The following is a 144179-nucleotide window of genomic DNA, read 5'->3' as shown; positions in this document are numbered from 1 at the left end:
ACTCTTTGTTGCTTTTTACAGATCCAGACTAACATGGCTACCCCTCTGATACTTAATGTTCATATAGTTATCCACCATGACCATTAGGTCTTTTTCAGAGTTTCTGCTTTTCAGAATAAAGTGCTCTGTTCTCTAAGTCTGATCTACATTCTTTGGCCCAGATCATCAAAAGCTTTTTAGTTTTCTCCTAACTTCTATTGATTTCAATACCAAATACCTCTGAGGATCTCGGTTTTTGCTCCTAGATGTATTACCTTGCAGTTGACTGTTTAAAACATATGTTGTTTGAATCATCGCAACTTACTGAATGATCTAGATTGCTCTGTATAACTGATTTATCATTATTCAACATTAGGCTAATTTTTGGGTCATCTGCAAATTTTACTAGAGACGATTTCATATTTTCTTCTAGATCATTGGTAAAGATATTGAATAGCATTGTGCCAAATACAGACCCCTCACCAGAAACATCTGATTGCATAGTGCTAATTTTTTAATCAGAATGTCATGCATTAAGTCAAATACCTTACAGAAGGCTGTGTATACTATATCAACACAATTACATTTAACCAATTAAACTTGTAATTTCATAAAATATATATATATCAAGTTTGTTAGACAAGACCTACTGTCTATGAAGCCATGTTGATTGGAATTAATATTTTACTGATTGCATATTATATCAGCCTTTCCATGATTTTGCCCAGGACTGATGGCAGACTAACTGGCCTATAAGTACCCGAGTCATCCTTTTTAAATATTGGCACAACATTAGCTTTCTTCCAGTCCTCCGGAGTTTTCCCAGTACTCTAAAATTTGTTAAAAATGAACATTAATAGTTCTGAGACATCTCCCCAGCCAATTCTTTTAAAACTATGGGAGAGTTGAATTTTAAAGCAGTTACTTATCTCAGTAGTAGTTGATCATAGATAGTGGGCCTGATTTTCTTAATTGTTATGGCAAGCCTGGTTGGATCCACACAGGGTTATAATGACTAGGTTACATTTGGCGAGGGGGACCCTTCCATCTCACACAGGTACACAGTCCTTCCCAGAGAGTTAAAAATCTAGGAGCTTGTTCTCAAGCTCTTTGGCAGTGGAACAATCTGGTACATTGCATAATTTAAAGAAAGGTGGGTGTTGTTCACTGTCTGAAGGTCAAGAAACAGAATGTTTACACAGACTGATATAGATGTGACTAGTGAAACATGAACACACACGGTCATCGTACAACTTCACCCTATTTTCATGCCCCCCTCCCATATTAACACCTACACAGTGTGTCATTGCTCCAAAAGATTTACAGCAGTATGTAAAAAGGGTGAGCAACAGCCCCATATAGCAAAAAAGAGAAGTAATTCTTTCAAGGAAACAGTTATTTTAAGCTTTTAAAATAAATGGTGATTCATATTAATCTCATGGGTTCATATATTCATCTATACCTTGCACTGGAGGGGAGAACTGGGCCAGGAACTGGAGTAGGGAGGGGCACAGGGGAGTGCAACAGTAGAGGAAGAAATCAAAGTATTTATTTTATTGATTTAGTTACTCATTAATTATGCCTTTTCAAACTCTAGGTGCAGTATGAAATTTACGTAACGTGTACACAAATTCTAACCACAATCTGCATTGACACATGATATCCACTTTCCCTTTCCTAGCACATTAAAAAAAAAAAAATCAGAGAGAATTGTGCCTTCTTTTAACATGGTCAGCATCACCCATTGTTCTTATTCTCAATGGGACTGAAGCCACAAGCTGCCCTTAGCAAAGATGGCCAGTATCTCCCATTGTTCCTAAAGGGACTGAAGCCAGGCTGCTCTCAGAGAAGATGGTGGCATCCTTTGCTGTCAAGAGGCACAGAAAAGCACTGTTTGTTTGTGGATTAGGTGAGTGTCTCATTTTATCCTGGGCATATAGAAGGGTAGATAATTTTTCAGTTTTCCTTGTTCCTGCACCAAAAATCACTGTGGCTGCTCAGTGACTAAATTTCACACCCGGGAATATAAAATAGTTTGCAGAGATATGGGATACTTAAATTGTGAAGAATCTGGTAACGGTGAAGGACAGCGATCATTTTATTGTAAGTTCCCCAGGGCAGATTCTTTGCCTTCCCTAGTTATTGCAAAGCACTACATACAACATCATCAGTTTATAAGTGATAGTTATTGTACTGCAACCTGAAGTCCTTTTCCAGCCTTTGCTGAATGTGTGCACCTAGGTGTCATCTCTAGTCACTACTTGAGTCTTCAGCATCGCTTTTTTGTATTGCAGTTTGAATTTATACTGCACTGGACAACAAATGATTTTGCTTTTCTCACCTTTTCCCCTAGAAATCTTTGTTCTGGAATACCACACGTGTTCTTTACTAGGTGTGTCACATTGTTTTATTCATGTTAAAAATATTAAGGAATGATTCAGAAAAGCAAATGGTTTGTATTGATACTAACTTATGTGCTTGTATTTTTTTTATATGAAACACAAGATTCAATGCAGGCAATACGATTAGGTGATATAAAAACAATCCTGCAAACAAATACAATTATGAATGGTCCAATTGTGGTCAACAGGACTATTCATGTGTCAAGTTGCTCCCATTCATATGTTTTTTCAAGATGGGACCCAGAGGGTGCTTGGAAGTAGATTTCATATCCAAAATGATTGGAATGGGACATATTCCAGATATGAAGATTTTTTAGCTAAGTGTTTGTAATTATTCATAAACTGAGCAGTTATTAATGTCCATCAGGAAAGAACACCAGCATGAACAAATGCAAAGATTTTACAAAGAGGACAAAAACATTTCAATATTTCTTAGGGGGAAAAAAATCACTTATAATGTACAAGGTAGGCAGTAATAGAATGCTTCACTGAGCCAAGCGCAGACTGTCACATATGCAATGTTCAGCAGGATGTAACAGTGGATCACTGTTTTCCCTAGAAGCATCCAGCCCAGATGACAGAATAGGCCCTTGGGGAGTTGGACCATATTAAAACTAGAAATGTAGCTTAAACTAGAAAAAAAAAAAAAAAGGTACTACAGGGAAATCCCATTTTAGCAGTGGATAGACTAGGTTCATGGTTTCTGATTTCTGTGATTGTGTACTAATGGAAGCATATTTATCTGATAAAGCAAATCTGCACTTTCCTTTCAATGGGTATGTTAACACCACTCTTGATAGCTTTAATCTCATTTTCTGCAGTCACAGCTGTTATGCTCTAGGGTCCCATTTTTTACTATTTGGGTGATAATCTCACACCTAGTTCTATAAATTCTTGTTTTAGAAGTCTCATGTTTCTTCATTCATTTTCTTGTGCAATTTGTCTTCTCCCCTGTGGCTAGTTTAACCTTTTCCTTTTAGGGAACCTGCTATTGCAAAATACTTCTAGCTGTTGTAACTTGTACTACTTGTGTCAGCCTTGCAGTAAACCCACACTCTCACGTTTACCTCACGGGGTTGGGCTTTTGAAAACGGCATCATTTCATACTCCCTGATTAGGAAAGCACTTACAACCAGCGAAGTTTTGGAAAAGATCAGATACCTACATTGTTCATGGCTCAAATCACTCCGCCAAAGGACTCTTGAGATTAAATTTTAATCCACTTTAAACAAACTCAAGAGCAACTGAAAGTCAAGAAAATCTGCAGGTCAAGTGAGCTACAAAGGACTTCAGGCAAGCTCCAAAGAACAGACATGGGGATACTTTATTCAGAGGTATGTGGTCATTTCTTATGAGGTATGTGAAACTGTAGAAGATCTATATTCAAGAGATTTAGGTTTCCTTGACAGGCTCATATTAGGAATTGAAAACCCCATCTTGTCTAAAGTACAATACTTTACATGTGGCTAAGGGTACTTTTTGTACAAATACATACATTACATGGGTTGTTTCATTTTCAGAGAAGAAGGTGTTAGCTAAGTTAAAGTATGCTACAGCTCTGCATTCAGAGCAAAGCAGTTTGGGGTTCTGTTTGACATGTTAGGCAATGCGACTGAATGGCCACTTTGGCTTAGTTCTAACACAGTTGGTAAACTCTTGCCTTAAGGGACAAATCCAGTGGCCATTTCTCTTTACTGAATGTAAGAGAGTTCTCTCCTCACACCCACACTTTAGCGTCGGTAATGGGAGACAGCAAGGGGGAGGGTGCCTTGATTTTAGCAGGAGTGCTGAATAACATATATGGTCAAATGCTTTCCATAGTTACAGACAAGGAGCTGAATTTCTCCTTTGCTCCCTAAACTCTGATTACAATGGATTGGCTTCTCCCGCTGGATATAGCATAGAATGTACATGCCTCTCAAAAACTAAATTTACATGTGGAAAAGCAATAAAGTTTTCATTTAAAAAAGTAAAGCGCTATTTCAAATGAAAGGGAATGAGGCACTTGAATGTATATATAGTTCAGTTCCACATGTTCATAACCCAACTAACCGGTTCGACTTCATTCCACTTCAAAGGTGTAGAAGACAGACATTTACAACATCTTCCTTTTAAAGTCTTTACTACTCTGACAGAACTTTCTCATGCTTTTTACATCAAAAACGGAACGTTTAAGATGTTTAATTAGAGCAGAGTCAGTGTAATTATTTCTTTCATAAACAACTCTAAATTCATTAGTCATTTTTTCCAGTAGAATGTGTTTTTAGAGAGTAATTTTCTTTGCAAAGTAGGGCTCCTACATGACGAATATAAATGAACAGTGATGTAAATGAGTGACAAGTTATAGTTTCAGGACAGTTGGGATGCTGCCAGATTTTTCAGAAATGGTGTAAATAATTGGTTTTTTTCCAATTATTCTCTTCAACATTGATTCTCACCTAATTTGTAGAATAGGCATGTCAACTTGAGTTAGATTTAATGCAATGGAGTTTCTGGAACACAGTATCTATGCTTTGTGGAAAGTGACTCCATTTTATAAGAGCAAATGGAAATTATGAAATACTTTTACAAATCCCATGCAACTTTGAGAGACTAGTTATCTGTACTCTGCGTCACAGTTACAACACTAGCTGCACCACTGTCCCCACTCTGAGTACAGGCCTCATACCCTTTCAAGCCTCATGCCCTTTCCTCAGGTGTCAGGCCTCATGCCCTTTCCAGCCCAGGGGAAGTATTCTCGAGTTCTCTCACTCTTAGATGAGACTCTGGGATACAGCACCCCGTGCATCAACTGTGCTTACCCAGCAAGTCCAACTGAGCTCAGCACCTGTGACTTTTCCCTTCAGGAGTCCATGACTAGTGGTATATACAGTCATCAGATCAACCTTCTTAAATCAATGTACTTATTGATCACAGTAGGAACAAAGAATAAGGCGGGGGGGGGGAGGGGGATAATTTAAAACAAACATATCTACAGGCACATTGTTCTTACCCTTGATGGTAATCTGTACAGTACTAGCCTTCTTCAAACACCCCTGGAAGGTACATGCACACATATGGGTTGCCAGAACACCTGCCCTTTCGGAGACAGTCCATTTTTAAACGGATGAGAGATCTAAAGGACTATAGTTCCAGGCCTGTTTCTTTTAATGATATTGTCTCAGAACAACCCCCAAGTGTTTGCCAAGGGGTGGCTTATCTGCAGCCATTTTTTTGCTTCCTGCTTGTTTTTACCTGACAGCACCCTATTAGGCTAAAGCCGATACATTCATGCAGTAAACATCCCAATAACCAGATCAAGATCCAGAATTCATAAGTTAGAGATCAGCTCCAGGACCACCACATTCTGATTTAACCAAATGCTTTAAGACTGATGAGCAAAATCTGTCATACTGTCATCAGTATTTTTGGTTAGAGAAGTTCAATTTGTTGAGAGCTTGATGCAATACCCAGTAAGTCCATGGACGGACTCCCGCTGACTTCAATGGCCTTTGGATCAAGCTCTTGAGGATCCATGCTCCCCTTTTTAGATTATTCCAGTTACTGTGGCAGGATCTGTGCTGACCGTTGTCTGCCTCAGCACTACCCTTACAGGTTTCCGCAACAAATGGAAGGAAGTCATACAAGTCACTGCAGACATCATAGAATCAAGGGCAGGCAGCATTCTACAGAGTGGCCTGTTCCCCACAACACACAGACACCCCTCCCAGACATGCATCTGGATCAAATACCATGTCCTTGTGTAAGGACTTCTGCTATTTTAGAGAAAAGCATTTTCTCCTTTCTTGCCTCTCTTAGATGCAAGGGTCAGTCAACATCAGTTCTGTGGTGTCCCCCTTTAAGTTCTGGGACTTTTTAGAGTGGATGAAGACCTATAGAAGGCAGAAGTAGGTGTTGGGAGAGAGGACTATGGTCCCAGAGGACTAGTTAAGGCTTGGGGGAAATCCAGGCTACTGCTTCTTTAAGGGCCTGGGACCAGGAACCTTGTAGAGTGGAGGTGGGCAGGGTTCCCCTTGGTCCCAGCCAATTGGGACAAGCTCTGGGAAGATGACTATATATTCTGTCTCTTCCCTCAGAAGATGATCTACCTGCTGAACCATCCTAAGCCGAGGGTGAAAGCATTGATTGGGGGGAAAAGGACCAGCTGGAGGGGAAACTGGCTGAGGCTGTAAACTGACCTAAGTTACAGCTTCAGGTCCAAGGAAGAAAGTTCGGGGACACCTGTCTTAAGGAGAGGGGCAGAGGGACTGTCTGAAGTACAACTCAGTTCCTTCACAGGGTCGCAGCTTGTAAATGCCTCTGCCTCATTATCCAGGGTCTTCTTCAGATCCTGCTTTGAGCTGAGCTCCTTTTGTGCAACAGTGGAGTCTAGTGTGTTTTGTGGATGTTTTCAGTACCTACAGCTCCCACTTCTGGGTTTCTGCTTTGTTCCTGGCCACTCAGAGTCCAAGGGCTAGATTCACAAAGGAATTTAAGAAACTAACTGCCACTTTAGGCCTAAATCCCACAATCAGGTCCAATTGGGATTCACAAAACCCCTGCTCAGATGCCCCCTGAACTCTGCAGGCCTCTAAACTCAGTGAGTGAATCTTTGCAGTGAAAATTCCCTAAGTTAGCTTATATTTCTGCCTCTGAGCATGTGCACTGAAGCCCCACACCAGGCACCTGGATGCTTAAGCCCAGATCAATGCACAAGTGGGGGGAAGACAGGCATTCCTTTGCCTACAGGACCCAATATAGTATGCATGCTCAGATCTGGCCCACTGGATCAGGCAAGTTTACACAGTATGGCTGGGGGCAGTACCACCATCCTAACAACTGGGCTAAAAGTTATGAGGGACGTCCCCCCTTTCTTGCTTTGTGTTAAAATGGTGTAGATGCTAAACATCAAGACAGGGTTTGCAGCTGAGATTCCCAAGTGGAGGGAGGCCCGGGATTAACACATCCCTTGGCTTGGCATCTCCCATTGCCTAGCTTAGGCAAGGGCCACATCGTGTGCTGGCTTTTGTAAATCCCATTCTGAGATGCCTGTCTCTCTCCATTCATTGTATAGGGAGCTTAACCCAGGCGTTGTGAATCCCAGTGATATTTCCAGGGTCCTAAAAGTTAGTCATGGCAACACTGAGTGCCACCATGTTTAAGTTTTTCTTAATCTAACCCAAAGGCTCTCTGAAGTTCGGTGACCTGAGATTCCATTTTACTGATTACACTGATCTACAATTTTTGAGAAGTCGTCTGCTTCAGAGATAAAATGTGCTATTTATTATGTATTTTGATGTGCTGAATTCAAATATGACNAGTCCTTCTCCGTGGGGTACTGGGCGTATAGCTGATGGAATGTTTGGATAATGCAGAGTCCACTTTTTCTTCTTTGACACACCTTTCCCAACTGGAGGCACCATGCAGAAGTAACAATTGCTGGTATGATCTATTGGCTCTCTCCAAATCATTGACATTGCAAAAGGCATAGATTTCCTTTTCCTGTTCAACCACTGGCGAAGATTTATTGCACAAGTGTTGCAGCATATGTGTGGGGCCCACCTTTTGTCCTGATCTCCAATTTTGCAGCCAAAATAAAGGTGATAGACTTTCTTAACCATAGTGGTTATACTGTGCTTTTTTGATGCAAAAGTCACTTCACCACAAACATAGCAGAAGTTATCTGCACTGTTCACACAAGTACAAGGCATCTCTGCTCACTTTGGCTAAACAGAAATGTGTCCCTTTGAAAAATCAAACACTGACAAATAAGAGAGCATGACACTGTATGATTTCTAGAGCTGATATAGGGCAATTTGTTCAGCAGAGTGATGTAAGCTTCATTATGATTGCATCATCCATGACTTCTAGGATAACATGATGCAATTCATATCATGTATGACGCAATACCAACTTCAGATTGCATCATTCATTGTTTTGCCTAAAAAGCAAGTACTGTCCAAACCCAGTCATAGATTTATTCATAGATCCAGTCCAAGATGTATTTTAGTCATTTCTGGTTTAAATTGAGATCCCTTCCCTTTATAACTCACTTATCCTCCGCCATTCCCAAGTCAAGGGTCGTATATACTGACCTAATAGCATATCTTGAAAACTGGAGCCAATCAACAATTTTAAGCATCATTTTCGTTCTCAGTGACCCAGAATTAGTAAAGTTTGACTACATTTATTTCAGAAGCATTTTGGCTGTAGAACAGTGTTAGTAATAATGCAATCCATACTTTAAATAGAGAGAAAATTACATAACTTACAACATTCATAAAGCATTCTGGATCCACAGTAATCTTTTTTAGCATTTCTTCTCCATGTTTAATATTCCATCTTATGAGTTCTTCTGAATATCTAATTCCTTGGAACAAATATGCCAACATAATAAAGAGCTGCATCTTAGGCCTGTGTGAAACAATTCATTTATCGATTAATAGGAATTCTATGAACATACTGTATCTCTCTGCTTTAAAAAAATGGTACTATTTACTTTTATAGCAAGAAAAAAGCCAAGAGTCTGATCTAGAAGTAAATACCCTAGCCCTAACCCAACTTCCTGCCCTGCCCAGTGCAGAATTTGAACAAGTGAAAAAACCTAATTGCCCACTGCTTACCTGTGGCCCCGGCCTTTTCCTTGCACAGGGAGGTAGACAGGGATCCATGCCTCCTGGCCATCTATTGCTCAGCCTCTACTGCCCAGTCCCGCTTAGCTGGCCCAGGCCCTGAGGACAGGACAGCATAGGGTGCCTGTTGCCACAAGTGATCCAGCCCTCCCTGCAGCACACTGACTGACTGCACACATAGCATCAGGTTGGCTGGCCTACCTGCGTCTTTGTCTAGCCCTCCCACCTCCTACTTTGAAAAGGGATGATGGAGTGGGGCCCTGCCCCACCCCCTCTTCTGGCAACTTGCTCTAGCATCACACAGTGGGAGGAGGAGTTGTCCAATAAAGTCCCAAACTGAAATTCTCCTGTGATCCAGGAGGAGTGCATACTGCATGAATGAAGCATAAAGGTTTTGGAATGGTAAAAAACACTTTGCAAAATCGCACTTCTCAGCACTTTCCATCTGATGACCTCAAAGCACCTAACCAAAACCAATGAATTTATACAAACTCCTGTGAGGGAGGCAAGTATTATTATCCCCGTTTTTCGGAGAAACTGAGGCACGTGATAATTAAGTCCCCAGCCGCTGTCTTTTTAAATCAGTGGAAAGACTCCCCTTGAGATGAAGTCTTAAATGATGGGTGCAATGTCACATTGCAGGTCTGTGACAGGGGGGCCATTAATAGAACCCCAGATCTTCACATTTCTAGCTCTGCTTTCAACACCAAGTCATGCTTCTTCCCTTAAATTTTACTTTCCATTTCTCTTATCTGGAAAACAAATGAGTCTCTTTGAAGGGACTCTTAATTGATTGCTGAACAGGCTGTGCATGTAGGTAGTTGTATTTGTGGTACAGAAGAGTTCATAGAGGAATCATCCAACAACTCTGATTTCAACGTGATTCCTTGTTTCACACAGAAATTATGTGTGATGAGTTCTATATGACTTGCGTCCTTTTAGAGAGACAAGGTGGTCCCCCCTGGACTATTATACCTGCCACCCATGAAGGTGGGTGAGGCAATAATATCTTTTATTAGATCAACTTCTGTTGGTGAGAGAGGCAAGCTTTCCAAAAGCCCGCCCTCTTTTAAAAGTGATCTGCCCTCCCCCCAGTTCCGGCGCCTTAGCTGAGTTGCTCCAGCATCAGCACAGCAGGAGGAATCCCACAGCTAGGCTAGCCAGTGAAAACCAGAACCACTTTTCAAACTGATAGGGCCCTTCACCTCCCACACCCCCCTATTGTATAATGCAAAGTACAAAAAGCATCAATACCTTAAACTGAGCAACAGGGGTAGGGCAAGCGAGGGAGGGGGAATGTGGATGGAACTGGAGAGCAGTGAGGGGGAGGGCTGAGTGAATGGGGAGCAGGGGACTGCAATGAGTGAATGGCAGGAGGCCAAACACGAGCAGGAAGAGGAGAGGAGGAGGAACCCGGGGAGCAGGGGGGATGAGGAGGAAACCCCACACAGAACAAGCAGGAGGGAGGCTTAGCAGAGACAGGGGGATTCACTGGCTGGGGCCAACCGAGCAGGGAGAGGGCGGAGGAGGAGGAGGAGCAGCGGGGAAGGGGAGGGAAGGAGGAAGCCTACTTAGCCCACCCAAGGAGCAGGGAGGGGGGACTAGATGGGGTGAGGGGCCAAGCAAGGAGGGAGCCGAGTGGGCAGGAGGGGAAGGAACCCCAAAGCAAGCAGCAGCACAGCAAGCTGGGATCTCTGGAGAGGAGGGTTGGTGGCATTGGTGGTGTGCTGGAGAAAACTGCAGCAGCGGGGAAAACATGAGTGACTGAAATTTGAGCTCATATATGTTCCATGCAGGTTCAGGGGCAGCTGAGCAGGCTGTCTGCTACTCAGCCTGCTCAGCTGTCCCAGAACCTGCATGAATCATAATAAAGGAAAACATGGTAGCGTGGAAGGCAGGGAGGGGAAGAGGCAGGGCCACCAGAGACTCAGCATTCGGCGACACGTCTGGGGCATCTGTGTGGGAAGGCGATGCCTCCCATGCCTATTATATGCTCTGCCCATGTGTGAAAGTGAAGAAAGCACTATTTAAAAATGCCAGTAATTATGACTGGTTTCAGAATACCAGCCGTGTTACTCTGTATCTGCAAAAAGAAGAGGCATACTTGTGGCACCTTAGAGACTAACAAATTTATTTGAGCATAAGCTTTCGTGGGCTACAGCCCACTCCATTGGTTGCATCCGATGAAGTGGGCTGTAGCCCAGGAAAGCTTATGCTCAAACAAATTTGTTAGTCTCTAAGGTGCCACAAGTACTCCTGTTCTTTTTGAGTAATTATGACTGTGCCCTTCACAGGGGGCAAGTGACCTCTGATTGTCAAGGTGGTGAGCAGTGACTCCCACTGAAATACTTCTAAATACCCAAGCAGTAGTAATGACCATAAACACCTTTTTCTATCTTCATATAGGCATAGGACTGTGTCCCTCCTTCTCAGAAATGGACTTTCCCCATAGTAATCCATGCCTTTGTCAACTAGAGATTAGACTACTGCAGTGTGCTCTACCCTGGGGTGACTGTGAAGGCCACAGAGAAGCTTTTCTCCTTGTAAGTGGCACAAAGCAATAAGTGCATACAACACCAAGGCTCTGGTCCCCATGCTGCTCCACATACAATAACTGATTCATTTCACTGTTCTAGTCTTCATCATCAAAGAACCCATTGGACTAGGGCCTAGTTATCTGCAGGAATCCTGAATGCTTCCAATATTGGGATCAACAATGACACTTCGGCTGAAAACACCTGGTGAAGCTTGGGGACTTAGACCAGGATTTGCTTGTTAGAGGGCTTCTGGACGTGGTAATCTCTGACTGCAGACCAGAGTGAATAAAAGTATTGTATAATTCAGTTCACAACATAAGACTCAGTGCTTTGCAGAGTTTTCCTGACTAAATGTAGCTACCAAATGTCCTGATAGCCCTTCTCTCTTTCCTACATAAAGAAGGTCAGAAAATAACTTTATAGAAAATGTGATTTGTCAGTGGGACCAAGGACCCGGACATAACTAAACAGCCATTGTGTTTCTAGTACTTTTTGTATCTGATGCCAACATCAGATGACTGATGATTGGCACATCGGAGTGACTGGAAGAGTAAGACATAATAAAAAAAGAAAAGAGCAGCATTTTTTCAGCTGAATAAAGTTTGCAGGCGAAGACATACATAAAATATAATCCTATATGCAATACAATGATACATCGATCATTACAAACTCCTCTCATCAAGGCTTGTTGTGTGTTTCCAGGTTGTTCAGGTCCCCTTGACTGCTTCCCAAAACACTCATTAAAGGCTGGATTGTGGCTTTTATTACATTTTTTTTAAGCGTTACGAAATTTTTCATCAAAAAATTAAAAGAAAACTCAAGATAAGTTTTTGTGTGAATATTTGTGTTTTTGTCCAAAAAATTTATTTTCCATTGAAAGAAGTGTCAACCTGCTCTTGATTCATGTTTTCAAGCTTTTCTCCACAACCATGAAGGGTAGAACATTCCCTTTTGTACACCAAAGATGGGATTCTTATGCAATCTTTTGATTCAAGAAGCAAAACACCAAATATTGCAATACTCATGAGAGCTGGGAACACTTGACAAAGCCACTCCCAGTGGGAAGTCAGTCTAGTAAGATATGGAGTGGGCTTGGGGAGGAGATGTGCAACACAGTTTCCACATAAGCTAATCTTTAAAAGACACTCTCAGGTGTATCAGGATAACTTTCCGAATGTGCTGAGGCAGCAATATCTTCCTGAGACACCAAGCAGCTGGACTGGAATAAAAGAGCTGTAAAACAGCAAGGGCCCAACCCTTGGCACCAGCAAATATCCCAAGCTGCCATGTGAGTTCCTCCAAGATTGGAAAGGAATCTCATGTAGACCACTGTTCTATGAGCAAAGAATACACAAGTGCTATCTCAACCCTGCAGCCCCACTCCTTCTGCTTACTTCAGAGACAATGTTGGGCAATTTAAATAAATAAATAAAAATCCTTACTAATCCATGACTATATTATTTCTTTGGATTTATACACGCCTAGTGCAGGGTGTCTATATATACAGTTGGGGGCATCTTCGACTTCAAGATGTATAACAGGAAACAGCTCCACCATCATATTTATTATATAATCAATAAAGTGTGTCAGAAAAAATAATTCTGATTTGCAAATAAATAAATAAATAAATAAAAAATTGAGGTTTCAGAATTTGTTTTCATTCCACATTGGAATAATAATAATAATAAAAAAAGAGAGAGAGCGAGAGACCTGAAACTTTTTGCTAAAAAACAGAGGGAAAGAGACACACCTTAGACAGCCAATATCCCAGAGGTTTGGGTGATTGCCTGGTCAAAAAGGGACACCGGTGGCTCCAGTTAGCTCTGCTGACCAGGATGTTAAAAGTCTGCTTGGCGGCGCAGTGGGTCTAGCAGGCTCCCTGCCCAGCTCTGCACAGCTCTCGGGAAGCAGCCAGCATATCCCTCCAGCTCCTAGGTCTCTTCAATATTGCTCCTAGGTGGAAGGGCGGCCATGGGGGCTCCACACTGAGTGCTGGCTCTGCAGCTCCCATTGGCCGAGAACCATGGCCAATGGGAGTTGCAGGGGTGGCACCTGTGGGGGTGGGAAGCACGCAGACCCCCAGGCCGCCACTCTGCCTAGGAGCAGAGGAACATGTCTCCGCTTCCCAGGAACCGCCTGAGGTCAGCACCACCCAGAGCCTACAGCCTGAACTCCCTCACACACCCCAAACCCCTGCCCCAGTTTGGAATCTCCTTCTGCACCCAAACTCCCTCCTGGAACCTGCACTCTGCACCCCCTCCTACGCCCCAAGCCCATGCCACAGCCCTGAGCCCCCTTCCACACTCCAAACCCCTTGGCCCCAGCCCAGAGCCTCCTCCTGCACCCCAAACTCCTCATGCCCAGCTCCATCCCAAAGCCCAGACCCCCAGACGGAGCCCTCACCTCCTCCCACACCCCAACCACCTGCCTCAGCCCTGAGCCCCCTCCCGGACTCCAAATCCCTGCCCCATCCTGGTGAAAATGAGTGAGCATGGTTGGGAGAAAGTGAGCGATGGAGGGAGGGGGGATGAAGTGAGCAGGGGCAGGGCCCTGGAGAAGGGATGGGGTAGGGATGGGGCCTCAGGGAACGGGAAGGGCAATTAGGAAGTTGGCAATCCTATTAGGAAACAGTTTCAAGTCCCTGTTCTGAATCAGGCAGCAATGTCTCCTACAGCCGAAATGAGTGTCCAAACCACCAGGCTATTCGCTATTCTGGGGGTCTCTCTCTTGACGTGACAAAGTTTCAGACAAAAATATTTAATCAAAAAATTCCCAATCAGCTCTAATAATCACTCCACACTAGCATAACCAGCAAAGATAGAATAGCAGAATTCTGTAATGTCATACCGTTAACTCTTCAGTGCTCTTTTAGCTTATTTATACAGTGATTTCTGAGGGGCAAACCCTGTTTCCTTCTCTATGAGAGTGGAGTGTCCTCCGGTAGCAGAACTTGTGAGGTTCTGCTGATTTCCCAGCTTGTTTCTGCCTAGCTGGAGAGACTGAGGAGGCTGAATTACTCCTTCTCCACAGCAGAGATTTTCCTTAATGCTCATCCTATCACTGTTTGGCTTGCTAACTTGCTGAAATCCTCAATACACTTGTCTTGATTGCCTTTTAAATCAGATACACAGAATTGAAGGGACTAACCTGCCATCGTCATGCCAGTTGCAGGAACAAAGACTCAACAATATGAGTCTGGAAGCTCACGTGAATGAATGAATGAATCAATCAATCAATCAAGGTGGCCTCCTTACAACACCCTACTACTAATGCCCTCATTAAATGAAATAATTCTATCTGGGTCTGGCTCGGCCGTTCGCCTGGTTCATATTTTGCTAAAAGTTGATAGAAATTATAATTACATTTGCACAATAATAATGTAAACTAATATTACTTGGGCCCTTGGCATATAGCAGAGATTTCTTTAACCAAGCACACACAGGATCAGCAAGAATCACCTTAATAATCCAACAAGAACACCCAGAATTTTATTTGTAAGGCACACAGGGCATTGACTGAAATAAGTTATATTAAAAATCAAACAAAAGACCAACAGCTCTGCACAGCTCTCGGGAAGCAGCCAGCATATCCCTCCAGCTCCAAGGAGAGACCACACAGGGAGAGACCACTCCTAAAGTTTGGAAATAAAACCCACCATATGGCCAGCCTTGGGACAGCTCTCCTCCATCTTCTGGGTAAAACCTAGAAGGTGCTTTCTAGGAACTCGTAAGACAGGCCAGTCACGATAGGGTGTGCATACATGTACTCAGTGAGAACACCAACCAGCACACTAGTACCGGCTCAGCGAATAAAGCTGTGAAGAACCCCATAAAATCTGTTTACACACCAGCAAAACTGTAAGTGTTGGTCCTAATCCAGAGGCAAAAGGAATGGGCACATTCTGAAATAAACTAAATTGTGGCTGAGCATCCCATGTCCTACAAGGTGGATGGAAATAGGGTGGTTGGGAAACAAGATTCCATTTTGTGAAAAAATCTGAGGTTTTGAAATTTGTTTCCATTACAACAAGGAATGAAACCAAGACCTTTCTTGATACCTTAAATAACTGCTTCTTGGAGCAGCTAGTCCTGGAATCCACAAGAGGAGAAGCAATTCTTGATTTAGTCCTAAGTGGAGCACAGGATCTGGTCCAATAAGTGATTATAACTGGACTGCTTGGTAATAATGACCATAATATAATTAAATTTAACATCCCTATGGTGGGGAAAACACCACAGCAGCCCAACACTGTAGCATTTAATTTTAAAAAGGGGGAATACACAAAAATGAGGAAGTTAGTTAAACAGAAATTAAAAGGTACAGTACCAAAAGTGAAATCCCCATCCCTGTATGGAAACTTTTTAAAGACACCATAATAGATGTTCAATTTAATTGTATACCCCAAATTAAAAAACATTGTAAGAAAACCGAAAAAGTGCCACCGTGGCTAAACAACAAAGTAAAAGAAGCAGTGAGAGGCAAAAAGGCATCCTTTAAAAAGTGGAAGTTAAACCCTACTAAGGAATATAGAAAGGAGCATAAACTCTGGCAAATGAAGGGTAAAATATAATTAGGAAAACCAAAAAAGACTTTGAAAACAGCTAGACAAAGACTCAAAAAGTAATAGCAAAAAATTTTTTAAGTACGTCAGAAGTAGGAAACCTACTAAACAACCAGTGGGGCCACTGGACGATTGAAATGCTAAAGGAGCACTCAAAGATGATAAGGCCATTGTGGAGAAACTGGATGAATTCTTTGCATCGGTCTTCACGGCTGAGGATGTGAGGGAGATTCCCAAATCTGAGCCATTCTTTCTAGGTGACAAATCTGAGGAACTGTACCAGATTAAGGTGTCATTACAGGAGGTTTTGGAACAAATTGATAAACTAAACAGTAATAAGTCACCAGGACAAGAAGGTATTCACCCAAGAGTTCTGAAGAAACACAAATGTGAAATTGCAGAACTACTAACTGTAGTCTGTAACCTATCATTTAAATCAGCTTCTGTACCTAATGAAGGATAGCTAATTTGATGTCAATTTTAAAAAGGGCTCCAGAGGTGATCCTGGCAATTACAGGCCGGTAAGCCTGACTTCAGTACCGGGAAACTGGTTGAAACTATAGTAAGAACAAAATTGCCAGACACATAGATGGACATAATTTGTTGGGGAAGAGTCAACATGTTTTCTGTAAAGGGAAATCATGCCTCACCAATCTACTAGAATTCTTTGAGGGGATGAACAAGCATGTGCACAAGGGGGATCCAGTGGATCTAGTGTACTTAGATTTTCATAAAGCCTTTGACAAGGTTCCTCACCAAAGACTCTTTAGCAAAGTAAGCTGTCATGGGATAAGAGGAAAGGTCCTCTCATGGATTGGTAACGGGTTAAAAGATAGGAAACAAAGGGTATGAATAAATGCTCAGTTTTCAGTATTGGCTAATTTAGCTACAACTAATCAGGAAAGAGATCTTGGTGTCATCGTGGATAGTTCTCTGAAGATGTCCACGCAGTGTGCAGTGGCAGTCAAAAAAGCAAACAGGATGTTTGGAATCATTAAAAACGGGATAGAGAATAAGACAGAGAATATCTTATTGCCCTTATATAAATCCATGGTATGCCCACCTCTTGAATACTGTGTACAGGTGTGGTCTCCTCATTTCAAAAAAGATATACTGGCATTAGAAAAGGTTCAGAGAAGGACAACTAAAATGATTAGGGGTTTGGAACGGGTACCATATGAGGAGAGATTAAAGAGACTAGGACTTTTCAACTTGGAAAAGAAGAGACTAAGGGGCCATATGATAGAGTATATAAAATCATGAGTGGTGTGGAGAAAGTGAATAAGGAAAAGATATTATGGGAACAAGTAAATAAAAGAACGAGGGGCCACCAAATGAAATTAATGGGCAGCAGGTTTAAAACAAATAAAAGGAAGTTCTTCATACAGCACACAGTCAACCTGTGGAACTCCTTGCCTGAGGAGGTTGTGAAGGCTAGGACTATAATAGGATTTAAAAGAGAACTAGATAAATTCATGGCGGTTAAGTCCATTAATGGCTATTAGCCAGGATGGGTAAGGAATGGTGTCCCTAGTCTCTGTTTGTCAGAGTGTGGAGATGGATGGCAGGAGAGAGATCACTTGATCATTACCTGTTAGGTTCACTCCCTCTGGGACATCTGGCATTGGTCACTGTCAGTAGACTGAATACTGGGCTGGACTGACCTTTGGACTGACCCAGTATGGCCATTCTTAATGTGCAGTGGCAGTCAAAAAAGCAAACAGAATGTTGGGAATCATTAAGAAAGGGATAGATAATAAGACAGAAAATATCACATTGCCTCTATATAAATCCATGGTACACCCACATCTTGAATACTGCATGTAGATGTGATCACCCCATCTCAAAAAAGATATATTGGAATTGGAAAAGATTCAGAAAAGACCAACAAAAATGATTAGGTGTATGGAATGGCTTCCGTATGAGGAGAGATTGATAAGACAGACTTTTCAGCTTGAAAAAGNCTGCATGTAGATGTGATCACCCCATCTCAAAAAAGATATATTGGAATTGGAAAAGATTCAGAAAAGACCAACAAAAATGATTAGGTGTATGGAATGGCTTCCGTATGAGGAGAGATTGATAAGACAGACTTTTCAGCTTGAAAAAGAGACAAGAGGAGATCTGATTGAGGTCTATAAAATCATGACTGGTGTGGAGAAAGCAAGTAAGTAAGTAAGTGTTATTTACTCCTTCTCATAACACATGAACTAGGGGTCACCAAATTAAATTAATAGTCAGCAGTTTTAAAACAAACAAAAGGAAGTATTTTTTCACACAATGCACAGTCAGTCTGTGGAACTCCTTGCCAGAGGATGTTGTGAAGGCCAAGACTATAACAGGGTTCAAAAAAGAACTAGGTAAGTTCATGGAGGATAGGTCCATCAATGGCTATTAGCCAGGATGGGTAGGGATGGTGTCTTTAGCCTCTGTTTACCAGAAGCTGGGAACGGGTGACAGGGGATGGATCACTTGATGATCACCTATTCTGTTCATTCCCTCTGGGGCACCTGACATTGGCCACTGTCAGTAGACAGGATACTAGGCTAGATGGACCTTTGGTCTGACCCAGTATGGCCGTTCTTATGTATGTTCTTATGATCTGTTGATTTTTTGTTTGTTTGTTTTGCGTGGGAAAAAACAGAATACCTCGTGCTTAGGGCACTAACCTGGGATGTAGGAGATCTGGATTCAATTGTCTGGCCTGAATCAGGGAGATCAGGGAATTGAACCTCAGTCACTCACACTCCCATTACACTATTTTGGGGTTCGGAGTGTAGAGCTGCCTGCGCAGCAATTCCATTGTGGACCTGAGAAACCTCCTGCTCAAAAAAGGTACATTTCTGCAGAAAGTTTTGGTGTTGATGAATTGGCATTTTCTGACAAAGAAAAAGTTACTTCAAAAATTCCCAAGCAACTCTAAGTGAAGCACCAGAGCTACTCCTTCATTCTACAGGAGGTGATGGGTCAGTGAGTATCTAAGCAGAACCAGTTCTGGGCCCATGCCACCACTTACCTAGTTCTGAGAGATGCATGCACTATCCGGGTGACTGACTGACAGAATCATTAAGGTTCTTAGCTCCATTCACAAGCGGAACTGTCATTACTCAGCCATTAAAACCCATGCTGTAGGGATCTAAAAGACCCTTACTATCCAGGCTACACGAGTATTTCTTAATAAGAGCCCCCCCCCAAAGAAAATTGCAGAAGAAGCCTGAAGCAAGGCATTTTCTACAGATTACTGCCCAAATCTCCCATCCTATAATCTCCTTATATGGCAAGGTTCCCAAAAAACCCACTACAAATAAAAGACACAAAAGCCATTAGACTACCTGCATAGTCACAAAAACTGGACATGCTGACCCTCTTTACAGTACATCTTCCACTTGTTACCACAAAAGCACCTTTACCAATGTTAAATTGTGTGTCCAATTTTTGCCAGTTTAGCTGCACCCTGAGAGATCAGGGATTTGCACTTCTTAATCCTCAGGGTTTTTAAAAGAAAAAAAAAGTAAAGGAAGATGAAATTGTTGATCTCTCTGACCGCTTTCAAGCAGGAGAAGCAGCAATTCACACACACACATATCCCCTCTGCTGGCATCACCAAGCAGAGAGCTCTTATTACACACTCACAATAAGCATCAGAAACAAAGACACTATGCATTCCCTGCAGATTATTCTTATTCATAAATAGGTGACAAAGCAAAGAAACCACAAACTCACATATACAAGAAACTTAACTTTGCTTCAGTTCTCTCAGTCCTTCCTTCTGTCTCTAGCTCTCAGGCTGACTCCACATCAACTGATTCATTGTGGGAAGCATACAACAGTTATAGGTAATCAAAATGCACTCATTACTTAAGAGCAGCAATTACAATTGCTGTGTGTTGCCAGCACACGTAGCAGGGTTTGTTTAAGGCAGGGGCGGGCAAACTTTTTGGCCTGAGGGCTGCATCGAGTTTTGAAAATTGTATGGAGGGCTGGTTAAGGGAGGGAGTTGTGGCCCGCCCCCCTCACGACCCCGCCCCATCCACCACCCCCCTGTTCCCTATCCCCTGACTGCCCCCGGAACCCCTGACTGTCCCCCACTGCCCATCCAACCCCTCCTCTCATTCCTGACTGCCCCCCCGGGATCCCTGCTCCCATTCAACCCCCCTGTTCCCCGCCCTCTGACTGCCCTGACCCCTATCCACACCCCCGCCTCCTGACCACTGACCACCACCTTGAACTCCCCTGCCCTCTATCCACCCCCCCCACCGCTCCCTGCCCCCTTACCGCGCTGCCTGGAGCACTGGTGGCTGGCGGTGCTACAGCCGTGCTGCCCAGCTGGAGCCAGCCACACCATTGCCACCGCGCAGCACAGAGACGGGTCAGGCCGGGCTCTGCAGCTGCGCTGCCCCAGGAGCTCGCAGCCCCACTGCCCAGAGCATTGTGCCGGCGACGCAGTGAGCTGAGGCTGCAGGGGAGGGGGAACAAAGGGGAAAGGGTCAGGGCGAGCCTCCCAAGCCAGGAGCTCAGGGGCCAGGCAGGAAGGTCCTGCGGGCCGGGTGTGGCCCGTGGGCTGTAGTTTGCCCACCTGTGGTTTAAGGTCATATTAGATAGTAATGTAAAAGTAAAAACAAAATGATAATGAAATTTGTATTTCCTTCAGCTCATTGGGAGTGTGGAGAGGGGAATACAGTCTGTCCTCTCTTAGCTCCAATTCTTATCAGGCTGACTGCATCAATCTGTTGGGATTTCATGTTGTATATTTTCATATACACCTCTACCCTGAAATAACGCTGTCCCCGGGAGCCAAAAAATCTTACCGTGTTATAGGTGAAACCGTGTTATATAGAACTTGATTTGATCTGCCGGAGTGTGCAGCTCCACCCCCCTGGAGCACTGCTTTACCACGTTATATCCAAATTCGTGTTATATCGGGTCGCGTTATATCGGGGTAGAGGTGTACATAGTTATTGCGTGGCATCACTACATGGCAGAGCAGTTTGTGTGCCTTAAATTTGCATTGCTATACCTTAACATGTTTGGATTTCTCTAAAGTGTAGCCTGAATTCTGAATTTCCTAGACTTGAAAATCTTGTTTGGGGGATAATTACGACATTTCTGAAATGTTTTTACCTTTAAATTATTGCTCTCAGCCTTAACTCCAGTTTAGTATAATTTTTTTCTGGGAATTCTATCTGATTAATTATATGGTTAGGGCAGAGTAGAGAAGCTTGTATACGGTTTGTGCTGTATCTGTTCTGAGGTTAAAGAACATCAGACTCCAGGGCTCTCTGTCTCACATGCTCCTTTAGAACTAGAGCAATGAGAGGATACAGAGTAATACTTTGCTTGCTTGTATATGGTGAGTGTTAGTGGCAATGAAGAAGACTGCTATATTCTGTAATCAGGCTTACAACCAACTGAAATATATTCTGAAACAGAGGTCATTGACTTGGGAATGGATAGAGAATTTCCGTCATGATTATCACTCCGTAAACTAAGAAAGGTCAGGATTAGGGCTGAAGTATTACAGAATGGCAAAGGGTTTCATCAAGCTCTGAATACGCGTTATAGCGGGGTAGAGGTGTACTGACTTTTGTGATTATTTAAAAAAAACCTTTTCTGATTTTTTTTATGGATTTTACGAAACATTCACTAAGAAATGATGATGTAATTAAAACAATGAAAATGTGATATGGTCTCAGAAGCAAACTTTTTCAAATTATGATTTTGAAAGTAGCATACAGAGATAAGTGATAAAATATGTAATTATAGAATGTATAAAATTATTCCATAAAAAGATACAGGGTATGAAATTGTGGCTCTGTCTATTAAAATCAATTGCAAAATGCCTATTGACTTCAGTGGAGCCAGGATTCCATACATGGTATTAGGGTAATGATGTACAGCAACAATTTCTGAGGCGGCCAGGTAGCATTATAATGATTATTTTGATTCCTTTGGGTAGTAAGAATGTGCCATATTTTAATTAACCAAGTATTCATAGAAGGAGCATAGGGATTATGATCCTGAACAGCACTGGAATGTCTTGCAGCTATCAGAAAAAAACAGAGAAGATGAACTACCTCCTCTTAGGAATGACATTGTCAACAAGACTATGGATATTTTTAGTTGTATGGGAAAATCCATCCACATATTTGCTCACTTTTTACCAAATTTATATGGAACTACAATCTCACAATATTTTTAAAGGATCTATTAGAGGAACGGTGTCTCTCTTACAGGAATGGTGTCTCTCTGATTCAGTTCAGTTCATGTAATCTAGGTGGAGGCAAGTAGGTTCTCTGAGTAATGGCTTGCATTTGGTGTTCACGTGGTTAGTACATAAAGATGATTTAGAATTGTCTTGAGATGTTTCCTCAGGATTTAAAATTAAATTCATCAAGGATATTAATATCCAGCTCCTGAATATCTATATTGCCTTCATGCTGGGGGTTCTGAGCTTTCAAAAGAGTTGTGTAGATCTTAGAAGAGATATTGCTATCATTAGCTATATTAACTGGTATTATGTCAAAGCCTGCTAGGCACCTGATCATTAATCAATTGTTGACCTGTAAAAATATGAAAGTTTGGAAGCATGGAAATAAAGGTGTATCTCTGAAATTCTATTGTGTCCTTAAATTGGCCAAATAAATTATATTTGACATTCTATCAAGAAGTCTAGTAAAACCACCAAGATCCCAACCTTCATACAAGGATTCACAGTCTCCCAAGAATATCAAGGAGGTTATTGAATAAGGGGAACAAGACGACTCTCCCTTGAGGGTCCCAGAGCCCGGGCTCCAGCCTGAGCCTGAACATCTGTACTGCAACTTTATAGCCCCACAGGAGCCTGAGACGCCTGACATGGGTCAGCTGAGTGTGTTTTATTGCAATATAGACATACCCTTGGTCAAGGCCTAAAGAAAGAGTAATTAATTCTAAAACCAGATAATTTCCTGAAGAGTCTACACTGCTTCAGTGTATTGGGAAAGGATGTTCTGAGGTTCATGGAGAAAAGAAATGTATTAACTTATCACCCGATCTATCTTCAACTTCTCACAGTACAAAGCTGTGGTGAGAAAGAACATGCTGCCAAGGTCTGTCATATGGAGAAAAAGAATGCACTGAGAAGTCATCATTCATGTTTACAGAATAGACAATTTCCCTGTATCTTAACAAGCTAACCCACTATAACTGAGAATCTTCCAGTTCCCAGTAACCTCAAAAAATGAGCCTTGGAGGAAGAGGGGAAAGGAAGCAACTCAGCCAATTCTCCAAGGTCCTTTACTGACATTATAAGCTACCATGAATCATGTGCTGGATTCAATGGGAAAATTAACAATAAAAATGTGTTATTAATAGATTCTTTTTGACTTTCGACATCTGCTTTCAGTGAAATCCTAGTTAACAAGGTCAAACTTTTCAGTTTTGTTTTTCTGCACTTGTGCTACTCAATTTAAAAAAAATAACAACCAACCCTCCTCTCCCCCTCCCCCACCCAAAAAAAACTTCTCTCTCTCACACACACACACACACGATAGGAAACAAGCATCAGCAAAATGGTTTGGGTTGAGCATATCATCCTTCTAACAAATCCCTAAAAAACAATGATTCCCCCCACTTCCCCTCGATTCCTTAAGGTGATTAACCTGTAGACAAGCAGTTACAATGCTTATTGTGCAAGTCTTGCTTAAACCTAACTTCTTATGTAATCTAAAATGATTAATCAAAACTTATATTTAAATGGTTGCTGTTCCAACATGTTTTTTGGAGATGCCTTCACACATTCTTTACAACACACTAATGAAATATTGCTTCTGGGGGAAAACTCTGATGCAAATCATTATCAAAATGACACATTCATCACAGAAATAATATTCGCCTGCAAAACAAAGATGCATACTCTTGGATAGACGAAGAGTTCAGTTTCTTAAGCGAGGGGTGTTGGATCTGGACAAACATCTCAAGTGTCCCATATTGTCATTCACAGTCTCCCTGGGCAGCCAGGGTATTTACATATAACAGCCTCTGTGCTCTCTGTTCCATCTACTATCCACATCATAAAAGTCAGTAGCTGTACATGTACAGAACTCACATTTGTCAACTTAACAGCATGTTCACCAGCAGCAATAAAATTCAGCACTTTCTATTTCAATAAACACAGACTACTTTCAACAAAGCTAGAGGAGAATCTCCCTTGTCTGTAAGAATTATATCTCCCTAAACTAGCTGCTAGATGGCAAACAATCTAAAACGTTTGAATATTCCTGAGTAGAGTTGCTGGAGCATCATTCCTCCTGGAAATCCATCACCTGATTTTCAGAGATGCTGAGCATCTAATTTCAACTGGAGATGTGGGCACTCAGCATCTCTGAAAATCAGCAACAAAAATCTTATTCATCATAGGAAACAGCCTAAAAAAGAGAGAAATAGACTTCTGATCCCTTAATGATATTGTTGTCCCTTTTCAAAGCTGAGCAGCTAGTCAAGCTTTAGGCCCCAGGGATGTCCCAGTTAGAAGTAGAAATTGATGGAGTCTAGTATTTGCTTTGATGCAGTTCTTTTTTATTTACAATGTATGTACAAAGTCCTGTGTCTCTGAGCGCAGGGGGGATCAAATAGCAGGAAACAGCTTCTTTTGCTCACCACACCAAAAGCACTCTTAGCCGTTAGCCCAGACACCTCTTCCCAGGGTTCTTCCAGGACCAGCCACCATGTTTTCAGCTGCCTCGTCAAGCTGTGTTCCCCTTTCCATCTGTTCTTGACTGGTCTCTCTTACACTCAAACACACATACAGAAACAGAAACACACAAAAAATACTCATCCAAAATCTCCCAGGCAGGTTCACAAATCCCTTTTGTCTTCGGTGGGGCTTATGCTTATAGTTATGTTAACTGAAGGGTGAGTTCATAGCTATTAATCTCAATGAGGTTTTACCTCAGTCCAAAATATAATTGATTTTTCCTAATGTACACAGAGCACACCTATGTACCTCAGTAATGAGCAATTTAGAAATGCTGATTCTATTGGGAGTTAGGGGCCTAAATGCCTGTGTGGATCTAGGCCAAAGAGATTAGATTGAATATAATTATATATTCAATCAATGCAGCAAAAAGACACAAACACGCGCAAAACAAAGAGTGGCCTGGGAGTAGGCTCTGGGGAACAGACATATCCTGCAGAGGAGCTAGGTGGTAGAAAATCAGTACTTTTAAAAATACACTCAAGACCAGTGTAAGCAGTGAAGAGCTAGCATTGTTTCATCCCAATGATAGCTGGGTGTGAAAGCAGGAGCGCTTCTGCTATTTCTGAACAGCGGATAGATAGGGTACTGCTCAGCACTTCTACACACACACACACACACACACACACACACACACGGCACTGGACTCTCTTCTGCCTTCCATAGCAGGAGAGACGTTAAAGTGATTCTTCGAGAAATGTAGCTTTGTTTCCTGAGGTGATACTGTAGTTACTGAAAATCACCAGCAGGATAGAAAATATGACAACAACAAATGTAGTGAAAATACAGCCAATCATAGTAAATAATGGAGTCTGTAGAGGGTTAACTTTTTTATAAAAAGGAAAATAGGCCTCTTTCCATACACAGAGAAAACAAGCTTCATCAGAGAATCCATTATTAACCTAAAGCATGGCTACTTTGTGTGGTTTATGGATGCTTCTCCATTAGGTCAACGATTTCATTGTACATGCGCAGCGGTGCATCCAGCCCCCAGATGAAATCCAGATGTGCCCATTCAGGAATGTTTTTGTAATGAACAAGATTAATAATTTGCGGGCGTAAAACATTAGCATCCTTTAAGTCTGCAAGCAAGTCTTGTCCACCAGTCCATATTGCAGTTGGCACTGTCATATCTTTTATCTTGTATAAAGGAGGGGTGGCCTGGAAAACAGTGAATAGTGTAGAAATGAAAACCTGTGAAGTCACAGCAAATTTTACACACATCCATTCAGTAAACGATGAGAGAAGCTGCTCCTCAATCAAAACCAGGAAGAAAAATACCCCTTACTACCCCCACTCTTGGGCTCTCTTCCCAATTGTTTTATTTTTCCAAAGATGATGGCACTGTTACGCAAAAAAATCATAATCCTACCTGACCAAATTTCGCCATATTCTTGGTTTGACTGCGCCAGTTATAAGCTTGGAATTCCCCTGAATTAAGTATCTTATATGAAAAGCAAGAGAGAGAAAAAGTTACAATTGTAATATACAAATCAGTTGATCAGGGGATAAAAAGTAAGTCATGGAATCTTTCACCTCAAAGCCTTTGGTTGGATTCCACCTTACACTATGCTGACAGCAATTAAACTTAATCTCATTTCAAGGCTATGTGGAAGCCTACACTAAATTAGTTAGGGGTCTCAGAGACAAGTGGATAGGTGTCTCTGTCAGCGTCCAAGAAATTACCAATAGTCGGTAACCTTGTCAGCACAATGGGGTCCTGGTCCGCGAGTAGAGCTCCTAGGCACTTTGGTAATACAAATAATAAATAGTAATTAGGACTAACTGGGCTTGGGAGACCAAATTACAGCACCTTCATATTTGCCACCTGGTAGACAGACACTAGTATAGAATGAAATCATTTGCAGTGTTCCCCATTTCATTTTTTCCCCCTTGAGCCTCTATAAAAGATTAAAATATATGCTCTAGTTCAAAAGGAATTATTTGGGGAAATTCTATGGCCTATGTTATACAGGAGGTCAGACTAGATGACCACAATGGATCCTCTGGCTTTGGAAGGTCTGAATCTGTATTTATTTCTTTACAGGTCACACACATAAAAGGTAGGGCTGTCAAGCAATTAAAAAAATGAATCACTATTAATTGTGCTGTTAAACAATAATAGAATACCATTTATTTAAATATTTTTGGATGTTTTCTAAATTTTCAAATATATTATTTCAGTTACAATACAGAATACAAAGTGTACAGTGCTCACCTGATATTTACTTCTGATTACAAATATCTGCACTGTAAAAAACTAAAGAAATAGTATTTTTCAATTCACCTAATACAAGTACAGTAGTGCAATCTCGTTATCATGAAAGTTGAATTTACAAATGTAGATTTATGTACAAAATATAACTGAATTCAAAAATAAAACAATGTAAAACTTTAGAGCCTACAAGTCCATTCACTCCTACTTCTTGTTAACCAATTCTGTAGACAAACAAGTTTGTTTACATTTGCAGGAGATAATGCTGCCTGCTTCTTATTTACAATGTCACCTGAAAGTGAGAACAGGCATTCTTATGGCACTGTTGTAGCCAGCATTGCAAGATATTTACGTGCCAGATGCGCTAAAGATTCATATGTCCCTTCATGCTTCAACCACTGTTCCAGAGGACATGTGTCCGTGCTGACGACAGGTTCTGCTCAGTAACGATCCAAACCAGTGTGGACCAATTGCACTAGTTGTATGAGGTGAATTGAAAAATACTATTTCTTTTATCATTTTTACAGTACAAATATTTGTCATCAAAAATAATAATGTAAAGTGAGCACTGTACACTTCATATTCTGTGTTGTAATTGAAATAGATATATTTGAAAATGTAGAAAAACATCCAAAATATTTAATGAATTTCAATTGATATTCTATTAACAGTGCGATTGAAACTGCGATTAATCATGACTTTTTAGTCACAATTAATATTTTTGAGTTAATCACATGAGTTAACTGTGATTCATCGACAGCCCTAATAAAAAGTATAATCAGGACAAATTTCCCAAATGCTTACACATCCAAAATATGTATTTTGCCACCCCTTTGTAACTTTGCAGTCTGCTTTGGATTTAACTATCTTGAGTAATTTTGTATCTGCAAACTTTTCTACCTCACTGTTTACCTCTTTTTCCAAATCATTTATGAATATATTGAACAGCACTTATCCCAGTATAGATCCTTGGGGGACCCTGCTATTTACTTCTCTCCATTGTGAAAACTGACAATTTATTCTTACCATTTGTTTCTGTCTTTTAACCAGTTACTGATTCATGAAAGGACCTTCCTTCTTATCCCATGACTGCCTACTTTGCTTAAGACTTTTGGTGTGAGACTCTGTCAAAGGCTTTCTGAAAGTCCAAGTACACTATATCCACTGGATCACCCTTGTCCACTTGCTTGTTGACACACTGAAAGAATTCTAATAGATTGATGAGGCATGATTTCCCTTTACAAAAACCTTGTTGACTCTTCCCCTACAAATCATGTTCATCTATGTGTCTGATAATTCTGTTATATATTATAGTTTCAACCAATTTGCCTGGTACTGAATTTAGGTTCACTGGCCTGTAATTGCCAGGATTGCCTCTGGAGCCTTTTTAAAAAAATTGAACTATATTAGTTATCCTCCAGTCATCTGGTACAGAGGCTGATTTAAGCAATAGGTTACATACCACAGTTAGTAGTTGTGCAATTTCATATTTGAATTCCTTCCGAACTCTTGGGTGAATACCATCTGGTCCTGGTGATTATTAATTTATCAGTTTTTAATTTTATCACCTCACTCTGTGATAGTTCCTCAGATTTGTCACCTAAAAAAATGACTGGTGTGGGAAGCTCTCTGACATCCTCTGCAGTGAAGACTGATTGAAAGATTTTATTTAGCTTCTCTGCAATGGCCTTGTCTTCTTTGAGTACTCCTTTAGCAACTTAATCATTCAGTGGCCCCACTGATTGTTTGGCAGGGATTTCACTCTTGTGACTGTTCCCTTTAATTTCTGTTTAATTAGCCTCCTCATTTTTGTGTGGTTCCTCTTTTTGAAGTGCTGCTGTGGTGCGTTTCTTTGGTATTTTCCCTCCTGTTCAAGTGTTTGTGGTTGCAACAGCCGTATATGCATATTTGCAAGTGCACTGTACTTGGAGGTGTTTCCTTCTCTGTCCCCCATCCTGCAGTATTGGCAGAGTACTTATCTTAGTATAAGAATGTCTTATCTTATACTGACGACAAAAACAAAAATTCAGCAACCCTGTCATACAAGATTTCCTTTTCCTAGAATATGCTATCACACAAGAAAAGATAGTAAACCTACTGACTAGAAGAATTATTGTCTGTAGTTCTAATACTGCCTCTGAATTGATAGGTTGTATAGAAAAAAGGATGTAATAAGAGCTGTTATAAGGAGTAATTAATTAAAGTAAGGACCTGAGCCTTTTCGTTTGCTGTACTGTATATATATTAGTAAGACTACTTGCCGCATTACCCTTCCCTTTGATTTCCAAATGTGCTTGTCTTTCCTGGAGGTATTTCAATACCTGTTGTTAAATGTCAATAAAAAGTACTGGTTTTGTTGAGATTTCAGTTGTAAACCACAAATTAGGTGAGTTCCCAACCCATTACGTGTAACTTCACTTGAGAATATTAAATACACCCAATTGGTATGACGTACAGTGGCTAGCACCGACTTTGCAACCCAAAAGCTGAACAGTACCTGGCTCCAGTGGATTACATTTTGTACAGATGTTCCTGCTGGGGCTCGGGCTACGTATACGTTAACACGACTCTGAAAGAAAACATTCCGTGAGGGACCAGTTCCACCCCTTTTCTCACAGAGTAGTACCTTTTCACTAGCCTACTTCTGGTAATGGCAGTGGAACTACTCATGGAGTAAGGTACTCCATATGAGTAAAGGTGGCAGGATCAGCCCTTACCAAGTACTTCAAATGTGGCCACGCAAATGTGGAGCCCCAGTGCACTGTGAAAGCTCAATTATAAACAACAGTTCCATCGGCAGCAGCATAAGCTTTTTCACCATGGGCGTGAGAGAGAACTCCAGCATATTTTCCTAAACCCTTGTGAGTCTTGGGACATCTGTGGATTCTGGGGATTGAACTGCCTGCATTTCTGACAGGTGGAGCAAAGTTCTCCTCCAACACGGTCATATAGCCCTCTGAGAGCTTTCCTCTCTCTCAAACCATGCCTGTGGACTTTTCCAGGGAAGGACATGATTTGGCCCTGACTAAGGACCTCAAGATTCAAATCACAGAGTTTCAAGTTAAAAATGAATACAACTTGAATACAGGGGCTAGAAATCTCCCCACAGAACTATAGACAGCTGTGCTGTACATACCATATTTATGTTATTCACATTGTAGCCTCCCAGAATGAAGAAGACATTTCCACAAAGCTTAGCAAAAATGCTGCGGCCACAAAAGGAAACAATGAGCTTTCTCAGCCATTCACTTTGGTGAAATAATTCCCTTCTGCCAAGCAAGACCTGGAAAAACACAAAGGTATTGATCACTTACTGAATTGTTCTATGGATTTTTCTTTTTTCAACACCACCCCCTTTATACTCTATTTCCCCCTTTTTATTTCCTCCCCTTCCTTAATGATTACACCCCTATTTTTCCTCCTCCCACTAACCTGCTGGCTACATACTGCTTGAGGAGGGGGGGCATGTGGGAAAGAAGTCGTTTGTTTATCCATCAAACAGGCGTAGCACAGGCATTGCCCAATCAATGTGGTTGTGCTTCAGATTTTTTTGCTTGTTTAATGATAGACTCACTTTCAAGTTAACTCCAGTTCTGCTTTTGCTCCTGCACCTGCAAATACTTATGCACATGAGCAGTTTTGCACAAATAAGTAGCCCCATTGACATCAATGGGATTACTTACACTTGCGTAACACTTATGCATGTGATTTAGTGTCTGTAAGACTGGAGCCACAGCGATTCTTCTGGAGTTACTGTAAATATAGGTAAGTATGTTTTTTAAGTCATGAACTTAACTTTGTGGAATGCAATATTCTCCTTTTGTATTTCTGGACATAAGTAAGAGAAAAACGTAAGTAGGTCAATTAATTCTTCCAGTGTTGTGGGCAGAGCTGAACATCTTTAACCACAGACATGAACAGACCCATAAATTTCTAGTTAAATATATGGTTTTCAGTTCGTCCATTCTAAAAGTCAAATAAATATTTAGACAATCAAATATTTTAAGTAGAAGTATCACATACCCTGAGAAACTTTTCAGGAAGATACAGGAGTTTTACTGCAGGGCTTCTGGCATATTTAACTGTAGTTACAGGGGCTAAGGCAAAATACAGTTTGATTCTTTTAGCCAGCTGGGGCATTGTTGAAAATGTAATGAAAGCTGAGAAAATTCAAGAGAGAAATTAACTAGAGCAACTTTCATAAACTAAAATATCAGTATTTACCATACTCCATCCTTCAGTTTCAAACTTGCAGGCAATCCTATAGCTAGTCAAATAGTGATTTATTACTGAAGTAAGTGTTCATCCTAGATTTCATTTGAAACTCCCTGTCCTACAAGCTTGCAAATTATTATATTACATTCTCCTCCTACACTGATACTCCATCCCACGTATATATGCTATTTAGTTCTGAAGAGACATGCATTGCTCTCCCAAACAACTGCCTCATCATATTGCCTTTGTTTTTATCCTCCACTCCACCCAACCCCTCTGTCTGCGGCCATCTCCACATTTTGCTTGTCTTAACTTAAGCCCTGATCCCCCAGTTAGATCCAAAACCCCTTAACCCATGAACCCAATGCAACTATTGGGCCATATTAAACTCCAATGTAAGTCCAAATCATTGGAGTTACAGCAGGAATACATTTGGCCCATTCTGTTTTGTTATATTTCATATAAATAAAAATTGGCTTCATTAAAGTTTCCTACATTTTACAACTGTCAGTTTAGGAAGTGTTTTTACATCTGAATTTTAAGACACTCATAAAAGGTGATAGAGAGATCCAAACACAGTTTTCACTACTGTATAGCGGTGCAGACATGATTCCATAACTAGGGCCCTACCAAATTCATGGTCCATTTTGGTCAATTTCACGGTCATAGGATTTTAAAAATAATAAATTTCATGATATCAGCTGAAATTTCACAGTGTAGTAATTGTAGGGGTCCTGACCCAAAAAGGAGCAGAAGTAAGGGTGGCAATACCATGACCCCCCTAAAATAACTTTGTGACCCCCTTTGTGACCCCCTGCAACTCCCTTTTGGGTCAGGACCCCCAATGTGAGAAATGCTGGTCTCCCCTGTGAAATCTGTATAGTAGAGGGTAAAAGCGCACAAAAGACCAGATTTCATGGGGGGAGATGAGATTTCCTGAGATAGGGCCCTATCCATAACACATCAGTCTGCATTCCTTGTAACATTGCATACCTATAGTGGCACCCTGTGAATAGCCAACATAGTACAACCGCTCTTGTCCAGTTTTCCGCATAATAAAGTTTAGCACTGCTGGAAGGTCAAACTTAGCCATCTCATCAAAACTGCCAAGAGAAAGGATGAAAAACATGCATGCATAAATTAAATCCCAGATGAGTTAGCATTGGATAAGGGAAATCTAGGTTTGTCAGATAAGAAAAAACAAACTGTTCTGTGAATAATTCTACTATTTTGAGTCCTAGGTCTTTGTGGCACCTGGTGTCAAAGAGACTGTTCACTAATTTCCGAGGTGCTTTCTGCTCATACCTTAGGGATTGATTCAGACCCCATTGAAGTCAATGGACAGACTCCTTTTAATTAGCGTGGGTTTAGGATCAAACCATGAATGCCTAATCTTCCTATGTAGAAGGAACAATTAATTACACAGTAATGGAACCACTTTCATGGAGACACAGGATCACATAATGTACCGATACAGTCTAGTCTTCAAACATTCATTAAAATAAAAGTGCACTGGAAGCCCTAGTGATTGAAGTTATCTGTTTGCCTTCAGGGAAGGTACAGTGTGAACACAAGCACTGCAATCTTCCCTGAGTCACCCTGTTGTTGAAACTCAGCAGTGTCTAATAAGCCAATGAGGACTCCAATTAGTGCCAGTTATGGTAATATTTTTACAGTGTGGACAGACCACAGTCAGCTCATTATCCAGCACCAGCTTCTAAGCCATCAGATGTCAACAATTTTCACTCATTGTCAACCTGCATTGAGTTTAAACCAATGATCCAGATGCACTCTGACACCAGAGTGATGGGTGCTTTATAAAAATCTAGATAGATGAGCAGATAGATAAAAATGAAAGATTTCAATATCCCATTAACAATAACCCAAGTCCCTCCGAATGCTATTTCCAACAGTGCTCAATAATTCAGTCTACCTGAAAGACCAGAACTCATCTTGCTCAACAGAAAGATTGAGGTGTCTTCTAGACCAGGTGTTCCCTCTGCTGTTTCCCATCCAAACGTCATAGCCAGCATCTGCTAGTATGAAGCCCAGGCTATTGTTGGCCAGGTTTGTGACCCAGTTGCTAGCATCTCCTAGTAATCCATGTTGGAGAAACACAGCAGGCTTTACGACTGAAAGAAAAAAACCACTTTACTGAGCTGCTGGATTAATATGGTAATACAATGATACTCCTGTCCAGTACTCAAAACTGTGATTCCCAGTCCTGTGCTGGATTAAAGGCAGACTCCTATGGATTTTTTTTAATGTGTGTATCCCTTTTTCAATTTGTTATGCGATAGAATGAATGCCTGGCCTTTTAAAAAGTTGATTTCCTGTTTATCTTAGGAATACCAGAATGTAAAATCTAGTCTCGCTGGTTTTACTGAAGAAGTTCTGGCGGAACTGAGAGATGAGCTTCTAAATACCTTAATTTAAGTAGGAAAGGCATGGAATATTGAATAAAGGCTTTCTTTATTCAAAATGTTAATTCATCACTGAGATTAAACAGGTGTGAACAAAAGCAACCACAACACAAACCATGAGATCCAAGGAAGAAACTGGGCTTTCCTGAAAGTGAGTGTTTGGGGTAGATTGCAGACTTCAAGCTTTTTTTTTTTTTTTTTTTTTTAAACTTCTACTTATCAAATGCTACATCCCTCATGATCAGTGTACAAGCTTTGGTTCATTCAAGGCCAGATTTTCAAAACCAGACCATTAGAACATGGGTGCTGGAACTACGGGTGCAAGAGCACCCCCTGCTTGAAGTGGTTTCCATCATATACAGGGTTTAGAGTTTTGTTCAATGGCTTTCAACACCCCTTTATACAAATGGTTCCAATGCCACTGATTTAGCATCAAATTCTGCTCACCTTACTCACAAAAACATTTCCATCAACTTCAGTGTGACTACTCACATAAGGCAAGCAGGACTTGAGTCCAAACATATGCAGATTGGCAAAACAACCTGTTTTTCAAAATGTGTCCTGTTAAGTCTTTGTTGCTTTACAGAAATAAATCATACCTGTATTCCCCTGATTTTCTATTCCATAAGGGATTCTGTTAATGCTAAGGATATAGCCATCTTCTGTCACCACTTCATACTCCTCACTGGGGTATCCTCTATAGGTAATGAGCTCGCTCTGCAAGAGAAAACACAAATGCTTTTGCTTCAGATGGCTTATGGGTGTCCATTTTCTACACAGCATGTATATGGAAGGATCTCTGTGATGAGAAAACATTGTGGACTAGATCCAGCTGAGGATCGGTCCCTTAGTTATTAAGTATCCAGAATAAAAAGAAAATATATTTTAATGACACATCCCTCAAAACTACCCCTCTTTTCTTTCATACTGCACAATACATTCTGGAACGTTTTAGCAGGAATGTTGTAAGCAAGACATGAAAAGTAATTCGTTCACTCTACTAAGCACTGATAAGGTCTCAGTTGGAGTACTGTGTCCAGTTCTGGGTATCACACTTTGGGAAAGAGGTGGACAAATTAGAGAAAGTCCAGAAGAGAGCAACCAAAATTATTAAAAGTCTAGAAAACATGACCTACATGGAAAGATAGACAAAAATGTGTTTGTTTAGTCTAGAGGAGAAAAGACTGAGTCTTAAAGTACGTAAAAAGTTGTTATAAAAAGGAGGGTGATACATTGTTCTTCTTATCCACTGTGGACGGGACAAGAAGCAGTGGGATAAAATTGCAGCCTGGGAGATTTAGGTTAGACATTAGGAAAAACTTCCTAACTGTAAGAGTAGTTAAGCACTGGAACAAATTACTGTACCTAGGGAGGTTGTGGAAACTCCATCCATTATTGGAGGTTTTTAAGAACTGGTTAGACAAACACCTGTGAGGAATGACCTAGATAATACTAAGTCCTGCCTCCATGCAGGGGACTGGACTAGATGATTTATTGAGGTCCCTTACAGCCCTACACTTCTACGATTCTATGTTTTAAACCTCAGCTCTAGAATTCTGTCACCTAGTCAAACGAAGACAGAAATCTCGAAAAGACTTAAAATATGGAGATTAAAAGAGAAGGATTAATCATTGAGAAACCTATTAGTAGCTAGACATTTTAGTAAGAGTCTATTTTGAAGGATGCCAAGTTAGCTTGTGTAATTCACATATTGTACAAATGTATATTGAAGGAGATGAATGGTGTTACATGTATATGTATGAAGTTTATGAAGGAGAAGTGACAGTCTGTCTGAGTTAAGGTTGGACCCAGAGTTACATTTTAAAGCTACTCCAACTGCAACAATAACATTGATCACATTCTCAAAAGATTCCCTGAAAGTTAACCTTTTAGAAGATCAGAGAACTTTTCCAGGAAATTGAAAAGAAATTGAGTAAGTTATTTTTGTGATTAAAACCCCTTAAAGTCGGCTCCTTTTTGATATGTTTGCCAGTTACATAACCCTCCTTTGTCTCCAGTGAAATCAACTAACACTACAAAATTTGAAACATAGGTAGATATTGACATTCACTCATGCAAGGAGCACTTTTCAAGGGCAGGAACAGTAAAATGATTATGAGTTTAAGATGTAAAATGCTGACATTTTTAGAGTGCAAAATGTGGTGGGATGGAGAAGACTTAGGTCTATGGGCTCTGTGTGGTGGCTTGGTGAGATGATGAATCATTGGTTCCTATGCAGCAGCTAGGGCGTGCCAGAGAAGACAGAGCATGTGAAATATGTTGGAAATGTAAGCAGGGGGTAGAAGGGAATAGGGGAAAAGGAGTGATCTCAGGTAGTGTTAAAGTCAGTTTTTGAACTTTTCTGATACTGAATTTCCAGCTTTTTAGAATGGAAATATTATGAAACCACCTTAACTTTCAGTTAAAAACTGCCTCTGAACTAAGCAAGCCTCACAACAGCCCCATAATATAATGTTATCTCCATTTTATAGCGGGCTACGTGATGGCTCCGAAAGGTTAAGTGACTAAATATACCCCTGTATTCACATCCTACAAATTGTTGTAATAATCTTTGTACAAAGTATGCCTTGTAAGGTATCATTTGAAAACTCAATTTGCTGGTCATTGTTGTCCTGGTAAAATGTGATGGCAACATTGTATGTGAAGTTATAAGATTTGCCTATATGATGTTATTAACACATAGAATCATAGAACTGGAAGGGACCTTGAGAGGTCATCTAGTCCAGTCTCCTGCTCTAGTGGCAGGACTAATTATCTTGACCATTCATGACAGGTGTTTGCCTAACCTGCTCTTAAAAATCTCCAATGATGGAGATTCCACAACCTCCCTAGGCAATTTATCCAGTGCTTAACCATCCTCACAGTTAGGAACTTTTTCCTAATGTCCAAGCTAAATCCCCCTTGTTGCAATTTAAGCCTTGCTTCTTGTCCTATCCTCAGAGGTTAAGAAAAACAAATTTTCTTCCTCCTCCTTGTAACAATCTTTTACATACTTGAAAACTGTTATCATGTCCCCTCTCAGTCTTCTCTTTTCCAGACTAAACAATCCCAATTTTTTCAATCTTCCCTTATAGGTCATGTTTTCTAGACCTTTAATAATTTTTGTTACTCTTCTCTGAACTCTCTCCAATTTGTCCACATCATTCCTGAAATGTGGCGCCCAGAACTGTGCACAATACTCCAGTTGAGGCCTAATCAGAGCGGAGTAGAGTCGAAGAATTACTTCTTGTGTCTTGCTTATAACACTCCTGCTAATACATCCCAGAATGATATTCACTTTTTTTGCAACAGTGTTAAACTGTTTAATCATATTTAGCTTGTGGTCCACTATGGCCCCCAGATCCCTTTCTGCAGTACTCCTTCCTAGTCCCAGTCATTTCCCATTTTGTATATGTGCAACTCGTTCTTCCTTCCTAAATGGAGTACTTTGCATTTGTCCTTATTGAATTTCATCCTATTTACTTCAGACCATTTCTCCAGTTTGTCCAGATCATTTTGAATTTTAATCCTACCCTCTAAAGCACTTGGAACCCCTCCCACGTTGGTATCATCTACAAACTTTATAAGTGTATTCTCTATGCCATTATCTAAATCATTGATTAAGATATTGAACAGAACCGGACCCAGAACTGATTCCTGCGGGACCCCATTCATTATGCCCTTCCAGCATTTTCCAAAACCCACAGCTCTGCCCAAACTGAGGTTGGCAAACAGGTCTGTCCTAAACAAAGGAATGTGTGCTCTGCTTAATTTGCATGTAAGCAGTAAACAGAGGCATCAAGCAGGAAGTGAAAGAAAGGAAGCTGAATCAGGTGAGAAAAAGGCAGCAGGGTACATCCTTCCACATAGACTTTTTGTCTCTTGGTGCCCATCTGAAAATGTTGAATCTGAACCAGAGAAGGGGTCTGGACCTACAGGGTTTGGTCAGAAAGACTGCTGAAAATACATGGTGAGAAACTGCTTGAATCTGATATAGTTTGTTAAGTTAGGTATTAGTAAATGTTTTATCTTTATTTTTCCTGTAATCATGTCTGACTTATGCTTCATTACTTGTGCTCACTTAAAACCTCCCTCTTCGTAGTTAGTACACTTGTTTTATTGATTGATCTAATCCAGTGTGTCTAAATTGAAGTGTCTGGTAAACTCCATTTGGGATGCACATATTATTTATTTTAAAGAAATAACGGACCTAATATAACTTGTGTTGTCCAGAAGAGGGCTGGGCTGTATGGGACATACATTTCTGGGAGAAAATCTAAGACTGGGGGTGTGTTGGGGTCACCCGGCAGTATAACCGAGGCTGGTGAGAGCCAGCGTGTAATCCAAGTGTGGCTGGCAGAGTCAGTCACACACAAACACTCAGGGTGTGGCTTGCATGCTGGAAGGCGGTTTGTGAGCTGCCCAGGTGGGAGCTACTTCAGCAAGACATTGTATGGCACCCAAGGTTTCATGGCAAGGGTGACACAGCTGTTCATGAGCCGGGATTGGACCCTGGTATGTCACAGTGACTTGTCCAGGGTCACACAGGAAGTGAGCAGAGCCAGCTCATTGCTCTGAAACCACCACTGTCCCAGAGCTTTAAGGTTCCACATTTGCTGCTGGAAAGCAGGGTCGTTTTACAGATACTCAGCATTCTTTAGTGGCCTTTACACTGCAGGGCAGTAGGATCAAGATTTTTTTAAAGAAACTAGTGATTTAAAGGGGCTTGATTTTCAGGGAGTGGGCGCTCAGCACTTTTTGAATATCAGCCCCTTTACTATGTCTGATGCTGAGTGCCCCCCCAAAATGGAGACATCCAAAAATCACAAATTACTTCCAAAAATATCGGCAGAGGAAGTCTGTAGTTCCAGAACCTTCATTGCTTGCCTTTTTCAGCTGGAAAGCTGGTGCAACAATCCAGTATTCAAAGGGGAAATTTTACTATGCCACTTTAGTAAAGAAAAATACAACTTGTTGTAGTTTCTACCCCTCAGAAGCTGGACTCCGATACATGTAGATAGGAAGGAACATCTGGCAAAACAGAATGACAGTAAGTGTTTGAGAAGAGGTGAAATGTTCGCTAAGTGCATTTCACCTGCACCTGTTAACGCAGACAATTGTAAACAATTCTGTGCTTTCAGCAATGCATTCCATTCATTTTACATTAAGTCCAATAAATAACTTACAATGTTCATATGTGCTTCAGGATCCACATGATTTCTCTTCATTCTTATGAGTTTCTCTGAAGATACAGTTCCTTGGAACAAATATGCCACTGTAATGAATAGCCACATCTTGGTTCTGTGTAAAACAGTACATTCATCTGTTAACAACATTGCTCTCTCTGCACGTACAATACAATGCAGACATGGCACTATGAGAGGTGAATTGCTGAAAGATGAAGTTGTGCCTGGTACCGCAGTGAGCCACCTGGCACAACCCCTGATTGCTTATGCAGTGCAAGCAGCAAAAACTGGAAGCAAAAAAGCAAAGGGAGCTTGGCAGCAGCCTGGATTCTCTGTTAAGTTCATCCAATACTGGATGAAACCATCAGTAAACACCAGGAGGGGAGCAGTACTTGGAGAAAGGGCCCTCCAAGTATAAGTGTAAGTATTCTCACACTTCTTATCAAACTGTCTGTACTGAGCTATCTTGAATATCACTTCAAAAGTTTTTTTTCTCTTACTTAATTGGCCTCTCGGAGTTAGTAAGACAACTCCCACCTGTTCATGCTCTCTGTATGTGTGTATATATATCTCCTCAATATATGTTTCACTCTATATGCATCTGAAGAAGTGGGCTGTAGCCCACGAAAGCTTATGCTCTAATAAATTTGTTAGTCTCTAAGGTGCCACAAGTACTCCTGTTCTTTTTGCGGATACAGACTAACACGGCTGCTACTCTGAAACCTGTCATAGTTTTGCATGTTCGTTGTAGGTTACTTATGTCAAATTAGCAGCTGCCTCTGCTTGGTTATGCTAAGGGAAGGGGTGACGGGGTCCATTTCTTTGTAATGCACCCACCCAAGAGTCAGGCACATTACTAACTCAGGACTCCCTTGCCCTCCTGTCTTGCAGAAGCTGAGCAAGTGTGTGATACTTTTTTTTCCAAAAGCAGGAGTAAGGAGAATTGTATGGCATGCTGTCCCTTGGCCCCTCAGGTTACTGGGGCATTCTGCCTGCCTCTGCCTCACCGAGGTAGAATGCCTCAAAGCATCTCTGCTCAGAAGCTGCATCTTTATATGCTCACACACACACACACACACACACACACACACACTCATGGGGACTGGCTTCAGAGAGGAACAAGGCAACAATTTAGTTCGCAGACTCGAAAAGGTTTTGACAGATCTGTGGAAATAACAAGGATACAGTTGCAGTAATATTTTAAGTAGTAGTAAACTTCCATAACAAAGGCACTAGACATTTGGTGGCAGGGGACTAATTTCAGGATCAACATAAGCAATGTCATTGTCACCTGTATAAACAATACTGATTCTCGGCATATCTGAATTAACTGAGTCCCTGGACCCAGCTTCATATAATATTTTTGTGTTTTTATCTTTTGTGTTCCACCCGGCTGCCTGGGAATGGGTGTTAGGCGCTGTCTAATTAAACAGACAAAGAAGAGGCGAGCCAGAAACCAAAACTGTTCAGAGAAAGGGTTGGTTTCCACAAACCTCCCCATCTGAAAAAAATTAGAAGAAAAAGTTTTGGTTTTTGGTTCAACTTTTCTTTGGTTCTGAAATGTTAGTTCATTTATACTTAAATAAAGGTTAAAAAAATGTTAAAAGGTCAAAATGCCTAAAGTGACCCAAACCCATTTTTTTCTAGGTCATCGGTTCTCAAAAATGTTCAAAATTTTTTGTCCCAATTCAAGATGGAAACAATTTTCAATATCGCAAAAATTCTTGCAGAATGGGAAACCCATTTCCCATGTAGCTCTAATAATGATCGTCCATTCAGTCTCTGATTCCTTACACGTAACTCTTTTTCCTCTTTGATACCCAGCCTAAAAGATTAAGGGGACCAGGAATAGGTAGCTAGAAGATTAAATTAATGATGAGGTTTTAGTTCTCTCATTACCTGATCCTATTGCTTAATCTCTTAGGATGGATATCAAAGAATTACACATAAGGAGTCAGCAAAAGCTCTGATTGGGTAATCAGTATGCTATGCAATAGGGACAACTATCAACAGAAGCAAGAATTGCACAGCTGCTGTGTAGTAAGCACTTCTGAAAATCAGGTGACTTATGTAGCAACCAACTAAAGACTTCAGATCCTAAATGTAGGCACCCATTTTTTTAAATCTTGGCCAGAATTTGTAGTTTATACAAGCTACCTAAATGTCAAAGTTCCTCTACTTAACGGGGTATGGAGGTGGGCCTTGACAAATTCAGTTGAGTGCAGCTGCACCATGGGAATAAGAATGTACGTGGATGAGGACAGGACAAAGGTGAGAGGGTATTTATGAAATGTGTCTTTGGTTTGTGAATATCTCTGAATCGTTTTGTAGATTTCAGAGAACCAGTAATGTACATCTAAGCTCAGCAGATTTCATTGGCAAACACACTGCAGTTGCTGCTCCTCAGGCCAATAAGCATCTGTGGTAGTCTTTTCAGAAAAGTTGACATAAATAAAGGGTTTATTTTTCCTCTTAGAACAAAAGTTACACATATAGATACACAAAGATATACACACTGTATATACAAGGTCCCTTTTTAAACAATATTAGCTGTTTAGAAAAGTTCACTTATTTTATAATGAAAAGGATAAATGCATTTTAAAGTACTTTCAGATCAACTCATCCTCCCTACTCATTCTCTCACCTCTCTTCCACTACTGAAAAGATTTACAGACCAAAACAGAATGAGTTGTACAGTCACCCTTTATCAGAAGGCACCTTTCAGCAAGCAGCAATTCTTTTGTCCATGTAATTTTAAACAACAAGAACAAGCCTTGGAAAGGTTACTTCCCAACAGCACATGCTAAACCATTATTTAGTTTTGTCTCTTGCAACCTCAAGAAAACCATCACACAATTCTGGGTCAGAGTGAAGTGAAAGTATTACCAACCTTGTGCTCGAGTTCGCTTGTTCCACTCAAAGATTCCGATGCAGGAGTGATGGCAGCTCTGATGGCCCCAGTGTTTAACAGCAGCACTAGGTAAAGGAGATAAACAATGTGACAGAAATAGCCCAATTTTTTCCCAATAATAATGGCAATGAGCACTGATTTCTCTCCACTTCCTTCTTCCTTTTACCTGGCAAGTTAGCAGCACTTCAAGTTATTCGTAGTAAAGGGAGTGCACTGCTCTAGTGCTGCTTATAGGAGCTGACTGCTTTGACTCTCACAGAATGCCGTAGTTTTAAAGGGAATACCGAGCCCCTTGAAGTGGAACAGCCTCGTCAGGAATTTCAAATACAAACACATTCACAGAGGTGTCATGCCAATAAAACCCGGAAGAATTCCCCTTTTTACTGCTAGCCTGCCAGGCCAGTTATATTCTTATTCTATGGAGGGGATGGAAGGTAACCTCATTCTTTGATGCCGTGATAAATATGAATTTTACAGCACAAAAATGTTTTTATCCTCTTTTATGCACATGCTACCATTCCATATTGCTAAAGTGATGCAGAAGCAGCTAAGGGGATTTCCCTATTCTGATGACACATACATACTCTCAGTGTGAATTCCATGCATACAATAATGAATATACAACCCCCTTCGGTGTGCAATTATAACTATCAAGGTATTATGTAATATAACAGTCAGTGTGGAAGCAAGCCCTAAAAAGCATTACTTGCTTAAATGACTTGTGGTGAACTGTCCATCACATTCTCAAAAAGAACAGGAGTACTTGTGGCACCACATGCTCAGTGTCCTCAACTGCAGTGGGAGCTGTTGGGCCCAGCCTCTGGCAGACGTGGACCCAAGTATAGATTTATGACATAGTGGCATAACATTGGGCATACCGTTCAGTGACATACCATTCAGGTAACGTGCACTGTTCTTTATGTCCCAGATTAGAAATTGTAAAAAGCTAAAGCAAACTATCACAGCTGTTAGAAAATGGTGTTTGTATTCAAGCTTAACCTGAAATAAATACTAAACAGCTTCAAAATTCAAAAGGATTTTCCCCAGCATAGTTGGGGCTGAACTGGTTCCAAAGCTGTTTATTTGCTTCCCAGAGCAAATATAGATTGGAAGCTTTTTGGAAGAACCATCCCTTTGGTTTGGGTTTGTACAGCACCTAGCACAGTGGGACTCTGATCCATGATGGGGGCTCCGAGGAACACCCAGACTACAAATTATAAATAGTTATAAGAAATGTGGTCAAAGCTAATTTCTTTATAATGTGAGTATAGCAACAGCTACTGTTCTTTATACTATGTCCACTTCAATTTGGTATTTTTAAATCTTGAAATGAATCATTCCTCATTAGAGAGTTTGGTTTTATGGCATTTAAGTTTCTTATCAGACACTGTTCTCCTGGACAAGACTAAAAATAAGTCAACTGACTCAAAGCTTTGTATGTATGTTTGGCTGAATCTCTTTCAAGGTTTTGAATAATTCTATTTATTTTTATTATTAGTTCATGCAACTCCCCCCGGCAGGTCTGATTAGGACCAGATGTATTTTAAATACTATAAGAAAGATTGGTTCTGGTTAGGACCAGATGTATTTGAAATACCATAAGAAAGATTGTTCTTCTGGTATTTCCATCCCAGGCAGAAATTAGAAGGAAAGTTTTAGGAGAGAGTCTGATCCCATAAGATTTGCTGTCACAGAGCCCTGAACTCAGGTCCTGGCTGGAAAGTAAAAGAGGAAATAATTAACAAATATCTCGTGTTAAAATGTACTTATAAATGTTATGTCTATCCCTTGATTTTGGCTGGGATTTTAAGCCTTTTTTTGGTATTTGTTCATAAAGAATTTCAGCTTGCCTCTAAGAAAACCATATTTCCTCCTTTCAGCATGAGCTCCAAGTCCCCTTATCTTTGAAGAACAACATGAATTTCCAGAATGGACTGTTCAAATATGTGCTTATCTTTGAATGCCTCACATCATTCAAATTCATTAAGGTGTGGTGTTAACTGGTTCTGAAGAAAGCCTGATTCATTCTTCTGGGGAAAGATCTTATGGAAAAAATATGGAATTCACAACAAAATGACATGATTGGTAGAATCAAACAACTCCATAAATGTCAACGTATTGGCATACTGACTATTGCAGGGCATAGTCCCTTGAGCTCAATGGGACTACAAATGTAGTAAATGATTGGTTTAGTAGTAACTAATTTGTGGTGCCCTAACTACCCAAACCATAATCCTAGCCCTGGGGAGTCCTACCCTTCAGAGCCCTAAACCTACTTTTGGGGAGCCCTCCCCTACAGCACCTTAACTGCTGGCTGGGAAGTCCTACCTTGCACAACCCTAATCCTAACCCAAATTGCTCTCCCCGTCCCACTCCCAACGGTAGCTTGGGAACCCTACCCCCCACAATCCTAGCTCATGGAGCCCATACCACCCGAGCTGTAGCCCCATGGAGCCCTAGCCTCCATTACTCTAAACCTGTAAAGCCCAATCACTATCCTAATCCTAACCCCAGGGAGTCCTCTGAGCCCCAACCTGAAATCCTAACTCCAGGTGAACTTCTGTAGAAACTTTTTAGCTAAAAACAAAACACAGGCTCTGCAGGAGGCAGGATCAAAGATAAGATCAACCTCTAATGGAAACTGTAAACTAGGTCGTAGTCGGAGCTGCTATTCTGGCCAATGCCAATCAGGAATAGCTTCTTATTGTTAAAGGTTCTACACAACTACCCATGTGTAACTTTACAGCTAATAGCCTCAAATAAATACATTGATAGCTAATGCCAAAATCCACCCTTACGTTTTTAAAGACGTGATACTGTAATTATAACAAGATTTTTTTTTAAGTAAGCTGAACAAGTTAACCATGAAGAAGCACAGCAAGGCATCACCCTGCAGTTTGACAGCTATTTCTTCATCAGGTGAAGGATTGTACTCTAAACATGCAGAGATGCTTTGAGTCCCCACATGAAATCCAGATGGTTCCAATCAGGATTATGCTTGTGCTAAATGCGATTTCTTATTTTAGGATGCAACATGGCAACATCCTTTGGGACAGCAAGCCAGTTATGTCCACCACTCCAAATCACAATTGGCACCTTCATAATAGTGTCATTGTACACTGGAGGAGTGCTCTGCAAAAAGGGCGACCTGCACGAAAGAAACCGTGTCTAGAAAGCAAACCAGAAATAATTCTTTAAGTAAATCTTCAAATTGTAGAAGGAATATCTTGAGCAAATAAATGTTGGATGAATTAGTCCTCGAAAGAAGACATCTTACAAATATGGGGTTTTTTGTTACTTCTGTGAATAATCAGAATTGACATGTTTAAATTACTACTTTGACAAGCAAGATATCAAACAAGATAGACTAGTGGTTTGATCCATTTCTGATGCGGTAAAGAACTATTTTAATGAATGGCCTGAGAAATCACACAAACCTTATTTTAAAAAAAACGCCTTTCACTATCCTTATTAGCTACAGTAGAAACATGCTGCATAATACCTATCATTCTATACTTCTACATTTGTACGAGACAGAAGATGACTTGTAAGCCTGTTGAGACAGGTCTTCACATAAGTTTTAGTTTGGGTTCACACCTCATTCTTTGCCTCTCTTTTGGCCCGTTTCATGATGGAGCACTGGACTGGAATTCAGGACACTTGGTTTCTAGCCCCACTCTGCCATTGGCAGAAGCAGTCACTTGCCTTCCTGTGAATAAATGCTTCTAGTGCTGTCTGTCAGGCACTTCACTTCAGCTCTGAATTCATTAAGAGAACACTTTGCCAGTAAAGTAAGGGTATGTCTATAGGTACAGTGCTGCAGTGGCTGCTGCAGCGGGTCTAGCGAAGATGCTCTATGCCGACAGGAGAGCATGCCACCTCCATAAGTGGCAGAAGCTATGTCGTCAGGAGCTTCTTCTGCGGCCATAGCCGTGTGCACATGAATGCTTATGTCAGTGTAACTTATGGCACTCAGAGGATGGAATATTCACACCCCTGAGTGACATAAGTTTTGCCGACATAGTGTAGACATAGCCTGAGACCTGACATAAAGCAGCTATCTTCCTCAGAACTGCTGCTGTCATTAGAACTGATTTTTATTTATTTTTTATGTTTACAGAAGTTAAAGAGCACCAATGACAGACTTTAAGCTTTTGATAAGTTATTCGTGTTTAATGGCAAAGAATCAGGAGATTCTGAAATGGTCACTCTGGCCATGGATTTAATCACACGTCCAGGTAAAACCCTATCATACTGCATCTACAAAGCTTACCCAGCTAAGGGATCTTTGATTTTGAACTTTAATATTAACACTATTTTCTCTTTGCTTGCACTTTAGTGACAAGATTTCCTTCAAATTTGAAATCTGCTACTAATTATCCTGAGTTTGCTGAGTTTCATGAGCTATAAAGCAAAAACCCAGGTGAATACTGTTATGGCAACAGATTATAATGTCCCTCACTTGCTTGATAAAATTCTAGTGGTAATTAGATAAAAGGTTCTATAAGAGATGGCTGAAATTTCTCAAAGTATGTATCATTTCAAATTGAGAAACAGGAGAAAATTTATAAATGAATTAAAAATGTGACCTATAAAAGTCTTGCTAGTTTTTGTCAACTAAATTTTCCAGGACATATTTTTTAGTTTTAAGTATCAAATAGATTAAAGGCCTGATGACTACTTGCACTGGAGTCAAAGACAAAACTCCCATTTCTGTTATGTGTATAAGGGAGCCGGCCTGCCTTATACTGACTACTCTAAAACATCTGATTTTACTGGCTGAATCCCACTTTGCCAATAAAGAGCGTTATTTATAAATGGCGAAGTGCTTCCTTTTTCTTTGTATGCGGTGTTATAGCCATGCCGGTCCCAGGATGTTAAAGAGACAAGATGGGTGAGGTAATATCTTTTATTAGACCAACTTCTGTTGGTGAGAGAGACAATCTTTTGAGCCTCCTTTTTCCTTTGTGCTTTTTGAGCTAGAGCCTCAGCTGATGTAAACTATCACAGCTGTATTAAATTCAATGCCGCTCTGATGATTTACACCAGCTGAAAATCTTGTCATTTGTCTTTGAAATACTATAATAGTTTCCTTTAAGTGTAGATTACCTGATTGTAGTGAACTATATTCTTTGGCAAGCTTGGTGTTTCCCAGATTAACTGCCTACCATAAAAATAGAAATAAAGTTATAAAATCAGAGAAAAACCTAAATAGTAATAAATAGTTTGCCTTTAAGCAATAGCAAGGTATTTATTCCGGCAAGTAAAATCAGAAATCTAGAAATGTTTGCTATCTTAACTACAGAAATATCAAAAATTACAGTGAAAATGAAGTTACATAGCAAATTCAGTTCATGATTTAGTTGGAAACTTTCTTTTATACAGAGCAAAAGCTATTGCTAACAAGCTACGAGTTCTTCAAAGTGAGACCAAGTAAATTGTCTTTACAGCACATTCTTTCCTATCTTTGTCTAAGTATTCCATTCCAAATTTGTTTATTTTGCTACATAAAAAATGGTCCACCACCCGGGAGATTCTAATGCTCTGATTTAATACTACCACAAAGTCTCACAATATCATAGAAAAATAGACCAATATGCAAATTGCTGAACTCTAATAAACATTGCCTCATGGAACAGTCACCAGTGGACACTAAATCCTGCCATGAGACAGGTAGGGTTACTAAAGGTTACTACCTATCCTGTATGACAAGGCCCAGGAAACAAAGGTACGTCTCCTACTAACACTCAGGTATGCCACTGATCTTTTATTTCTATTTGGATTATCTTTTTCCATGGAAAAACCTCAGGGAAGGGCCTTAAAGGAAGAAACCTTTGATGACCCCTTTGCAGAGGTTTTTCACGCTGGGGAAAAAGGTGTAGAGCCCACCTGAAATATGGCAGATTCCCCAGGGAGCCACAGGAAGCTAGAGCTGGCCCTGCACATGGAGGCCCTGAGCTTCCACTCCAGCTCCTGGCAGCATAGCTCACTGTGAGAAGAGAAATACTCAGTTTTCTTCTTTGCAAAGAATACCAATAGTCAGAATTTAACACTGCCTTGCTGAAGGGAAGATAAATTCTCTAAAGTGGCAACACTGTAACTTGAATTTTAAGTTTATTCTGATCAGGTCAAAATTATGCCTTCTGAAGTTTACTACTAGTGTTCTAGATTGTTTCTGGAGTATCTTTTTTATAAAGGACTGTACAATGGGATAAATGAAATGAGTTTCTAGCCATTGACCCTAGCATCATTTTCAAAGGTAGAATACAATTATTTTGAGTAATTCAGGCACTTTTGATTTTAGAGACTCTGCCCAACTCCTGTGGATAATATTTTGTACAGAAGTTCTAGCTGGTGCATGTACTGTGGATGCATCTACTTGACCCAGAGAAAACATTTATATTTCATAGCACAGATCTACTCAGGAAGTACAAACGAGTTATCCTCATTACAGTTTGTAAAACTCAGTCTGGAACAATTTCAAATGTAGGTTGGCCAAAATCAGAGAACCATTTATCCACGATCTCTTGAATTTTGTGTGTTTAGTTAAAATGGAACCCAGTTCCGAATCACCTGTGGTTTTGCTCCTCTTCAGCTTGAAGAATGGAGCCAAGGCAACATATAGTTTAACTCTCTTAGCCACCTTTGGCATAGTTAAAAATATAATCAAAGCCAAGAACAAGAGATAAGTTATGAGGACAATCTTGATTAAAGAGCTAAAATGAACCAAAATTTAATATACTGTTATTTATAAACCACTTCAAAACTTACTATTAATCTTGAATTTTTTAAAAAAAATTTGGCTTAAAAAGTAATAATGCTCATCTTGAATTTCTATTTTTATTCAGTTAAAGCCTATCTGATCTATTGCATATAAACTAAAGGTAATGGCAAACTTGATTTTTTTTTCATTTTTTATTCAACATACCCCAATAGACCTATTGTGATAGTAATTACTAGGAAATCATCAAAATCAATATCTGCAGCAGGATTTCTTGCCCCTTACTTTGAATGATCTGGTACTCGACACTGTTAAAAACAGGAGACAGGACTAGATGGACAATTTTGTCACTGGGTCTGGCAATTTCTATGTTCTTAAAGTTTGTTCTTTGCTGAAAACTCTTCATTTCAGCTCAGCTTAAATTCTGGCAATCAGGACCCTTGTTGTCATTTGTGTAATGAGGCAAAGAATATTCATCAAATATACACGTTAGAGAATTAAGTCACTTGCATAACATGTCCAGATTTCTGGAATACACTTGCCAGATTTGGGTTGTCAGCAAAGATTTCTGCCTCTCAGAAAGAATCTGCAGGAACATTAAAGAGGCTTGGATATGCAAAGGTTTCCTTTCTGTCTCATTTTCACAGATTTTTTGTAGCCCTATTTATTAACATGCACACACTTTATTAGCTTCAAGTGACAGCTGAAATTGGGCTGGAGATGGCAATGTCTTCCTACTCATAGCAGCATGAAAGTACAATCTCAGCCTTAATTACAGCTGTTCTGATGGTGTGCTATTTTCAGGCCCATAACTTTCTAAAAAAGTAACTTCTACAAAAGTAGGATTTTAGTGATGGTTTATCACAGATTGAGATGTGTTAGAGAGTTTTATGCAAGATCACATCTCTTTCCTTGTTTTTTTCCTTCCGGCTGAGCACACATGCAAGCAGGGGTGCTGGAACAATCTGTATAGTGGAGGTGTTGAGAGCCATTGAATCAAACTGCAAACCCTGTATATGATGGAAACCACTTCAAGCCAGGGAATGTAGTAGCACCCCCAGCACCCCTACTTCCAGCACCTATGTGTGCAAGCCATCAAATTCAACTAAAGTCCAGATTGTGAACTCCCTACTCCCAGTAGTGAGCAATTACTCACCCTGGGACAGCTTGAATGAGTAACTTAACTAGTAAGAGTAAGACATTCACGACAGGAAACTAAACCTTTTTCTTTACTTTTGTTAAAATCCTACATGACAAGACTCTTGAGATGAGCTCCATTGTAACCATGTAGGATGGGAGCATCAGTGTTCCGGTGTATTTTGCTTCAGAGTGAACCATCTCTGCGTTAGCTATAACCACCAAAAAGAAGTAGTCCTTTGCCAAATGCACTGCTAGCTGGTCACAGGACCATAGTCAGAATCTGGTAAATCTCTGTGTGAGGTGAGCGAGACATTCAGCCTCAGTAAGAGAACTGCATGTACCAAGCAATAGTGGAGAAGCTGGTAGTGTTGGTTTTGAATTCAGTAAGAAAGTTTGTTACCATCATCTCAACAGAGCAGTGACCAATGCAGAAAAGGGATCAAGTATCTCAGGAGCTACTATTGGAAAAGCTTGGGATGGGAACTGCACCTCTGGGAGTTTCCTGACATCCTGCATAATTTATAAGGACTTTAACCTGGTTCTGGAAACTACCCTGAGCTCTGAGCCCAGATAGGTTCATGATAAGCTGGTGAGCCTGGATGGTGGCCTTCTGACCCCCCTGCCCCCCAAATCTAATATAGCCATCTGCAAACTTTTCCTGTAGTAGGAACTTAAGATGGATAGTCACATTTCAGGGAAGAGGGACATTCTGGGTCCTCCTTTATAGGTCACCAGCCTACTCCACTCAAAGCTGTGTTGTTCATTCACCATACGCTCAGAAACCTCATCAGCTCTCATGGCTGGCTTGCCCCTGGGCGCCTGGAATAGAATATCCCTTTGAAATTCAGGAACCTCCAGAATGATGTCCACCAGACATGATGTTGAATGCCTGAAAGGAATGTGAAACCATATGTAATATACTATGGCAGGTGTCGCAAGTCTTCCTTCCCCAAAAATTGAAATGGTCTCCCATTTTTAAAAATATCATTTCTAAATTTCACCTTACCATTGTGTGTGAAGGCTTCATACTCTAACTTTCAGCTGCATCCAAGGAGCATCTGAGAACTTAACTGTAGCACTCAGCATGTACTGAAGCAGAGTTTTACAAAGCATCATGTTTTGGCCTTGAGATTGCGAAGGCCCTTCAGCTGATGTAGTGAATCCTGTAATTCTGGCAGGATAAGACTGATCCTATCAAAATAGTCCAAATAATTGTTTCCATGCATAAGGTTATGTTCTAAAGCAGTGGTTCTCAAACATTTTTTTTCATGGGCCACTTGAAAATTTTTGAGTGTCTCAGCAGACCACTTAATGATCTTTCCAAATGTTTGTACCGTTAGCTAACTATTGTAAAGCTCTTTGGATAAAAGTGCTATATATAAAAACAATAATTATTTTTTTTGTTCTACAAATAAAGCACATGACTCATATTTTAATATCAGTAGTCTTACCTTTCTAATGCAATGGATGTGCCCTCTCTCCCCCACTGTGGCAGCCCCCGAGCTGGGGCTGGGAAGGAGGGGGGTCTCTTCCCCACCACAGCAGCCACAGAGCTGAGGCTGGGAAGGAGGGCCATCTCTCCCCGGCAACTGCAGCCCTGGAGATGGTGAAAGTCACCTCTTTCTCTGGCCACTGCAACCCTGCATGTCCCAAATTCCCCCCATCCCCTCTTCTCACCCCACTATCCCCTCCCACCTACCCCCAATTCCCCCCCAAGGCCACCACCTCACCTTACATGTGCGTCTTCTCCAGGTCCAGGCTCCTAATTAGTGGAGCCATGCCTGTGTGGCTCTACTAATTAGGTGAGTGGCCCTTCATTTTTTCATGGGCGGCTGCCCAGGTGCGCACCTTAGAAGGAACTATCTAATGGGTGTCCTGAATGAAACTCGCAGACCACAGTTTGAGAACCTCTGTTCTAAAGAATAAAGAACTGTGCAGCCACAAGTGGGAGTCATGTAACCTCTGTATTAAGTAGCGCTCCATCAAAATACTGACCGATGCATATTAGTCATCATTTAAAACATTTGTTCCAAAGCAAAAGGTGCATTGTTCATGTCCGAAAATTATAACTATGGTGATTAATGAAAAGGGGGAAACTAAAATGCTATGAGACAGTTTATCAGGCTGCTCTTGCTTTTATGCTGAGTGCAGCGTTGCCAACCCCAACCATTCAAAACTCATGAGTCAGGCCCCAAAAGACGAGACAGGCTTACAAATTACAATATTTATAAAGATAATAAATTTGGGGTCTTTTTATTTTGCCCTCTGGGTTTGAGCTTCTAGGATTCATGCTTTTCAACTTTTCCCCATAAATATAAGGGCTACTAACTTAGATTTTTTTTGTTTTGTTGTTAATGAAAGCTGAGATTCTCACATAATCACATGACTCCAGAAGCTTTTTTTTAGAGAAACTTCAACAACAGCAGACTTTCTATAAAAATCTCTGTTGTACTCTCTGTACTTAGGGAAGTTTACTGATATAATGGTCTGTTAATTGTTCTATGTCTTTTACTAGTTATTGAAGGAATATTTACAAATAGGGAGTATTATTGGGGACAATTAGAATTTGACATTAATCTTGAACTTCAGGATCCAGGATAAGTATTGCTTGTCCAGTTCTTTAATGTAGTGTGGGTTAAAGTGATAATCTAGTGGGAGCCAGTCATATTGACACCTACCACCAGAGAGATTTAGATTTACATGAACGCCATATATTTAAGCAGTAGTGTCTCACTTTGCAAACTCCTCTGGCCCTCCCAACCTGTTTACCTGGAATACATCGCCCATGATTTTCTGGACAGTTACTGAAGACAGAACTGTAGTGAAAAACACAACCTCAACAGGAGAAGGTGCTGTGCCACATTTTCCCTTCATGGCCCCATAATCTGTCGCATTTTCCCTCCTTTTCCAGTATCCTACCTTTCACAGTTTCCTTCTCTACCCCTCCTTAGTCTCTTCTCCCCATCATTCTCTTCCTTCAGACCTTCAGCCTTCAGTGCCCCCTATTTCCTCTTGAACCTCTTCATTGCCCTACTGCACCAGACATTCCTGCCTCCTCATAATTCCTTGTATAGACCCTTAACGAATTTCACTTCAAATAATGGGAATTGGTGGCCAGCTTTACTATGGACAGCCTTACTTCCACATGTAAATACTGTTAGGAAATGATGGAGAATTTGGAGTTGGGGCGGTGTGGCATCAACCCCATTGAAAATAAGCCATTTCGAATAAGGGAATATTCATAAAATACAGTGTCCCTGGATAGGCAGGTAATATGAATAAGCAGAGGCAAAATGCTCAAAGAACCACAGTTAGGGATTGTCTACACTACGAAATTAGGGCAAATTTATTAAAGTTGACATGTAGCCTCCGATTTTACAAAATCGATGCTGTATGTCCCCACTATGCACATTCCTTCAGCGGAACGCATCCCCACTACCCTGGATAGCATCAACTCACGGAGTGATGCACTGTGGGCAACTATCCCATAGTTCCTTTTGCCAATTGGAATTCTGGGTTAGGCTCCCAATGCCTGATGGGACAAAAACATTTTCATGAGGTGTTTTGGGTATATACCGTCAGCCTCCCATAATGCACTTGGTGCCCCTCCTTCCTCTCTCCCTCCCTGAAAGCAACGACAAACAATAATTTTCATGCTTAAGCCTGGGTTACTCATGCAGACGCCATAGCACAGCAAGAATGTGATGCCATGCTGGAAGCCATGGAATGGAGCAATTCGCACATGCTGGCAGCAGTAGCCGGGCTTGTTGACACAGTGGAATGCCACCTCTGGGCCTGGGAAACAAACATAGACTAGTGGGATCGCATCATTATGCAGGTTTGAGATGAGGAGCAGTAGCTGCATAACTTTCAAATGCGTAAAGTCACTTTCATGGAACTTTTTGAATTGCTTTCCCCAGCCCTGAAGCGCAGAAATACCAAATGAGGCCTGCTCTGACAATTGAGAAACGAGTGGCGATAGCTCTGTGGAAGCTTGTAACGCCAGATTGCTACCGGTCAGTTGGGAATCACTTTGAAGTGGGTAACTCTACCGTGGCTGCTGTGATCCAAGAAGCCGGGGCAATCAATTCACTTCTGCTAAGAAGGGTAGTGACTCTGGGAAACGTGCAGGACATAATGGATGGCTTTGCTGCGATGGGGTTCCGTAACTGTGGTGGGGCAATAGACAGAATGCACATCCCTATCTTGGTACCAGACCACCTGGAAGGGCTACTTCTCAATGGTGTTGCAAGCGCTAGTGGATCACAGGGGCCATTTCACTGACATCAACGTGGGATGGTCGGAAAAGGTACATGACATACATCTTTAGGAAATCCGATCCCTTCAGAAAGATGCAAGAAGGAACTTTCTTCCCAGACCGGAAAATTACCGCTGGTGACGTTGAAATGCCAATAGTTATCCTTGGGGACCCAGCCTACCCCTTGCTCCCATGGCTCATGAAGCCGTACACGGGCAGCCTGGACAGCAGTAAGGATCAGTTCAACCATAGGCTGAGCAAGTGCAGAATGATGACAGAGTATGCCTTTGGATGTCTAAAGGGCACTGTCATAGTTTACTGACTAGGTTAGACCTCAGCAAAAGCAATATTCCCATTGTTGTTGCTGCTTGCTGTGTTCTACATAATATATGTGAAAGTAATGTGGGGGGAGGAAGTTTCTGGCAGGGTGGAGGGGTGGGGCAGATCACCTGGCTGCCAATTATGAGCAGCCAGACACCAAGGCAATAAGAGGAGCACATCAAGGTGCACTGTGTCTCCGAGAGGCTTGGAAAACCAGTTTCATGAATGATCCAACACTGATGTGACAATTCTGTGCGTTGTTCCTTACCAACCTGCCTCCTTTTCTGCATGTACTGCCCTGTAAACTAAACCCCCACCAACCAGTGTGCACAGTGAATGAAGAGCCTCTTGTCCTCAATTCATGCATTTTTATTATGCTAACAAACACTGAACAGAGATAACAATGAATAGCAATGATAACCAGATCAGAGCCTGATAACACAGGGCGGGATGGGCAAGAACACATAGCTTATTACAATTGCACTGTCTAGCAATCAAAGCCGTGGGAATGGGAGCTTTCTGTTCTATGAATCATCCTCTGGAGTTGAGCTCAAGGGATAACAGAGTCCACCCCCCACATTCTAGGACATCTGGGAGAGGAGGATATGGAACTGGGTGAGGAGGGCAGCTGGTTCATCATTGGGTGCAGTGAGACTCTAAGGTCCAGCTTAGATTCCAAGCAGATTGCTAAAAGGTGGCTTTTCTGAAGACGATCGTTCTGATATTGGGGATATTGTGTGGATATGCAAGTGAAAGTATCTTACCTGGAATCAAATGCCACAAATAACACTACTCTACAGCCAAAATGCTTCTCAAATAAATGTAGTCAAACTTTACTAATTCTGGGTCACTGAGAACGAAAATGATGCTTAAAATTGTTGATTGGCTCTAGTTTTCAAGATATGCTATTGGGTCAGTAATACGACCCTTGGGAATGGCGGAGGATAAGTGAGTTATAAAGGGAAGGGATCTCAATTTAAACCAGAAATGACTAAAATACATCTTTGACTGGATCTATGACTAAATCTATGACTGGGTTTGGACAGTACTTGCTTTTTAGGCAAAACAATGAATGATGTAATCTGAAACTGGTATTGCATCATACATGATATGAATTGCATCATGTTATTCCTAGAAGTCATGGATGATGCAATCATAATGAAGCTTACATCACTCTGCTGAACAAATTGCCCTATATCAGCTCTAGAAATCATACAGTGTCGTGCTCTCTTATTTATCACTGTCTGATTTTGCAAAGGGACACATTTCTGTTTAGCCAAAGTGACCAGAGATGCCTTGTACTTGTGTGAACAGTGCAGATAACTTCTGCTATGTTTGTCGTGAAGTGACTTTTGCATCACAAAAGCGCAATATAACCACTATGGTTAAGAAAGCCTATCACCTTTATTTTGGCTGCAAAATTGGAGATCAGGACAAGAGGTGGGCCCCACACATATGCTGCAACACTTGTGCAACAAATCTTCGCCAGTGGTTGAGCAGGAAAAGGAAATCTATGCCTTTTGCAGTGCCAATGATTTGGAGAGAGTCAACAGATCATGCCAGCAATTGTTACTTCTGCATGGTGCCTCCAGTTGGGAAAGGTGTGTCAAAGAAGAAAAAGTGGAGTGTGCATTATCCAAACATTCCATCAGCTATACGCCCAGTACCCCACGGAGAAGGACTGCCGATTCCTGATGCACCAGAATCATTCTCACTTGAGTCAGACGAGGAAGAGGAAGAAGATGAAACTTCTGGGCCTGAACCATCAATGTCACAGGACCCACATTTTCTCCCATCCTCCTCCTCTGAACCACACCTCATAACACAAGGTGAACTGAATGACCTTGTCAGGGATTTGGAACTACCCAAGAGTAAGGCAAAGCTCTTGGGCTTCAGATTACAGCAGTGGAATCTCCTAGCAGGTGATGTTAGGGTTTCCATGTTCTGTGACCGTCAAAAGGATCTTGTCCCATTCTTCTTCATGGAAGGTGATCTTGTAGCCTGCAACAACATCGATGGTGTGATGGCAGCCCTCAACATCGTTCACAATCCAGATGAGTGGAGACTGTTCATTGATTCATCGAAGATGAGTCTTAAAGCTGTTTTACTGCATAATAGCAATGTTTTGCCATCAATTCCAGTTGGTCATGCAGTCCATATGAAGGAAACCTATGACAACATGAAACAACTTTTGAGGTGCATAAACTATGACCAACATCAGTGGCAGCTTTGTGGCGATTTGAAGGTTGTTGCTCTCTTGCTTGGTCTGCAGACTGGATACACAAAGTACTGCTGTTTTCTCTGCAAATGGGATAGTCGTGCAACAGATTCCCACTACATCAAGAAAGACTGGCCACTCCGACAGTCATTGGAGCCTGGGAGGAAAAGTGTTCAGCATCCACCACTTGTTGAATCAAGGAAGATTTTGTTACCACCCTTACACATCAAGCTGGGTCTGATGAAGAACTTTGTCAAGGCCATTGACAAAACACAAGCAGCTTTCAAGTACCTCCATGGAAAATTTCCAAGGTTAAGTGAAGCTAAGATAAAGGAAGGTGTCTTTGTTGGTCCTCAGATTCGTGAACTTCTTCGAGATGATGCATTTGACCATGCACTGTGTGGCAAGGAAAAGATGGCATGGAAAGCCTTCCAGTTAGTGGCAATAAATGTTCTCGGAAACAACAAGGCAGACAACTACAGGTTGTTGGTGGAAAACCTCCTCGAGGCATACAAAAGCCTTGGTTGCAACATGTCACTAAAGATACATTTTTTGCACTCTCATCTAGATTTTTTTCCACCGAACTGCAGAGCAGTGAGCGACGAGCATGGCGAGTGATTTCACCAGGACATTGCAACAATGGAGAAACGCTATCAGGGCAAATGGAGCCCATCAATGCTTGCAGACTATTGCTGGACAGTGACAAGAGATGCTCCATTTAATGAATACAAGAGACAAGCCAAGAAGCGCCGAGTAGACACTGAATAGGACTAAACTATGTACATAATAGTTTTTTGCCTTTTGTTTCAGAATTAATTTTATTTATATAGCCCTTTTGCTGATTTTTAAAGTGTTACATAAGCAGGACAGGTGAAATATTATCATGTAAAGCAACCATAAACACATGAAAAGACCTAGGTTTACAATTTATGATTAAAACTTTACTATCTACACAATATACATAGACATAAAATGTAAAAACTTAAATATCTTAGAAACAGTAGCCAATCAGTTGTTTTAATTGTCATATTTGAATTCAGCACATCAAAATACATAATAAATAGCACATTTTATCTCTGAAGCAGACGACTTCTCAAAAATTGTAGACCAGAGTAATGGAACTAGTTGGGGGAAGAGCAGTACCTCAGTTAATCCATTTAATGCCCTTACTGAAATTAAGAACCTCTCACAATCGAAAGAACTAGATTGCATTAGCTATATTCTCTGTAACAAGGTTGTCACCATATGGATGATGGAATCCATATTGACCAATATCAGAAGACTGATTTCAGTGTAAAGGAGAAATAGCTGGTTATGTGGAGCTGATAGTCTGAGAGCTTTGTGACCTGGCAAAATGTTGGGAGGTGTGGGAGCAATTTTTGGAAGTAAAAAAATAATTTACATGAGAAAAGGGCATAAGGTTATATTTCTAATTGTATACAAATGTTTTAGATTCCAAACATTGATTTTCCCCCCCTATTCATCTCTTCCTAGTGTGATTCTCTTTATCTTTTTTTACAAGCATTTCAATTCAAGGACATCCTTTGATGTGTGTATTTTTCCTGTCATGCTTTTGCTGTCTTATCATTATTATTGTATATATTCATGTGTATCTATACAAAATAAATGGTCAAAGTAAAACTAACATAGACTGTCTTAACTATATATGAAAGGCTGCATTTATTTTTAATATGTAACATGGGAAAGTTCTCTAGTATTTTAACTGGACCAGAGATATGTCCTCATTAGTTTAACATCTAATGATGTACTGTGCTGAAAGATTTAAGGCATGCACACGGATTCTGGCTCACAGCTGTAATGTGCATTATAGGATTTTAGTTTTGGTTTCAGAAGTGTTTCCTTTGAGAAATATAATTCAGTTTTCTGAGTAACAGAATCCTGGTTGCTGAATTTCAGCAGGAAGATGGGGTAAATATTAAATCCTTTCACAGTAACCCCCCCTTCCGTTTACAAGCTCAAATTAACTAATTAATTCTCAAATAATGCTGTGTGGTTTTATGGATACTTTCCCATCAGTGCAATAATTTCACTGTATAAACGCTTGGCTGCATCAAGACCCCAGGTGAAATCCCAGTGGTTCCAGTCAGAAATATGCTTGTGGTAAACTAGGTTAGTAATGCGAGGGAGTAACATGTCAATATCCTTTGTGTCTACCATCCAGTCCTCTCCACCGGACCATACTGCAGTGGGCACAGTCATATCTTCTATCTTATAGAAGGGAGGGACAGACTGAAAGACAAAAATGCAAGTCTCAGATGCTGTCTTAATTTTTAAACAAAAATAATTGATTAACCATTTGACTGCTGTACAAAATTGCCAGATTCATCTGAGATGATCAGTGTTTTGGGACTGTAGTTCTCAAACCGTGGTTGATAGTCTACACAGCACCTGCTGCTGCTCCATAAAGAGCTGCCTTCTACACGTGTCCCAATTCATGTTTGTAACATAGCGTCTGGGTGCCAGGATAAGCCTGCCTAGTTTCCTAGGGATCAGTGCTACATGGGAGTAGTAGGAGGAAAAGGAACTGTTCTCAGAGACTTGCTGCTGGAAAGGAGTTCCTGGTTTGAGAAGACCCAAGACCCATCCAGCTGGAGACAAACATCCAGCAGAGAAGGGAAACAGGCAGTATGCAGAGAAGATCAGAGGAGAAGGTGAACACATGGCAAAGAACCAGGATCAGGAGAACGTGCAAGAAGGGAACTAGAACATATACAAGAGAATGGGGAAGAAAGGAAGCTGGAGGCTGTGCAGTGAGAGAGGAAGACCTGGAAGCGGCAGAGCATGTGCAGGAGGAGACAGGGCCAAGTAACAATGACCTTGTGCATGGGCGGTGAGGACAAAGCAGCAGTGAACACAGGGCAGGAAAGTGAAGGAGAAGGCGACCGGATGGCAGATGAGCAAGTGCAGAGAAGCCTGGGGAAAGAGAGGAAATGAACAAATGATAGAAGAGATTAAATGAGGAGCAAAAGGAGACAGTATGATTAAGTTTTTCAAATGGATGAAACCCATATTAAATACACCCCAAAAGTCCATAAACTAATGCTAATTTTCCTGTAGTCAAACGCTGTAACAGATTGGGGATGTGTTGTACTTGAGCATGGGAAGACAGGAGATCATTCTTATTTTTAAAAGATAACTTAGTTTTCAATAAAAGTCATTTTTCCCTACCTGGTTGTACTTAGCCTGGTTCTCACTGCCATAGTCAAAATATTTGAATTCTCCTGATTTAACTGCCTAGCAAAATGAAGAAAAGAAAGTGTAAAATTAGACCGAATTGTCCACATGCCTTTGCATATCAGTGTGCTGTTCTGCCTTAAACTATCATGAAACAATGATATTATAGTATGCAGGACTTAAATTAGACATTTTGGATGAAATTTTGGCAAAACACACATTGACTTCAATAGGATCAGAATTTAGCCCTTTGCACCTACAACAGCATATTTTGAGCATTAAAAAAATAAAAAAATTACATGCACTTCTTCAAAATCACTTCTCACTTTTCATTGCTGGTGAGTAATTTTTAATCTGTATCTGCTAATAAACAAGTTTTTCTTTTTGTTAACTTCATCATTAACATTGTGCAACAGGGGTGCTTTTTGAGAACTTTGTATTGACAGATTTTGGTATTACATAGTCCATGATTTTTTCCATCTTTCTCTTTCTTGAGACAATAGTCTTAAAATACATCTCTACCCCGATATAACCAGACCTGATATAACACAAATTCGAATATAACATGGTAAAGCAGTGCTCTGGGGGCGGGGCGGCTGTGCACTCCGGCAGATCAAAGCAAGTTCGATACAACGCGGTTTCACCTATAACACGGTAAGATTTTTTGACTCCCGAGGACAGCGTTATATCAGGGTAGAGGTGTATATAAACAATTAAAAGAATTATACTTTTCTTTTGCCTTTTCAGGACTGCTTTCTATACTGGTGTTCTTCACCGAGGGATTATAGGTGACACAAGCAGCAACCCCTATAGTTAGATCATCTTTTCATTATAAGAGCCTGTTTTCAGTTTGCCAAACTTAATAATTTAGGCTGAAATTTTTAAGCTTATCTCAGGCTAAATTCTTTTGGCAAATTTCAGTAAAACCAGTTCAGTCATTTGTTAGAAAATGTCTAGTTTCCCTGAGCCACGTCCATCCTGTGCACTGAATGAGGCAGGGCCCGGTGGAAAAAAATAGTGTGTGATCATGTAATTAAAGATTGTATCATAATACCTATGCACAAGGGGGCTTAATTAAGGTTGCATGAGCAAACTTTATTCTGGAATTTTCTAACTTTTGAGTGTGTAACTTTACAATCTTTATAGTCATAGCTTTCCTACATGCCCGTCCTTTCACACTGAAAACTCTCAGTAACCAATAACGTCAAAGATGGAACTCAAAGGATTATGTCACTATATTAAAATCTCGTTGATAAATAAATGCCTGTCTGTTCTGAATAAATCAGGTTTTAACTATAATCAGAGAGCGCAAGGGAGAGTATAAATAGCAGAATATTGAAAGATTTCAGAAGCTCTACCTGGGCCCAGTGCAGTATGTTTTTAATAGATGTTTCATCTGGAAAGCGGCCTGTGTACACATCCATTCGACTCTGAAAAAAAACAAACATTTTTAGGATATCATTTGTTTTCTGAATGAAATGGGAGAAAGGCAGGATTCTACATAAACAAAACACCATTCAGTTCAGTAACTACAGCATTACAAATCATCCAAAATTGAGCAAGTTGGATAGCCAGAAAAACTGGAATATTTTCAGAAATCTAATTCCTCTCATATCTGTTAATTTTTAAATCAATTACTTAATGATAGTTCTGCCAAAAGTAGTAAGAAAACATCTAAAATATTAAGCTCTCCTTGAACCTATTGTAAGGTTTAATTTAATTCTGTCTGAGTTACAGTTCTGAGTGCTAGATAAAAACAGGCTTGCAATATTTGCCTAAACTACCTCATGCTTTTACCATGTGTAGATCCTGGGGGAAAGCTAGGTGGATACTATTGACCCATTGAGCTAGGTGGATTGTCAGACTATCTGAATATACAGGAAGTGGGAGTTGCTCTCTGTAAACAGAGGAGTCAGGGGTGTTGCTTAAGCAGCCTCATGTAGGAACAGCCAAGTTTGAGTAGAAAGCTGGGCTGAACTTTGTTTCCTGTCGTTAATTTCTGTCCTAATAGAGCCAACTCCCAGCTCCCTGAAGGGTTCAAGTCTTTGACTCTATGTATTGCATGGGACTTTGTTTCAGAGCAGGTTGAGCAAGGTACCAGCTCACACTAGGCATAATTTCCTTTTCATTTTTTTATTCAGAGAACTCCAGTTTGCCATGTAAATGACACCTCTGGCAAATGGACTCTCAACATTTCCCCCAGAGACGAGATTAAATATTCCTGACAACATATGTTTGCAAAGTGTGTCTGTGTGACAGTGGGTACCTTGCAGTGCTGCCAGGAGACATTACTTTAATCTTTGGCTGACTGGTGCCTGTTAAGCCTACAGACAATTTAATAATATTATTGATAAATATCAGTTGGCAACTGGTGCCTGTTAGTTCAGGAACTGCAGACTTTCCTTATCTGGGCTGCATTCTAGTGTAGGGGAGGTTAGGTTGAGGAATGGAATTCTCACACACCACCTCCTCAAATGGACAGATAGGCATTAGGACTATAGCATAACCCATTTATGGCCACTAAGCCACTATACTGTGCTACAATATGTTCTTCTGAGTAATGTTCTGGGGGCAGTGGATCCAACAGCCTCTCTCCTGCCCACCTGTCCCACTGGAAACCAATGCAGATGGCCTACCCCAGCACTGAAAAGCGAGCATTGTGACTCTCCCTGCACAACTGCTCTGGACACAGCATGCACCTGCACCCACCCACCCTGGGGCTTATGTGACACTGCTGTTGTGTAAGTCAGGGCCTGGGACTGCAGGCTGTAAACTCCAAATTTGACTGTGATATTGTAATGCCATGTTAAACATTTACACTGCTTTATTGAGAAAAAGACAGGTAACACATTAGCCAAACCACTAAGCCAACTGTAGGCTACAGAAATTCCCAGTTAAATTGCTTAGCACCAGCTGCATTATTGAGGCATTTGCTTTCTCCATTCTCATCATGTTTGAAAGTCCCTAGCAAAACTCTACAACAATTAAAGGACCCTGATTTACTCATTCCAAATTAAATAATTACACACTTGGCACAAATGCTGTTGAACTGAAAAAGTTAGCTTGATTTTAATCATCACTAAAAAAAATAGGGTTGATATAGATATACACACATACCATATTTATGTTTTTCTCATTGAATCCACCCGCAAAGAAAAATGCATTGGCACAAAGTCTATTAGGTAATTCATAGCAGCATATTTTGGCAACGATCTCTCTCATAGTATTACCCCACCAACGGAAGTCTTTTTTGCCAAGAAAATCCTGTGAAAATGCAAAGGGTATTACTTACAGTGAACGTTCAAAGTGTATTTTGTATAGTTCCCTTATCACACTACAGGCCTGATCCAGGTCATACCCTTAACTGACTTCCTTTAGGTTCTCATTTAGCTACTAGGACCACAACTGTGTTCCATCAACTGTGTATTCCACAGTTAATACATGCATACCTCATGGGATTTTCATTCATTCAAGGCAAGAAGGGGATTTCCCACTCTCTACCCTGACTTGTACAGATACCTCAAAGACATATGCATCAGAATGGTATCAATACGGTAAGCTGAACGTGAAGTTGGAAAATTCACATTCAGATACCTTCTCCCCCACATTTTTTTTTTCAAAATAAATTAAAAAAAATACTTGAATACAGCATTAAAATGGTTAATTTAAACATACTGAAGCCAGGAATTTAACAGTTAAGACTCCGAACAGGGATGTTAATTCTGACACCTTGCACATACTGTGAGAGGCATATGTTTAACAAAACAAACAACCACAAACACTATGGAACATACATGCACTGTGACTGAATTAATATTTCAGGGGCGATCTAAACTGTTTACAGTATATTACCTCTTGTATTATCTGGTAGCATGGGACTCCTGCTCAGGCACAATGCCTCTTTTTAAAGACCAGTACTCAGTAGCGTAATAAAATACAGAGAAATCTCATACCCGCAATGCTCCTTCAGGCGTTAACAACATTTTCACCAGAGGGCTTTTGGTGTGTCCAACGGTGACAGCAGGAGCCAAGGCAAAAAACATTTTGACTTTCTGTGCCAGCTGTGGCATGGAAGAAAATGCTATGAACGCTGAGAAAGTAGAAGAGAATAATTACGGAAATCTTGCAAAAAATAACTGAATACTTACAGGTTTCAGAGTGGTAGCCTTGTTAGTCTGTATCAGCAAAAAGAACGAGGAGTACTTGTGGCACCTTAGAGTAGTGTTTCTCAAACTTGGGCCGCTGCTTGTTCAGGGAAAGCCCCTGGCGGGCTGGGCCGGTTTGTTTACCTGCCGCGTCTGCAGGTTCAGCCAAATGGGGGCTGCAGGAAGCGGCTCAGGCCGAGGGATGTATATCTTCCTATTGTATTTTCCACTGCATGCATCCGATGAAGTGGGTTTTAGCCCATGAAAGCTTATGCCCAAATAAATGTGTTAGTCTCTAAGGTACCATAAGTACTTCTCGTTCTTTTTGCTGAATACTTACAGGCATTTGTATGAAACTCCATCAGAGGGTTCATCAGGACCCAGCATATAGATTTGATTTAGAAGAAATCAGCTTTCATGCAGAATGAAGGAATTTGCTTGAAGTTTAGGATGGTCCTTGACTATGAATCAAGACAGGCGATGACATAAAATAGTTTAGCCAGGGACTGACATAAGAGTGCTGTGGCTGTGCTGAATGAAAAGAGACTAGAGGAGCTTGGGTTGTTTAGTCTGACAAAGCGAAGGCTGAGGGGGGATATGATTGCTATCTTTAAATATATTAGAGGGATTAATACGAGGGAGGGAGAAGAATTATTCCAGCTTAGTACTAATGTGGATACGAGAACGAATGGATATAAACTGGCCGTGGGGAGGTTCAGGCTTGAAATTAGACGAAGGTTTCTGACCGTCAGAGGGGTGAAATATTGGAACGGCCTTCCGAGGGAAACGGTGGGGGCGACGGACCTGTCTGGTTTTAAGATTAAGTTAGATAAATTTATGGAGGGAATGGTTTAATGGTAAAACATAGTAGTCAAGGAAAACCAAGAAATGGTAGGTAAATTGTATAATGGCTGACAGGGGTCAGGCTGGAGACTCTTGCCTATATGCTCGGGGTCTTACTGATCGCCATATTTGGGGTCGGGAAGGAATTTTCCTCCAGGGCAGATTGGCAGAGGCCCTGGAGGTTTTTCGCCTTCCTCCGCAGCATAGGGCAGGGATCTCTAGCAGGAGGGTTTCTGCCGATTGAAGTCACCTAAAACAGGATTGGGGACTTCAACAGCAGAGTCCAGGGAAGGGGTAGGGACGGTTTTATGGCCTGCAGCATGCAGGGGGTCAGACCAGATGATCATAATGGTCCCTTCTGACCTTAAAGTCTATGAGTCTATGAGAACTTATCCCAGAATAAGAACAGGCAGATATGGAAACTGTACCAAGGTCATCATCATTTCAGAGGAGTTAGCAGGGATATTTGTTCATGACCTTTCTGTTTAACTTTCATATCACTTTCACAGCAGAAATGTTAAAAGGAGATTATTTCTTTATTTCTGTGGTCAAATATAGTCCTGATATGGACCTCTTTAGTGCCTATTGCCAAGAAGCAGATCTCTCGATTATCAGTTATTGAGACCAAAAGGATTGTATTTTGTCCCTATTACTAACAGAGAATATGATAACTTGATAAGCCTGAGTTGGAACAATAAGCTCATTTTCACACTTGGGCTAGACTATCCATTAGTATGGAAGAAGGGTGCACCATGCATTTCACCTGAAAACAAAAGCCATGAATTTTTGTGCAGCATCCCTGGGTTAATTTTAGAGGGTATCCTTGTCCCTTCAGCAATGAAAGATTTTTCAGGCTGAAGCATAGTCAAAAATTCTATTTGTGACAGCAAGATGAAGTTTAGCAAGAGAGGAACCTTTGGTGGTCACCAAAACCTCTCTGGTTGTTCTAGGAATCTGTTGGCTGCTCCTGATTATATCACAGGCTCCATGGCTTCAGTGGGACTTCTACCTGAGCCAGATCTGACTGAAAACTGAGAAAGGAATCCTGGACTTAGCTCTATATAAAGTACTGGCACAATGTTACACAAAAGTGGGAGTTGTCTCTGCAATTTTCTGCTTATAAACATATGAAAGAGTGATTGGGCAACAAAATGGCAAATGAAATTTAATGTGGATAAATGTAAAGTAATGCACATTGGAAAAAATAACCCCAACTATACATACAATATGATGGGGGCTAATTTAGCTACAACAAGTCAGGAAAAAGATCTTGGAGTCATCATGGATAGTTCTCTGAAAATGTCCACGCAGTGTGCAGAGGCGGTCAAAAAAGCAAACAGGATGTTAGGAATCATTAAAAAGGGGATAGAGAATAAGACTGAGAATATATTATTGCCCTTATATAAATCGATGGTACGCCCTCATCTCTAATACTGCGTACAGATGTGGTCTCCTCATCTCAAAAAAGATATACTGGCACTAGAAAAGGTTCAGAAAAGGGCAACTAAAATGATTAAGGGGAGGAGAGATTAAAGAGGCTTGGACTCTTCAGCTTGGAAAAGAGGAGACTAAGAGGGGATATGATAGAGGTATATAAAATCATGAATGATGTGGAGAAAGTGGATAAGGAAAAGTTATTTACTTATTCCCATAATACAAGAACTAGGGGTCATCAAATGAAATTAATAGGCAGCAGGTTTAAAACAAATAAAAGGAAGTTCTTCTTCACACAGCGCACAGTCAACTTGTGGAACTCCATACCTGAGAAGGTTGTGAAGTCTAGGACTGTAACAGAGTTTAAAAGAGAACTGGATAAATTCATGGTGGTTAAGTCCATTAATGGCTATTAGCCAGGACGGGTAAGGAATGGTGTCCCTAGCCTCTGTCTGTCAGAGCATGGAGATGGATGGCAGGAGAGAGATCACTTGATCATTGCCTGTTAGGTTCACTCCCTCTGGGGCACCTGGCATTGGCCACTGTTGGTAGACAGGATACTGGGCTAGATGGACCTTTGGTCTGACCCGGTATGGCCTTTCTTATGGTCTTATGTTCTAATAATAGCCCAGAGAAAGCCTTTCGTACTTAGAGAGAGAAAAGTACAATGCAAATGCACCAAATTCTGCTAGCATACCCATAGTGCCGCCCTGAGAGTAGCCAACATAATACAGTTGCTTCTGTCCAGTTTTCTGCAGAATAAAGTTGATCATAGCTTGAAGGTCATATTTGCCCATTTCATGAAAACTGCAATATAAAAATATGAAGTTAGCCACATAATGAAGTTATAGGGCCAGATTCTCAAGTAAGTTATGGCTCCTATGCACCACTAAGGTGACATTAAGGGGCTGGAATTTGGGGATAAATTTCCAGGAGAAAATTCCCATTGTGTAGGGAAGCTTTCTGCTGAGTGCAACTGCATGGGACTTGGGGCTGTGCTTCTGGCTACTACCCCATCCTTCCCTCAACCACTTCACTGGTAAAGGGTCCATTAAAGACCCTATATGAGTGCTGCAGCTTTCAGCAGCTCAGCAGCATCTGAAAATTGGCAAGACTTGCTCTTAGAATCAGGGAGCTGTAACCAGCTTTGCAGGGAGCGGAGCTCTGGCTACGGAGAGAATCTGGCCGGCAAATCCTGCCCACATACATTTGAATGCAGCACTGGTGAACTAAGGGTCTGTCAGATAACAGCTCAAACTCTTCAGGGATCCAGCCCAGCCTAAGTTTGCCAGCCTAGAGTTTGAGGCTTTGTCTCTCTACATAATACAGATGCTTTATTTATTTTTCAATATTGAGTGTGTTTACAAGCCTAGGAAATATAATGCTCTGTTGGCCAAGACATGATGTGTGAATTAATGTTAGCCCAATGCTCTTTTAATTCTGCTTCTGTGCTAAAGGAAAATGGCAATGTGCTTTAGAGGGTATTCTAATAACTAGACCCAGTTCCAGTAAATCACTAACAATAAGCTTGTTAGAAATGGCTCAGCAGTAGTTAAATAATGCCCAAAGAGGAGGCAGCAGCCAATTGGAAAGCTTGATAACATTGCCTGAAACCTGTATTCCATGCATTTTATGTCTGAGCTTCCCCATGTGAGAGAGAATGTGCAGCTGCACCTTTAGCATGGTGCTGCCTCCTCCCCATAGTTCACCTTGCCCACTCTGGACTGGTGCAAATGGAAGAGGGCAGGGCCTGTTCCATGCTCCTCCTTACCCTCTTTGGGGCAAACACTATGCCCAAGGTGAGAGCAATCCCCGTTCTGTTTTATGCTCAGGGACTGACTGCCCTTGGCCACTGGATAGGATTGCAGTGAGGGAAAGTTTCCTTGTGATATTTAATGAACTAAACCTATCTAACAGCACAATATATTTCTGTAGGTGAGTAATGGCCCTGACAATGACGCGTTTCAATGCAAAGGTTTCTACCACACAGAGGGTTCTGTTTAGCGCTGTGCTACATCTTTCAGTCCTAGTGCTACTGAAATCAGTGGCATTAATGATGTGAGTAAGGGGTGCAGGAGGAGGTTCTCTGCTGATTTAAACTGATGGCCTCCCAAGGCCATGACAATGGAGCCAAATGGAAATTCATACAAAATTACAGATCTAAATCCTATCTGATCACCATTGCTGTGCACAAACCACACAAATTGATGTTCACATGAATTAAGAGAAACATAGATCACTGCACATACAGAATTGCCAACATGCAAAACAGTTTGCCATTTTCACTAGTTTCTCTCCAGTTCAGCCTACCTGAAATCCCAAAATTCCTCTTGGGCAATTGAAAATTTCTGATGTCTTTGAGACCAGGTTGTCCCTCTGCTATTTCCTATCCAAACATCATAGCCAGCATCTGCTAGCATGAAGCCCAGGCTGTTGTTGGCCAAATTTTCGATCCAGTTGCTACCTTGACCAAACAATCCATGCTGGAGAAGCACAGCTGGCTTTGGACCTAAATAAATGGAATACTTTACCAAACATGTAGTTCTGTAACATGGCAAAGTGACATACTGTATTTCACTCATCCCAAACACATGCTGATAAAACCTTTATGTCAGAGCACACCCACAAGTATGATACCCCATGGCAAATAATTAGCTATAGTTAAAAGCAAGTGTAAAGAGGAGTTTAGAATGGAAATGTTTAGGGAAGTTTAGCTACGGCTGTCATTAGTGTTCTGTACATATACACATATAATTAGCTTTAATGCTGCTAACAGCTGCAGTTAAGATTTCCTAAGTATTTCCATACTAAATCCCTGTTTTTAGTTGCTCATAACTAAGGCTGGTTGCTTGACGTAACAACAACCAAACAGAACGAAATATACAAAAGTCACAAATTTATAAGAAAAAATCACGGTGCAACTCAGCCAACAGGCATCCAACCTCCCCTGTTCTCAAATTTATGTTATTGCTAATGTCAAAAACCATGGCCTAATCATTCTCAATTTTCCTCACCCTGTTTTTGTAAAGACTTGATTGATTGGTTTTCAGTCTGAGATTTGGGTTCAGGATTTTGCCACAGATATTAAACATGCCTCCAATATATCTTTTTTTACCTGGATTGGTGGGTTGGTTGGTTTTTTTTTATTTTGGATGAGTGTTATTTGGGGTTTTGTGCATCAAGCAAAATGGAGCCATACCTCTGTCTGTAGGTTTTTCTCTGCCATAAGGAATTCTGTTTATTCTCAAGTAATAGCCATCCTCTGTCAGAACTTCATACTCCTTACTGGGATATCCTTCATAGCAGATCAACTGACTCTGAGGGAATTAAAATAAATGTCTAAGATTGTTTACATGTATCAGATTTTTCATTATCTGTTGCAAGGAAGAGAGCATTTCCCACTAGGAAGTGTTAGTGTGAGTGTTTGTTTAAATTTTATGAGTTCCTGCACTTAACTGGTTTCAACAGGGATATGGAACAAAGCCTAAAATAGTGAGAGAATTGTATTCCTAACCTGTCCCAAACCAGAAAGTATTGAAAATATTCCCAGAGACCCTGTTCTCCTGAGATTTCCAGCCCAATTACTTGAACAAGGAGGTGCCAAGAAGGCTGGATTAGCTGTGGAAAAGCTTAGAAAATTTCTCCACAAAGAATGTAAACATTTCCATGTTCTTCCTTCGCACATCCAAAAGTAATGGCATTAGTCAGAAGAGAATAAATATTCAGGAATCTATTATTTGAAAATAGTTTTCATTGGAATAGTCATTTCAAGAAATCCTCAATAAGTTAAGCATTTTAGATGCAAAAAAGATTAATAAATGAGAAAATGATTAATAAATGAGAAAAATATAGTAAAAAGTAACTTTTGATCTGTGATGATTTGTGGAATTTGTCTAAGTACAATTTAAGAATTCTAGTTGATTTTATGAAATTGCTGAAATTGAATGTGTACAATTCACCATCAGCTGTCAGGATTGTCGCCTATCTCTCTGATCAGGGAGAACGGTAGGCCACTCAACTTTGATGAGCCTCCATTCAAATGGAGCACCTTTAGCAAAGAGATGATTGCTGCCCAGAGCAAACCAGTTTTTCACATCTGAACTCCAAGGAGGAGGTAACTAAACAATAGATCATGTGGTGGGACTCTGGTCACCTGATGAGCCTGATCACTGACGAAGAGGAACTCAAAGAATGACGCAAAGGGCATTTGGCCAGGAAAGAGGAACAGAGGGACATGCTGTCATAGTAAAAGAGTTCTATTTAACTGCAGGACTGGCTGAGGAACAAGGAAACTGTGTGCAGAGAAGAGGAGAGACTCCATGATTTGGAGGGAAAAGTCATGTACAGGAGATGGTATCCTGGACTCCTTAGTGTACTCTGCCCTAAGCTCAAAGAATGCTCAAGAGTGCTGAGGAAACTGAGACAGGAAAATGTGTACAGGTATCTAATAGTTTTGTCTAGTTCTGTCTTCCTTGTGCTAGCTAAAGTAAAGAGTGATTGGGTTTTGGAATCTTTTGAGAAATCCATGCATCTGTTTCCTTCACTATAAACACAGAGTTCCCACAAACTAGGAGCTCAGGGATAGGGTGATCTTAAATTATGGGGGAATCTGGGTATTAGCACTGGTGGGGGCCTACCATGGTGGGCCACGAGGCCCTATCTCAGTGACGGGGTAACAAACAAGGAGCCTGTGCCCAGGAAGCATGCCAGAGAGGCCAAGAAAAGAGACAGTGTTACAGACTACTCAGAGTAGGGACGCTTAAAGCACGTGGGCCCAGTATATGAGGCCCAGACACAGCAGCTTAGTGAGTGTCCAGCTGGGGGGAGCTTTGCCAGGACTGCAACATGAACCCAAACAGAAAGGTAATTAAGCACATGGAGGGGAGATAGGTCTGGGTCCCAGAGCCTCAGTATTTAATAATATAAACACTTCATCCTAGTATGTGAGGAGTAGGTTTGTGCAGAGCATTCTGGAAAATGCCAGCTTTAGGAACTCGTAAGAACCAGAAGATTATAAGCAATGGGGTCTGCTGACAGCTCAACTGAACATTGGTAGCAAAATTGACATGCTAAATCTTTCTCAGGGACAATTTACAACTGCAGATAGTGATCATAACATACCTGAGCCAAAACAAGGTAGGTGAACTCCATCTTGCCTAACCTGAAGGGCCAGCACTGCAGGAATCCTGCATGCTCTTGTGTAATTCTCTGACAGCTCTAGCTATTAAAATCCACTCCAATGGGGAGTTTCCATTAAACCAAACTTTAGACTATCTTAGATTTGCTTTGTCCTATAATAATTATGTATCTTTACATCTCAGAAAATGGTTGGCTCCATGATAGAAAGAACTTTATTATGAATCCTCTTATAAAAGTAAGGGTATAAACTACCCCAAATATAAGTGTTTACAATACCACAGAAACACGCCAAACACCAAGGATCCTTTCTGTGCTCATTTCACTCCCTCCTTGAAACCCACGCCCTCTGCAAAGTCTCCATCTATTCAGCTCCACATTTTCTTACAATTTATCTCTTGTAAAGATCCATCTTATGCTTCATACTTTAAATCATAATCATCGATTTAATAATCCCTTAACGTACATACATCAAGCAATTACTTCTCGAAGGGTTGTCAAAAAAGTGTTTGAGCATAACTATTATGTAGACGCATTATTGCTGGCTCAGATCCTCCCTCAAAATAGGGACCCATGAGATATGAGAAGAGAAGAGAGGTGTGAAGAATTTTCTGTCCGGGAACAAGGAAATGCATGGAACTGAATATAAGAGATCACTCCCATTTATAACTGACTTACTCATATGCACACTTATACTTCCCCTGATCTATCCTTAAATTGGAAGGCCCTTTTGGAAAAAACAGTAAGTGTTGCTGTAGTGGGGGAAGGGAAAGAGTTAAAGAGAAAACTTGTTAATGAAACATTATCAATATTAAATATGGACCTAAACTTGGATCCAAAGTTTGCAATCAGGTCACTTGGTAGATGTCTTTAATGAGCTTTTCTAAATCTCAAAACAAGACTCTCCCAAACGTTGTAGTTGAAAATTTGAAATGCAGTCCTCTGTGGTGACGACGCAGGAAACAGAACGCCAGGTTTGTTGGTAGCCAGAGAGCTTTACAAGCCTCTTGCAAAAAGCCTCCCAGGAAAACTTTCCTGGGGTTTTTATTTCTCTCCTTACAACTCTTCTTAGTGGTTACATTCTTGCGCATAGAAGAGCCAGGCAGTATACATGCACATAAGATAACGAACCCATCTCTTGAGCGCGTGAACACCAGCTGCGAGGGTACAATCAAATCAGCCAAATAAGTTTCCCAAACACAAACACTGGATTGAAGGTCACTCCTGCCTCGTAGCCATGGGAGCAGTTTGCCGCGCCCGTGGGCTGGCGATTCGGGAGCTATGCATCCCTACAGTCCTCAACCTGAATCTGAATTTTCAGGCCTATGTCTAATTATTATGTTCCATTATAGTTAAGATTTTCACAAATACTTGACTTACAATATTCATAAACGTTTCAGGATTCAGGTTTCTTTTCTTCTTGATGAGTTCTTCTGAGCTTGTAATGGCTTGTATTAGACAGGCTACTGCAATAAACCACCACATCTTGTTTCTGTGAAAAAAAATGTGTCTATTAATAATATTTCTACCAACATACATCTTGGCTTTGTAACGTTTATCCCAACTCTCTTCTATATCTAAAGAGTGTGAAATACACGCTGGAAAATGGGGAAAAAAAATCACCATTTTACCTGCCAATTCTTACTCACAAGCACAGTAATATTGAATTCAATCGGGGACAGGCCCTACTTCAGTCTCTGTCCTGATTCTGTTGTATTTATGGCCATATCCAACTCTTATTGAACTTACTGAAACACTCCCTTTGCCTGCAATAGAAGATGGATTAGGTCCTATGTGAAGCACTGTTATACCTTGAGCACTACAAAGCAGTTAAATTGCTTCATACCCAGGACCGGTGTTATGTAAGTTAGTGTTTTACATTTTGTTAAACACAGAAACACAATAAAAATAGAGATCAAAAATATGTCAAGGAATACATTCATGCCAGTCAGGTAATGGCCATGTCTAGACATTTGTTATTTTATTATTACTTAATAATATATTGTGGATCAGGAGTCTATTTTATTGGACGTTGACCAAAAACATAGGAAGACATGGTCCCTGCTACAAAGAGTTTATAATCTAACGTACTGCTATAAACCATTATTTCCAGGATTATAAATTTCTCAGACTATTTTTTTTAAATAAATTTGTCAAGAATACATCATAAATCCTCAATACTACTTGACCCATATAGTAATCACATATCCCAAATAAAGACATATTTATAATATGACTGGAATGGCAATTGTGCTTAAAAAACATGACTTTAATATAGCCTGCAAGCACTCTCTGGTTCTGTGCAGTGATACCAACCCCTCACTTTGTTAAAATAAAATTGCTAGACCCAAGTCGGGAGACTGAAAGTTAGGTTTGATTGAAAACAGCACAAAAAGAACCCACTATTGAATGCTGTATTAAGAACACAAAAAATACTCGCCTATATCAATTTAAAGTATCATGCTCAATTCTGGTGAATATTCTTTTGGGCCATGCACTTTTTGAAAAGTACTGTAAATAGTACATTTTACAATAACTTTTAAGTAATGCCTCAATCTATGAAAAAGAACAGATCTACCCTTAGGAGACTTTCTGTCTATTGTCCCTCATTCCAACAATCTTTTCTCCCCACAAAATATATAGACCAGAGGAGTTGCAGTGTCAATTCTCCTCACTCCTTCTGAGAAATGTTACAAGCATTCACCATAACTCCATCTAAGGACCTGTCAAAAACCACATACAAATGTGACACAAACCAAGTGACTGAGGTACAGGTTATTAGTTATTTTACCCCCCAAAGAGCATCTAAAATGTAAACCTGAGTTCAGGAAGGAAAAGATATTACCAACCAGAGTCCACTCACGGAATCAGATAGGATTTGGAGGCTTGAATGATGGCAGTTCAGTCAACACCAGTGTTAAGAGAAGTACGAAGTGACAGACATGCAGTACCTTATTATGTGACACAATTAAAGTAGGTGCATATCAGTAAACACCAGTGATGACTAAAACCATGTTTATTGTGCAATTAAATGCCTTCATTCCCCTCCACTTGCAGGCATGTGATGTCATTTCATGTATTTCCTCAGTTGTTCAGTAAGGCATGGATCCTCCACTCACTTATGCACGAGCTTAACTTTAGATTATTATATTATATGTTGGCTGGATACAAACTCATTTAAATTTAATCTTCTCTTATCACGTTCACACAAAGGAGCTGCTGATCTGCGTGAGTTGTGAAGAGTGTTAATCAGTGCCATATGTCCATATAAAATATATTAATTACAAGTGTATGTGTAGTAACCTGTAATTTTCTAACATCAGCAGTCACTGATAAAATACAACAGCACATGTGTGCATAGTCTTAGTTACAAAGGATTTGGTTAGCTTCTTATCTAGTTCATTCAACTATCTCTGCCAAAGAGCTGATGAGGGCTTTTGTAAATCTATTCCCACTGTTGTGTTGACAAAAATCCCAACACATATAAAATAAACCAAGAACAAATATTTGCATATCGAAACTAAAATTTACTTTCCATGATCATTAGCACAACTACAATTGGATCATGCCAATGTCTGTATTAAACAAATTCAAAAAAGGGCCAAAGCTGAGCAGGGCAAAATCATATTCATGGTAGCATTATTTACAGAAAATGTTTCATGGTATGTGCCCAGTTCCAGTCATTAAAGCACCTAATTATTTTATGTCTAATATGGACTTTTTTCAAAAGAATTATTTATTGAATAAATGAGCATATCAGTAATTGTATCTAGTAGAGCATGTTTTTTGCCAAAAAATAAATGAAAGCAAAATTTAGCCCACAAACTCTTCACTACAGTTATTCTCAGGTTTCAAAAAACAGAATCATACTTCTGCACATGTATGAGTGCGGTATTCTATCAATAATAAAATGTTTTATCTCCATTTTACATTCTCCATTGAATGTGCATCAGAGCAAGCTATAATCGTACAGAAAGCCAGAGCCCCCCATAGCAAAAGTGTAATCGTTCAATCTTATCCTCTGGGATCTCTCTGCTCAAAAGAAGCCAAGCCACTCGTGGGTGACTCTACTCTCTTCACACATCTCCAGCAACAAAGGTCCACAATTTCTCAGATAAGGGGGACAAAAATCATAAACTTCTCAAGCGATCAATCCAATATTTCACTTTAGAGGATAAATCATTTATTCACTCCTCCCTTATTGCTGAAAGGAGGAGCAAAATGAAAACTATCACAGAGGCTAATGACTCAACAAATATAATAGTGTTAATGGTTCCAAATATTAGCTGATCAGTCTGACAAAATCAAAGTGGCCACCTGATCTTCATCCATCACTAGCACAACATTAACCAACCCAACTAGTGCACTGTCCATATCACACTCAGGTCCGAACTCAGATTCATTATGGACACAGACACACGAAGTATGCAGATATTATAGAATTGTCTCACCACAATCTTCTCAAAATGTATTCCCAGGAAGGGCCTTTATGGGAGCTGCTGGATGTTTGGCATCTTTAAGTACTTAAATTCTGGTTTGTAAATGTTGACAAATTATTTTTCTTGTCTCTGTGTTAGTGTAAGCTTCCTGCATAGCATTAGTCTAACCTCCCTTCTGAGCCACCACCTGTTTCGATTAAATATCATCTGACATCTGTGATGATGGTCTGCAGGTCTTCCTTGGTCAGTTTAAATTGCCCTCTAAATGGCCCCAAAGCATTTGTTAGAGTGTGAAGTGTGCTTCCCCTATGTTCTCACCAGCTTCTCTAGCCATCAGCATTGATGTTGCTGTCATTGGGTCCTAATAGCTGAAGTGTAAAGTAATTGTATGGTTCCCCCGCCCCCACACACACTTCTTAACCATCCTCAGAGGACTGGGAGCAGTTCAGGGGCATTTCTGAGCAATGGAGGTTGGAGTGATATTTAATGCCAATATTTAGAATCATAGACCCATAGGGTTAGAAGGGTCCACAAAGGTCATCTAGTCTAAGCCCCTGCCAAGATGCGGTATTTGTTGTGTCTAAACCATCCAAGACAGATAGTTATCCAGCCTCCTTTTGAAAACCTCCAGGGAAGAAGCTTCCACGCCCGCCCTAGGCAGTCTTACCATTCACACAGTTAGAAAGTTTTTCCTGAGATTTCCATGGAAAACCCCTGCCCCCCTGCCACACTCCTGCCCTGCCTGCAACCTCCCCGCCCAGCCTACAGCACGAGGACTCCAGCAGGGGCTTCCCCGCTGGCTGGAGATGCATGTGCCCCAGTCCATTACCTCCTATTTGGGCAGTGGGTCCCCAGATACAGGCAGATTTGTGAGGCTGCAGCCAAAGAAGAAAGTGCTAAACCCAGGATGTGCTAAGCCCAGGCCACCAATACCAGGGCAGGACGAGCAGGGAGAGGTGAAAAGTTGTTGATAAGCGGCATGCCTGTTGCCAGTATCCAGATCTCATTAACATTAATGTCAATGGGATGGACTCGGCTCCTGACATAATGTCGCTATTAACCGAAAGTTGTTAATCTCTGGCTTGCTAGTAACTTCATCCGCTATAAATATAAAGGGACTATTCATATCCCCTCCCAGTGTTGTTAATAGGAGTAATCTCTCCCCTAAAACACCAGACTGGGATGTGATGTCTCCAAAAGTTATAATCATGCAAAGTTTGTGAAGAATTTAATAATTATATAAAATAGATTGTACTTTACAGACTGCATATATTATTTCCTATCACATTCATAGATTTGTTCATAATTCTACAATAATATATATTGATTAAGCTGATTAAACTGAAGGATAACTCTAGCTTGAGTTCAACATTATAGTTTGAGTGAACATAACTGGGAAATGGGGACTGATTGTTAATCCTATGATATTCCTTCCTGTGACTAGATCGCTGTGTGGGCCAAATTCTGCGCTCATTTACAGCCATGCAGTGCCATGGAAGGCAATAGGGTAACTGGCAGAAAACAACACTTCTACTAAATATGTGCCCAGTGCTTTGACATTTGTTGATATGCTGGTGTATGCAATAAAATCATTCTTTTTTAAAACACGCAGTTTAAGCATAGAAGTGTTTGGCTTATTAATGGCTAGAGCTGGGGGCATACCATAAAGTGTTTTCTGCAACTAACGTACACTACAGATTCACTTTGGCCATGCTCTCTTGTCCACTTTTGTATTTGTTTAACATAGACACTGGAGTGAGCTAAAATTTACTCATGCAAAGTCCATTTTAAGTTTGTGTATTTACTTGTGGTTTAGCTATGCCACAGAAAAAGCCCTTACCAGCTCCCAGGCACAGTGGAAACTAACTGAGTTGGACAAGGATCTGACTAAACCCTTCATAGCTAAGTCTTCATGTTTGTGCTGTTGGTTTATGTCAAAAACTGTGGTGATTACAGACCATTACACCCCCTAATGCCCCCCTTATCCTTTAGATTGATACTGAATCACTGCAGAAATGCATAAGAGATTGCATCCCATGTCTGAAGTAGAGTCATTTTCATTCTTTCTCTGGCCCAATGACTATTCAATAATTTCATACAAAGTGAAGCACTTCTACAGGAGAGACAGAGCGCTGCACTGACAGATATCCTCTAGCCCAGTAGTTAGGGCACTCACCTGGGAGGGGAGATACCTGGATTCAACTCTCTAATCCAAAGTGGGGATTAAAACTGGCCTCTCCTATATGCCCGATAAATACCTTAACCACCAGGCTGCAGGCAGCACACCACCACCTCCTTACCCCCATTTTGTAAATAGTTTCTAAATCCCTTTTTGAATCTAACCTGAACAAATTCTTTTGACTAAAACTATTCAGCAGCTTTGTGTCAAATTTGCAAATAGTTTCAGGTTACTCAAACCAGCATTTTTCAGTGAATAATCTAGTCTGAAAACATCACACAGAGCTAAACTGTAGGAATAAAGACCGAGAAGGGGGGGTGAGAAAGGAAGTATTTGTATTCCCATTTTACCAGTGGGGAATTGAGGCACTGAGAGATTAAGTCTTTGGCATAATAAGGGATTTGCAGGATTGGAGCTGGTAGTGATGTGATATAATATAGGGCCAGATTGATGTGGCCTTCACGTGGGTGCTTGAGGAGGATACAAGGAGACCGCACAACTCAGTCTCTGAGCTCACAGGGACAACTCCCCTATCAACCCTGAGGGGTATACACTGATCCCAAAGTTGTGAGGTGGAGGTGAGGTCAATTCCATCTCCCCCAATAGGAAGAAGGATCCCCCTTCATTCCAGGAAACTTGGGGAGGGTACTGTGCCTCCCTGAGCTCCCCTTGAGGAGGTGCATAGCCCCATCATCTCCAACGTTGGGCTGTGCCTAAATGGCACCATTTAGCAATGGCAACTTAGGAATTGCCCTGCCGGATCAAATGCAAGTTACAGCTAGCTCAGTGTCCCCATCTCCAACAGTGCCCAAAACCACCAGCGTCAGAGGATGGTATAAGAACCTCACAGTAGCCAGATGTGGGATAACCCTTCACAGGCTTCCTGCTTCTGATATAGTTAAAGAATCTCAGGTTTGTTTTTTTCACCTTTTGCTGTTTTCTCCATTTTGACCCTCCTAATTTCTCTCTAATTATTTAATGAATGAGTGAAGCACACAAAGTGGTAAAACCCAATAAGTAACACATACAGCTATGCAAGGTGTATTGGTTTAATTTGATTTATTTTTATTTATACGCTCATTATATACACTTCCATCCTTTGCTCTGGATTCTCCTTGACACATTTAAAAAATACAATTATAAATTACTCCGGGACTCCTCTTTTGGCAATAATAAGCATACATACATAACCTTGCAGCCAAAAACATTTATGAGCATTATCATCTCCCACCAAAATCTTCCTAATCCCTCAAAGCAAAGGGAAATAAATAAACCTTAGCAGTTTTTGTTGGTTTTGTGCCCTCCAAATATCACTTTATGAAATTATCTTTCCTTGTTGAAAACATTGAACACACAAAATTTTGCATGGCTGAGGCTAATGTTATTTGAATCAGTCACTTATGTGAGGAAAATGAATCCTGTTATTTTATTTAGTGGGAATTTTCACAACCGTCATACAAATAGTGAAATTTTCATTTTCACATTGAAATATTAAAACCTTCAATTTTTAGGGTTTTCATTTTCATTGTTCAACACATTTCTAGACATGGGATAAATTTGAAGCATAAAAATCTCTCCCCTCTAAGAAATGAAATTCAGATCCTTAAGGAGGTCCCCGAATTACCAGCAGGATAGAATATGATAATGACAAGTAGTGCAAATCCAAGGAATCATAGCAAATACCTTTGTAAACCCTACAATTAGTTCAGATACAAAGCTTATTTCAAAGGACTCCTTCTAAATCTTGCTTAATTCTAAAACACTAATATGCAATTCTATGGATGTTTCTTCATCAGATCAATGATTTCACTGTATACTCGCTCAGGAGCATCAAGACCCTAATTGAAATTAAAATGGGCCCAATCAGGAATATACTTTTCATACTGTAGATTAGTGATTTGTGGGAGTAATATTTTTATATCCTCCAGGTCCACAAGCCAGTCCTCTCCACCATACCACAATGCAGTTGGAACTTTCATATCTTCTAACCTATACAAGGGGGCTTCAGTCTGGAAAACAAATTGAACAGCTTTAAAAGTGAAAGCCTAGGAAGTAGTAAGTTTTAAACACAAAATATTCATCTGTGGCTTGATATCTGCCTGAAGTTTTGGGTGCATCCAGAAAGAATGCAACTACTTCATTGTTAGATGTAGCGAGAACATCCTTAAGTCTCATGGATTTCACTGGAAAGTCAATAGAATAACAGCTGGACAGGGACAGTGGACAGACAACAGAGAATTTGCAGTGGTGAAAATATTTTGAGCAGAGTATTGAATAATTCAAATAAATCAACTAAGATATTTCCACCATAATCAGACAGGAATCCAGATCTCCATGCAGCTAATATACTTTATTCCCTCGTTAGAAATTTTCTTGCTGTAGTATTCTGTTTATTTTTACTTTTAAGAGATCATGGCTTTTTCTTACCTGGTTGTATTTAACTTCATTTTCCTCACTGCAATAATCAAAATATCTGAATTCTCCTGTTTTAAATGTCTAAGAAAGAAAAAATATACCTATTTTAATATCTTTTATTATTTGTTCTGTCCCAAAGTATCCTGAAATGATCAAAATGAATAGTGGCTTTTAAAAGAAACATTAGAAATTAATTAGACATTGTTTCTATTTAAAAAGGAAACAGTAGGCAGCTTTTCAGAATGGAGACTGATATCATAATCTTGTTAAAATACTTGCTTGCTTCATTGTTAAAATTTAATTCCAGACTGATAAGGCAACCAACCAGAAGGGCTTTTAAAAGCCATGCAGCCCTAAGCTTCAGTGAATCATTTCAGTACTCGTCCAGAGTTCACATTCTATGTTCATTCTTACATTGATCAGAATTATATTCTTTCTGATATGCTATGCCCACTGATTTACTGGTACCAGAAGGTGTTTGCACTAAAGCAAAGAGCCAAATAATTCTTTAATATCATACAGGGAAATCCATTAGAATTTTGTCCATCGATTGACAGAATTTGAAAAACTACTCCATATCCATGAAACACAAAGGCTTACTTTCCACTCTATACAAAGTAATCACTTACTTACAGCAAATAACTATGTTCATGAAACGATAGAAAATTGACATAGGCATAGATACTAAAATTGAGAAATGGGCAAATATACGGGGTGATCTCCACTCCTCAATAAACACTTTATTAAAAGAAAATTACATTAAAATTCTTTATCAATTTTCTCACTCCCCTTAAAATGAAACATATTTATGGTACAAGGATAGAGCAAATGCCGAAGAGAATGGAATGAAGTAGGATGATTTCTCCATATATGGTGGAAGAGGCCAAAAATTAAAACATTTTGGAAAACCATAAGGGAGATCAGGATGTCAGCTGTCAGATAGCCCAAGTACTTTTATTAAGTTGTCCTGAAAACTGCATCTTATAAAAGCCATAAAAAAACCTGATCACTCATCTTCTAGTTGCCACTAGAATTACTATAGCAAGATGGTGGAAGAGGACAGACTGTCCTGAAACTACTGACTGGTATCAAAAAGTGTGGGGAATTCTGGTACTAGAAAAACTAACTCATCAGTCAGAGCTCTACAAGGGAGAAGATACAAAGATGGTTACTTAGAAATCTAATGGAACTTTTTGGAATATGCTGGAACAGGGTCATTCCCAGCCACCAAACCTGATAGTTTAAGAACTTTAAAAAAAAAATACTAAGGGGGGGAGAAACCCTTTCAACTATATCACAGAGTTTTGATACAACAGGTAAAACAGGTTACACATCTAAATGTAAGAAAAACAGAAGTTTGGACCTAAGTATATGGTAATGAAAGACTTTAACGGATATGGAAGACAAAGAGTAGAAAAGCATCAACCACAACATGTGATCAATACTACAAGCTGAAGAAAGCGATCAGTAGCAAATCTTGTTAATACAGCTTTAGGGACTTCCAAAGGTCAATTCATAATTGTGTATTTGTGTACATAATAAGTTTATTTAAGCTGTAAACAAGTTTTATAAGATTTCTGTTATAAAAGAATGGATGTGTTAATAATAAGGAAAGGAAAGGAAATTTAGTCCATTGGAATGAAATTACTGTTTTAATCTTATTATCTATATTCTATACATATATTTTGTTTTCATATTGTAACAGTGAGTGTGCATGGTATTTTGTTTTAACAAAATAATTTATTCCAGTATTTTGATAAACATTTCTGTTAAAGTTTGTAATAACTTATTTTAGACCTTATTCTCCTCTCTCGCTGGTTTTCAGACTAATATGAAACCAGTTCATGCAACTCTGATTCATGTGTGAGGGCATCCTCCCTGTATGGCTCTCTCAAGGGAGATCCAGCCATCTCTATGTCACTGTTTCCCTTCCTCTCCCTATAGAGGCCCCTCCATGCGTTGTTTGTAGAGGATGCTGGAAGGACTGGGCAAAGGAGTGGGTAGCCCAGCACCAGGGTAAGATGCATATCATCTCTCCTTCATTCCCAGGGGGTATCCTCTGAAAAAGTGATATAGGCACAGGCTGTATTCACTTTTTTGCAGGGTCATTCCCTGATATGGTCAATGTGAGTCCCTAAGAGCATGGCTATAAGTCACATTACAAAGGGGCTGAGGGGAAAGGGAAAGTGCTCTACTGGGCACTGGAGGCCAGAACACAGGATGGAGACAGGTTTGGGGGTGGCCAGGTAGCCTTTTCTGGGGAGCAGGGCAAGCCTTGACTCCTGCACCGATCCCCCTGCTTCTCCCCATGGGAGGATAGAGGGAGGATCTCCAGGAAAAATTCTTGCAGAGGTTTCATCCCCAAACAGCCAATGCTTTCAACAGTTCCAGCTCCCACCTCTCTATCTCCTTCTCTCAGACCCCAACTAAATGGCCTTTCATTCAGCTTCCTACAGTCAGCGGCTCTTCAAGGCAGCACAGCCGCTTCCCTGGGGCAGCTGACTGTAGAGGCTGGGCTAGGAAGGGAAGCACTCTTCTACCTTTGATAGACTGTTGCTATCACTCCTGTTCCAGAGAGACATCAAAGGGAAGAAGCTGCTTTCCCCCCGCCCCCGCACAGGGCAGCTACAGCATTCAGTTGTGCAAGAGAAAACAGGTGTGATGCTTTGAGCAGCCTCCGGCTATAGGAAGCTGCATCAAAGCTCTTATGTCCATATCCTGACTGAAGAGGCTATGGCCCCAATCCAGCAAAGCACGTAAGCATGTGCTTAATTTTAAGCACATGAATAGTTCTACTGAAGTAAAGACACACCCACACCCACTTTTTAAAAATCATATTCTTTTACCATGGACTGCCTTTCCTAGTGTAAAGATATGTTATGTAATTCACCAATCCATCACCCCTTCTCCTCATTCATATCTCAATGACTCACCTCTGCCATGAAGTCTATGGAATGTGATCTGATTTGTGTACTAAAGTAAAACTTAAGGAGGAGTCCTGCTCACTAAGGTGACCACATGAACTAACTGAGGCTCCAATCCTACAAACAGTTATACAGGAATACGAGTCTCCACGTGATTTAATTTATGTAACCCAGTCCAAATCCACCTGCTTCTTTTGTTTGTTATGTGATGTATAAACTGAAGATGGGAAATGTCTTGCAGCAGAGACCCATCTAGTTATCTGTTTGCAAGGTACCCACTTCACCTTCAGGTATGTTACAAGTAAGAAAAATAAGCCATACCATTGTGTAGAGCAGGTGGCTACTGGTGCACTTCTTGCATAGATGAAGGCATAAGGCTGAAGATCTCATGCTTCATAACATACCCAAGGTGTGTAATCTACTGCACATGTGGCAACAAATTACTCATGCACATCCTGTTGTAGTTTCTTGCTATGTTAGTATCCTGTTCTGAGTCATACAGTTCTGCCCAGGCACTCTACTGGACAGAGGGTTTGGGGCTCATCCCTTGTGCTTGTGAAAATTCTATGGGAAACCTCATTGCGGGGTCCGGGGGTGGGGGGCAGGAACGGGGAAGAAAGAGGGAGAGTAAAAGAAAATGTGCATGTAGGAAAAATAAAACAATCGAGTTCACTGTGTTCTCTAACAACTGTCATGAAGTATCAGTACCCCAAGATTGAAGAGTAGATAATTAATGTTCTTAGTCACTTAGTGCGGGTGGATCTAATTAAGCAGCAATCATCACAGGATCTTTCGCTGTTTCCCAGGTTACGTGTAAGGATGAATATTATTATGACCCAGTATAACATGATATTGCTGAATATATTTATTTTATTAATCTTATTTTAGTTTTCTTCTAAAATTAAAAAGAGGCTACTTACAGAGACTGCAGTTTTTAAGGAGTAAAGATTGTTCAGAGGCTTAAGATTCTTCTAGGATATACTGAAGTGGCACCTTTAAAGAGTAAATTTACTTAAGACCTCCAGGACAGGTATCCTCTCATGTTCTTAGTCAATGTCTTCCATAGATGCATATTCATCAAGATACAATTCCAAAAAGTGGTTTTATTGACCTTTACACTCCAAGCCTGAGTGATCCCAGCAATTCTACTCTTAACCCTTACTCTAGCACCTAAACATTTCTTGTTTTACATAGTTTGGTTTCCTCTGTGCTCCCTACAAGCTCCAAAAATATCAAATGTCCTTTTGAGACACAAACAATGTCCAAGGCCAGAAGTCTCTTTATTGCTGTGTCTACACTAGCATTTTATGTCAAGTTACTCACCAGTGAAGCCACACAAGTGGTAGCCATGGTGGAAAATTTAGTATTTTGATCTTTGCACATTTTTTTTTCAAATTCTAATGAAAGACAACATTAAGTTTAAGGGGGTGATTTACATTGTGTATGATGATAGTGATTTATGATTATACGGCAATGATATCTGAACTCAGTGTCAGAGTTAATAAAATTGCACATTATTTTGCATGAATAAATCTCAACACCAGTGCCCGGGCAAAACAAAAGAAGGATCTGAGATGTAAAGTTTCAGATAGTTCTCACTCTTTCATGAATAAATCCGAATTCAAGTATGATCAGCCAGAATTGGTTGTATAATATTTAAATATAAGCAGTGAATTAAAGCCATTTTATATTTCAGAAAGTCTACCTGGCCCCAATGGAGCATAGTTTTTACAGATGTTGAATCTGGAAAGTGTGACAGGTAGATATCAATGCGACTCAGAAAATAAATGTCTAAAATGTTTTCTTGCAAACAGAAATGGATGAAGTTATATTTGTCTTAAACTAAATACCATTCAGTTCAATAACTACAGAAGGTGAAAATATCTGTTCTCTAGAAAGACTTACTGAAAGGGACTGGGAATACTGTCACTAACATACAAAAACTGGATTCATTTCCAAGAACCGAGCTAGCTTTTTTAAATGAACATTTTTAACTTAGTTCTACAAAAATGTAACTATATCCAACGCTGTTCAGATATATGTAATGAACTCCACTATGACAGAAGTTTTGCAAACCATTTAGTGAGACTGACAATTTTCAAGTACATCTGAACCAAGTTATGGATCCATGTGGTTTTCTAACCAGAAAAAACATAGTAACTTCAGCTCAGTTTTCCTCTGAGTAAGGTTGTTCCTTTATGTTTGTAACAACACTTTGACTTTCATGACAAAACCATGACTTAAGATTTCTATAACAAATCCTGGCCTTTGGAATCCTGGCCGACCTTCTGTTTAGCAATACTCTTCCATAATTTATTACTAATTTGAGTCCAATTCTGCCCCATTTGCTCACACTGAGTAGACCCTTGCCCTGTGGGTAGTCTCATGAAGTACTCTGCAGTTAAAATAAGGGTGGCAGAATCTGGCTGTGTATGTTCAGTGCAGTGGAATATGGCAAGTGATCAAAGGGTTTTAGAGGGTTTAAAGTGCTCATTTTTACTGGCATACTTTGAATAACTTTTACTGCAAAATCAAGGACATTTTGCTTAAAATAATGTGATCCTGTGAGACTTCATTTTGTCTTTGTGACTTTTGCAGGGTTTTCCAGAGCCATTTCTTTTCCAAGCTTTTGCCATGCCAAACAACCAATATTAACTTTTTCAACCTCATAATCCATATGAAATGAAAACCTCAGGTTCCAATTAGACCCATTTACCCAAACTCCAGTCATGCAAAGTATTTCAAACTGACAAGTCAGTAACACCTCTGTGAAACTGGTGATCAGGGCATTTCTAGAGATTTAGGTAAAGTATGGATTACAGATGGGTGACACTAAGTGTAGACTCTCATGTCTACACTAGAGAGCTTACAGAGGTGCTGCTGTAAGGTCTCCCCTATAGAGGCTCTATGCTGACAGGAGAGAGCTCTCCCGTCAACATAATTAAATCACACTGAACAAGCGGTGGTAGCTATATCTGCGGGAGAGTGTTTCCTGCTAATACAGCACTGTCCACACCGGTGCGTCTGTCAGTGTAACTTATGTTGCTGTGGTGGGGTGGCTGCCCAACACAGGCAGAAGAAGGGTTAAGGCAGCCTTGGAGAGGCTCTGCAGAACCCCGCCAATCAGGAAAGGGTTTATTGGGAGAGCCAATTGAGAGAAGGCTATCTGGAGCAGCCCATAGATAAAGGGCTGCTCAGCAGAGTAAGGGGCAGTCTCTTCCTGAAGGGCAAAGGGGAAGGACTGTCTGCTGAGGCGCACCGGAGATACTGCAGTGCTGGGCGGGATAGCGGAGCAATAAGGGAGCTCTTGGCTGACCATGGCCAGACTGAGACCCAGAAGCAAGGGCAGGGAAGGTGCTAGGGCTATGGGGGAAGTGGCCTAGGGAAAGTAGGCAGCGGGAACAGGAGGAGGTGTACGGGGAGATTTTGGCAAACCAGTAAAGTGCCTAAAACCATTATGGCTTATTGTTGAAAAGCAACCTAGTCAGCAAGCTGTTAAAAGCAAGACTCAGCTTGACCAAGGCAGGGCGGGGGGGTTTAGGGTGCCACAGAAAGGGCAGCTTGACCCTGCATCCTTCCTGATAAGAATTGTGTTGAAGTTGCTGATACATGCATTTTAAAAGAGCAGGATGTACCCTCAGGAATGTCTATTGGGGTCTCAAGGCTGCAGACTCTGGAAAAACCCACACCTGATTAATCAATCAGAAGGAGCCTCTTGCTTGCCCTTTGGACCTGTTTGTTGACAAGTTTTCTTTAAGGGACATGTCATTCTATTACTAATGTATAAATAAGGTGAGAAAGCTTGAGATGGGGGGACTCTTCGGGACTGGTCTCTCCCTCTGGATGCCTCTTGTGTTCCCCACTGGCAGATGGGCTGCCACTGGGCCACTCGAGAGCCACACTCAGCTTTGGTAATTATCAAGGGTTGGGGGTGTTTTACTAATCTTGTTGCAGACGTGTGTAAGTGCTTGAGACTAAGTAAAGTGTAGCTTTAAGTGAAAGCACTCTTGTGTTGTCCTGTTTGTGCCAGCCATCTATCGGTCGGACGGCCGTGTCTCCCCTGATTTATTTCCTGGCACTTCCTCACACAGAGTAAAAGTTACCAAGAGCTTTGGGTTGAAAGAACCCTGGGTAACAGAGGGGCAGTAAGTCTCTCCACCCTTTACCCTACTTGCCAATGAAGAGAGTGGCCTAAATCCAGCCTGCAGTTTGCCCCTGAAACCATGGGCTAGACTAGAGACTGCAGTTTTCCATCGAGGCAAGTGGAAAGACTGAGGACTGCCTGTCCCCCAAAAGGGGGGAGACAGCGGCTAGGGCACAGCCAGAGGGCCGTGTCCCAAAGAGGACATTGCAGTCCGGGAGTGCTGCGGGTCCAGATGGTGGAGATGGTGGAGGAAGTGGAAGTAACCGCGAGTGACACACTGCTAGTAAAAGATGCCTTGGTGGCCCAAGAAAGCTAATTCCCAGCACAACCAGCAGGAGGCACTGACGCGGTGGGTCTGCACCGCTATAGTCGCTCGGGGGGGGTATTTTTTCACTCCTGAGTAACATAAGTTATACCGACAAAAGTGCTAGTGTAGACAGAATTTGCAACTAGAACCTCTTAAACTATCACTTGGGTTCACAGAGCTTTTTTGGGGGGTGGGGGGAGGGCAGATCTTATTAATATCACTTGTTTTGTAAGGGTGATTTAATTAAAACAAATAGTCTAGCTAAAGGGAAAAGGGCAGCTAGTGTTGTGTGTTAGAGAAGTATCTCATCTCAGCCTCTATGATACTCAAAGCTAGGGTAGCACAAGCTTGTGTCCTACCTACAGCTGCATTTTTCATCCACCTCATCACTGTTCTATCTAGGTATCCTATCAAGAGGAAAAAGCAATCATTCTGTTTGAAATGTTGCCAGTCAACATTCCTCCCTGGCTGACACTGCATTGGTAAGTGATAATTATACTTCAGTTTGTCTGTAGGAGAGGAAATGCTGGGCTCTTCTCCAGCCACATTTATTCCGGAAATACTTGTGCAAAGAGATTGGCTTTACACAGATGCCTCAGGTCTTCCCTACAACAGAGAGATTTGTACATGTTAACATGGGGTAGTTTGTGGCATTAGTCATAACCCTGAGACAGGAATACTTCACCAGCTGCACTATCCCCACAGGCATTGTGATTTGGAGGCCTGGTCTACACTAGGGGGTGTATGTCGATGTAAGATACGCAACTTGGGCTACAGGAATACCGTAGCTGAAGTCGACATATCTTATTCCGACTTACCTCCTGTCCTCACAGCACTGGATCGACAGCCGCGGCTCCCCCATCGACTCAGCTACCGCCACTCGCTCCAGAGGAGTTCTGGAGTCGATGGGGAGCGCGTTCGGGGATCGATATATCACGTCTTAACGAGACACGATATATCGATCCCTGATAAATCGATCGCTACCTGCCGATACGATGGGTAGTCTGGACGTACCCGGAGACACAGCTCTCAGTCCTAATTCCTTCCCTGCTTCCTCTTTGCTCTTGGGGATGGGGGAGGAGGGAAGAATGGGAGAAGAATTGTAGTTAGCTGCTGGCCTATATCATCATTAGAAATAGATAATTTTCATATCATAAAAAAGGCTTGTGAACTCTACTCTAACTCAGTGAGATTTGTAAAGATGTGAACTAGGACTTTGAAATAGACCTAGAATTAGACAGGAAGTCAGTGGAAGTTGCATCTACACTAGAATTTTTTGTATCTCTCGCCAGCTAGCAAAATTAACGAGAATGGTAGCGTAGACAGGGTACTGGTATTTTTCCCCAATGAGTCTGCCAAACCTGTTCAAAGTAGGTCTAGATGACAGAACTAAAAATGCTTAAGTGAAATGCAACAGTTATGCTCACGTTCTTTTGCAGGTTGGCTGCTATGTACTATTGTGTGTGTTTGTTTTTAAAGAGCTATATGGCTATACATTGGGTGTACGTTGTACTTAGATTATTTTTTCTTTCCCCTCTCTATTTTTCCTGATGCCCTCGCAGTTGTTTCCAGCTGGAACGGGAACCCAATAATATCAGAGTTCAAAAAGAACTTTCAAACCTATAAAGTTCAAGTGGTTTCAGAATAACAAAGCGATTCTGCCTACATTCAGTAAAAGATTTCTGACTGAGGATTATTGCATTATGTCCACACAGTGCATTTGAATTCAGAGACTAATACTTCAAGATATTAAGGGCCTCATTTTCCACTGCCTTGTGCTTAGTGAAATCATTTATTCCTGCCTGAAGTGAGGGCAAACAAATGGACATAAATCTTAGGAGGCAGTGTCAACATGTTAGCCTACACCGGGATCCAACTGGTAATGAAAAGAGGCCAATTTTGTTGTTTAGAAATTAATTATCAATGCATATGTGGCCAAACAACACGTTAGTTCATTTAAGAATCACTAAACACATACTATAATTAGGTTCTTTTCATTAAAACCCCTGATGACAGAAAAGACCAAGGAACAAAGCTTCTGAAATACTCTGTAGCGGCACACCTGAACAGTAAATTTGCTCAGAATCTCTCCCTTTACAGAAAACTCTTTCTGGCCAAGTATAGTCCGTAAAAATGCAAAGACATTACTCACTGTGACGAAGTGTGTGTGTGTGTGGGAGGGGGGGGTTCTTATTTTTTTCAATAGTTTGCATGCAGTGGGGGTGGGACGCAGTTTCCCTGGGTGTTCCTGGTTTAAAGAGGTGATGGGAGATGGAGTTTGTTGTTACAGAGGACCTGCGATGGAACTTGGGATCCAGGCCAATGGGTTGGAGAATGGATCCCGCAGTGACTGGTGACCAGGAGGCCCAGCTCAGGAGTCACAGCTGGTTCTGGCCAGTGGGAGGACAATGGGCTGTGAAGAGAGGACTCCAGTGACCTGACCAGCCGGTTCCAGCAAGAGGGGGATAGAGGAGGGTGGAGAGGAGAGGAGGCCCAGGCAACCCTGTTTACCTGGACAGAAGACAATGTACAGAGGCAAGGCTTGGAGGAGGTGATATCAGATGCCCAGCTGGGAAGCAGGGGGGCTCGGGTCTGGAGAGAGGGAGAAGGCAGAGCCCACCTGGATGCAGGGGAGACTTAGATGTGCTGTGCTGAGGAGGCAGTGAGTCTGTGACACTCACTATGGTTTATATACTCCTAGTACTCGTCTAAGGGGGGTGGGGGGAGGGGATGCTCAGTGGTGTGGAGGAGCATGGCTTCATGTGCAGGAAAGCACAATGCTACAGATTCCGGGATTGTGGATTTTCCCCTTAGGTCCTTCCTCCCTGGCAGTTTACTAACAAAATACTCTGTCAGGAGTTGCAGCAGTAGGGGACTGATAAAATCCATGGAGTGGGAGGTAATGCTGAAGGGAATTTTTAAAAGGCATCAGCGATGGATGGAAATAAACAATTGTATTTCTTTCATACTCAGAGTACATAGATCTTTAAATCTCCTTTTGAGTCATCAATTTTAGTTAATTCATTTTAAAATACTCCAGGAGATTTCTCCTCTCTCGAGGCTCATCTCAAAAATGAAGTTATTCTATGAAGCCTCTAAGACCAACCCACCCTGACAGATGACAATGACAGCGTTGCATTCTTCTCACACTGAATAAGGAAGTTTATTAGAAATAAGGGAAATGGTATCATTCCTAAATCTTCGCTCTCCTGCTCTATATCCTTCACTGTAGAACCTCTGCTAAAACCTTTCCGAGCCCCCTCCTGCCCTGTTTCCTGTTACAGATTTAAAGAAACAGTACACGTCTTCCACAATCTATGATGAGTAAAATATAAAACAAAACAAAAAGCTCAAGATCTGCCAAAAATGATTAATTACAGCTTTTGTTTTCATACCTTCCTGGCATCTTTTGTTTCTACTTTGTCTACACAGAAGAAAGCTCCTCAGTGAAGAGACTTTGCTTTTGTAATTGTCTATAAAACAAACAAACACACGCTTGGTATTATATACATAAAATAATCAGGAGCATCATATAGCAGAATATCACACATTATTTATTCCTTCAGGTAAGAAGAACAGTTTTACCAGTGGGCTTTTGGAATGCTTAAGTGTGATTATAGGAGCTAATGCAAAAAACATTTTGATTTTTTGAGCCAGCTGTGGCATGGATGAAAATGCAACGAAACCTGAGAAAGCACAAGAAATAGACCAGAGTAATCTTGAAAAACAAACAAAAACAAACCTTGCTAGATACAACTTTAAAACAAATCCACTGTTGCCAACTATTGCAATTTTAAAGTGTCTCACAGTGTCTGGAGTTAAATATAAAGCTTCAGCTCCTTGACACAACTGATCATACGAGAATCTTAGATTTCATTGAAAAAGAGGAAGTTTCTAGCCTTCATTGTTATGGACAAGGATTTAAAAATGTGGCTAAGTGCACTGTAGAAGCTCAAAATCCAGACGGCAAATAAAAAGATCTCCCTTCCTCCCAAGCTGTTACTTTTTAAAAATCTTATAGTTGTTACACCAATTTCATGATCTTTGGGGGGCCTGATTCATGAGTTCTGAATGTTTGGGGTGAGGAATAATTCTGTATTGATTCATACACTTAATCTGATGTAAGGATACGTTCATCCTGAACCATAATTTAGAGATTTTAGGCAAAATTCTTTCCTGGAATAACACCATTAACTTCACGTCAGTTTTGTCAGCAGAGAATTTGGGTTTTGTTTGTAAGAAATCTGATGTAAAACAGAAAGAAAGCTAAACATTAGCTAGATTGAATACACACTCAGGATTGCACATATTGGCACTGGTATATGGCAGGAAGGCAATTCACATCTGCATCAAAATATACTGGAAATCAAAAACTTTCAAATCATACATTTCTGTGGGGCATGGAATTTTTCTTACACATTTCCAAATGTCCCAAAGAAAGGAATTAGGGCTACTAATGGCAGAAATCTTGTCAATATCAGTGCCCTTCTGCCTGCCTGCTCACTGGGACTAAGATGCCAGAGACTGGGTGGATGAGGGTTGGAATTATGACAGGCTCACCTGGATTAAGACTAGGTACATGGGAAGCATTTTGGAACCAACGGAAGAGAATCACGGTCTTTATAAGAACTATCACCTCCCAATCCAGGTCAGAATGTCATTCCACTCTCATTCGTGGTGTATTTGCAGCCATGTTGGTTCTAGGATATGAGATAGACAAGATGGGTGAGGTAGTATCTTTTATTGGACCAATTTCTGCTGGTGAAAGAGGCAAGCTTGCAAGCTACTGAGAGCAAAAGATCTTCTTCAGGTGTGGGAAAGGTAATCTGACCTGACTTGAAGAAGAGCTCTGCATAGCTTCAGTTGCACTTCAATGCACTTTCAACACAGCAGCCTTAATAATCAATTATAAAGAGAGAGGTGAAGATGTTCATTCTCTACCCTAAACAAAGATTATGGAAACTCGATGGTCATGACCTTGAATAAGTTATCATATTTTCATATTTGTTCTTGACTGAAAATGTGAGGATCATACGTCCCCCGGGAAATTAAGAACCCTTAAGGGAATTCTCATATTACTAGATATTTAAGTGCTAACTTGGTGTCACTAGCAATTAAAGCTTTACAAGCTAAAGTGCACACAAACACAGCGCTTCCCCCCTTTCAAATCTTACCATGCCTCACCCACTGGCTGTGATGCCTACAGAAAACTGTCATCTGCAAGGCAGATAACTAGTTGATATCATTGTTATTTATTAGTGCTAGTGCATCTAATTACATCTATGAATGGTACACAGAAGTAGGATAGCTAAAACATATTGTTGTTGTCACCCGATTCTCTTTCCCTCATCACTTGTTTGTTTCATCCTCTTGTTACATCTTATCTTTTAAGTTATAAGCTTTTGGGGAAGGAACTGTCACTTACTATACACAGCAGATAATACAGTAAGACTCTAATTTTGATGATAACAATTTGATATCTCTTACTGTACCTAAGGTGGTGCCCTGAAAATAGCCAATGTAATACAGTTGCACTTGCCCCGTTTTCTGCAGAATAAAGTTTATGATGGCAGGAAGGTCATGTGTGGCATGTTGTGAAAACTGCAACGTAAAATGAAATTGGATACATTATGAAGTTATAATTGCTGCCCGTGAGTGCAGAATACAGCATTTTTGAATCACAGACACAGCAAATCTCACTGATCATTTCTGCCACCAGGGGATTTAAATCTCTGTCTCTTTATGTAGTAAAGATACCTTTTTATTTTTACTTTTAAAACTAACATATTTGGGCTTGTCTTCATTAGGAAAATATGGTGTGATCTTAGCATGTGTTAAAATCATACTGAAGACAAGGCAGTCGTAGTTTTAACCTGTGTCATCAAGTCAAGGTAAGCCCTAGGCTTTAGTAATGCTTGGACATAAGGAGAGCTGGTTGGGAAGGAGTATGATGTTCACTGGGTTTAACAATTGGTGGGGGTGTTGCGTATGCTGTTTACAATGGCATTCTAGCAAGATTAGATTATTTTTGGAATTGGTTTGGGGGAGGATCCACAAAGGGACTGAAACATAACATTGCTCAGCATCACACCATCTAAGTTTTAGGCGCCTAAAAAAACACTGCAATTCACAAAGTCAAGTTAGGTACCAAGGCTCTCTATACAATGAATGGGGAGAGATATCTAAGAATGCAATCCACAACAACCAGCACGGTAGGTGGGGGGCCTGCCTCAGGTAGACAATAGGAGACACCAATGACAGGAGTGTGTGCTAAGCTCGGCTCCTCTCTTGGAGATAGGTGCATAAATCCAGGATGCAGGGAAGTGCCTCTCTCTGCTTAGTGAGCCACAACCTTTAATTCACTGCCTGGATTTAAATGGCTTAGGCGCCCAAGGCATTTCTTGAGAGAATGAAAAAGGATTCCTGCCTCACACCACAAAAAACAGCCAGAAGAGAAGGTGATAGTGCTGTCCACATTATAATTTTTAGCCTAGTGGTTAGAACCTGGGATATGGTTAGGGTGAGGATCTGCTATTCATGTCCAATGTCTTTAGTATTTTAAGCTTAGTTTACCTAGCAATTTAACAAAACACGCAATCTGCTTTGATCTGTTTGCTATCACTTATAATCACTTAAAATCTATCTTCTGTATTTAATAAACTCGTTTTTGCTTTATCTAAAACCAGTGTGTATTGGAGCCATAACTCGGGGCAGAGGGAGGGGGAGAATTTAATGAGTTTTTGCGGTACAGTTCCCTGTGCAGCACAAGACAGTATAATTTTGGGCTTACACTCCTGAGGGGGGGGGTGCATGACTATAGACCACCTGTACAGGAAGAAGAGCTGAATGAGGCTCTTTTTAAACAACTAAAAAAATCATACAAAACTCAGGACTTGGTGGTGATGGAGGACATCAGCTATCCAGGCATTGGTTGGGAAAATAATACAGCAGGGTACAGATTATCCAACAAGTTCTTGGAATGCACTGAACACCACTTTTTTATTACAGAAGGTGGGGAAAGCAACTAGGGGAGAGGCTGCTGTAGATTTGATTCTGACAAACAGGGAGAAACTGGTTGAGAATTTGAAGATGGAAGACAGTTTGGGTGAAAGTGATCATAGAATCATAGACTATCTGGGTTGGAAGGGAACTCAGGAGATCATCTAGTCCAACCCCTGCTCAAAGCAGGGCTAATCCCCAGACAGATTTTTGCCCCAGATCCCTAAGTGGCCCCCTCAAGGATTGAACTCACAACCCTGAGTTTAGCAGGCCAATGCTCAAACCACTGAGCTATCCCTCCCCCCAAAGAAAATGTTGATCCCTTTAGTTTCGCAACAAGCAGGGTTCAAACCTGCGCAGGGAGACCCCATTGGATTTCAAGTCCAACACCTTAACCACTCGGCCACCACTGCTATGATGAGTTCATGATTCCAAGGAATGGTAGGAAGGAAAACAGCAGAATAAAGATTATGAACTTCAAGAAGGCAGATTGTAGCAAACTCAGAGAACTGGCAGGCAAGATCCGGTGGGAAGCAAATCTGAGTGTGGGGGGGGGAAGGTCAGGAGTGTTGGCAGTTTTTAAAAAAGAAACATTATTACAGGCACAAAAGCAAAATTATGCCAATGTGTAGAAAAGATTGCAATCATAGGACCATAGAACATTAGAGTTAGAAGAGACCTCAGGAGGTCATCTTGTCCAATCCCTTGTTCAAAGCAGGACCAACACAAACTAAATCCTCCCAGCCAGGGCTTTGTCAAGCCAGGCCTTAAAAACCTCTAAGGATGGAGATTCCAGCACCTCCCTAGATAACCCATTCCAGTGCTTTCCCACCCTCTTGAGACCATTGCTTCTTGTTCTGTCATCTGCCACCACTGAGAATAGCTGAGCTCCATCCTCTTTGGAACCCCTCCTTCTAGTAGTTGAAGGCTGCTATCAAATCCCCCCTCACTCTTCTCTTCTGCAGACTAAATAACCCCAGTTCCCTCAGCCTCTCCTCATAAATCATGTGCTCCAGCCCCCTAATCATTTTTGTTGCCCTCTGCTGGACTCTCTCCAATTTGTCCACATTACTTCTATAGTGGGGGGACCAAAACTGGACACAGTACTCCAGGTGTGGCCTCACCAGTGCCTAATAGAGGGGAATAATCCCTTCCCTCGATCTGCTTGCAATGCTCCTACTAATAAGCCCAATATGCCATTGGCCTTCTTGGCAAGAAGGGCACACTGCTGACTCATATCCACTGTAATCCCCAGGTCCTTTTCTGCAGAACTGCTGCTTAGCCAGTTGGTCCCCAGCCTGTAGCGGTGCTTGGGATTCTTCCTTCCTAAGTGCAGAACTCTGCACTTCTCCTTGGTGAACCTCATCAGATTTCTTTTGGCCCAATCCTCCAATTTGTCTAGGTCACTCTGGACCCTATTCCTACCCTCCAGTGTATCTATCTCTCCCCACAGCTTAGTGTCATCTGCAAACTTGCTGAGGGTGCAGTTTAATCCCATCATAGAATATCAGGGTTGGAAGGGACCTCAAGAGGTCATCTAGTCCAACCCCCTGCTCAAAGCAGGACCAATTCCCAACTAAATCATCCCAGCCAGGGCTTTGTCAAGCCGGGCCTTAAAAACCTCCAAGGAAGGAGACTCCACCACCTCCCTAGGTAACACGTTCCAGTGCTTCACCACCCTCCTAGTGAAATAAAGATCATCCAGATCATTGATAAAGATGTTGAACAAAACCAGCCCCAGGCCCAGAACCATGGTAAGATCTCCATGGCTTAACCAGGAGATCTTCAGTGACCTGAAACTCTAGGAGTCCTACAAAAAGTGGAAACTAGGTCAAATGATAAAGAAGGAATAAAATAAACCATCACAAGCATATAGGGACAAAATTAGAAAGACCAAGGCAAAAAATGAGATTAAAACTAGCTAGGGACATAAAAGGTAACAAGAAAACATTTTACAAATACATGAGAAGCAAGAAGACAACCAAAGACAGGGTAGGCCCATTACTCAGGGAGGAGGGAAAGACAATAAGAGAATGCAGCAATGAAGGAAATGTTAATGCCTTTTTTATTTCAGTTTTCACCAGAAAAAGTTAGCAGTGTTTGGACAACTAACATAGTGAACATCAGTGTAAATGGGATAGAATCTGAGGCTAAAATAGGAAAAGAACATGTTAAGAATTTCTTAGACAAATTAGATGTCTTCATGTTGGCAGGGCCTGATGAAATACATTCCTAGACTACTTCAGGAACTGGCTGAAGAGATCTTTAAACCATTAGCAATTATCTTTGAGAACTTGTGGATAACAGAAGACTGGAAAAGGGAAAATATAGTACATATCTATAAAAAGGACAACCCAGGCAATTATAGACCAGTCAATTTAACTTCAGTACCAAGACATGTAATGGAGCAAATAATCATACAATCAATTTGTAAGCAACTAGAAGATAATAAGATGATAAGCACCAGTCAACATGGATTTGTCAATAACAAATCATGTAAAACCAACCTAATATCTTTCTTTGATAGGGTAACAAGCCTTGTGGATATGGGGAAACAGTAGATGAAATATGTCTTGACTGTATTAACGTTTTTGTTTTTTTTTTAGAAAACTGTACTTTGAGAGTAGTTATCAATGGTTCAGAGTGACGCTGAAAGGGCATTGTGACATTACACTCCACATTCGTAATGGTAATATTATGATAATGGCATAATCATGATGCATTTTGTACAAGATGGGTAATGTAAGGTGTCATTGGAAAAGTTATGATTTACTGAATATAATTAACCTATTTATATGCATGTATCATTTTTATATCTGAAGTTATACATATTGACTATGGATCTGCATTTCAAATGGGCTTACTCTGGCTCTTACCACAGCCAGCCTTTCAGGTGCAACAATGAAGAAGCCAGATTGTTGATGAGCCATTAGCACTAAGACAATGGGCTGTGGAATAGCTTAACCTTCCTGTGGACATTTCAGCCAGCCTGTAAGTAATGGCGGCTATGACTCTGCAAGGGCATGTGACCAGGCCACATGACTCTGAACTCCATTTTGGGAGGTCAGTATTTTTCCACAAACTGGTCTGGGAACCAAGTTTGAAACAAAGGGCTCCTGCCCTATGCAAAAGCTATATACAACAGGAAGTAATATCATCTGTTGTTCTTGATTCCCCCACAACCCAACACCAGAGAAGCTCCGAAAGAAGACTTGGAATGGGGAAAGGGATCCCAAGCTGCAAAGCAAATGCATCTTGTCCCTTAAGAATCTGCAAGCCTGCTTTATCAGCGCCAGGGTGAGAATCTGCTAATTCAGATCTTATCTTTCTAGTATTTTAGGCTTAGTTTGTGGTTTTGTTTATTTACAAGGTAAACTGCTTTGATCTGTTTGCTATCACTTATAATCACTTAAAATCTATCTTTTTGTAGTTAAACTTATTTCATATTTTAACCTAAATCAGCAACTTTAAGTGAAGTGTCTGGGGAAAAATCTCAGCTTGGTTACCACAAGTGTGCATATTCCTCTCCACATAGAGGGAGGGGCAGACATATTAATAAGCTTACACTGTACAAATCCCTGTGCAATGCAAGATGATATGATTTTGGGTTTATACTCCAGAGGGGGGAGAGGGGATGTGCCTGGGAGCTGGGAAACTGGCTGGGGGTCTGCTGTTTGTACTTGGGTGGCTTAGGTAAAGCACTTTCAGGTAGCTCAGGTTGGGTGTGTGGCACCATCTGCTGTTGTGTTGGGTGATAACAGGGCCTCGGTAAGTCTGGCTGTGTCTCCAACCAAGGAAGCAGTGTGAGCAGGGCCAGTCCAACTGAGTGGTTAGAGAGATGCAGCGGTTTCTTGTGGCTCCCAGACTGCACCCTAGGGGTGACAACCCATCACAGACATATCGAGTGAGGTCCTGCAGGGCTCTGTCCTGGGTCCAGTTCTATTCAATCTGTGCATAAATTATTTGGATAATGGGCATCGAGAGTTCACTTATAAAGTTTGTGGAGGATACCAAGCTGCGAGAGGTTGCAAGCACTTTGGAGGACAGGAGTAGAATTCAAAATGATCTTGACAAACTAGAGAAATGATCTGAAATAAATAGGATGAAATTAAATAAAGACAAAGGCAAAGTACTACATTTTGAAAGAAATAATCAATTGCACAAAAGCAAAATGAGAAATGACTGCCTAGGAAGGAGCACTGCGGAAAGGGATCTGGGAGGGATAGTGGATTACAAACTAAATAACAGTTAACAATGTAATACTGTTGCAAAAACAGCAAACACCATTCTGAGATGCATTAGCAGGAGTGTTGTAAACAAGACATGAGAAATAATTCTTCCACTCTACTCGGCACTAATAAGGCATCAACTGGAGTACTGTGTCCAGTTCTGGGCAACAAAAATGATTTAAGAACAAGAAAACATGACCTAGGACAGAGTTAGGGAACCCTTTTTCTATCAAGGGCCATTGACCCACAGAAAAAAAATCAATTGCGGGCCACACACAGCTCTGCGGGGAGGAGGGAGGGGGGAAGAGGGGAGATACTGAGGCTTGGGACTTCTGGCCGGCAGCACCGAGACTTGCCATGGGCCAGGTGAAATTAAACAATGGGCCGGATCCGGCCTGCAGGTTCCCCACCCCTGACCTAGGAGGAAAGATTGATAAAACTGGGTTTGTTTAGTCTGGAGAAGAGAAGACTAAAGGGGGACAGGACAACAGTCTTCAAGTATGTAAAGGGTTGTTATAAAGAGAAGGGCGATAAATTGTTCTCCTTAACCACTGAAAACAAGACAAGAAGTAATGGACTTGTATTACAGCAAGGGAGATTTAAGTTAGACATTAGAAAATCTTCCTAATTGGAAGAGTAGTTAAGCACTGGAACATATTACCTGGGGAGTCTGTGGAATCTCCATCATTGGAGGCTTCTAAAAACAGGTTACACAAATATCTAGCAGATAATACTTAGTTCTGCCTCAGTGCAGGGGACTGGATTAGATGACCTATCAAGGTCCCTTCCAGTTCTAAACTTCTGTGAGTCTAACCACTGGCCTACAGAGTCATTCCCACTCTCTCCTTCTCTGATCTAATGACTGTTCCACTGTGGATAAATTGTTAAACAGTCACTGGGCCCAAAAGAGATCAAGGGAGCCAGAATGGGAATGATTCTGCAGGACAGTTGTTAGTTCCAGTTCCAGTATCCCTGCTACAATTATTCTCGCATTATTTATCCACAGTGGAACAGCTTCAACAGGAGAAACTGAAAGCTCCCACATCAGAATATCCCATCGTTCAGTGATTAGAGAATGTTCCCAGGAGGCTGGAGACCACTGTTCAAATCCTTTCTCCTCTAGCAGCAAGGGAAAAACTGAACCTGGGTCTCTCACAACCCAGGAGAGTTCTCTAACCCCTGGGCTAAAAGTTATGACAGACAGCAAAAGCTCCTCCTCTTGTGGGATTTTGAATGGGACCTGATATGGCAGGTGGCCTCTGAGCCCCCCTACAGGATTGGGCCCTGCACGTAACTTTGGCAGCCATATGCCTGAGGTGTTTCACTGGTTCATGAATCACTCTGGGGCGGGAGATAGGGTCTCTGGGCGCTTAGAGGGAGGCTGCAGTGTGCATGGCCAGAGGCAGAAACTTAGATGCCGAGGGATTTTTTGCTCTGAAAAACGTTGGTGCCGAGTGAGTCTAGCCTTCAATGGGAGTTTTGAGGATCACAGGAGCCAAAACTGGGACTTAGGTGCCTAAGTACCTTTCTGGATCCCACACTTGAACACCAGCAAATGCGCGCAGTAGAGTAAATGGTTAATGTTAATTAAGTCTGAGTGGTATAAGCACGTCAGCCGATGTAAATTACTGACATACTGGTAGAGAGCGTCATCAGCCCATTACAATGCTTTTGTGACTATGTTATGCCATAAAGAGAGCAGTGCAAAGAAGCCAGAATGTATCAGTGAATCAGGCCCATTTGTTTATAAATATAAAAATCACTAAAATATAAAATAGTAAGATTTTAAAAGTTTCTCTGCCATTAATTTTAAGATACCTGTTATCTGAAAATTCCTCCTGGTCAGCTGTAAGGTTGTAGTGTTTTCTTGCCCAGTAGTTATTCCCTCTGTTATTTCCAATCCAAACATCATAGCCAAAATCTGCTAGAATGAAGCCCAGGCTGCTGTTGGCCATATTTGCAACCCAGGTGGTTCCCTCTAAAACTAAGCCATGCTGCAGAAGAACAGGATTGAGACCTGAGAAAGAAAGAGGGATTATTTTACAAAAGTAGAATCTCCCTAATAGGATAATAATAAAATACTTGACTCCTCTCCTTTGATTTCTTTCAAAATGGCACATCTATTGGAGATTTGCTACTAGCAGTGCCATATTAGTTATATGTCATTGTAGACAGTCTCATCATACCATACTCTCCATAATCTTATCAAGCTGAATCTTGAAGTAAGTGAGATTTTTTGTCCCCACTGCTCCCCTTGGAAGGCTGTTCCAAAACTTCCTAAACTTATTGATGGCCAGTTTATATCCATTTGTTCTTGTATCATCGTTGGTGCTTAACTTAAATAGGTCTTCCCCCTCCTTGATATTTATCCATCTAATGTATTTATAGAGAGCAATCATATAGAGTGACTAGATAGCAAGTGTGAAAAATCACGACAGCGGGTGGTGGGCAATAGGCGCCTATATAAGGCAAAACCCTGAATAATGGGACTGTCCCTATAAAATCAGGACATCTGGTCACCTTACAATTATATTTCCCCTCAGCCTTCTTTTGGTTAGGATAAACAAGCCAAGCTCTTTTATCCTCTCATAAAGTAGGTTTTCCATTCCTCGGCTCATCCTAGTAGCCCTTCTCTGAACCTGTTCCAGTTTGAATTCATCTTCCTTAAACACAGGAGACCAGAATTGCACACAATATTCCAGATGAGGTCTCACCGGTGCATGTAAAATGGTACTAACACCTGCCTTTCTCCACTGAAAATACCACACCTGATGCCTTTTTCACAGCCACATCACTAGCCTTTTTCACAGCCACATCACATTGGTAGCTCGTAGTCATCCTGTGATCAACCAATACACCCGGATCTTTTGCCTCCTCTATGGCTGCCAACTGATAAGTCCCCAGTTTATAGCAAAAATTCTTGTTGTTCATCTCTAAGTGCATGACTTTGCCCTTTGTACTATTAAATTTCATTCCATTTCTATTACTTCAGTTTTCAAGATCCTCCAGATATTCTTGTATGATTTTCCGGTCCTCCTCTGTATTGGCAATACCTCCCAACTTTGTGTCAACCACAGATTTTATTAGCGCACTCCCACTTTTTGTGCCAAGGCATTAACAAAAATGTTAAATAAGATTGGTCCCAAGACTGATCCCTGAGGAACTCCACTAGTAACTTCCCTCTAGCCTGACAGTTCATCTTTCAACATGATCCATTGTAGTCTCCCATTTAACCAGTTCCTTACCCACCTTTCAGTTCTCATATTAATCTCCATCTTCTCCACTTTAACTAATAATTTCCCATGTGGAAGTGTATCAAATGCCTTACTAAAATCCAGATAGATTAGATCTACTGCATTTACTTTGTCTAAAAAATCTGTTATCTTCTCAAAGAAGGAAATCGGGTAGGTCTGGCACAATTTATCTTTTGTAAAACCATGTTGTATTTTATCCCAGTTACTTTTTACTTCTATGTCCTTAACAACTTTCTCTTTCAAAATTTGTTCCAAGATTTTGCATACAATTGAGGTCAAACTAACAGGCCTGTAATTTCCCAGATCACTTTTTATTTCTTTCTTTAAAATAGGTACTCTATTAGCAATTCTACAGCCAGAGGATACAATCTCCAAGTTTACAGATTCATTAAAAATCCTTGCTTTTGGTTTTGCACTTTCATGTGCCAGTTCCTGTAATATTCTTGGATGGAGATTATTTGGGGCCCCTGATTTAGTAAAATAGAGCCATACCTGAGCTCTTACCATTTTCTATGCCAAAGGGAATTCTGTTGATGCTAAGATAATAGGAATCGTCTGTCATAATTTCATACTCCTCACTAAGATATCCTCTATAGCGAATGATCTCACTCTGCAGGAAACAAAAAAGATGTTTTCTTTAGAATTGTTTGCACTTCTGAACTTTTGACATTATCTGGGGCAATTATCAGGGAGTCTCTCACATGGAAGTACACCTCTACCCTGATATAACGTGACCCGATATAACACGAATTCGGTTATAACGCGGTAAAGCAGTGCTCCAGGGGGGGGGAGGGCTGCACACTCTGGTAGATCAAAGCAAGTTTGATATAACGCGGTTTCACCTATAACACGGTAATATTTTTTGGCTCCCGAGGACAGCATTATATCGAGGTAGAGGTGTATCTAGAAAGACTTATTTCTGTTTAATTTTCATAATCTTCTAGTTTCCGGGTTTCAGACGAGCCAGTAAACAAATCGGTGTACATGCAACCTGTCCCTAACAAGGAAGTACTGAAACTAGGACAGCTCATTTTTCACTACTTGTCTTATACCATAGGAATATTTCCATTAAGGCGGAATCAGGTTTTTTGGAAAGGTCTTGGCTAACCTTCAAAAAAATATGGAGGCAGAAGCTGATTTAAATAAATCTCTAAAGGATGAGAAGTGAAACATAGAAGAAAATAGAGAGATTGGCTCTGGGTTGCTGAATGCACTTCTCTTAGCAGACAAAGTTAAAAGGAATGCACTATTGCCCCATTCTCAGGCAGAGTGCATCTGGGGAGTCTAGAGGTATGCGGTCTCTGGACAGTAACAAGCAGTAGATTCATAGATTTTGAAATCTGTATAAGGAAAAGAAGGGGGACACAAGAAGATAAATGAGTAGGAGAGGCCACCACTTGCAGAACTCCTTGCCTGAAAGCTGTATTAGCGTAGGACAAGAGATCCACTTTATAATAATGTCTAGTGCCTGTGGGTATGGTAGCACAGGGGCAGCTCAGCTTTACAGAGTTCCTAATAAAATAATGTTTTGTTTTTTTACTGAGAGAAAAAAAATGACTTCAGTTTTCCAAAGGCACACATATAAACATCTGGACAGATACTTGTCAAGTGCCCCCAAAATGTGAATGGCTACAGCAGATAGCATTATGGTTAAGCCACCAATGTCATCATAAATTCAGAACAAACCAGGAGGCATGGGGTGGGATGAGGGAGGATGGAAGAATGAAAGGAAAAGTGAGTGAGTGATGGGGAGGGGATGATACCCTGTTTCCCCGAAAATAAGACAGTGTCTTATATTAATTTTTGCTCCCAAAGATGCGCTAGGTCTTATTTTCAGGGGATGTCTTATTTTTCAGAAATGAAAAATGCCTTATTATCGGTGGATGCCTTATTATCGGGGAGGTCTTATTATCGGGGGGATGCCTTATATTACAACGAGAGGCAAAACTGTAAGTAGGCCTTATTTTCGGAGGATGTCTTATATTCGGGGAAACAGGGTAACAAAAGTGGGGTATAGAATGAATACGGAAAGAGTGAGTGTAAAGTCCTACCAAGTCAGAAAGGCAACAATTTACACCACTTCACAGAGGAATAAATTACAATGCAAGGCAGTAGAGAAGCCTTTCTGTTGGTTTGAATTGAGTCCTTTGCCTGGATTTAAAAGTGCTTTAGTGCTTTGCCTATGAGGCCAAGAGAAAGGGAGCTCAGATGGCTCAGAATCTGAGGGGAAGGTATAGATGACTCAGACAAGAGTGAGGTAGGGGAGTGTTGAAAGCTGTGGTAGGAAGAAAATGACCAGGCAGCAAAGGATTCCCCTGGCTAACATGTGCAGATATAATATCATCTCAGGTATGAAACTGAGAAGTACTGAGTCACCCATAGAAGTGCCTGTTTTGGAGAAAGGGATGGAGGGGTAAGCTGCAGCTTCTGATAGGTTCTGATGAAGGGAAGGGAGCCTGCACTGGTCTAGACTAGGGACGGTAGTCCAGGGGAACATCTGGCTGAATAGGGAGAGAACCTTCTGTTTCTCATTTTTGCTGCACTTAATGGTCTTGACCTTGACTTTTGTCTGCCACTGGAAAATGTTGCACAAGCAGGGAGGCATACACAGTATTAAGCTAAGCACTCTGGATCCCCACTGAAAAGATGCACTCACTAGGACAGATGGCTTGATCTGGGCTGTTAAGTATCACTCAGGTCCAGAGTCTCAGCTCAGACAGGAGCTGAACAGGCTTAGCTGTGGAGGCAGCAGAAAGGAAGGACAAAAATAAATTAAAATAGAAATAGTAGTAAGAATAAAAAGGAATGTGAGGTTTTAAAGGAGCATTCATGGAAGGCTGCTATACAGAACTGACTGCATTCCCATTGGATGCTCTAGACTAGATCTCATGTCTGGGCTCACCCCTTTCCAGTTTACTCTATACTCAACAGCAAAGTTCCATAATGCTATGTCTGTATTTTCTCAAAAGTGGGTGGGCCATCCCAGAGATCCTGAATCGCATCCACCAATCTGGATTCACCTGGGAATCTTCCCAAAGGGCTTGCTTTCCTAAGATTTCCAGCCAAACAAGATTCTAAAAAGATCAAGCAAGCTATGGAAAAGCCTTGGACTACTTAGAAACCTGCCACATTGGATTTGCAAGCTCTTTTAGATACTGAAGGCACAAACCCAGGAATGAAGTCGCAAACTAATGCCAGAGTGACCATGTCAGTAGGAAATATGCATTTCAAAGTCTACTATTAATAACAATAATAATACCTAGCTCTTAGATAGCACTTTTCATCAAGCAAGCTTCGCTTCAGTCAAATTTTAATGTGAAGAAATCTCTATTCCCTTAGCAGTTTAGATTCAGGAAAATAAATGCCAGTGAATAATACACAAGACAGACATAATAAAATAGGGATAGGGTGAGTTTTGAACCTGAACAAAAGGCAACTAAGTGGATGGAGGGGGAAATATGGCTCCCAAATATAAAACACCCCATTCCAGTGTGATCAGTAGGTCTGTCTAGTGCATTCTGGAGAGAGGTGGCTTTAGAAACTCTGAAGCGAATAAAGGCTTGCACAGAGCTTCTTAAAAGCAAAGTTAAATCAGATTGGCAAAGGCCAACCACTGCCTACATGGGCAGTAAACACTTGAGGTATTTGGAAAGCTTGATCAGGGCTTTGCAGCACTGGAAGTTCACAGAATGCCTCTGGGAGTACAGGAGAAGCACCTGCCAGACTAGGAGCTACACTAACTTTTGAAAAGAGTTCAGCCTGAGTTAGTGGTTGGTGCTAAGCTCCCATGATTCTTCCACTACAGTAAACGCTCTTTCACACTTTCTAAAGCCAGGACCCAGCCCTCCTCAACCATTGTGGAGTACTAGCCCAGAGCAGTGCTCACATGCAAGGAGAGCAGTGTGTGCAAGTGTAGCATCCTGTGTGGAGGCCCAAGGGAAGGGGATCTGTGAATAATTTCACTGGGTTTACCTGTTACTATTAAATTTACTTCGTGCAGTTCAGCCTTGGACATCATTGGGATAATTATTATTGTACTCTCATTTCGGTCTCCATTTCAGTCCTCTTCCTTAGCCTCCTTAGAATGAGCAGGTAACTGGAAAGAAAAGATGGCATGTGCTTCTGCCCACCAAGTGCCTCCAAACCCCGTGAAGCAAGGAGATAGCAAGGGCTGACCCCACAAATCAGTCATCACAATCTTTTTTTTTTTTTAACTTCTCTTTCCTTTTCTGTGTTCTTTTGCTGTATGTCTGTGTCCCTCTACCCATGTACATTACCATTCTTTGTGAATATGGCATTGGATGTGATCCAGGTGTCAATATGTTGTTTGTACATTTAATTCATTTTAGTTCATTCATTTAAAATTTACAAGAGGTCATTTCATATGGACCCAGCCCATACTCTGGACTCTTTACATACATTTCATTTCAGAATGGTGAGATATTCCTGTATCATGTAACGGACTGCTCATAATTAAGCCTCCAAAAGAAACTAAGAAAGGTACTTGTGAGTTAGTCTTTTGCCGGTGAAGAACTAAAACAAACATATAAAACATGCTCAGAAAGAAAACTTGCAATTTATATTAAGCTGGGATGTAATGGAGCATTGTGGAATGATAAATAACCAATATACCATATATGCTAAACTAGGCTGGATAACATATTCAGTTATTGCCTCAGCTAAGAAACAGAATGTAGTAAACTTTAAAACTGTCTTGCTCTGGTTACTCAGCTCTTTCTTCAAGCCAAATCTATTCTCTTCGTATTAGAACACATGTAACCATAAGGGATAACAATGTCTCAGGATAATCGTAGAGAAGGAACAGTGGCTTCACCGAAATGTGGCTTCCCCCCTGCTCCCAGAGGATAGTAATCTACTGCTGGCCTATATCAGCAGTAAATTAATACACCTTCCACCTCATGCTACCTCTCCTGCGCTGTCCAGTAAGTAGGGGGTGATGTTAAGGCTCCAGTCCTCTCCTCTCCCCTGCTTGCTCCAGGAAGGGAGTAAGCAGGTGAACAGCTCCATTTACTCCTGTATACCTGGACACAAAATGTAGGTAGCCTGTGTAAGGGGGAGTCTTATGCCCTTTTAGTCCCCTGCACAGACATATAACCCAAGTTACAATCCAGCCTTTAATACTCCCATGAAAATATTACATTTCTTTTTAAATTGACAGCTATTACTTTGATTAAAAAAACAACATAAATGCACCATTCACTTTACCTTCCTCTTCCACCAGTAGGACTATACCAAAAACAGAAGGCTGCTCTCTCTAATAAAAACATAGCCAAGGTCTCACTTATTCGTCTAATATAGCCTTCAGCAAAGGAACACTTCAAGGGCCCATTTGAAAAAAAAAAAAAGTAGCGTGAGAAAATAATTGCTAGATTGGGAAAAGAACTTGATTAAAAGGACACTCTGTTAATGAAGAAATTAGTTTGGATGTTATCAATTCGTAATACACATCCCTACTCCCAGCCTTTTCTCCAATAATAATATGCAACTCACAATACTCATGAATGCTTGAGGATTCACATCCACTCTCCTGAACTCTCAATTCCATGTGTCAAACTCTCTACCATAATAAACAGCCACATCTTGGTTCTGTGTAAAACAATGCACCTATTAATAACCTGGATATAAATACATATCTTGGCTTTGAAAAATTGCAATACATAGATGCAGAAGATAGTATTATAGGTACTCAAAACAGGAAACAAATATTAGGGATAGTGTTTCAGTTGTTTGGCCTCATCCTTATATAAGGCCTTTCATTTAACACATCAAAGTGATTGTGATCAGATGAGTAACAGAATTGCATTATTTTTAAATACTGAATCTTTCAGTTTGCCCAAGTTGTCCTTTTTCCCAGACAGATCTTTCCTTTGTGTGGGAAAACTAACAGACAAAGCAGGAAACTCCACTTAGTTCCACCCACACAGAGTTTCCATCAGATTGGGGAGGATAATTTACTCACACATGTGCAGACTAGTTTTAAGAGACTATTCATTTGAACTAAGTTTCATGCAACACCAACCCTAATTCTCATTAGCCTAACTTTTGTTCACATCACAAGTTGAACACTCCAGTTTTCTGTTTATAATTTGGTTGGGACTACGGTTACTCATGAAAGTGGGTGTTTATTACTATGGCATAGAACCCAGCCAGAGAACGCAGAAACATTTAAGCTCCTTTTAGAAAATTAAACCAAAACAATTAATCCAATATTCCAGTCATGAGATGCTACTGCATAGTGCTTGGTCAGCGTGCCAGAATCACATGCTTTGTGGCATGTTCCCTTGGCAAATTTCAATTTCTGAAATTTCATTGGTTTGGCACAATCCTGTAAAATTAAGATTTAGCAGAAGTAATCACAACCATAAATTAATCAGCTTAAATGCACTGCTTATATTCATATATTTAAGTGTAAAAAATTATGTTAAAGTTAGGAAATGTCAGTTTCCAGTATACCGTGAATTCATCCCCCCGTGTATCCATGCACAAACAAGAAGGGAAATGGCCATTGTTAACAGTTTATATCTCAGCAAAAGATGAATGGAATTTCATGGGACATCCCCCCCGCCAGTTCTCTCCTTCCCCATTAAAAACTAGTACAGACCTCCTCATTCCTTCAGAAGGAATCTGACAGGGAGCAACAACATCTTTATCTATGGAACTGTCAAAATGCTCTACAGATTTGTTCTGATACAATAACCAAGAAATTCAGAGACAATTTATTAATCAGTCTATCTCCAGAAAGGTAACCAAAACACAGTTTTGATTCAGGGAAAAAGAAGAGATCACCAGAGATCACTTGCTGCAACAGACGGGAATCAGATGTCTTAATGGTTGCAGTGTTGCTGGCCCTAATTTAGATGAAGCAGGAGAGAGAAGAGAGAATAAATCACACAGAACTTTTCTCCCCAGCTTGTTATTACATCAGTATGTTATTATTAAAGCGTGTGCACAGCAGCATCTCTGTTGCCTCCCTTTATTATTAATAAGCATAATTTTGCAGGCTGTGATATGCTTTCTAAGGAAACACTCATACCTTGCAGCTGAAAGACTGATTTATGGTTAGGAATTTCAGCTATGAATACATTCACCTATACATTGTCACAGCTACTGTCTCTGTCCATAGTGCACAACCATTTATTCTCAAGTCAACCTAGCAAAGCATAGGCCAACATAGCAAGATCGTTCTCCATAGTCCCAAAGGTGATGGTTTGCTATCTTTGGGGCACAGTCAGATGCCCAATCTTCCATGTCAAGCTGCTGCCAGGGAGCCAGGGTTATCACATGCTGCTGCTTCTTGGAGCAGTTGTGACATTTGCTAACACAGCTGATGCTCACAGAGCCCTGAGCCATCCTGAGGTGTACAGACAGGATACCAGCAGACAGGATAATGCAGGAATCCGTTGTTTGGTCTGCCCTGTTCCACTCCTACAGTGGGCTCCAGACTGGTGGGATTTTTTCCAAAACTGCAATTCTGTATTTTAGTAGCCAATGAAACGACTATTGGATTATGTGTGTGTGTGTTTTTTCCCCCCTTCAAAAAAAATGATTCCATCCATGCTGAACAGGAAAAAAGTGTCAGGAAAAAACTGGAAACAGGAAAAATCTGTTTAAATATGACTGTTGCTACTGCGATTTCAGGACTAGTGGGAATGGTCCTATAATGCTTTCTTCTTTTTCTTTATGCTCCCATCCCCTCAGGAGCATAGGGCATCTGTCAGTTTCTGCCTTTTTTTCCCCCTGACACTTTTTTCCTGTTCAGCATGGATGGAATCATCTATTGAAGAAAAAAATCCAATAGTCATTTCATTGGCTACTAAAATACAGAATTGCAGTTTTGGAAAAAATCTCACCAGTTTTGGAGCCCACTGTAAGAGTGCACAGTTAGTACTTTTAATCTTTCCTCACACATCACTTTCTTCAACTGAGTTTTATTGTTTTTTTTCGCATTCCCTTCAAATCTGTCTAGATGACTCTAATATGGTGATGCCAAAAAATGAACAGGGATTTCAAGTGCAATTTCATCGGAACCACATTCAGAGGAGCGATCACTTCTCTACTCACTGTTAACATGCCTGTGCATTTGCAATTTAAGCCTACATACACTTCTTTTTGCTCACACTTGAATGTTATGTTTAATGTGTTTTTTATTACCATATATTAACAAATCATTCCCCACTTACAGCAACAGCAATCAATACATGTTTGTTCCATGTCTGTATTTTTAATTAACTGAAAAGTCTAATCAAGATTTTCTGTTAATTTTATTTTACATTAAATTGTACCTTACAAATCTCATAGCAGATTATTAACTTTTAAAATTGAACTGCAATTTGGCCAGTAAAAACATTATAGGCAAATACTTTCCAACAACATCTGCATATTCTTATTAACAAGACCATTTGTAGACAGTTAAAAAGTAAATACTGTAACTCATTAAATTATTCTATAGTGTTAGCCAAAATTATTTAGCCAATATTAGGTAGTTCTAAAGGATTTATACTTATGGTAAAAGAACCAGTTTCCTAGCATGCTTTGTACTGAAAGATATTAAACTAATGCATATACTACTATAACTGTTGCAAAATAAAGTAACTGGGTACAGAATTCCAGTAGCCTTGACAGCAGGAGCAAAATGCTTGGGAAAGGAAAAATTAGAGTCCGCCATTTGAGGAATTTCCAGCCTATGGTAACAGACTGATTAGGTAAATGTTAACCTCAAACCTCAGTGTATACTTTGTTTATAAGAAATCAGACCTGATGCAGAAGGAAAACTGAAGATCATTCAGGGTAAACACAAGTTAAGATCTGTGCCATTAGCTGGAACTACAGGTATCTGATAATAAATTAAGGGCAATCTTTGCTAACTATAGGGAATCTTTTCTCCATGTCTGCCTCAGAATATGCTGGATAAAAGCAATTTCCACAGTGTACATTTTGGAGGACTCTTGGATTTCTCTTCCACATCGCCAATTTTTTTTTTAATAAAATGAAAACAAAAATCCAGTTAATACTGTGTTTTCTCCCTGTTTATAAGGCCGTTTCAGTTACAAGTAGTGGAAAGAAGGTTTGAGATAACATGAGGGTCCCAAGGACATACTTAGAATTTAACCATAACAAGAGGAGGAGAACAGCCTTAACATGACTATCATTTGTGTATCCAGTTCCAGTACTGAGATCTATAATCTCAATTCCATCCATCTGCTTTTCTGTCCACTCAGCTCCCTACTCAAAATTTTGGTCTCCCCTCTATCGCCTTCCCAAGATTATGCGCTCTCATTCATGCACACCTGACTGGAAGTAGAGAGCAGCAATGCACTCATTTTGACCAATCTCTTGTTATAAATGTATATGAATAATATTCACAGTGAAATTACAGTCCCAATCAAACCTTAACTATGAAATAGGAACAAAAAGACAAAACAGATTTAATCATCTTCTTCTGAACCTACCTATGGTACAGTCCAGAGAATACCCAATACAATACAGGTTCTGTTGTCCAGTTTTCTGCAGAATGAAGTCTATCAATGCTGGAAGGTCATACATGGCCATTTCATGAAAACTGCAACACAAAAAGAGAAAGTTGCTTGCATTACTGAGTTGTAATTCTCGCTCCTATGCAGCATTTAATAGCAATTACCGAACCACACATCTGTCCATTAATAAAAAATAAAGTAGTTTTGGATGTGAATTGTTTCTTTAGATATTTTTGTGTGTGTTTATTTTGTTCTGAGTTGTTAATTAAGAGAAAAATGAGTTTTTATATAAAGTGAGGCATAACAGTCCTGGGCTGAGGTAGGTACAATGGAAGCTGGTTTCTTTCTGTTATTATTTTGTATATGTCTATTATATCCCCTCTTCTTTCTCCTCTCTAATCCAATAGTCTCAGTCTTTTCTGCTTTCTCTTCGTTGGGAAGTCTCCCCATGCATATAACCCGAGACCTCCATTTCTGCTATATCCTTTTTAAGATAGCAGACCATATTCAACACAGTATTCTAGGTATGGACATTGACTTGTATTGTTGCCCCTACTGCTCTCATCTCAGTCTTGCTCCTCTGCTGAACAATAGCATTCAAAGGTCTGGCAGTTTGGTTTCTGGTGCAAGAAAAATCAGTGACTGAATCCGGGTATATATTAAGTGTAACTTGATTTATTTACATGTGTACACCAACCCTGACATGAGATGATCAAACAGCATACGGCTCAATCCCTTCTTCCAGGAATTGCAGCTCAACATCAGAGGCTGGTGCTGAGAAAGTAACCTACCTATGCCTGACCCTAGTCAAGAGCTCAGGGCAGAGATCAAACACTTCTGTTCAGACTCCATCTCTCCCCAAGCTGCCTCTACACAAAACAGCCTTGCATAGCTAACACTAACAATAATATTGCATTTCTTTCCAAAAGCAAAACCTTTTTCTCATGCTAAGAAAAAGAACTTTGAAGACTCTGTGTAACAGTGCTTATGGGGGGATGGCTGCCATAATAATATATCAGTATATTTTCAGTATTTTTCATACCATTCATTATGCATCCTAACATTCTGGCTGCCTTTTTTTTTTTAATAGTGCTGAAAATTGAGCAGAGGTTTTATCTGAGCTGCCCACTTCGACATACAGCTCTGTTTATGACTTAGAACTCAGCAATGTGTCAGCATAATTCACATTATTCCTTCTTATCTGCATTAGCTAGCGTTTGTTATTCTCTATGCATTTTCCTCGCCTATCATGCAGATGCAGTGCAGTGAGACAGTGGTATAGCAGATTGGGCACCAGCTTGGGAGTCAGAAGATCTGGATTCTATTCCCAGCTTGGCCAATGACCTGCTGCGTGACATTATGCAAGTTAATTGACACCATTGTACTTGGTTTGCTCACCACTCTGTCTACCTTATATATTAGGTACTTAACTCTTCTAGTTACAGACCGTCTCTTACTATTAGAACTGGCTGAAAATTTTCTAACAGAACAGTTTTTCATTGGAAAATTTGCCAAAATAGATGTTCCAAGGGAATTTGACAAATTGTCAATTAGAAATATCCACTGTGAAAAGTCAAAATTTGGAATTTCTCACAACATGAAATATTCAGAAATATTGTATAAAGTCATTGCAACACTGTGGCACCCACCTCTCATAAGGGCCCCCTTCTGGTCGGGTGTGTCTGCAGTTTTTAAACAGTCTCAGCCCTAGTATCCAGCCATAACCCTAGGGCTTCCTCCCTATCTGGACCCTTCTGGCCCCAGCTCTCCAACTGGGCCACTAAGTAGTTCAGCTCCCATTCTGGGAGTATATTTCTGTCCAATTGCATACCACTTCTCCAATGGCCTATGGGGCGGGGTGGAGGAGGGCAGGCCTACTCACTACTCCAGGTCCCAACCCTGGGACCTTAAGGATAGCAGCCACGTGCTGTCGTATCCCATTAACAACTGCTTTCGATTCCCCGGATTACTTCCCCATGGGCCCACCTTCTCCAATGTTTCACCATTACATCAAAGCTCTTCTAAGTTTAGGCCCAGCAGCCAGCCAGGAGCACGTTCTTGCTCCCACAGGCTAGGTCTACACTACCCGCCTGAATCGGCGGGTAGAAATCGACCTCTGGACGCAACAATCGATCCCCGAATCGACGCTCTTACTCCACCAGTGAAGGTGGGAGTAAGCACCGTCGACGGGAAGCCGCAGCGGTCAATTTTGCTACCGTCCCTACAGCGGGGTAAGTCGGCTGCGATACGTCGAATTCAGCTACGCTATTCGCGTAGCTGAATTTGCATATCTTAAATCGACTCCCCCCCCGCAGTGAAGACCTGCCCACAGTCTCTGTCAGCATTGAGCTGTCCATGGTGCTGCAGGTCCCTTTGACCAGCTAGGAGCACTAGCTGCACTCCTCTAGCTCCAGCAAGGAAATCACTGTCTCTGGCTTTGCAACTCCTTTTGTACTAGCCTGCAACGCTCTGACTCGCCCTTTGCAGTCTCTCTAGACTGCTCAGAGGACTTAGCTCCACTGCTCCTTTCCTGAGACTAGTGTGGCAGGACCCTGAGTCCTCTAGCAGGGGGCCTCTGGGCCTAGACCACTCTGTTACAGTCATATAAAATATATAATACAAATATTTAGTTTATAAGTTCAAAACATTTCAACATTTATATTTATTATAAAAATCAAAATTAAGAAAGTTAAAAGGAAATGCTTCAACTTTATTGGAACGAAGCTGACACATTCCTTTGGAATGTTTCAACTGTGTTCAATCAGTATTTCCTGATGGAAAACTGATCCATCAGATTCCCCCCTCCCCCCCATTCTAAGAAATTGGATTGAGAAAGCAAAGTAACATCCTTCGCTTTACACAATGCAGAGCCAGGAATACAACTGGAGACCTCCTGATTCCCAATGCTCTGTTTATTCCTGCAGGCCAAACTGTCTTACCACCAGAGTTGCTGAGCATTAACATCTCTCACTGATCCTAGTTCCATTCAACAAGGTCTAGGTGTCTCAAACTGGGCATCCAGAAAATGAAAACACAGTTGCCACATGTGAAAATTATGGTCTAATTGGCTTTTCCACAATCACATAGTAATATTTGTCTGTGGTGGAGCCAGGGATAGAAACTAGCTCTTCTGGACAGTACACAACTGCCTTACTCATTTGAGTACACAATCCAGAATTGTCCAGTATTTTTATTTCAATCTTTCTAGATCTCCATAGCATAAGTCTGAGTAGTGCTCCGCTCAGACTGTACATCCCAGCAACAGAGATGTGCACAGAATAATTTTGGACCCTTCTTGGTTTACATCGTAAGTTTGGGAATTACTCCTACATTGAGCTGATCATTAGGGCTCAGTTCTGGGCTCTGGACACAGAAATTCCTGCAGTAAATTCCTCTTCTTAGATTTGGCCATTTCCATTGTTGAAATAATTTACCTTGAAACAACTGTTGTTTCCCAGAGTATTTGACTTGCTGAGAAATAAGAACGTACAGTTCATAATAAAGCTCAACCAACACACACTTCTTTGCCATTGTGTTCTCCATCATCTGTCCCTTACAGGGAAAAGTTCCAACTCCCAGAGGATATGGGAGAGACCACAACTGCTTACCAAGAGCTCGTCAGTGAGCATTTCTTCTCAGGAATAAAGCATTACCAACGTGATATATGCCATCATGTGCCAGCAATGCCCCTCTGCCATGTACATTGGCCAAACCGGACAGTCTCTAGTGTCTCAGTGACAGACTTGAAGGTGGCAATTTTCAACAAAAAAGCTTCAAAAACAGACTCCAAAGAGAGACTGCTGAACTTGAATTAATATGCAAATTAGATACTAGTAACTTAGGTTTGAACAGTAATTCGGCAGCGGAAATCGTACCGGAGAAAAGACGGGGTGTTCCTCTATTTTGAAGACAACGCGGGAGTGATAGTAAATAACAAAGGGGAAATGAAAGGCTCAGCAATCACAGGCCCCGTGGCTAAGGAATGCGCAGATCTGTGGCCCAGGATAGCCTCCAATGCTGGCAGCATCGCATAAACCTGCTCCATCCTCGTTGTAAAGATAGGTTTGAACAGAGACTGGGAATGGTTGGGTCATTACACTAATTGAATCTATTTCCCCATGTTAAGTATCCTCACACCTTCTATGGGCCTCCTTGATTATCACTTCAAACGTTTTTTTTCTCCTGATGATGATAGCTCATCTCAATTGATTGTCCTTTTACAGTTGGTATGGCTACTTATATCTTTTCATGTTCTCTGTATGTATAAATATCTTCTTGCTGTATGTTCCATTCTATGCATCTGAAGAAGTAGGCTGTAGCCCACGAAAGCTTATGCTCAAATAAATGTGTTAGTCTCTAAGGTGCCTCAAGTACTCCTATTCTTTTTGCGGATACAGACTAACACGGCTGCTACTCTGAAATAAATAACAGTGAACATATTTCATTATTTCCAAACTTTCTCCAATAAGAAACTTACAATATTCATAAATGCCTCAGGATTCCCATGTCTTCTTCTTATGAGTTCTGAATCTGCAGTTGCTTGTGTCAGATATGTCACCAGAATGAACAGCCACATCTTGGCCCTGTACAAAATAATTTATCCATCAATAATTTTGGTAGGAACGCATTCATAAAGATACACAAGCCAAAATATAGAAAATATAGAATGAAGAGATTAAAGAATATATAGTTAAGTTAAAAGTAGGGCTGTCAATTAATCGCACTCACACGATTAACTCAAAAAAATTAATTGTGATTAATCGCACAGTTAAACAATAGACTACCAACTGAAATTTATTAAATATTTTTGGAGGTTTTCTACATTTTCAAATATATCGATTTCAATTACAACATAGAATTCAAAGTGTACAGGGCTCACTTTATATTATTTTTATTACAAATATTTGCACTGTAAAAATCATAAACGAAACCATAGAATGATAGAATATCAGGGTTGGAAGGGACCAACTTTCCAACCCCCTGCTCAAAGCAGGACCAATCCCCAACTAAAAGCCTGACCTTAAAAACCTCTAAGGAAGGAGATTCCACCCCCCGCCAGGTAACCCATTCCAGTGCTTCACCACCCCCCTAGTGAAAAAGTTTTTCCTAATATCCAACCTAAACCTCCCCCACTGCAACTTGAGACCATTACTCCTTGTCATCTGCTACCACTGAGAACAGTCTAGATACATCCTCTTTGGAACCCCCTTTCAGGTAGTTGAAAGCAGCTATCAAATCCCCCCTCATTCTTCTCTTCTGCAAATGAAACAATCCCAGTTCCCTCAGTCTCTCCTCATAAGTCATGTGCTCCAGCCCCCTAATCATTTTTGTTGCCTACTGCTGGACTCTCCAATTTTTCCACCGAGCCCCAGGAACCTAGGTAAGCTCCTTCGGGGTTACACTAAAAAGAAAAGAAAAAAAAATCATCTGAAGCTTTCTGAGAAAAATGATTGAAGTTGCTCCCAATATTATACATGGGCTGATAGCTCACGTTCTTCAATACTTTCCATTTAAACACTATATTTTCAGTGGAGTATGGCTTTGCCAAACTGTCTCCAATTAAATTTACAATGCCACACATCTGCCTCATGCTGAATTATTTTGGGAAGTATCATCTAAAAGTGTTCAGCTATTTTTGAGAATGAGATTAATGAAAAATATATTTTGTCCATATTCCATTTTTCTTGTGGAACAAATAAAGTAAAGGTGTAATTAAAGACTGTATCATAATGCATACATGCTTGGGAGCTGAATTAAGGTTGCACTGTCAACCAGAAGTCTGGCATTTACAAAATGTTGAATGCTTAGCTTGGCAACCTTATTTTTCTTATGTAGTTATTTGGAGGTAACATTTAATGTACTCAGAGATTGTCGTTCTAATCAGGTTTAGATGTGTAGCTTCAGCTAAAAAAGCTGTAAAATAAAAGCTGTGGCGAGAAAAAATCTGCAGTAGTTCATTTGTGATGGACAAGATGGCGAGAGAATTGTGAAGTGAGCTTTATATGAAGATGCATTTTAAGTCCTAATGGAACACTTCCTTTGCTTGAAGTGTACACATCTTAAAAAACTTTATTCATTCTACCTGCTGAGGTCCCTAATTCACAGCCCTGCTGCAGATGCCTTGACATATCGTTTTGTTTTCTGTCCTTCCCCACCGCATGCTCTGTACCAGGAGCTGCTGCAGAAGCAGTACAAATAGGTCATATGACAACAATGAATCTGGCCCCCATCTCAAAAGTTTCGGCATCACCCCATAACATAGGATTTAGCTAGATGCTGAAATCTAGTCCTTAATGCGAAATGATTTATTATCCACTTTTGAAAACAATGAAAGGTGTAACCCGCCTTGTTCTGAACATAATTCTGGAGTTTCTGATGATTTTCAGGAAGCTCAACCTCAGTACACATCTCCAGTATACCCTTCTCCCTCAGAGAAAAAGCAACCAGAAATACCTCATTCCAAATACAAGCAAAGAGTTGATCCCTCCCAACCCCTTCTGAGGGAGTCTCACAGGCAGCAGCAATTCTGCCATCTATGGAAATGCAAAGTTATCTACAAATTTGTTTTGAGACACAAATCAAGTCACAGAGAGGAGAGTGATCTCCCATCCTGTCCCAAGAAAATCTGAATCAGAGTTAAATGAAGAGAAGGAGTTACCCACCACAGTCCTGCTGCTGTACCAAGTGGATTCAGATGTCTGAGCAATGGTAACTCTTATGGCATCAGTGTTAAAAAGCAACATGAGAGGACTGATACCAGCCATATCATTATTTCTCATACTTCTTGCTCTCCAATTAGGAGCAGCCTTGAAGTGTCACTTACCAATCCATCTCTCTCTCTCTGTACTGATTTTAGCATTAGATATATATTTACTTGGACTTATACTTCCCTTAGAGGAGCACCCATTCAAAGCTCTAGGCTCCCTGGAAAGTTAAAGGTACATATCACAAAGTAAACAAACAAACTCTGGCAATTATGTTAACCCTAAAGGAAATGCATGGCAATTATATCTCTGCTCTTTACTAACACAGATATAATACTGACTGGTTGTGATCTGCTGTTTTAAAAAAAATCACCCTAAACTTGAAAGTAAAATGTAGACTTGGAATCAGGAATTGTCAGCAAATTCAAGTATGAAATATTCACCTAAATTCTGTATTCATCACTCACATAGAATCACTTAAATTGTTGGTAACAGGGATTATAGGCATTCGCCTATAATATTAATACACAACTTGGCTCATTGTCAGTCCCTAAGGCCTGAACTGTAGAGGATTAGTTCACCCAAGAGTTTTTGTTTTTGTTACATAGGGATTAATCTTTCCTCATCACAGCCTTTACACATCAAGACGGTATAAAGAAAAACTGACTAAGCTCTTGTTTCAAACACCTTGAGTCTTTTGTTGCCGCCACATAGTCCTGCCAAGGTAGAAATTCCTGCTTGGAAACACCTTTGATGCAGTTCCTTCCTGTGGCAGGAATTAGGCAATAGGCAAGGTTCAACAGTGTGCTCATAGTGCGGGTGGGTTATTTCCAGTGGCTCACTAAACCCCCACCCAGCTCCTGCGCAGAAGGCATTGCCCTCTACATCCCAAGTGCACAGGATGAGCTGTGCGTCTAGGAGCTGTGGCGAGAGACCAGCAATCCGGGATGATAATAGCAATTTCTTGTCTTCCTAACAGCCTCTGTATTGCATGGTGACACAGAGATGCCCTTAGCTTGGGGGATGGACCAGAAAACAGGTGGATACTGGCAACTGGATACTCTGATACATCACCTTGCAGCTAGTTATTTCATTTCTTAGTTGCCTTCATCTTGGTCCAAACTCAGAAATTCTTTATTACTTGTTAAACACCAGTGATGTCCTCAGAGAATTTGAATGTTTCACTAAGCCCCCAATCTCACAATGAAGTAAACCTAGGCCATCCCTGATAGGTGTTTGTCCAACCTGCTCTTAAAAACCTCCAATGGGGATTCCACAATTTCCTTTGGCAGCATATTCCAGAGCTTAACTACCCTTATAGTAAGAAGGTTTTTCCTTATATATATATATATATATATACACACACACACACTCAATCTCCCTTGCTGCAGATTAAGCCCATTACTTCTTGTCCTACCTTCAGTGGACATGGTGAACAATTGATCACAGTCCTCTTTATAAAGCCCTTAACATATCTGAAGTGTGTGATCAGGTTGTTCATCTTTAGCTTTCTTTTCCCAACTCTAAACATGCCCAGTTTTGTTAAACTTTCTTCAGAGGTCAGGTTGTCTAAAACTTTCATCATGTTTTGTTGCTCTCCTCCAGAATCTCTCTGATTTGTCCACATCTTTCTAAAGTGTTGGCTCAGTACTCCAGTTGAGACCTCATCGAGGCTGAACAGAATGGGACAATTACCCCCATGTTTTACATATGACACTCCTGTTAGTGCACCCCTGAATGATATTAGTCTTTTTTGCAATTGCATTACATCATTGATTTTTATTCAATGAGAGTGGGGCCTGAAACTGGGAACGACTGATGAGACCAGTTCCATTCAATGTCTAAGTGACACACTGTGGCAAATTGCCCGCACTACTATGATGGATCCCGTGCTTTCTCTTCTTGTGGGGGTGTTCAGGGCGCCGTTTCTCGCCCCTGATCTGGGGTATTAACTGTCCCATTAATATCCCAGAGAAGGGGAGTGGAGAGGGAGGGACCCGGGCCCGCCCTCTACTCCGGGTCCCAGCCAAGGGGCCCTAGGGATAGCAGTAAACCACTTGAACTAGCGATTCCTTCTCCTGGGCTACTTCCCTCTCTGGCCCTTCAGCTTGGGGGGCTTCCTACCCTCTCTCTGCCTGGGCAAGGTTTCTCCCAATCCCTTGTACCTGTGGAGTCCCTCTGCTCTGTACAAGCCGGGTTTCCCTTTACCTAGGGTCTTGGTCTTCTGACCTGCCTCAGCACTTTTCCAAAGTGTCTTCTGTTTCCCTCCAAACTGCTCTCCTCCAAACTACTCTCTGCTCCAACACCAAACTATTCTGCTTCAACTCCTTCAACTGTCTGATTGAAGCAGGGGGGGTTGATCAGTTGACTGGCTTCAGGTGCTCTAATTGGCTTAATTGACTTCTGGTGCTCTAATTAATCTGTAGCAGCCTCTCTTCCCTCTACAGGGAATAAGGCTCTCATCACCTTGGGGCTTACATATCTCCCATCTATCACTCTCCTGCGGCCCTCTGGCCATGCTATATCACACACAGAGAGACCAATTTTCTCTCAGTATCTGACTCCAAAATGCCTGAGAAGAATTGAACATCCATTATGCACTCCAAATAAAAGATTCGTGGAAACAGCTCTCTCCCCTCTCAGAATTATGTAGATTTGGGCTGAAAACAGCTCTTTTCCTTAATTAAATGTTCCAAGTGAAACTAACTGATAACTCACTCTGTAAATAACTGCTAATGATGCAGCCATAATGGAAGGCCAGGATTACAGTTTCCTGACTCCTGTCCCTTTAAGGGTTAGAAGAGATCAAGGGGGACACAGCTGGTAACAGGGTGTGGTCTGAGGAGAGTTCAGTGTGCTTCAGAGACACTCAGCAGCACTGGGGCTTGTATAAGGCTGCATTGATGAGAGCTAATTTTCTAATAAATCCTGTTTGTTCTTGCAGTTTAAGAAGTGAGAACTTTGACTGGAGGCCAAAGAGCTGAAACGAAGGGATTGGAAGCAAGCCACGATTTATGGATTATGCATTGGAAACAAAGAGGATGAAATCCCAGCCCCATAAAGCTCCATAGCACAACTCCCATTGACTTCAGTAGGGCCAGGGTTTCACCCAGTAATATAGGAAAAGCTGGTCAAATAACGAGGGTGGGAGCAATTATTCAATAAAAATCCCAAAGAAAGAAAACATTTGTAACAGAATTATTACTCAACACTAGTTGCAGAACAGGATTCTTTATCTTCTAATCCATTCCGGGCAGGGATTACCTGTATTTGTGGAGTAGCCAGCACAATATCAACTGGGGCCTTTTGGTGCTACCATAATACATATGTACTACAATGACCTCTCCAGAATTGTTTATTGAGTGAATTTGTTCCATCTAAGAAATGTAGCTCAGCTTGCTGAGATGGTGGCCTACCCACTGAAACTCACCAGCAGGATGGAAAAATTGGTGCAGAGACAAAAAAGGCAAAAACCAAACCAGTCACAAGAGGCCATTTTTATTGAGATGAGTGCAGTAGCACGCATTTCCACATACGAGACTCAAACATTTTTCATAAGTAGACCAAATCCTTAAGTGCTCTGTGGTTTTATGGATGCTTCTCCATCAATTCAAGGATTTCATCATACATACGCTGGGTTGCGTCAAGACCCCAGATGAAATCAACATGGGTCCAATCAGGAAAATACTTATAGAAAACTAGATTTGTAAGTCGAGGGAGTAAGACTGCAGTCGCCTGTGGGCTTGTAACCAAGTCACGTCCACCATTCCATAATGCTGTTGGCACGGTCATATCTTCTACCTTATAAAATGGAGGGGTGGTCTGTAGGAGGGAGGAGGCAAATAAAAAAAAAATCAGACAAATGAAAGTCCACAGCCTCAATGATTTTTAATCCAAATATATGTGTTAGCCTTGCATTAACATAGGAGTTGCCATAGCAGTCCAGACCAGTGGTCTTTAATTATTAATATTAGTCATTTGTATTACCATGGCATCTAGGAGCCCTAGTCATGGCCCAAGAGTGGTTTGTGCAGGCACACACAGGAAAAAAAAGATAATCTTTACCCCAAATCTATTGCTTTTAATCAACCCACAGTTACCCCATTATCAGGTAGGGCCCCGACAGTACATCAGACATAACCTTTCTAAGCAATGGTGGCAACAGGTGGCTTGGGAGTATATTTTGAATTGAAGGCACATTTCTTGGGAGATAAACTTCTCAGATCAGCATCCCCTAGTCTCTCTGGATCAGCTCTCGCATGACCCTCAGAACAATCATCTGAGCCTAGAGATCCTTCTTGGTAACAACAGGATATGGGTCATGGGTGATTTATCTTAAACTTTTACTGTTGGCGATTGTGGAGCTCCCCATCCTGTCCCTGTGAGTTCAAAAACAAACAGCATGCCATCTGCTTATGGGCTGCCCACTTTATCATCATGATGGTGGATAAATGAGTTTGATGTCTCCAGACAATTCTTCTGTGAGAGAGGCTACATCACTTACTCAACATCTAATTCATTGTTTGGGCCATCAGAAGCATATGCCAAAAGAAGAATGGTTGTAAAGAAGATGCAAGGAGCCATACCTTGGATAACCATGAAAAACATGCTCACACTAGAAGTTTTGTCCTAACCCCACCACTGAGAGTTTGGCCTGTGCCCTTAAGGGAGAAAGTTGATGTCCCATCTATTTTTTTGTTTAAAATTTTCTCTGAGATAACTGGGATGTTGATGTCTGATCTTTAAACCTACTAAGACTTTGCACCAAGATTTTCAAAACCAGGAGCCAAAGTTTTGCTTGAAAATCCTGATTTAGGCTTCTATGTGAGTAGCCTGATTTTGGAAAGTGTCCAGCGCCCAACATCTCCCACTGATTTCAATCTGAACAGACCTAACTTAAATAATTATACAAAGGGAAGGAAAAGAGGGATTGTCATTATCCCCACAGGAAAAAAAGGAAACTGAGGCAGAAGCAGATTAAGTGACTTGTTCATGATCACGCAGAAAGTCTGTGATAGAGCTGGGAGCTGAAGCCAGATCTCCTGATGGCCACTCCCATGCTTTAATGCAAGGCCACCTTTCCTTCTGTGCCTTCAGGCTCCCTTTTCTGCGTAGGCATATTCAGACCCCCACCCTCTCCCTGACTCTATTACAAGGTGCCTAAATAACCTCCAGATACACTAAGGATTTTCTTCCTTACTTCTGACTCCGACTCTAGACTCTGAGGCACAAGCTTCCTCATTTTTTGAAATCCTTATTTCTAAAGCTTAGTATCGCAGGGCTTGGTTTTGTTAAAATTCTTTTCCCCAGGGGGTTAAACTTAATTCTATTGTGGTCACTATTTCTTATTGGCTCACACACCGTTGTTTCTTGAATCAGCTCTTGTGTTTTGTTCAAGATTAAGTCACAAATAGCCTCTCAGTTGTGCAACCTATACCACCCGTTCCAAAAAAGAGGTAATTTAGGATGTTCAGTATGACAGCTCTGACCATAATCAGATTGGAACCCAGGTCTCCAGAGATGAAAAAGCTAATGCACAAACCACTGTGCCACCTTGATCCCTGCAGGTACGTATTCTTAACTTCCAAAATAAACAAACATAAATCACTTTTCCCTACCTGATTATATTTATCTTTGTTCTTACAGCCATAATCAAAATATTTAAATTCTCCAGATTTAGATAACTAAAAAGAAAATACAAGGGTGTAAAATACAAAACACAACTGAATGATCTTAATTTGTTTTTCTGCTTTAAAGTGTCATAAAATGCCCAAACTAAAGAATAACACTGCGATGCAAAGTTCAACAGAGTTTCTATAAACAAGAATACATAGCTGTGCAATACATATAAAAGATAAGCTGATTTCATAACATTCTTTAAAATCATTCTCTCTATTTACTCTTAGATAATATTTTCATTTAAAATTATATATTCAAGACTCAATAATAATAATACACAAATGTATTTTTTAAAAATATCAGGTATCAGGGTCAAATGAATAGGGGCAGGGACTCATTGCAGCTCGGGTACTGTGTATATAGAGAAATTCCCATACTACAGTGGGACAAATCCCCTCTTACACTTTGCTGAAGTATAGTTTTGAGCCCCAATCCAGTAAAAAAGCACAAAAACCAGTACTAGTCTTTAAGTACATGAATAATCCCTTTGAAATTAATGGGACTACACATATTCTTAATGCTTTGCTGGACTGGGACCTTTTTGTGAGCTTCTTTGAAGAACTCACTCAATGTGGTCTTGCCTCAGTAGTAAAGATTTCACCTGTAACTAACTAAGCCTCCAGTCCCTTAGATAAATTCCATGGGGTGTCCTGCAAATTATGAACTCTATTGCCCCAGGAACAGCAATTGCATCTGGAGGTAATGGACCTGCCAGTACTTGAAGGGGAAAAAATCAGGCAGCTGGAGTTACTGCCATGGGAGTACGTGATTATCTACCAGACGAGGGCATTTCTTTTGCCACACTTTTCAAGAGTATGTGCACCGAATTGATGAAAATCTTTCCCCACAAATTATTCACCTTTCATCCTCTTCAAATAAATTTCAGCAACATCTGGATGATGTCGACATAGATCAGGAATTCCTTGGTAAAAATAATATGGAGGACTAAAGCTTGTTCTCCGAAGACATTTATAGAAACTCCCATTGGGTATAATATGTATCTTTGTGGGGAAAATGAAAACCTGGAAAGTATACCATGTAATACAGTATCATAAAGACCCAATATGTTGCAGTGCTCAGTCCACAACTTCCCCTGCAGAAATGCCTTGCAAGATCAGATTATATGTGATTTGCCTAAATTAGACAGGAATTCTGTGGAGAACTCAGCTTTCCTGTCTCTCACATTTAACTATCCGTCCAGCATTGTTAACCACAAAATCAATCATATTAACACCTTTGAGTGTATTAAAACATTGATCCAGGGAGGAATTGAGTACTTGCAACTCCTATTCACCTCAGCATCCAGTTCTGAGTCACTGAGGCCATGCATATACTAAGAAAAAATTGTCTGCTCAGCTCACTGAGGTTTTGAGAAATGTTTGTATAACTTGGTTAATTTTTCTCCGTCTTCCCTTCTCCTTCATTGAGGACATATAGCAGAAGGAGGATATTTATTACACTAGAAATATTTTTCCTCTCTGCTTGTATGGATAATTCTTTCTTTATTTTGGATCATCAGAATTCTTCTCTTTACTGAAAAATTTGTAAACTAAACTAAAATAAAACAAACAGATAATACCTAAATAGTAAGCAGATTCTGAATGACCCTGTTAAATGTAATACAAAACCACACCCTCTGCTACCAAAGAGAGATGATTATTTCATTGATAAATAGCTGATTTTCTCCTATACAAATTTTTAACTGAATAAGCGTGATACATAATACATAATGAAGTGTGAAAGGAAGAATTTTTAAACACCATCCATTAGCGCAGTATATTTATTTTTAAAGAAGACCTGGTTAAACAGTGCAATAAATATGAGAAATCCTACCTGGCCCCAGTGGATTATATTTTTTACAGATGTATAATCTGGAAAACTTGCTAAATACACATCTGCCCGGCTCTGCAAGAAAAAAAATATTGTTATACAATATTCATTTTCTAAGTGAAGTTATCACGGACAAAATTCTACTTTCACTTAACATTCAACTTAGTTACACCTATTCAAGATCTAGGCACAGGACACAATTTAAAATAGATTTTTTTTCACAGTAAATCAAATAAACTTTACAAGAAACCCAGGGGAAAATGTGGAAGTCTAAAAACTGTACCCACTCCAAACACAGCCCCTTTCCCATCCCCCTGCCCCTAGGAAAAGCCTGAGAGAACAGTTGGGGCTTACTTCACGTCCAAAAAGTTATAATTTCCAGGCATTAAAATAGGTTTTAACCAACTGCATGACTGTAACTCTACAAAAGACAAGTGTAGTGGGAGCTAAGCCCTCATTTTGTAGTGGATACATCATTACACAGCAAAATTTCATGAGTTCAATTGGTTTGGAGCATACTTAAGTCATGCTCTGAGTGAACCAGAGATTTATGGTAGCTGAAGAAAATCACATGATACTCGGTCACATTGCATAGCTTCCACTGAAAGAGAGGGAAACAGATGTTTTGACTGCTACTTACTGTGATGAGGTGTATCTATCCTCTAGACTGGCCCAGCTAGGACTGACCACACCCTGTGGGCTGAAGAGGCCAAGTCTCCTTACCCCCATTAGACATGCTCTAACTGGAAGTAGGACATAAAATGGAGCAGCCCAGCTCAGTCTGGGTGACTGAGGAAAGTGGACATACGCTGCCGGCTCCTGCCAGAGAGCTGCTGGAGCTCCAGACTGCTGAGTCCGAAGACGTGGAATCCAAGCTGGAACTCCCCTCAACCACAAAGGACAAGAGAGATGGGAGGTCACTACCCTCAATGGAACAGATGGAGCAGGAATCAAGGGTTGGAAATGAACCAAGAAATGTGAAGATTGAAATAGGAAACCAAGCCTGAATCCAGGACTACTGGTTTCACAGGCTCTGGATCAGGACCTGGTGGAGTAGGGTGGGCCCGGGTCCTCCTATCCCACCCTGCAGCTGCTGCTGGGTGAGGGCACCACCTGTAGGGTCGACACGACTGCCCAAGGGAAGCTCCAAGGTTTCTGGCTGCTTGGCTGCGCTGCCCTGAGAGCAAGAGTGACTCTAAGGACTCTGTCCGCTGCGCCCCAATACCCTAAAGACAGGGGACACCCTGGTGACTCTCGCTGCTTGAGCCATAGCTACCCCTTTCATTGTCTGCCTTGACCCAACACCTCACAATGCTTTGTATCGACCCTTTGACACCTACATTCAGTGTTTTGATTAATTCTAGTCTTAAACTCAAAGATCCTCCCCACAGCCATGTGAAGGGAGAAACCAGCCAGAGACAGATACTAGAAGAAGCAGTTCCAGAAACAGTTTAAGCAAGGATTGCTGTACTAGGCAGAAAAGAGGGTAAAATTAAGCCCACCCAATACCCAAAACTGTGCAGATGAGAATCCCCTCCACTTTCCCTCATTCCTTATTACCATTCCTTCCACATTCAATTTGGGCTTGAAGAAAGAAACTTCAGGGAGGTCCAGCGAGACTGGAGCCAGCAGAGCAACTGAAGAAGCAGTTTAAGCAGGGACCGACTGACTGATAATTTAATTGTTTAATCTAATTGTTTAATCTGATTGTTTAATCTAATCCCATTCCACCCCCTGCATCAGTCTCTGCATTTTAGAATCACTGTCCCTCCCACCTTCCTCCATTCCCGCTTCTCACCTGTTCTGTCCCCCTCATTGCTCCGCCTTGCTTTTCTTTCCATTTAGCTAATGCTTTCCTAACAGAAATCATGATTAAAAAATCCCTGAACTAACATGACAATTGATACTAGCACATTGTTCTCTCTGCTTATGTGTTCTATCCCTTTTCTTACCCTATTGTGTGTTTCTTGTCTATTTAGATTGTGAGATCTTCCTGGCAAGACTGTCTACTATACTGTGTCTGTATAGTGCCTAGAACAATGGGGCCTGATCTTGACTGATGCTAGAAACTATCATAATAAATAAGAGTCATAATAAGAAAAGCAAAACTTGCACACAAACCCATGTGAATTTAAACCAGCACTACTACTGATCCTAGTCACCCAAATTATTTTGGAAATCCATTGTATTCAAAATTCTTCTCATTGACATAGCAATAGGAAAGGGATGAGCACTGACATTTGCAGAAAGAAAAAAACTCAATTTTTTTCTGAGATGGAGTAAAAAGAGAAAGAAGCGCTTCAGCAGCAAAGACAAGGAACAGATGAACCAAATGTAAAGGCCACAGTTAATTCTAGATACTTATGACACACACAAAAGCCTTCCCAAACTCTGCAACAGTCTAAAGACCTAGTTCTCTTAGTGCAGGTTAGATATTCTACGTTTCTATAGCACCCAGCACTGTGGGACCGCAATCCCCACTGACGATTTGGGGCACTAATATATACATTGTTGTATATGATGATGGCATGTTGCACAAACACTGTGGAACTCAGAAGCTGTCTTATGCAGATTAATTAACTAGGATTGTTTACTATACGTACCACATTTAAGTTTTTCTCATTAAATCCACCTAAAATAAAAAAGAGGGTTTGGATGCAAAGTCGGTCTACTAGTGCAGTTCCGCACACCTTGGCAGTAAGTGATTTCAGTCTCGCGCTTAACAGACAGAATTCTTTCTTGCCAAATACAATCTGAGAAAATATAAAGATGTTGTTCACCATGACTCTTAAATGCATTGTTTACTATTGTTCTCTCTCAGAAAGACTGAGGTAAAGAGTTAAATTTGTAGGAACAGCTTTACCCAAGCCAAGAATTCTTCCATATACAATTAGTGAATGACAAATGCACTTCAGTACTAGTAAAATGTCACAGCCTGTCCTCTTTTGTTCACCTAAGGAGAGGGATCACCATTCTTGGCCGAGCTGTGACAATCTCTCCATTTTCTCCTACTTTTCCTTCACAAAATACATGCACCCCTTGGAAAGAGAGACCATGGGTGAACTCATGATTCCATAGAAGCCAATGGAATCCCATGAGGCACCACGGTGGCTTGGCCACAGAGAAAAGACCACATGGCATCATCTGGTCCATAAACATGGCTCATAGATGATGATAAGGGCATGGAGCAGTAGTTCCCAACCAGGGGTACGCGTTCCCTTTGGGATACTCAGAGGTCTTCCAGAGGGTATATCAACTCATCTAGATATTTACCTAGTTTTACAGCAGGCTACATAACAAGCACAAGCCAAGTCAGTACAAACTAAAATGTCAAGCAGACAATGACTTGTTTATACTGGTCTATATATTATACACTGAAATGTAAGAACAATATTTATAGTCCAATTGATTTATTTTATAATTATATGATAAAAATAAGAAAGTAAGCATTTTTTCAGTAATAGCATACTGTGACACTTTTGTATTTTTATGTCTGATTTTGTAAGCAACTGTTTTTTAAGTGAGGTGTAACGTGGGGATACATAGGATAAATCAGACTCCTGAAAGGGGTACAGTAGTCCAGAAGGGTTGAGAGCCACTGGCATGGAGGACCCAGAGGTACAACTGCCAGAAGGGACCTGAGTGGCTCCAATAGAGGAAGAGATTATGGACCTGAAATGAAGCATTTCATTTTGATTTTTGTGACAGAAAAGTCATCCAAAAATTATCTTTCCTTGTAGAATATTTTGATTTCAATGAAAACCATTTTCTAACGGGAAACCAGGTTACTTAATTTTTTTCAACAAGCGCTATAATTTTCGATGGTATTAATTAAATTCATCTAGATAATTTGATCTAACATCACACCTTTTAATCCTGGCCTAGACGAGACCTTTCTGTTTAAGGAGCAGTAGGATCTCTGAGCCAAAATTTCCCAATCTTTAAAGTGAGGGTCATGAGACAGACCTACTTCTGAAAAAATATTTGCAGAGTGCTGTATACGTTTGAGAAAAGCTCAAGAATTGCTGGCTCTCCATTCCTATTTCTGGGGGAATCTCTCCTTCTTCTTTCCTCAAACTTTATGGTCCTTGAAAGAACATGCCATTTCTCATGCCTGACTCTTTGTCCAAAGTGGGGGCTTTTCAGGCTTTTGGCTGTTTGTCTGTGAAAAGCTTTCAGGCTTGATATTTCCAGAAAAAAATCAAAATTCAGACATGCACACATCAAGTGGAATAAGTTGGTGAAAAAGTTTTTAGTTTACACACACACACACACACACACACACACACACACACAAAATCCCCAGTTTCCCCTAACCCTTGTCTCAATACATTTATCACACTATTGTTGCATGATGCATGATAAACTTATTTCTATACATAATGTTCTGCACTGCTGCATGGGAAATGTACATATAACACTCCAGTGTGCATACAGGCCAGAGATCCTAAATTTCCATTTACAACTTTTTCATATAATAACATTTATTCATGAGAGTAATGAAATATGGAGGATTCTACATACCCTTAATAAATCAGTAGGAAGAAATATCAGTTGTGTCAGAGGGGCTTTGCTTTTGTTTAACATGTATGCAGGAGCCAAGGCAAAAAATATTTTGATTTTTTGAGCCAATTGAGGCATGGCTGAAAATGCAATAAAAGCTGAGAAAGCAAAAGAGATTAATTACAGCACTCTTAGAAACAAGTTACAACATACAACAAGCCAGTATAAACAGGCAGAGATTGATTTGATAAAGGTAAATGTTAATCTCCAACCTCAATGTATCTTTTGTTTGTAAAAAAAATCAGAGCTGATGCAGAAAAAAAAATTGAAGATATCGCAGGGTAAACACAAGCTAAGATCTGTGCCCATTAGCTGGAACTACAGGTATCTGATATTAAATTAAGGACAATCTTTGCTAACTATATAGGCATCTTTTCTCTGTGTCTGCCTCAGAATATGCTGGAGAACAACAATTTCAATACTTTACATTTTGGAGGACTCTTGGATTTCTCTTCCACATCGCCAATTTTTTTAAAATAAAATGAAAACAAAAAAACTGTTAATACTGTGTTCCTTCCCTGTTTATAAGGCTGTTTCAGTTACAAGTAGTGGAAAGAAGGTTTGAGATAATATGAGGGTCCCAAGAACATACTCAGAATTTAACAACAAGAGGAGAACAGCCTTAACATGACTATCATTTGTGTCTCCCGTTCCAGTAATGAGATCTATAATCTCAATTCCATCCATCTGCTTTTCTGTCCACTCAGTTCCCTACTCAAAATTTTGGTCTCCCCTCTATCTCCTTCCCAAGATTATGCATAGTTGGGAATTGCTCTCTCATTCATGCACATCTGAATGGAAGTAGACAGCAGCGATGCACTCATTTTGACCAGTCTCTTGTTATAAGAGCATGTGAATAATATTCACAGTGAAATTACAGTCCCAATCAAACCTTAACTATGAAATAGGGACAAAAAGACAAAACAAATTTAATGGTCTTCTTCTGAACATACCTATGGTACAGCCCTGAGAATACCCAATGTAATACAAGTTCTGTTGTCCAGTTTTCTGCAGAATGAAGTCTATCAATGCTGGAAGGTCATACATAGCCATTTCATGAAAACTGCAACACAAAAAGAGAAAGTTGCTTGTGTAACTGAGTTGTAATTCCTGCTCCTATATAGCATTTAAAAGCAATTATTGAACCACACATCTGTCCATTAATAAAAATAAAGTATAGTTTTGGATGTGAATTGTTTCTTTAGATATTTGTTTTGTGTTTATTTTGTTCTGGGTTGTTAATTGAGAGAAAAAGGAGGTTTTTTTAAATAAAGTGAGGCATAAGAGTCGTAGGTTGACGTAAGTACTATGCAAGCAGGATTCTTTATATTATTATTTTGTGTATGTCTATCATATCCCCTCTTCTTTCTCATCTCTAAACCAATAGTCTCAGTCTTTTCTGCTTTCTCTTTGTAGGGAAGTCTCCCTACATATAACTCAAGACCTCTATTTCTGCTATTTGCTTTTCAAAGTAGCATGACCATAATCAAATGCAGTATTCCAGGTATGGACATTGATTTGTATTGTTGCCCCTACACCAATGCCTGTTCTCATTTCAGTCTTGCTCCTCTGCTGAATAGTAGAATTCAAGGGCCTGGCAGGGTCGTTTCCAGTGCAGAAGAAATCAGTGATGAATCTGGGTATATTTGAAGTGTAACTTGATTTATTTAACATGTGTATACCAACCCTGACATGAGATGGCCAAAGAGCATGCGGCTTCTTCCAGGAATTTCAGCTCAACGGTGGCTGGTGCTCAGAAAGCAAGCCCTAGCTACACCTAACCCAAGTCAAGAGCCAAGGTTCATATTCCATCTCCCCCAAAGCTGCCTCTACACAAAACAACCTGGCATAGCTAACACTAACAACAACACAGCATGTCTTTATTCTCATACTAAGAAAAAAGAACATTGAAGTTTGTGTATAAACAGTGCTACGTGTGGATGGCTGCCATAATAATACATCGGTATATTTTAAGTATTTTCCTTACCATTCATTATGCATCCTAACATTTTGTTTGCTTTTTTATGATTGTTGCTGAAAATTGAGCAGAGGTTTTATCTGACCCATCCACTATGAGACACAGTTCCCTTTACAACTTAGAACTCAGCACTGTGTCAGCATAATTCACATTATTCCTTCTTATCTCCAGTAGCTAGCACTCCTCATTCTCTATGCACCTTCCTCACCTATCATGCAGTTGCAGTGCAGTCAGAGAGGTAGCATGGTATAGCAGATTGGGCACCAGTTTGGGAATCAGAAAAATCAGGATTTTATTCCACTTGGCCAATGACCTGCTGCGTGACATTAAGCAAGTTCATTGATATCATTGTACTTGTTTTGCTGATCACTCTGTTTTATCTATTAGATGCTTAACTCCTTGGGTTACAGACTGTCTCTTACTGTTAGAACTGGCTGAAAATTTTCCACCAGGACAGTTTATATTAGAAAATTTTCCAAAATAGATGCCCTAAGGGAATTTGACAAAATGTCATTTAAAAAATCAGCAGTCAAACATTTATAAGTTGTAATATAAAATAAAAAAGTTGAAATCTAAAGAATTGGACTGACCTGAAACAAAAATAAAAACAACAACTTTATTTCTTGTCCACTTCAGTAGTTTCTCTCCAGTTCAGCCTACCTGAAATCCCAAAATTCCTCTTGGTCAATTGAAAGGTTCTGGTGTTTTCTAGACCAGGTGTTCCCTCTGCTATTTCCTATCCAAACATCATAGCCTGCATCTGCTAGTATGAAGCCCAGGCTATTATTGGGCAAATTGGCAACCCAGTTGCTACCGTCTAAAAGAAGGCCATGCAGAAGTAATGCAGCGAGCTTTGGGCCTGGAAAATAACAAAATGGAATATTTCACAAAAACAGAACTTCTATAACATGGTAATGATGTAACATGAACTTCTCTTCCAGCCCAGATCTAGAAGAGGAGGCAAATATTCGCTGACTTTTTTATTACAGCAAACCATTGTAATACATTGTTTTAATATTCCATTATATAGGTCAGGGAACTGACTGAGAAAAGCAAAGTAACTTCCTTAACTTTACAAAGCCAGAATAACCTAAAACACCTCTTGATTCCCAATGCTCTGCTTATTCCTGCAGGCCACACTGTCTTACTGCCAGAGTTTCTGAACATCAAGGTCTCCCACTGATCCCAGTCCCATTCAATTGCAGTTGTCAATGTTTGGTAATTCTAATAACCAGGATCTAGGTGTCTCAAATTGGGCATCCAGAAAATGAGAACACAGTTAGTTGCGACATGTGAAAATTATGGTCTAATTGTCTTTCCCACAATCACATAGTAATATTTCTCTGTGGTGTAACTAGGGATAGAAACTAGCTCTTCTGGACAGTACAGAACTGCCTTACTCATTTGAGTACACAATCCAGCATCGTCAAAAAATTTTATTTCAGTCTTTCTAGATCTCTGTAGCATAAGTCTGAGTAGTGTTACGCTCAGACTGTACATCCCAGCAACAGCAATGTGCACAGAATAATTTTGGACCCTTCTCAGTTTACATCACAAGTTTGAGAATTACTCCTACACTGAGCTGATCATTAGGGCTCAGTTCTGGGCTCTGGACACAGAAATTCCTGCAGTAAATTCCTCTTCTTAGATTTGGCCATTTCCATTGCTGAAATGATTTACCTTGAAACAGATGATGTTTCCCAGAGTATTTGACTTGCTAAGAAACAAGAACTTACAGTTCATAATCAAGCTCAACCAACACGCACTTCTTTGCCATTGTGTTCTCCATCATCTGTCCCTCACAGGGAAAAGTTCCAGCTCCCAGAGGATATGGGAGAGACCACAACTGCTTACCAAGAGCTCTTCAGTGAGCATTTCTTCTCAGGAATAAAGCATTTTCCCAATATGATGAAGAGGAAAGTTTTACATCACATCAAGGGACTGATTCATTCTCCACTGGAGAAGGGGGTGAGAATGCAACCTCCCTGAACCAACGGGACTGGCTTGACTATTAATGCATTTACTTTAAGCATGAAAAGGCAGGGTTTCACCATAGAAAAGCTTTTTTAATTGGCAACTGGGGTCCCTGGGAGCCCCACCAGAGCAGGCTGCCACTGAGATGAGAAGAACTAGCACATTCCCAGAAAGCCCTGGCTAGACCCTCTTCCTGCCATAGCACCATTAAGGCAGATCTTCCACCAGCATCTCTCAGGACTGAAACAAGATGCAAGAACTTCTTAGTCTCTCTGAAAGGAGTCATACCTGTGTCCCTAAGATTTCCTTTGCCATGAGGAATTCTGTTCATGCTAAGGTAATAGCCATCAGCTGTCAGCACTTCATACTCTTCACTCGGGTATCCTTTGTACAGGATCTTCTCACTCTATGGAATGAAAACAAAGGGTTTTGCCTAATTTTGTTTATGTATGTCCCTTTAATCCACTATCTCATGCAGCTATGAAGGAAATCAACAAATCAGTTTGATTTTGGTTTCATTTCCATGTGCTCCTGCATTTTTCTGATTTGTTCAAGTGATGTCAATCAAAGCCCAAATGCTGCAAGAGTTAGTCTCTTTCACTGTATTTCTAATGTGAACCAATCCAGGAAGCCCTGGAAATCTTCCCAGAGAGTATAAGCTGTTGGTTTCCATCTCAGTTCCCAGAACATGGAAGTTCAGAGAAGGCTGAATTCAAAATTCTAAACATTCAGATGCTTTTCTATCTTAATTTTATCTATAAAATATTTGCACATTCTCCCTTCACTTATCCATATACTAATCCCAATGAGAAATGTTAGTGAGAATAAACATTCAGAAATCTATTGGTGGAAGCAGCTTTTAGTGAAATTCTAAGGTCAAGAATAAGAAATGTGAACCATAAATTGAAAATAAGGAAATATTTAACTTTTGAGTCTAATCAAAAGAGAAAATAAGTTTGTTGAGTGGAAATAAGTCTGGGTGCCAATGTTTCACTTTTTCACAACACAAATACTCCAATCCAAAGCAATAAATTAGATGCTCGGATCTCTGATGAATACTGAGAAAAACCACCTTTCGAATCTCTGAAGAGCCCAGTGATAAGAAGCAGAGAAGACAGCTGACATCTGAAAGCTGTTATCAAACCTGCCAAATATAGGCTTGCTCAGGAGTCGTTTTAAAGAAATCAGGAAGATCTAACTGTACATGAGTCAATGTATGACACACATTGCCCAGCTGCCCTGCCCTTATGAGCCTCTACTGATAATCAGCAAAATGAGGCACTAGGAACGCTGAACCCGTCCCTCTACCACTTCCTACAGCCCCCTGTTACTACAGCCCTGACCAGCAGCTGCCTGCTATCCATTCTGAAGTGTAAACCATATAGTTCAAACATAATAATGTAACTTAATTACTCATAAAAATTATCCATCTAAACCATTTGGTGAATAGTTGGTCTAATTAATACATTTGAGGGATCAGGAACACCATGTGAGTGATTCACTAATGGAAAAAAGAGTTCTAAATTCATTAGAATATTTATTCGCTCATAAATAATCTAACCAGCTCTATTTTTACACACTTCAAGAGTACTAAGTCCTGTCAGACCACAGAAGGTCCAAAAAGCAGAGGAAAGACCAGGTCTCTTCCTCAGCTGGGAATGGTGTGGTGCAGGTTTGGGGTGAAGAAATAGAAATGCCTTACAGCTGGACTCTTCAGCATCCTCAACAGTGAGAAGTTGAGTTCTGTGAAACTCCCCACATTCAGTGCAACATGCCTCTCTCACAGGGAATACAGAAGGGTGTTTGTAGCCAGAGCCTTTCTACTTATCCAATCACAGGCCAGAAATAACCAGCTAACACTTGTAAAGTAAAATTAACTGTGCTGGGCTAAGGAGAGAATGGGACCAACTTTGATTCTGATCCTGCAAGTAGCTGAGCCCTGCACCTCATATGATCAGGCACTTTGTGGATTATTTTATATATGATCCACAGGCATTTTGTCTAAGTTAAAATGAAAAGGTACTAACTCATGATCAGTGGTTAAGCTGGATGTGAATTCTCATAGATGGGAATACCAGATTAGATCCTTAAACAGGAAACAAATATTTTTAGGAGAGAGTGAGCGTGAGTACCAGAACTCACCCTTTTAAGAACTTTTTGTCAAGCTTACAAGATATAAAAGCATCCCTGATTCATTAATACTATTATGCAATATCAAGTTTATGTTTTTAATTAGCAGTATTAAATTAATCAAGCGGTGTAGCTTTGATAGTGAAATCACTATTTACTGTCTCCCAATTCAGTTCTTGTACTAGTGGGAGAAAAGCTCAGAAGGGAAGAGCACAAAAGTTGTTCTACTTTATGTTCACTATATTTTTAATAAAACTGGACCCAATTCAGAGCAGTGGTGAAATTTCACAGACCACAGATGAGTTCAGTATAACAGAAACCAGACCCAATAGCCAGTACCCCTCATGATCTCTGCTCTAGCCAAGGCAGATTAGATTGTACCCTTCTGAAAAAATGGAGAGTGCCAGTAGGTGCTGGAAACCTGGGAGGCATTTGTTTAAAGGACATATCTGTTAGTATACAAATTATAAATAAATAACATAAGTAACAGTGAACACATTCCATTATTTCCAAAAATTTGTTAGTCTCTAAGGTGCCACAAGTACTCCTGTTCTTCTATTATTTCCAAACTTTCTCCAATAAGAAACTTACAATATTCATAAATGCTTCAGGATTCCCATGTCCTCTTCTTATGAGTTCTGAATCTGCAGTTGCTTGTGTCAGATATGTCATTAGAATGAACAGCCACATCTTGGACCTGTGCAAAATAATTTATCCATCAATAGTTTTGGTAGGAACACATTCATAAAAATGACACTGCTCAATGATGACACAAGTCAGGGTAAAAAAAAAAGCAAGGAGTTTCTCAGGAAGACAATATTAAACATACAACTGCCAACTATCCTTATGTGAAGGAAAGATAGGAAGAATCATAAGCGGCGAATATGGACCTTATAATGGTATAATGGTATAATGACCTTAAAATCAAAAAGGAATCCTACAAAGAATGGAAATATCGATATATTGATAAAAAGTAGTAGAAAAGTTTAGCAGAAGCATGTAGGAACAAAATTAGAAAGGCTAAGGTACATACTGAGTTACACCTAGCAAGTGACATAAAAGATAATGAGGTTCTTTAAGTACATTAGGAGCAGGAGAAATATGAAGGAATGTGTAGATCCTCCACTTATCAGGGAAAGACAGCTAATAACACAGGATATGAAGAAGTCTGAGGTGTTTAATGCTTATTTTGCTTCAGTCTTCCTTAAAAGGAAGAATGGTGACCAGATACTCAACACAATTAATATTAACAATGGGGGAAGTGGGAGAGAAACAAGCCAAAAACAGGGAATAAACAGGTTAAAGAATATTTAGTTAAGTTAAATGCATTGAAAATGGCACGGCCTGACAAAGTTAATACTAGGGTACTTAAGTAATTAAGTGAGCAATCTTAATACCATTAGCAATTATCTTCAAGAACTCATGGAGAATGGGTGAGGTCCCAGAGGGCTGGAGAAGGGCAAACACAGTACAGTAAAAAGCTGCTTTATCTGGCACTTCACCAACTGGAAAGCTCTATAAGCTCTGATCTTCATTGAAATGCCAGTTTATAGTCTGGTTGGCATGGGGCCGGCAGGGGGTTGGGGTGTGGGAGGGGATAAGGAACGTGGGCTCTGGGAGGGAGTTTGGGTGCAGGAGGGGGGGGGCAGAGTGCCGGATCGGGGCCACTCACTTCAGGTGGCTCCCCATAAGTGGCAACCTGTCATTGGCTCCAGCTCCAGCTACTCCTAGACGGAGGCATGGCAGGCTTCTCTGCACTCTGCCTACCCCGGCCCCCACCAGGAGTGCCATCTGTGCAGCTCCCATTGGCTGGGAATCAAAGGGAATCCCATCACTGGAAGTTATTAAGAACAGGTTGGATAAAGACCTCTCAAGATGGTCAAGGTTTATTTGTCCTGCCTCAGTGTAGGGAACATGATGATCTCTTGCCGTCCCTTCCAGTCCTACATTTCTAGGATTCTATGAAAAATGAACAAAGCTATGTGGCTTTAAACTTTTAACATCATTGATGCAGATGGTTGAATTCAAGATCTTTGTCATTATCTTCAAGGCCTTCATTGAAGAAGAAACCTAAAAGATCGCCTGAAGCTCTGGGATAAGATTTGTTGTTAGCAACTCCACTCCTTGGGTACAATGGAGCTGTCCTCATCAAAGGTAAAACTTGTTTGTGCAGGAGACAGAATTCTCTCTAAGGCAGTAGAATTAATTCCCACATGATCTAATAACTACTTCAGCCATTACCATTTTCCATTCCAAATACAAGATGAATGTCTTTGAGTTTGTCTTCAATATTCTTGCCACCAAGTTAAAGAAGTATGGGCTGGATGAATGGACTGTAAGGTGGATAGAAAGCTGGCTAGATCGTCGGGCTCAACGGGTAGTGATCAACGGCTCCATGTCTAGTTGGCAGACGGTTTCAAGCGGAGTGCCCCAAGGGTCGGTCCTGGGGCTGGTTTTGTTTAATATCTTTATTAATGATCTGGAGGATGGTGTGGACTGCACTCTCAGCAAGTTTGCAGATGACACTAAACTAGGAGGCGTGGTAGATACACTAGAGGGTAGGGATCTGATACAGAGGGACCTAGACCAATTAGAGGATTGGGCCAAAAAAAACCTGATGAGGTTCAACAAGGACAAGTGCAGAGTCCTGCACTTAGGACGGAAGAATCGCATGCACTGCTACAGACTAGGGACCGAATGGCTAGGTATCAGTTCTGCAGAAAAGGACCTAGGGGTCACAGTGGATGAGAAGCTGGATATGAATCAACAGTGTGCTCTTGTTGCCAAGAAGGCTAACGGCATTTTGGGCTGTATAAGTAGGGGCATTGCCAGCAGATCAAGGAATGTGATCGTTCCCCTTTATTCGACATTGGTGAGGCCTCATCTGGAGTACTGTGTCCAGTTTTGGGCCCCACACTACAAGAAGAATGTGGAAAAATTGGAAAGAGTCCAACAGAGGGCAACAAAAATGATTAGGGGTCTGGAGCACATGACTTATGAGGAGAGGCTGAGGGAACTGGGATTGTTTAGTCTCCAGAAGAGAAGAATGAGGTGGGATTTGATAGCAGCCTTCAACTACCTGAAGGGGGGTTCCAAAGAGGATGGAGCTCGGCTGTTCTCAGTGGTGGCAGATGACAGAACAAGGAGCAATGGTCTCAAGTTGCAGTGGGGGAGGTCCAGGTTGGATATTAGGAAAAACTATTTCGCTAGGAGGGTGGTGAAACACTGGAATGTGTTACCTAGGGAGGTGGTGGAGTCTCCTTCCTTGGAGGTTTTTAAGGTCCGGCTTGACAAAGCCCTGGCTGGGATGATTTAGTTGGGAATTGGTCCTGCTTTGAGCAGGGGGTTGGACTAGATGACCTCTTGAGGTCTCTTCCAACCCTGATATTCTGATTCTATGATTCAATAATGAACACACAAGCTGTCAGGAGACTGGGACCTGGGCAATATAGGCTAGTGGTCAAAGCAGGAATCATGCCTAGTGGTTGGAGCAGATGTCAGGAACCAAGTGTCGGAACCAGAGGCTAGAGTCAGAGTCAGCAGTCAGGAGCCAGAGATCTGGATCAAACTGGAGGTCAAGATCTGGATACAAGAGCTGAGTGTCAAAGCCAGAGTCAGAAGCGGAAGTGAGGGTTGAACTGGAATTACCTGATACAGACAAGGTAACAGGCAAAGGAGGGGCTCAGCAGGGTTGAGACAAGGCTGAGTGCAAGAAAGGAGCAGCAGGAAGAAGGCAACACAGGAGGAGTCACACTGACAGGTGTGAGCATTGAGAAGCCAGCAAGCTGCTGCTGGCTTAAGAGCCTACCTGGTGGCCTTTCCAGCCAATCAGGTGGTGTAGCCAGTCAGGCAACCTGCTTCAGGACAGCTGTGCTTCTTAAGTTGCCTAGAAACTAGCTCTGCTGCAGGCTGTGATTCCTGACAGAGCAGGGGAGGCATGCAATAAATAAATAAATAAAAAATACCAAACCAAAAAAATTACTGATGAAATTTTCTCACTCAGGAGAAAAGAATCACACATAAGAGGTGCTAGTCACGGTGCTTAACACATTCCTGAGACACATGCAGATACTGAGGGTGGTATAAGAACCAGAACAGAAGAGAATAGAAAAGTCTGGAGGATCAATAAAATGTAAATAATATTAAATACTTGCCAACTGAATACTCTTACAGTACTCATCTTGTTGTTTACTATTATTTAAGGGTATGCAGCAGGGCTGACCAGAAAACAAACAGTCCATTTTGTGATCAAATGAAATCTCAAAAAAAAGAAAAAAAAAAATTCTAGATAGAAACAAAACGGGGACCCTTTGAAACTGAATGAGAACACAAGGAAGATATTGGGCCAGAATAGTTAGTAGCCCAGAGGTTATGGCACACACACCAAGGAGGTGAGAGACCCAGATTCAGCTATCTATTCTGCCTGATTTTGGGATAAGAGGTCTCCATCAGACGGCCATATTGGATCATACCAAAGGTCCATTTAGTCCAGTATCCTGTCCTCTACACAGTGCCCAATGCCAGGTGCCCCAGAGGGAGTGAAGTGATTGATTCCGTCGCCTATTCCCAGCTCCTGGCAAACAGAGGCTCGGGACACCATCCTTGCCCATCCTGCCTAATAGCTAGGGCCCTACCAAATTCACAGCCATGAAAAACACATCACAGACCGTGAAATCTGATCTCCCCCCGCCCGTGAAATGTGGTCTTTTGTGTGCTTTTACCCTATATTATAGGGATTTCACAGGGGGAGACCAGCGTTTCTCAATTTGGGGGTCCTGACCCAAAAGACAGTTGCGGAAGGGTCACAAGGTTATTTTAGGAGGTGAAGGTATTACCACCCTTACTTCTGTGCTGACTTCAGAGCTGGGTGGCAGACCATACCATGCTACCCTTACTTCTGGTGGCTCTGCCTTCAGAGCTGGGCTCCCAGCCAGTAGTCGCCACTCTTCAGCTGCTTAGCTCCGAAGGCAGCACTACTGCCAGTGGCAGCACAGAAGTAAGAGTAGCAGTACCAATCCCCACCCCTATAATAACCTTGCCTGCCCCCCCCCACAACTCCTTTATGGCTCAGGACCCCTGCAATTACAATACCATGAAATTTCAGATTTAAATATCTGAAATCATGAAATTTACCCTTTTTTAAATCTTCTGACTGAAATTGACCAAAATGGACCATGAATTTGATAGGGCCCTACCAATAGCCATTGATGGACTTATCTTCCATGAGTTTATCTAGTTCTATTTTGAACCCTGTTATAGTCTTGACCTTCCCAACATCTTCACTCTGCCTCTTGAAATTCCATCCTGGATCCTGGAAACCGCCCTGATAAAATTTCCACACAACTGATATTTCTGCAAAATGTTTCATTTGTGACAAATTGGCATTTTCCTACGAAAAAACATTTTGTTGAAACATACCCATTCTAGAATAGCTAGATTCACTCGCTTAACAGTAGTTTCGTTGAATGTCTTTTTCATCAACAACAGCTGCATATTCCACACACTGCTTAATTCATAATGAAAGCAGTGCCAGGGCTCAAGCAATTGGTTGCCAGAACACAAGCAATTTTTCTATTTTCATAACTGATGCATCAAGCCCAGAGGAGCCGGGGCTATGACCTGCCAAGCCTGGAGTTGCCAGGGCTCAGCCAGCACAAAGTAAGCACTGATTCCACATCTTTGTGTAGGTCTGTATTATGCTGATATGTTGCAACTACATATTGGTTTTTGCAAGTAATAAAATAACTAAGAAGAAAAAAAAAATCAAGTGAACTTTTCAATTTACCCTAAACTTTGTCAACTGTTTATAAAAGCCCAGATAAGACAGTGAGGCGTAAATCAGGATTAATTTGGCACAAAGATGAAATGCAAATATTTTAAACCACTCCAATGTTCAGTCTCTCCAATCCTTTGCTCTAATCCAATCATATAGACTAAGATAGAAGGGAATGAAAATTTCAGGAAGGCACCGCCCTATTAAATGTCTTTTTTAAGATGGTCAAAGATACAATATTTAGAATCATCTGAAGCTTCCCAAGGAAAACAATTGATGTTATTCCCAATATTATACATGGAGCTGATAATGCTGCCTGTAGCTAAAGTTCTCTGATACCTTCCATTTTAAGAGCTTGTTTTGAATTGTGTATGCCTTTGCCAAACTTTAACTGTCTCCAATTAAATGTACCATGCCACACATCTGCCTCATGTTGACATCTAAAACTGTCCAGCTATTCCTGAGAATGAGATTAAGGAAAAATAAATTGCTTTGTCCATATTCCACTTTTTTTGTGGAACAAATCACGTGAATGTGTAAATTATTGACTGTGTAATACATATATGCTATGGAGCTGAATTGAGGTTGCACAGGCAACCTGAAGTCTGGTATTTCCAAAGTTATAAATGCTTGACTTTGCAACCTTATTTTTTTATATAGTTATTTGGAGGTAACATTTAATGTGCTCAGAGATTGTAGTTCTAGTCAGTTTCAGAGATGTGGCTTCAGAGATTCTGCACAGCAATAAATGCAGTAAAACAATACTTGAGAGACCAGAGAAAAAATCGGCAGTATTTCATTTGTGTTAGAAACATGGCTAGAGAATTGTGAAGTGAACTTTATATAATGATTCATTTTAATTCCCAAAGAAACACTTCCTTCAAGTGTACACGTCTTAAGAACTTTATTTATTCTACCCGCTAAGGTCCCTAATTCACAGCCCTGCTGCAAATGCCTTTATGTATCCCTTTGTTTTCTGTCCTCCTGTTTCTGTCCCCATATAACAACAATGAATCTGGTTCCCATCTCAAAAGTTTCTGTATCACCCCATAACATGGGATCTGGCTTAATGCTGAAATATAGACCTTAATGTGAAATGATTTATTAGATACACTCCAGAAAGATTCTCCCCTAAGGCAGTTCAAAGTACCCGATCTGAATGGGTCTTCCAAGCAAATTAATATTCTATAAAAAGTCACTCCTGGACCATGCACTTTTGAAAACAATGAAAGGTTTAAACCACCTTGTACTGACCATAATTATGGATTTTCTGATGATTTTCAGGAAGCTTAACCTCAGTAGACATCTCCTGTATACCCTCCTCACTCAGAGAAAAAGCAATCAAAATACTTCATTACAAAAGTAGTTAAATGCAAATCTTAGTCAGAGTTAAATTAAGAAAAAGAGTTACTCACTGGAGTCCTTCTGCTGCACCTAGTGGATTCAGATCTCTGAACAGTGGCAACTCTGACGGCCCCAGTGTTAAAAAGCAGCGTGAGGGGGCAGATACTCGCCACATCAGAATATCTCATACTTCTTGCTCTCCAATCAGAAGTAGCCTTGAAGTGTCATTTACCAATTCCACCTCTCCCCCTTCTCTCTTTGGACTGATTTTTAGCATTGGATATATTTACTCAGACTTATACTTTCCTTAGAGAAGCACCCATCCCAAGCTCTAGGTGTCCTGGAAAGTTAAACGTCCATATCACAAAGGAGATAGACTCTGGCAATTACGTTAACAGTAAAGGAAATGCATGGCAATTATATCTCTGCTCTTTACTAACACAGACATAATACTGACTGGTTGTGATCTGCTGTCTTAAAAAAAAGTCACCCTAAACTTGAAAGTAAAATGTAGACTTGAAGTCAGGAATTGTCAGCAAATTCAGTATGAAATATTCACCTAAATTCTGTATTCATCAATCATATAGAATCACTTAAATTGTTGGTAACAGGGCATTAGCCTATAACATTAATAC

General features: G+C 40.8%; 4 protein-coding genes and 1 non-coding gene across 6 annotated transcripts; all 5 read right to left on the bottom strand.

Moving 5' to 3' along the window:
• Positions 1–24668: 24668 nt before the first annotated feature.
• LOC117880228 (lipase member M-like) lies at positions 24669–42050 on the bottom strand. 2 transcript variants are annotated; one of them, XM_034776194.1, is made up of 11 exons: positions 41941–42050; positions 41754–41839; positions 38864–38978; positions 34277–34394; positions 33188–33386; positions 32248–32357; positions 31063–31199; positions 30176–30322; positions 29537–29608; positions 26197–26268; positions 24669–25985 (listed from the first exon to the last, which is right to left on the bottom strand). In XM_034776194.1, the coding sequence occupies exons 3-11, from the start codon at positions 38969–38971 to the stop codon at positions 25752–25754; spliced, it is 1197 nt and encodes a 398-aa protein (XP_034632085.1). In that variant the 5' UTR covers positions 38972–38978; positions 41754–41839; positions 41941–42050; the 3' UTR covers positions 24669–25751. The 2 variants fall into 2 exon arrangements, with proteins under 2 accessions (XP_034632085.1, XP_034632084.1); XM_034776193.1 differs by lacking the exons at positions 41754–41839; positions 41941–42050 and having other exon boundaries at positions 38864–39152.
• A 16398-nt stretch (positions 42051–58448) lies between these two features.
• On the bottom strand, positions 58449–74093 carry LOC117880357 (lipase member M-like). The gene is made up of 10 exons (XM_034776459.1): positions 74035–74093; positions 72566–72677; positions 69249–69366; positions 68360–68558; positions 66747–66856; positions 63581–63717; positions 62745–62891; positions 60986–61057; positions 59622–59687; positions 58449–58682 (listed from the first exon to the last, which is right to left on the bottom strand). Exons 2-10 carry the CDS (start codon positions 72668–72670, stop codon positions 58449–58451), a joined length of 1188 nt encoding a protein of 395 aa, XP_034632350.1. The 5' UTR covers positions 72671–72677; positions 74035–74093.
• A 5548-nt stretch (positions 74094–79641) lies between these two features.
• On the bottom strand, positions 79642–107595 carry LOC117880306 (lipase member M-like). Its single transcript, XM_034776357.1, has 10 exons — positions 107587–107595; positions 102568–102685; positions 100640–100838; position 100361; positions 93086–93194; positions 91145–91279; positions 89568–89720; positions 84848–84933; positions 80231–80299; positions 79642–79812 (listed from the first exon to the last, which is right to left on the bottom strand). The coding sequence occupies exons 1-10, from the start codon at positions 107593–107595 to the stop codon at positions 79642–79644; spliced, it is 1050 nt and encodes a 349-aa protein (XP_034632248.1).
• Positions 94924–95005, bottom strand: TRNAS-UGA. Its single transcript has one exon. It is a non-coding gene; the product is annotated as a tRNA-Ser (tRNA).
• A 14172-nt stretch (positions 107596–121767) lies between the features above and the next one.
• Positions 121768–143674, bottom strand: LOC117880308 (lipase member M-like). Its single transcript, XM_034776362.1, has 10 exons — positions 143616–143674; positions 137019–137124; positions 134586–134703; positions 132984–133182; positions 131299–131408; positions 130307–130443; positions 128386–128535; positions 125786–125857; positions 123892–123957; positions 121768–122095 (listed from the first exon to the last, which is right to left on the bottom strand). Exons 2-10 carry the CDS (start codon positions 137115–137117, stop codon positions 121862–121864), a joined length of 1185 nt encoding a protein of 394 aa, XP_034632253.1. The 5' UTR covers positions 137118–137124; positions 143616–143674; the 3' UTR covers positions 121768–121861.
• Positions 143675–144179: the final 505 nt, after the last annotated feature.

The sequence above is a fragment of the Trachemys scripta genome, chromosome 7 (genome assembly GCF_013100865.1).
Source record: "Trachemys scripta elegans isolate TJP31775 chromosome 7, CAS_Tse_1.0, whole genome shotgun sequence".
Classification (NCBI taxonomy): domain Eukaryota; kingdom Metazoa; phylum Chordata; order Testudines; family Emydidae; genus Trachemys; species Trachemys scripta.
This window is presented reverse-complemented; position numbering and strand designations above follow the sequence as displayed.

Excerpts from the sequence above, each read along its gene's own strand:
- LOC117880228 (XM_034776193.1), bottom strand. The coding sequence starts at position 39,013 with ATGTTGTTAACAGATGAATGTACTGTTTTACACAGAACCAAGATGTGG. Across the intron at positions 32,358-33,187 it reads GATGAGTTCTGGTCTTTCAG|TTTTGATGAGATGGCTAAGT; the intron begins GTAGACTGAATT and ends TTCTCTTGGCAG. Across the intron at positions 30,323-31,062 it reads TTCCTGAAAAGTTTCTCAGG|GTCTTGCTTGGCAGAAGGGA; the intron begins GTATGTGATACT and ends GTGTTTTTCCAG.
- LOC117880306 (XM_034776357.1), bottom strand. Across the intron at positions 89,721-91,144 it reads CTTACCTGAAGGAATAAATA|GGACTATACTTGGCCAGAAA; the intron begins ATGTGTGATATT and ends TTGCATTTTTAC. Across the intron at positions 80,300-84,847 it reads CTATGCTCCATTGGGGCCAG|ACATTTAAAACAGGAGAATT; the intron begins GTAGACTTTCTG and ends TTTCTTTCTTAG.
- LOC117880357 (XM_034776459.1), bottom strand. The coding sequence starts at position 72,670 with ATGTGGTGGTTTATTGCAGTAGCCTGTCTAATACAAGCCATTACAAGC. Across the intron at positions 68,559-69,248 it reads AGAAAAACCTACAGACAGAG|GTCCAAAGCCAGCTGTGCTT; the intron begins GTATGGCTCCAT and ends CCATTTATTTAG. Across the intron at positions 66,857-68,359 it reads GAGGAATTTTGGGATTTCAG|TTTTCATGAAATGGGCAAAT; the intron begins GTAGGCTGAACT and ends TTTATATTGCAG.
- LOC117880308 (XM_034776362.1), bottom strand. The coding sequence starts at position 137,117 with ATGTGGCTGTTCATTCTAATGACATATCTGACACAAGCAACTGCAGAT. Across the intron at positions 133,183-134,585 it reads AGGAAATCTTAGGGACACAG|GCCCAAAGCTCGCTGCATTA; the intron begins GTATGACTCCTT and ends GTTATTTTCCAG. Across the intron at positions 131,409-132,983 it reads GAGGAATTTTGGGATTTCAG|TTTTCATGAAATGGCTATGT; the intron begins GTAGGCTGAACT and ends TTTGTGTTGCAG.